This window comes from Pelodiscus sinensis, chromosome 11 (assembly GCF_049634645.1).
Source record: "Pelodiscus sinensis isolate JC-2024 chromosome 11, ASM4963464v1, whole genome shotgun sequence".
NCBI classification, from domain to species: Eukaryota; Metazoa; Chordata; order Testudines; family Trionychidae; genus Pelodiscus; species Pelodiscus sinensis.
In genome coordinates, this window is record NC_134721.1 from 22,674,238 (window position 1) to 22,780,000 (window position 105,763).

The window sequence follows — 105,763 nt, forward strand, 5'->3', positions numbered from 1 at the left end:
ACAAGGAACAAACATCAAATTAAAAAAAAAAACCTTTTAAAATACAATAATATTCTCACACTAAAAAAAAAGCATCGCCACCATGTATTTTAAATTCAACACTACTGCCCTAATATGTTCTGTGAGTTTTTTTAAATTAAACTGAACTGAGAAGTAAATTAGCACAATTTGAAGTGCCTGTTTCTCTCCAGCTTGCTGATCTCTGGTATGCTTTCCTCATATATTTTTTTAACTTATGAAGATTATGGCTTTTTTATTGTTCTAAAAATTCAGGCCTGTCCCAGACTGCAAATATGAGAGGTTCAAAAACAATAAGGGAGAGACTCATATCTCAGTATAATTGCTTCAGCCTGGCAAACAATAGCCTTTGAATTTTCTTTAAAGAAACACAGTGTAAACCAGATACATGCTGAGTCTTTTTTTGCCCTAGAATTTAAATATGACATCTGTGTTGGCTGCCTTATTCTGCATCCATGAAGACTTTGAGCCCAATACCCCACCCCTCCCCCAAAACCAGGCATTCCTAGCACCCCTGCTCTAACCAAACCCCCCACACCTCCCACAGAGCCAGGCACTCCCAGCCCCCCTGCTCTAACCCAACCCCTCTCCTCCTAAGCTAGGCACCCCCCCCCAACCCCATCCCTAAATTCTTCCCCAGAGCCAGGCAGCCCCTCCCCCCTCGCTCTAACCCAATCCTCCTCCCACAGAGCCAGGCACTCCCAGCCCCCCTGTTCTAACCCAACCCCTTCCTCCTGAGCTAGGCACCCCCCCCCACTCTAATCCAATCCTCCTCTCTCCTAGAGCCAGGCACCCACCCCCCTGCTCCAACCTAATGCCTGGGTCCTGGAGTCGCCGTTGTTGCCACGCACTTCTCCCTCCAAGCACTGGGCACGTGTGCAGAGCCGCTGGCCATGAGCAGTCTGGGCGTGCAGCTCAGAAGTAGCAGGAGCCGATTTCCTTAATCAAAACTCCGCATCTGGCTTGAGAGCCGTGGGTTGGCCACCCCTGCTCCAACCTAGTCTAAAAGCTTCCAATAGGTGACATTGCCTGTTGATTTGTATAAAAATCTTTGATTGGGGCTATTCCCCTACCTAAGGAGAGGAGGCCTGGGGCAGTGGTGTAGGGCACTAAGTTGGGATTCTGGAAACCATAGTCCAGTTTCTCAGTCTGCTTGCCCTTGGCTACGTCTACACTGGCGTGTTCTCATGCAAAAACTCTTTTGCGGAAGAGTTCTTCTGCAAAAACTCTTCCAGAAGAGAGCATCTACACTGGCATGTGCTTTTGTGCAAGAAATCTGCTTTTGTGCTAAAGCATCCATGCCAGTGTAGACGCGCTGTTGCACAAGAAAGCTCTGATGGCCATTTTAACCATAGGGCTTTCTTGCGCAAGAAATTCATGTTTCCTGTCTACACTGGCCTTTTCTGGAAGAGCTCTTGTGCAAGATGGCTTATTCCTGAGTGGGAGCATCGGAGTTCTGGTGCAAGAAGCCCTGATTTTCTACAGTACAATGTCAGTTTACTTACGTAAGAACACGCGGCCTGTGTAGACAGGCAGCAAGTTTTTGTTCACGAGTGGCCGTTTTGGCATGAGATCGCGCCAGTGTAGACACAGCCCTTGTGTGTGAACTTAGGAAATTTATGTAGGGCCAGCTTGAGTACCTAAATTCCTTCCAAAAGGAGCAGGTAGGCTACTGTGGGCACTTTCAGAAGTGCCTAAATGCTTTGTCTTGAAGACCTTTAATAGATGCAGCAGCTGGAGAGATTGCAGAGTTTCAGTGGCTTAAAGATTGACTCAAACCCTAACGTCTGCACTAGTTTTTGAACATCCTAAAGTTTTAGCCTGAGATTTTTCACAGGGGCTTATAAGGACTTAGGCACCCAAATCTATTCATATTCAATGGAGCTGGCTGCCTAACTCTGTTAGGCCCTGCTGCACGTCCCAGCTTTAGTGCTGCTTTCTTTGACAGAACATTATAAAGAAAAGTATTTTCAAAATTCAGATGCCAGTTTATCTTGTGAATGCCCCTAGATTCCTGGGCTGTTCAACTCTATGGTACTGCTTAAGGCCGTGTTCTGCTTTGAAACCATAGCTCTAAACTTCAGTGACCCCTTTTCTGTTTTCATTCACATCTGTACATGCTGCAGAATATCATTTCCTGGATGGTTGCGTTTCAGCATTCACATCACATTTCCCTGTAATCACGGCCCTTTATGAGTTATCTAACCATCTGCCACCTGTGTCAAGTCAGCAAGATTCGACTGTGTTCAGCCAGAAGTGGACGTGTGGTAATTGCAGCAGCGTAGACAGGAAGATGGGTTATTTGCATTCAAACTGAAACATAATTAGGAATTACAGATGTGGAGGGCAGGGTGGTGTATAGAAGTTTGCAGAGCTCAACCCTACCATTTTTAAAGAAGTGACCATGGTGCTGGCCTGAGCTCCGGTGGCAGCAGGGCTTGCAGACTTTCTAAGGACTCCCTTGTCTTTGATATCTTCCCTTTTAAGGGGAACAAATTAGGTGAGCCTCTTCCTAATTGGTAGCCCAGGCCAGCAGGCCCAAAAAAGAACTTACGGGGGAGCTCCTAATGAGACATCTTTCCCTGATTTAAGCTGAGCACTGAATAGGTGGTTGCTCCCATCATCCAACCCTGCAGCTGTTTTCCCCACACAGAGTCACCTGGAGAAATGCAGGCTGGTGCGAAGGTCAGCACACGCTCAGTACATCCATGTTGAGGATTTATTTGGTGCTGGCCCTCTGCATGGGATTGAATTCATGCCTACTGACTGTGGGCCAGTCACACGCCTTATTTATGATTCCCAGTAACTGATACATGGTCTTAGTACTTACATTTTACAGCAATAATTCACAATTATAATTTTAATAAACACTATTTCTTAACTACCAGCTTTTTCTGGTTGTAAATATTTACATCAGGATGGAACATGTAATCAGACCCAGCTGTGTCCTATTTGTGTAACATGGACATGATTGTCAAGCAAATGTTATACCTTTTGGCGGCTGGGTTTTCCTGCAGAAGGGTTTGGCAATCCCAGATGTGTCTCTGTGGCTGAGGACAACATTCCTGGGGCAAAAATGGCACTGCCAGTGAGACTGCTTGCTAAGGTCCAAGGCCTGGCCAGGCTGAAACTTGCCTTTTGGTCAAGCAGCAAAATTAATGCTCTAAGGAACACATGACTTTTAAAGTGTTTCTTTTCCATCTTCCAGAGATATAACTCAGTGGCTACGTCTAGACTGGCATGATTTACCACAAATGCTTTTAACAGAAAACTTTTCTGTTAAAAGCATTTGCAGAAAAGAGCGTCTAGATTGGCACGGACGCTTTTCTGCAAAAGCACTTTTTGTGGAAAAGCGTCCGTGCCAATCTAGACATGGTTTTGCACAAGAAAGCCCTGATCGCCATTTTCGCGATCAGGGCTTTTTTGCGCAAAACAATACCGCATTGTCTACACTGGGCCTCTTGCGCAAAAGCATTTGCGCAAGAGGGCTTTTGCCCGAATGGGAGCAGTATAGTATTTCCGCAAGAACACTGACAATCTTATATGAGATCGTCAGTGTTCTTGCGGAAATTCAAGCAGCCAGTGTAGACAGCTGGCAAGTTTTTCCGCAAAAGCAGCTGCTTTTGCGGAAAAACTTGCCAGTCTAGATGCAGCCAGTGAGTCTCACACTGTGGCTCAGGACCCCAAAGTGGGTCATGACCCCATTTTAAAGGAGGCCTGGACCAGCAGGACTAAGATGCTGGTTTTGCTTTCTCACACGCCTTCCCGGGTTCATTTAGTAATTTTTGTTGTCAGAAAGGGTGATGCAAAGATTGAGAGCCACTGAAAACAGGAGAAAATAGTTTAAAGTGTATATTCAAGGGACATTTATTTGCCTTCTTAAACCTGGTCTCTCTCTCTCTCTCGCTGTCTGTCCAGACCTTATTTCAAAAGAGCTTCCATAATAAGACTTAAGCTTTAGTGCGAAGTCAGCTGCTAAGTAGGCTGATGTACCTGTGACCAAGTTTGAAAATGGGCCTCAAAGAAGGGGAAATACAAGCAAGTGAATCTCAGGGCTGAATTGTTCACTCATTTCTGGGATTTATCAGTGCCAGCGGGCTTGATTCTCTGTGTCTTGCTCTTTATGTTGTCATTTATATCTATGCAAAGTGGATTTTCTATCATTCTATGGTGAGAGCATTTTTGCTTTTGTTTTGCTAAGCTATAACACAAAACTTAGGGCAGTGGGGAAACAATCCCCCAAAACGCAGACCTACAAATGTTAACAGGCATAAAAATGCTCTTGGCTTAAGCAGAAGTTCTTTGCCCGGAGCACTGACACTTCTAAGTCTCAGAATTATGAGCAACTGCATGAAAAGCCACATACGCCTGCAGTTAGTTGGATTCCAGCATCCAATTTTAAAAAGAGGAAGGGGGCAGAGTCTGCTTTTCTCCCTATTTTAAGCCTTTCTTGTTAAGAACAGTGAAAAACATGGATTGCCTGGGGCAGGGATAAAATGAGCTTTTTCCAATAGCGAAATGCCAAAGGTACTTGTCTCTTAGCTAGCAAATGCCCAGTTCACTTTGGAGTCAATCTTTCCATGATACCAGCCTGTTGTAAACTGACCAACACCCAGCCCTAAGCTCAACAATTCAATCCTTCAGCCATAATGATAGTTAGCACATCCAAGATAGACGCGCTCAGCCTCAAACCCCCACCCCTGGAAGCTAACCATATAGCTGGCTGAGTGCTAAGATGCTATTCAACGAGAGTGACATTCCTCCACTTGGATGATGGATGGGCCTTTGAGCCTCAAGCCTTGATGTTAGGAATAGGGGGAGGTTTTTCCCACGCACTTCCTAAGGATTGTTTGGTTCTGGTTGTGGTCTGAACTCAGGGTGTGTGGTAAAGGGGAGAGTGTTGGGAGTGAGTCTCTGACTCACTCCCAAACTAGGGGTCTCATGGTAGCTGTTAGGATCTACACCATTCCCTGTGCCCCTGCCAAAATTTTAATTACTAAATGCAATGCCCCTCCCCCTGAATGCACCAGTGGCCCTTGCTCCTAGGGATGTCAACATGTAGACGACTACATGTTTACCCAATAAGCCTCTGCTCATTGGTTAATTCTGTCAACTACATGCATCCGCCAGCCTTCGGAGCAGCTCCTGGTGCGCCCTGGAGTCCATCGACGGGGGCTGGGGCGCAGGGTCGGCCAGGGCCTCATCTGGTGAAGACGACAAGAACTCCCTTGAGGGAATTGCCTCTTCCTCAGCTATCTGTGCCCCTGGTTCCCCCGGGCAGAGATGTCCACATAGGTTGAGCCCGGCTGGGACATAGCCCCCTGCCCCTGACCAATAACCGGGGGTCTTGGCATCGCCACCATAGACGAGCTGTCTCCAGGCGGGGGAGCTGTCAAGGGGGTGGCAAACGGGGTGCTACTCCTTCGGGACGACCCCGCTGCCGGCCCCGTAAGGGGAGGCCCCTGGGCCTGGTGGTATGCCCAGGGCGTCCAGAAAGCCCACTGGGGTTGCCTCTGCCACTGCTGCTGGTCCACCGGCTCCCGGTGAGATGATCTGACCGATGAGCGGGACCTATGACTGGGCCGTGACCTATATGAAGACCTGGCCGATGCCACCGACTCGGCCTCCGACTCCAAAGAGTACTCTGATGCTGACCGGGGAGGGGCCGATGAAGCCTGCACCCTTCACTGGGCTGCCATAGCTGATGGCTTGCCCCTGTGTACCGCACGCGGTGCTGGTGGGGGCATGAGTGGAGGTCCTTGCTGCGGCGGTACCGCGCCCAGCTGCATTTGATAGGCCGGTACATAACCCTCCGGTGCCGTCATTGTGCAGCGGTGCTGCGCTCCCAAGGTGTAAGCAGGGATCGGTGCCGGGAGAGGCATCAGCGTCGGTGCTGTGCAGGGCGCCTGCTGTGGCACCGCAGATGGCGCATAGTACGGTGCGGGACCCTGCACCACCCAGGGGGCCGTCTGCGGCACCGGACCCTGCACTGGTGCCAGTGCCGTCGGCGCCGCAAGCGCACTCGCTCCCGGTGCCGCTGCCAGTGCCGTTGGGAAGGGGCCCGGGGTCGGTGCCGGCGTTCGTCCCGGCTCCGGTGCTGGTGTTCTTCCCGGCACCGGGAAAAACTGCTGCTGGGCCGAGGCCTGCCCTTCGCCCAGAGGGTCCCACGACCCGGCCATAGCCTGCTGGAGGGCACTTAAGGCCGGTGCCGGCGCGGGCACCGGGCCCGCCCCTTCATCCACAGCCATGTGAATGAAGTCCCGGGCCACCTCAAAAGTTTCTGGGGTGGAGGGCCGACGGACCTCTCCTAGCCCCACGGGCTGCCCCGGGCTCTTGCCCCTGTCTGGGCTGCGCCTCTTTTTGGAGGGCTTAGAAGAAAGGTGCCCCTCCTTAGGGCGCACCTTCTGGGCACTCCTCTCTACCGAGTGTCCCCTCGAGCTCTTGGAGGCCCTCGGCACCGGGGACTGCGATCTGCGCCTCGGTGCCTTGTTGTCCAACGGGGGTGCCGCCGGCGGTGCGCTGTGGGCAGAGTAAGGCCGCTCTTCGCTCTGAGGCTGCAGTGCCGACTCCATTAGCAGGAGTTTCAGCTGGGAGTCCCTCTCCTTCTTGGTCCGGGGCTTAAAGCTCTTACAGATAGAGCAGCTTTCAGCTTGATGGGCCTCACCCAGACACTTTAGGTAGGGTTTAAAGCCCTGGGGCCCTGGCATGCCCTCCCCTCGCGGGAGGGTTCCACTGCTCCCCTATCTAACTAAATATTTACAACACTTAATAACTACTTAACTAGATAAAAACTTCAACTAGAACTATAATACAACAGATAAGAAATAAGCTGCTAAGAGATAGGCTATCAGCCTGAAGCATGCTCCAGCTACCGTCACTGGCGGTAAGAAGGAACTGAGGGGTGGGAGGGCCAGCAGGGGTATATATGCACCGGTATACCGGCGCCACTCCAGGGGGCTCCCTGCTGGCCCTATGGATACTGCTAAGGGAAAAAAGCTCCGGAATCCGTGCATGCGGCGCGCGTACACCTAATCAGAATGGACATGAGCAAGCACTCAAAGAAGAAGAGGCTGCCACAAAGCAGTCTCTGTCCACAGGGAGCGCAGACCTCCAACTGACAGGCTGCTGCCTCTGATAAAGAGGCAGCAGCATGAGGTGGCAGTGGGTCCCTGGGTGTGGGGCAGGGAGCACACTGGCTGTTGGCGCCAACCCTGGTGACTATCAAATAGTCGTGTAACTGCTAAAATTTGATGTGGTTACAGGACTAGTTAGTTACACGCTATCGACCATTCCTACTTGCTCTCACACGCACGCAGCCTACACACACTGGTTCTCACAGCTGTGTTGATTCAAGTGCTGCTAGTGTTGCTGTGCTCTGCTGACACAAGCAGCATAGTGCGGACATGCACGAGCAATTTAATTAAAGTGGATCAACATCGCGTTTGTCACCAAAACGTGTCGTGTAGCCAAGGCTTCAATCAGCAAGCGTAGCCTGTGGGCAATATGAAGCAAGGCAGTCCTTTCAGGCCCATTGCCTCCACAAAGCCTGCTTCAGGGTGAGAGAAAGCGCGTGAGAGCGAACCAGCTCTGCCCCTTCATTGCCAGGGGGGCAGATAGACACTTGGAAAGGGAGAGAGAAAAGGGATACAGCGTCCCCTAATAGCCTCGGCAGTCGCATGACCTCAGTCCCAATGGCTATGGCTGCATTGGGACATTTTGGTGACAAAAGTGCTGTCATCACGCAACAGTCGCCGAAAGTGAAGACCAGTCAAATCAGTTTTTCTGCCTCCCACTGTTGACATGTCGTGTCCACGTTGCTAGCTCCCCGGGTGACAGATAGGGCAAAACAACATGGGTGAACATCTCGCAGTGCAGTGTTGTGGGATGGCAGAGCTGATCCCTGCACTTCTTGGGATTCCCTCCTAGTACTGTGAGCTCTCCGGACTGAGGAATGTCAAAGCTGTCCAGCAGTTGCTCCAGCCCTCCCCCTGCAGCAGCAGAGCAGCCGCATTCCAAGGATTTGGTTTTTGTTTGGTCCCCAAAGGAAGCTGCTCACTCAGCTGTCAGGAAAGGGGCGGGGCCTATGCCTACAAGAGCATCAGCGGTCACCAAACACTGAGCACAGCCATCAAGGCAGGGATGGAGGGAATACTGGTGCTCTGGACAGCGCAGAGTCCACGCCGGCTCGTTGTGGATAAAAGGGAGAGATAAAAGTCTGTCAGGAAAAACACCCGGTTTTGGGGACAAAAAAACTTCCAGCCCTGACAAACGTTGCATCATAGTGTAAATGCTCTACTGTTTTGGTGCCAAAACATGCCAAGGTGAATTAAAAAAAAAAAACGGACTACCGAGCAGGGCTGGCCTGAGCCACCTGGTATTGCTGCATGCCTGAACGCCATGCTGCCTAGGGCTAGGGCTGCAGCTGACTGCCTTTCAATTCCCCAACATTCTTCTGTGAGAAATGCCCATTTTGCCAAAAAAAGTCAGGCAAGCCAGGACAGGGCTAAAAACAGGGGCTGTCCTGGCCTAAACAGGCTGTATGGTCACCCTACAGAGAAGGCAACAGGGGAGAGAATATTCTGGTGTGGGCTGAGGAGGGGGATAACTAGGGCCACACAGCGCCAAGTAGAAGGAGGAATGGGCAGGGGATGGGAGACCCTGGTATGCAGGGGACAGGAGACTAGGCCACACACAAAGGGAATAAAGCAGGGTTGCTAGGAGCCCCTGAAATAGTGGGGGGAGGGTAGCATAGCGCCCAGGCAGCTTGTGGGGATGAGGGGAATGAAGACATGCAGGGCATCATGGTGTGTGCAGTGACTGCAAACTATGGCAGTAATCAGCTGTGTGGCTGCCTAGTATTAGCCACATTTTAGTAGTGGGGCAAGTAAAGCTGAAGCTCACACAACTTACAGGCAGACTAGACCACAAGAGTGGCTGCTGCCCTGCCTGCTAACCACTCGGGCTACCCCTGCTCCTGACTTATTACCCTGCATTCATGTCCATTACAATACAACCCTCTGTAGGCTTGATTTGGCTCTGGGACATATGCCATTGATGTCAACGGAGTTACAGAAGCGTGAAGCCACTGTGAGAGAACTCAGTTTTATGTTCTGGTGGCCCGAGCTGCCTGGTAACTAGCACCTACCCCATGTAACCTATATTTCAGAGGTCTCAAAAGCAGAGGCTTAAAGGAACGTAGGTGTCTAATCTACAGGGAAGCCTGCTCCTGTCGCAAATCTGGCACTTTGGTTGAGTTACTCCTGCCCTTACTCTTAGGCAACAGGGCAGAAGTTGCTCCTTTTCTTGGAGAGCTTACCCTCTTGGCCCACTGTGCCTTCAATGTTGAGGAATGAAAGGGCTGGGCCTGAGGGAGCTGCCTCAGGCTAGACTACAGTCCTTTGTCGGAAAAAGCTACACAAATTGCCGTTCGCAAGTTGTGTAGCTTTTTCGGATTGCTTTTCCACCATTTGGCCTAGTCTAGCCGGGGCCAAATGGTGGAAAAGCCTCCTCTTTCAGTGGAGCCCTTATCCCTCATAGAACAAGGAATACAGGGCTCCCCGGAAGAGGCATTTGCTCTTCCACACAAAAAAAGCAGAAAAGCAAACGTGGGCCTTGGATGTGGTGGTGTTTTGCCAAATCCTGCAGTGTAGCTGTACTCTCACTCGTGGCCAGCTGAGAAGCAGCACCAGTACAGCAAGAACTTGCTTTTAGGCAAAGAAGGTGATGACTTCAGCCCACCTCACAGAGGAGGGTATGTGGTTGGTGCATGGGGGTGGAGGAGAGGAACAGTAGCCTACCCAGCCACCGCCACAAGTGGCAGTTACATCATAACTCCTAGGATGCAAATGCCAACAGGTAAACACAAGCAAATCTGAAGGTAAAAAACTCCAAACAGTCTTTCGTGATCAACACTGACTCCAACGGCATATTTGCCAACACAGCTGTATTTTTCCGCTTCACTGAAAGCCTGTTTATTAGTCTGGCTGGTATACAAGCCAATCAGTGTCACCCAACAAGCACTGAAAGGAAACCTTGGCCTCATTGAATCTGTTTTGCTTTTCTGGCACACGAAACTTCATCAAATAAGCCACTGAGGTGGGGTGTTTAATATCAGGCAGTTCAGGAAATACAGCTTATAGTCTGAAAAATGACGAGACCGGTGTTGTTGACTGCTTAGAATAAGGCTGTCTTTCCATTTGCCTTACTGTAATGCCAGAAAAAGCAGAGCACTAAAGCCAGCAGTTGAATGCTCCCAACTGGTTTAAAATAGGTTGTGATGGATAGGAGGAGTACCAGCCAGCACCTGGTGACTAAAGGATTAAACTTAGGTAGCTAAGGGGGGGTGGGGGAGTAATGGCAATAACCCAGGAAAGCCAAGTTGGGGGGGGGGGGGAAGACAATTGAAATGTGAATTGTATATAGATACCTGGCTGCTCTTCTTTTGTGTGAGTGCTAAGTTAAGGGCTGGAGGGAGCAATACACAATCATATAATAATCATTTTTTCAGGAAGCTCTTGCACAAGAAGGGATTTTTGCGCAAAAAGGCACTGTCTACACAGCTCACTCTTGCGCAAAAGGGATCTGAAGAGGAAATGCAAATGCGAGCATGACATATGCAAATGAGCACTCTATTTGCATTTTCTCTTGCAGAAAAGCCTGGCCATATAGACGTAGCCAGAGGCGCCAAACAGTGGGTTTCCTGTGGCTTTTGTTTTATTTTTTTTGTTTTGTTTCTTTTTCATGCACTCTTGTGGCAAAAGACCTTGGGGTCCCCCTCGGGAGGAATGTCAAGTGTTTCTTCCTGTTTTTTTAAGGATTAAATCACTTGATTGTAGGAGCTACCGCCCAAAGTCAGTGCATCTGTGACTCTGGGGAGTTTTTGTAAGCAAAGCCTATAAAGACAAAGTATTTAAGTCTCTTGTGGGCCCCCACCTTCTACACTCGGAGCACCAGAGTGGGAAACAGCCACGTCAGATGTACAATAATTTGCATTTCTATTAATTTATAATTGCAATAACATGAGATTATGCATAGGATCAGGCCCTGCCTTAGAGTGCTTACAGGGCTCTTTTCCTCTACATATCCAAATGCATTTTTGACAAGCTAGACTTTATTTGCACACCCATTTTACAGTTGGATCCCCTGAAGTGCTGAAGGAGCAAAGGGCCGAATGGGCCTCTAGTTTTTGGATGACCAACTGCTTGGTGGTGTTAAGCAGTCACACCCCAGCACAAGTCAATGTGTTCTGTGTCTGTGCCACAGTGCTGAAAAATGAGACTGTAGGCATTTAAGGTTGGGCACCAAAAAACCCAGACACTACTTTTGCCAGTTTACTCCCATATTCCTCATTTTGTTCAGTGTCAGCTTGCCAGAGTTGTGAGGCCTTAAGGTTGGATCTTTTGCCTGGCATTTTGCATTTACACTGCACCTTTCATCCAGGAATCTGCAGCCACTTTAGTAAATACTGAGACACTCTCCACCCTTGTTTGACAGATCTCCACCCAGGGCTTCTGAGTTCCTGTCCCCAAGTCTTTTTACTGGGCCCAGGGGCGGATATAGGGCAGGGCGAACGGGGCGGCCGCCCCGGGCCCCGCGCTTAAAAAGCCCCACGCATGCGCCGTGGCGCCACCGTGCATGTGCATGGCATCACGGCGCATGCGCCGTGGCAAAGGGGGGCCCCCGCAGAGTTATGCTGCCTGGGGCCCCGCAAAACAGTCATCTGCCCCTGACTGGGCCACACCACCTCTCTCAAGGATTTGCTGCTCTTGAGGACACTTAGCATTCCCCAGAACTCACACTGCTCTTGAGCCAAGCTGGCAGAGGGTGTCTCGGAACGCCAGATAGTATCTCACAGGCACAGGGAGCAGAGGTTGGCTGAGGGAGGGGCCTGTGACTGTGGGGGGGAGGGAGGGAGAAGAGGGCGGCTCTTTTTTATTCCTTTATTTGTTCATGCATCCAAGCGGAGTTTCTCTGGGTGGTGTGCGCTGGCTCCCTCAATGTTTTCGAGGTGCATTAGATGCTGTCTGGAGCTCTTTGCTCAGTGTCTCCTTCTGGTTCCCTTGTTTTGACTCAACACACCTGCCCCCATTTTATTTTTAGAAATACCAAATATTCCAATGGATTCTCCCTGTAGGCTGAGGGAGGGCACTTCAGTTGTGGGTGGACTAACGTCTGCTCACCTTGCAGACTCCAAAAGGATCTCTCAGCTGGACAGATTAAGACCACTGGGAAGGATTTAATGTTTAAATAAGTGCGGCCTTAAGGCTTGTGCATTCACAGCCTTTATGTTAAGGGCTGGAGGGAGCAATATGCAATAATCAGAACTACTATGCCTCCAAGGAATTCAGGGGCATGGAAGTAGACTGGACTGTGAAGGGATTGGGAGTAAACAATGTATATTTAGTCACAATCAGGGTCTTTTTCTTTGTTTTGGTTGTTTGGTTAAATATCTCTGTGTAATCACCTTTGCACCACCTTGAAAGCTAATACCGTGCCAGTCAAGTCTATCATGGTGAAATGTATAAAGTTGCAGCTGTCCCTCTATGATGGTGGTCACACATTCACATCCACATTGCCCTGCTTATGTAGACATGCTTTAGCAGTTCTAGCACAAACAAAAGCAAGTGTGCTTAAAGTCAATGTATGTATAAGGAGTAAACAGGGTGCTTGAGACAGCAAGTGAGAGTCAAGGCAAATCTGCATTCTAGCCCACTCTGGGGAAAAAGAACAAGCATGGGGGCTCTGCAATTTGCGTAGTTTTTTCCAACAGTTTTTCTGGAAGAGACTTTTCCGCTATTTGGCCCCGTCTAGATAGGCCAAATGGCGGAAAAGCATTCTCTTTTGGAGGAGCCCTTATTCCTCATAGAACGAGGTATACAGGGCTCCCCGCAATAATGTATTTGCTCTTCCGCAAAAAAAAGCAGAATAGAAAACACGTTCTCTGGACATGGAAGAGTTTTTCCAGGATACCTCGGTATCCCAGAAAAATACACCAGACTAGACATACCCAGAGAAACCAGTCCTGGGGCATTTGGAACACATCCTGAATGAAATAAAAATGACTTGAGAATTCAGGGAGCTTATTTCAGGGAAGGTGGAAGGATTTTTACTTTGAACCCAAATCTAGTTTTTAAAGTTTTAGTTGCTAGAAAGCATTTCATTTTTATTTCTCTTTAATGCCTTATGCCTGTGCTCCCTTCAAATCTCTCAGTGTACTTAAATAAACTTTTTTTAAAATCAAAACTAATCCAGTGATTACTTGGAGTTACCAAACATCCAATTAAAGTAACAATCTATTGTGTTTCTGCAAAGGGTAAATACAACAGCCCTGTACTATCTGAACTATCCAAGAAAAAAGTGGACAACCTAGAACATGTGTGTTTTTGGGGGGTAGGGGGAAAAAGCTGGGATTGGGAGTGTGCTGTGGTCACCCTGCAAGTAATAACCAAAGCTATTAGATGCCAGGATGGGGCTGGTGCATTTCTTGGCAGGTTGTTGGGGTCAGAGCAGTTGGACCAGGGCTGTGGCACTTCACCCACAGGGTGAGACATTCATGGTGTCTGGGTGCTTATGAGGTGGCCAGGTTGAGAGCCACAGTAGGGAAGCACTGTGAAGCACGCAAGGTTTCAGGGCAAGTGGTGACATAGCCCCATGAAAGGCTGAGTTGCACCACAGGATAGGATAGGATAGGTCTGCTGCAGGGCTTCTTCTCTCCCCCCCCCCAAAAAATCAAGATTTGCACATTCATTCCTCCCGCGTAGCTGAGCGACATGCAATTTCATCTGACCTGGATTTTCCATTCATTTCTAATCTCTAGCAATGACTAACCCAGACTTCGCTTTCCAGGGTCTGACGTGATTTTCCTTCAAGCATGCAGCCAAGGTAGAGAGCACGCTGTAGTATGCGGCAGGGTGCCGGTAGGTATCACTCAGCCCTAACCAAAAGGTTCACACAGAATCTGCTTTCAGGACACATGGATTGTTTAGCAATAAGCACAAGATGCCATCCAGCTCCAAACTCTATCAGAGTTCTGGCTGTGGTTTCAACCCAGATCATGCCAAAAATATAGTGTAGCCAATGGGGACAGGATGTGTTTCTCCAACTGCAAGGCTAGTTACTTATGGTGGTAAGGGTTTACTTGGTCACTCCATCAGTGCAGAGGGGGCTCTTGAAGGAAATTTGAGAACCAATGTCACTTCATTTAAATAGCCACTCTCACTCTGTGGAAAGAAGGCTGGGGCAAAAGTTTTTTCCTCAAGCAGAAGCCGCTCAAAATGAAGGACTCACCCAGAATGAATGAATGAATGAGAGTGCCATGCCCTGCAAGAGTCTTGAAGTGAGGCAAGTCTGCAAAAATCTGTCTCCTCACACCACACTGTAGCAAAAACCAAGTCTCAGAGCAAAGGTTCAGCCTGGAGCATGGCTTGTGCAGGCAAAAGCCACAAGCAGTGAACAGAACTGGATCAACAATGGGTGACCAATGTGTAACTCTTGTGCCTCTCACCCTGGCATTTGGGCACATATGTGCCTGCTGAGCATTCCATTGGAAAAAACAGGACTGGTTTTTAAAGAATCTACTGAGCTCTCTGTGAAGGGAGAAGGGAAACAGGCACAGGGAGGAGACCTGACTTGCCCAAATTCACAAAGGAAAGTTGTGGCAAATCAGGGAATTAAACCCAAGCACTCAGCGTCCAAAGCCAATCCTTGGACTCTACACACAAAGATGTAGCCTGTTTAACAAAAAGTGTGAATTTAAACTGATTTAGCGAAACCCCACAAGTCTGAGGGGGTGCTCTTGATTTAAGCCTAAGCTTACTTCAAACAGGAACAGGCTTCAAGTAAACCAAAGCAAGCCATTCAAAGCACAACAGGGGTTTGCACCAGTGCAACTGTGTGTGTAGACAAGGTCACAAGTCCCATGTGTCCTTTCAGCAGTGTTAAATTATCAGCGCAACTGCTTCCAGTCTTTCCAGTAATTAGCTCCAGTTTTGAAGTTTACCAGGGAGCGGGATGGGGTCACAGGAGAGGGAAGATTTATTGCTCAGCTGAAATCTTTGGTTTTATGTTTAACTGAATTGATTAAAGTTCCATGCTGAGAGCCCTCCAGAGAGCCCTGGGTTCTCCAGTGTAGTAAGGGAATGAACGGCTGGCCATTTGATGGCAGTTTATTAATTACTGAAGTGAGAAAGGGGACAGGATATGTCCTTTTATGGAATGCACTGTACTCTAATTGACAAAGATTGAAGATTGAAACCACTTGAAGTGTCTGGGATTCTTCAGCACAAGGAAATGATAAATTGGTTGCTGCAGCTGCTCCAAAGTGGAATTTGGAAGGGGGAGAGGGGAGAGAAAGAATTAATGGGCCCTTGATCATTTAGGGCACCAGTCAGGTCAGAAGAAATAGAATTCTATCACATACGGTGATAAGACAGGAGTCAGAAAAGTGACTGTAAAAATGCTCCCTAATTAGGTCCAAAAGTGACTTTCTGTTGTCTTCAAGTCACATCTGCAGAGCTTTCAGCAACCATAGGTTTTCCTTCTGCTAGCCTGAATGGCTATGGGAGAAGCAGCTGAATGCACTTTTTTAGACAAACTTGTCAGCCAAAACCTTTCCTTCTCTAGGATTCTTAAGTGTGTTGGCACCATGGTTGTGAGGAAGTGGAAAAGTGGAGTACCATGCTGTTCCTGGCAAACATGGCTCTCCTCAGAAGAGTAGGTCAGAGGCACACTAAAAGAAAGGAACTATCTACTTCTTAAGCTGGGGCTTTGTGCCTATTGCAGAGGATTTGAAATAAGCCTGTTGCTAGCTCTGTCACTCATTGGAACAAACTCAGTTCCCCACCTGTAGAATGGAAATGAGTCAATCTTGCAGGAACTTAAGTTTATGAGGTTTAATTAACGCCTGCAAAGCAGATGCAAAGCCCTGGCTGAATTTTAGAGACAAGTGAGATGCAGAGACCATGGTGACAGGAGCTAAATAAAAATGAAGGTAGGTAATTATTACAAAGTGCCCCAGCTTACCTAATGCACATGATCTGAACTTGCTGCTGTGTTAGATCTGCATTGAAAAATTGGCAGCATACTAGGACAATTGACCATCGCTCCCTGGATAGCAGTTTGGATATGGTCAGAATTAAGAATGGGGCTCACACAAGAAAAGCCAGCCACCTGCATCGGGAGTCTCCCATGTGTGCCCTGTCAGCTGAAGGGTAGGAACTTGTCTCTTCCCATCTCAGCTCAGCTGTATTCCTGGGGCTCTCGTTTTCTTCCCACATCTCCCCTGCTGCCAGCAAACTTTCCCCAAAGTTTGCCGCAAGACACCACGCTGACGGGGTGTTCTTAGCAGTGAGAGCCCCTGGAAATGGTGCTTTTGCTCTAGATCCCAATATGATTCTCTGGCCTGACCTTCCTTAAGCCTGATCCTTACCAGACCAGCTCCTCTCTGCATACAAAGAATCTGTGCCTTCCTATGAAGTCAGAAGCAGCAGATGCTATCTAGCATCTGTTCTGTTTGGATGCATTCACATGCAAGTTACTAACTGCCCTGATTCAGGAAGATAGAAGAGGATGGATACTGCTTGGTCTTTAAATACATTCACAGATCATGAGACAATGTCCAAAATCCCATAGGAAATTTAAAGGATTGCAATTTTCCTAGCTGGCCTCATGATGTCCCCATAACTCCATTTGGATTGAACAGACACAGATCTGCATTCCCATGCTTACCTCTGACAGCAGGAACATGAGAAGGAGGCGGAGGCCTCTTGTAGCTGTGATAGGGGAAGGCCCAAGGATGGAAATAGTGTCTTATTGTCCCTCTTCAACACTCAGCATGATAGCAGTGTGTTGTCTCCTCTTGATAGAACAAGTAGCCGTAACTGTTCTCTTTTGATGCTGAGCCTTGGGACTCATGAGCCCTTGATCACAAGCTGTGTTTGCTGGTTCGCTTGGCAAACGCAAAGTATTTATAATACATGGTACACGCCAACCCAGTCAGACCTCATTCACTTTTGCAATAAAGCGGCCATTTTTCATGAGGGCATATAGACTAACGTTCCCATTGATGTGAAGTGAAAAGGCATTATTTTGGCAAGGGTAAAACCAAAAATTCAATCGCAATATAATGCAGAATGGTGAAAAAAACCCATGAAGGTAGTATTTTCCAAAGCACCTAGGTTACCTAGAAACACAAGTCCCAGTAACTTCCAATTGACAGTTCAGCATTGAATAGAAGGGGTATATACAGGCAGTCCCTGGGTTACGTACAAGATAGGGACTGTAGGTTTGTTCTTAAGTTGAATTTGTATGTAAGTCGGAACTGGTACATATTTTAGGGGAAACTCTAGCCAAACATTTCTCCAGAGCTCAGTTTTATTCTCCCACACCTCACTTCCCTCAGTCCTTTATTCTCAAGCTGAGGTGTCTGCTGAGAAAAGCCGCTCCACGTCTCCCTCGTCTGCTGGGGGTGGGGTGCTAGCTTCGTGTCTCCCTGGTCTGCTGGGGGGAAACAGCTAGTGCGGGGTTGCCTCACCCCGTTTATAAGTAGGGATCCGATGTAAGTCGGATCCATGTAACCCAGGGACTGCCTATACTTTCTCTTCCACGGTGCCCTTCTTGAAGGGACCAGGTCTAAGGGGGTAAGGTATTTTCCAGATGTTGAGCCCATTGTCTCCTGGATGCTAAGTAATGCTATTCAGGGGCCCAGTTTTGCTGATGTGGATATCTGTCTGCCAGGGCAGGGAATGAGATCAAATTCAAATCTGTGATAATCTAAAGATGAGAGGCAATGCAGGCCATTCCTCATCTCCTGAGTCACCCAGTCCTCAAATTCGGATACTGGAAGTCCATTGTCACAGTGACCTCCCTTGTCAATGGTGCTAAGTGCACAAGCACTCTCAACAGGGAAGGTCCTACCACTGACTCACTGGCACAGCCAACAATAGTATCTAGAAAAGGGAAGATCAGACAAACAACATCGTAGTGGGGCTTCTTGTCCTGCTAAGAGCAGGGGTTGGCGTGGGCTAATACCAGCCTTCATGTTTCTGGTCTCGCTCTCAAACACAAACCAGGCCAACAAACTCCTTCTGAACATGAACAAACGCTGAATTGTTGTGGTGAGTCTGCAGACACAACACCTTTAAGAGCGTTGGACTGCCCCATTCAGCTCCACGGAGCCTTAACTCTGAAATCTACCTATGTCTTATTCCAGTGTCCACAGTTGTAAATGCCATCAATGTTAACTATGGCCCAGATTTGAAGAGGTGTTTTACGCATTGCTGTATTCAGCATAGTAACAAACTGATTTAGAAGTCTGAATGTTATTTTCAGAAGTGATTTAGGCACTTGAGTGTCTAAATCCCATTGACTGTCAATGGGACTTAGATGCCTCATGGCCTAAATCACTTCTGAAAAGGACATTTAGGCTGATAAATCACTTTGGCATTGCAATGTTGAGCGCCGTAATGCCTCAAATACCTTTGCAATCTGGTTCTAGGTCACTAGTGGTCATTTTAGAAAGATGACCATCAACTCTGGTGCTGTAGGTGAAGGCTGGAGTTGTGTGTGGTGCTTGTCAGGTTTTAGTCATTTGAAGTCCCAAGTATGACCCTTGACTACAATCCTCTCTCAGAAACAAAGTGACAAAGTGTTGTAGAAATGTGAGCAAGTTGGGTTTTCAACAGGCATGGGAAAAAGATGGCCAGGTAATTAAAACCAATGAACAACCAAACCTCCCAAACAAAAATTCAATACAAAACCCAGAGAAGGAAAATTCAATACAAACCTCTGAAAGGTTCAAAATCCACTGGTCACATTTTGTAATTTTTGTATGTTTCTGTGCATCTGGGTTTCAGCTAGATAGAGATGTGCCAGACTAGCCTGAGAGAGGCCATTGTCATAAGCTCTTTTATCCAGTCTGGCAGAGAAGTACTGCCAGTCCAACTTATCATCCAAACTTTTCTAGAGCTCATCCAAACCCAACTACCAAATTTGATGAGATTTTCCCACAACTGTATTTCACTTTGACCTTACAGAGTGTGATAAAGGGCAGAACTTCAGCATTTTAGGAACATTTCAGAGGCAGAGGGAAAAGGAGGTTGAGAAACAAGATGAAAAACACCCCCCTCATTGAAAACACTTGTTTTAAAAAGACAGTCTGAGCACAAAGGTGTTTTTTTTTTTATAAAAACCTTGCCACTGTATTGCACTAAGTCAAGTATTCACAATAGAACCAGCAGACACACTGTCCAGAAAATCCTGCTTTCAGCAAGTTTACTTACAGAGGTGATGCTCTATATGCAGAGCCAAAAATGAATTTAACAGAGCAAAGACAGAAGTGCTGTTGTGTTTAAGCAAATCCATCAGGACTGGCTGGAATTTAAAATCCTAGGTTTTCTTATTTCTTCTTTGAATAATGAATTGTCTTCATCCAGCCAACAACCTTCTTCCACTAGGTGTCTGTGTATTTTGCGCACACGCACACACTCACTCTCTCTCCCCGCTTCACCCTTTCCAAAAGTCTGTCATCTTTTCATAACTATAATATCTCTGCTGTCTATAGTGCATCCCATCCCAAAGTGCTTTACAGACAGACACACGAACTATAACTAGAAATTATTTGGCCCAGCAATGAAATGCAGCCATCTCTGGAGCAGGAAGCAGCAGCTGTTTAACAGCACCCAGCAACACCACGTGGCAGGAGGTGAAGAATATTTGGTAGGTCACATTTAAACAGCCAAACTAATTTGGCCAGGACACCAGCGTTATTATTATTGAACATTTATATTGCAGGAATCCCTAGGGGCAACCAAATTGTACAGCACCTAACACAATGGGCCCCCAAACATGGAAAATAAAATAGTCCCTGTTCCAAAGAGCAGTCAACCCTACTCTTACACACGGCCGTTAAGGGGTCTTAAGTATCATATTTAGTCAGGGGACACACGTGCGCACGCATTCACACACACAAATCTAGGCCAAGTACTCTGCTGGTATCAACCAATGCAGCTCCACTGAAATCAATGCAGCTTCATCGATGTACAAGCATTAATTTGTCCCTCTTTCTACGCGTACATAAAACAAAGTATTTAAAATTCCAATGGGGAGCGAGTGGAGAAGCAATAAAAACAGGCTTTGCCACAGAGAAATACCAGATCATAAGACGACATCGATGGCTCACATTCCCCTTTCCCATTGATTGAGGAAGGAGGCAGCTTGGGGCATGCGAGAAGGAGAGGAGAGGGAATGTTTAACAAAGAAAAAAAATACACATTAAAATATTGCTCTTCTCAGCATTCTATGCAAAATTCTGACAGACCCCTTCCCCATCCCTATCAAAGGTTGAGATCCCTCTTGTGACAGGCTGCAAACAGCCCAGTTCGTGGAAGAGGCTGCGAAGGAGGCCTACCCCCAATAAACAGCCTTCCTGAGATTTGGATCTGTGATGAATTATCTTAGCATCTAAAGGAAACAACATTTGAACATTTAACGTTATGTTCCTGGAAGCCAGGATACATCTGCTGCAGGCACTGGAATGGGCTAAGGCTGCTTTGGCCCACGTGTTTCACATGCTAATCAATAAGGCAGCTTCTCGCCCTGTGGTTAGTCCCAACCAGGGTGTCAGCATGTGATGCATGGGCTTGGAGTGGAATCTAGAGGCAGAGAGGAAAGGAATGAACCAGTGAGGATGCAGGGGAAAGGCGAGAGATGCCTTGAGTAGTTAAGAATGGGGGAGGCCCCCAGTTTTAGGGCCCCCTTATCTCCAATCTCATCGGAGGTGCAGGTATGACGGGATGGAGTAGTTAAAGAGCAAATAATCCATTTTGTATAAATTAAAAAGTCTCCTTTGGTAGAAGGGGCTGATGTCCTCAAAGAACTGGGCTGTCATGTCATCTGTGGTCCTGGTGGTCTTGGACGAAGAGGGGAATTTGACACTAGCCTCGGCTCCTACGAGCTGCAGGACATAGCTGGCGTCCTCGGCCAGCGTCTCATACTTGCCCACCACATCGTAGTGGATGATGCAGGGGTGACAGAGCGAGTGCACCCGCTCCCAGTGCTCGTTGAAGGGCTCCTCGTGCTGCGTGCGTGGGTCCAGCAGGTAGTAGACGAACTCGTCAAAGCGCACGTCGTCGCCACGCTCCAGGGCCTCATCGCTGGGCTCCTGCCGGTGTCGGCGGATGATCTTGGTGCCGTAGCGCTTGTGGAAGGCCGTGTTATAGCTACGGGTGAACTTGTTGCGGTAGGCAGAGACCAGGCGCTCGAAGGGCTCCCGCACAAAGATGAACTTGAGGTAGTTGCGCAGGCGATGGTTGATTTCAGGAGTGCTGTAATCTGAGAGGGTGCGCAGGTTGGACGAGACATGGGCCTCATTGGCTGGGATTTCTAGAGGGTCCCGGTACTTGCCCTGTCCAGTCAGAACCATCATGACTCGCTTCCAGTTGGTGCAGGCTACCTTAGGCACATAGCAGTAAAGCAGGCCGTGTACATCATCCACAACAAGGTGGCGCAGGTCATCAGGCGTCAGGAGGCGGCGCTTGCGGGTGTAGCGGCCGCAAACGCTGCTCAGCAACTCTCGTCTCTGCTGGTGAGTGGCCTGTAGGGACGACTGCTCAAACTGGAGAGACACAAGAGGGAAATCATCACTGCCTGGATGAACATGACATGGAGCGGGGCTCCAGCAAGGCGCACTTGAGTTCAAATGTGGGAATTAGGACATGAAGTCCATGTACACTCCCTGCTGTGGTGTACAGGGCATCCCCGCTATAAGATGTCCCGGTATACATCCATCCCGCACTAAACTCATTGAGATTTGTAGGAAAGGAGGCATTTTAAGTCCTCTCATTCCTTGCTCTTAAGTTGCATACAACTCCCTCCAATTTGCGCAAATGGAAGTCAACTGCGGGAAAAAAAAAGTCCCCGCTTTAAGTTGTTTTGCTTGTAAGTCCAAGTTTTTTGGAACTTATCTTGAACTTACAGCGAGGATGGCCTGTAACACACTTCATTCGTGCTGCAGAGTTCACCCATGAAAAGGCAGGAGAGTGGAAGCAAATACAGAGAGAGGGGGGAAAAAGGGAGAGGGAGTGCAGAAAACAGAGCAAATAAAATTATTTAAAAAGTTTCTACAATACATACACACTGAGTATAGACTGGCCACCTGTGCTAGCACTGATGAAGGGGTCAGGAGGGAAATTCCTGATACAAGGCATTGGCTAGGGAAAAATTAAATTGAACCGAATAACTCAGAGGAAAAGCCGTGGTGGTAGAGAAGGGATTTTCCAAGGCCCAAAGGGCAGCGTGGCTGAAAGTCCAAAGGAATTGTGTGCACAACCCTCACTTGCATTTCTGGAAATCTCTCCTTGAAACTTGGGGAACAGGGGAATGGAGGAAGCTTCATGGACTCCAACTGCAATCCCTTCCACCAGCCTTGCTTAGGAGCCTACCTGTGCAGCCTCCCATGGCATGGGCTCTGGAGACGTTCTCAGGGCTGGGGGAAGGCGAGTAGCTGGGACTTCCAGAGAGTCTCCAACACACGGGTCAGCTCCCATGTTAAGGGTAGTTCTGGCAGCTGGGACAGGAGTCGGATTCAAGTGCACATTTTCAGAGAGGCGTGGGAAACAGCAGGGAACTGGGAGGCAGAATGAGCTGTGTCCCGAGTGTCAGTCAGGAGCGGGAGTGGAAGGGAGCTTAACCCACAAAGCAGCATGGAGTGAAGTCACAAACAATCCCGAAGCCTCCCCGTCCCTAAGGCCTTTTGGCACAGACACTGTGGTGGGGTCATGCAAAGGAGCAGCCCCCTTGGAGGGCCTCCTGAGGGGAGTGAAGAAACCACAGACAGAGGTGGGAAGGCAGGGGCGAGGGGATGAATCAGAGTCTGTCATTGTATATCCAGACTGTATCAACCTTGCTGCTAAAGCCATTTGGTGGCCTGCCTGCAGAGCAGCCCCTCGGAGCTTGGGCTGGCAACACCTACAATTCCCCTGGATTAAGAGGTTAGACCTACCTTGGCGTCAGTTCTCCTCTCACGTTATTCTCCTGGGGTCGGCAGATGAGGAGAGCAGACGCCCCTCAGTCGTCTCACCCCCACCCCCTCTTTTCTACAAGGCTGGCTCAGCATCTGAAGCTGGGGGGGGGGGGTGCCACATGTGGCAAGACAATTGTGATCACAGACGGGTCTTGAAATCCCTCCAGGAACCCAAACAGCCCCTTTCCTATCCTCTCTCCCCCGCATTCCTCCCTGAGCTGTCTGCACAGATTTGGCAGGTCAGCACGTGGCCCCAGGCTGGGTTATGCAGAGCAAGTTCATCCACAGGAGGCTCACATTCCTATTCGGGGTCTTCCCCCACCACTGCACAAGCATGGTAGGGAAATCCCTCTCCAGTGCCACACTCCCCAACACAGCCCTGTTCTGCAGCAAGATGCAGGCATGGCTCAGGTTTCAGCCCATCAGTGCTAACTCTGCAACTTCATTTACATTTGCTCTCTCATCCCACAAGTATTTGTTTCCCCCTCTCTTCCCCACCGCCTCTTTCACCAGCTCTACCGCTTTGCTAAAAGCCAAGCAGAGATGTCTCTGCTGGACCTAAATCCCAGCGACAAGCCCTCTCCAAAACTTTCATCCAGATCCAACTTCATGCCAGCCTCTAGCTCTGTAAACCCTGGAGCCAGAGCCCAGATTCTGGGGAGATTTGGATCTAAGCTCCATGGCACGGGCCCATCACTTACATTAATGCCTTAATCCACTAAAAGCATGTGATTTCAAAGGGAAGCCAATGCCAGGAAGCTAGCAGGAGAAGAAATCCCTTTGAAATCCCCTCCCTCTCCTGCCCACCTACTCCCATCAATGCTGGCAGAAGCAGGAGACACTCCTGTGGCTTCTCAATACCACTCAAGGCTGGTGCTACAAGGGAAACTTCTAGGCTGGTTCCAGACAGTGTTCTTTGTAAGCCGTGTGCTTGGGCAGCCACCCAGGTAAGATTCAAATGCCTCCCACTTCATTAGCCGAGCGCCCACACCCAGCAGCCTATGTTTCTACTGGTGGTGCACATTAACACATGCCTCCATGCACATACAAATTATTCTGCACATGGATGGAAAAAATGAAAAGGGAACATTGCTCCAGAGTGTTACCAACCCACAGGCTATGACAACAACCCATCCCACTGCTAACGGAAAAGAAACCTGCCTTTGTGCAGCTGTTGCTTTAATGTGATGAAAGCTCCCGTATCTCAAGCCAAGGGCATCTTCTCTCTCGGACTCTGTAACTCCAGACTGCACCCCACTGTCCGGGGAAGAGCTGCTCACTGTCCTCTTCTGTAGCCTGTGATTCACATTCTTTTCCCTTGCACCAGAGCTCCCTATACATGCTGCTGGCTGCGAGTGCTCTGCTAATCAGCTGGACAGCATTTGAATCTCTCCTGGGTGGCTGAGCAAGTGCTCAGCTTACGGGGAACACTGCTTCACACCCCTCTATGCCAGCACTTTTACCCCCAGAACCTCAGGGAGTTGGGAGGTTGTTCTGCAGGACTGGAATAACCCCCATGGCTTGAGATTTGAACTGGCCTCCCTCTGAGCACCCCTATCCACTTTGAAGGCCTCATTCCTGTCCACAAGGCCCTACACAGCTCCTTGCTGGCCTACTTCTCTAACCTAGTTGCTAATCACACCCCTCCTGCTGCACTCCCCTTCACCAATAATGCCTCAGTCTGTTAGTCTTTTTTAACCCCACAGCCATTTCCTGCCCTATCTCCATGCCACCCCCCTGCCCCATGGAACACTCTCCAATGATCGTTCTCTAAGCCACCTCAGAGGTTGATCTGAACAGGGAGGCAGTGCTAAACTGCTCCCAGTCTCCAGCGGCTGTCCAATGGGGAGAGCAGGGCATGCTGCAGGCCAGGACTGAGGTGTAGCAGAGCTGGATGGGGACCCTGGACTGCAATAACAGGAGCTGGAAGCCAGGTATGAGATGCTTCAGCAAAGATGGGGGGGAACCCCTGGACTGGAACAGCAGCTGCTGGAGGAAGTGCACTGGCAGAGGGGTGCAGGAAAATCTTGCACATCGACCCTTCCATATGATGAACATGCTCTGTATATTTTCTGACTCTTCAAGTGTTTCGCCCAATATTTGTGACCTTAAAATTTTTTTTAAAAAACGGCTGCCCTGCAATCATTCCATCCTTGTAATCAGGCTCTGGCTGGATGCTCTTTCAGCAGCAAGACTGACATCATTATCCTGTCAGCCTGGCACTCCACCCATGCAGAGACTTTCCGCCTTGTGAGGTAAGGTGCAGCCAGATCTTTGCATTCCTCACATGCTTGCTACTGAAGTTTCCTGCCAGCTGCCAGCCACGGTTACATCACACCCACCCACCCCTCCCCAGAAGCCCACTTGCTTTGCCCGGGCTGCCTGCATGGATCCCCAGCCAGCCTGCTAGTCCCTGCAAGATTCACCTCAACATCTTTCTTAGCCTGGGTAGGCAGAGCTGTGGCAATAGTGTTTTGCTAGCTAGGAGCTTTCTAAACACAGCACTTTGGGCACTGGATCCCAATACAAACCTTCATCACATTGACACTTGGCATTCTACACTAAGGATATAAAATTGCGGTTAATAGACTAGTCGATGGAATTTCCATTGACTACTCGACCAGTCGATAGGCACTTTTGCATTCCTCCTTTGAAATGTGGAACTCCGCGTGCAGCCCGGGACCAGCAGGAAGTCCCCCTGGCTCCAGGCTGCGCGGGTGGGCCTGCTTTGAAATGTACAAGAGTCCCCAGCGGGGGCTCTTGTGCATTTCAAAGCCACAGTGCCCTCATGGAGCTCAGTGTCAACGGCGGACTCCCCAGTGGAGCCTGGGATCTGCTGCAGACTCCACAACTGATCCTGTTTCTGGTGAAATGCCACACCATGGTGGCGTTTCAAAGGGGCAGCTGCCGCATAGGTGAGCCGGGGATCAGCTGTGCGGCAGCTGTCTCTTTGAAATGCAGTCTTGGCATTTCAAAGGGTCAGCGCTATGGAGCCAAGGGTCAGCTGGGGCGGCTTTGAATCACTTGAGCCAAGATATTCCGCATTTACCATTCCTCCAGAGCAAATATAATGCAGCCACATTAAGACTCCAGGTTCTGGGGAAATGCTGCATGGTACACGGGGTCAGCTGGGGAGTCCCCGGCTGACCCCAGGCTCCATGGCACTGCCCCTTTGAACGCTACTTCCACGTTTCAAAGGGGCAGCACCACACAGCTGAGCCCAGGATCAGCTGTGTGGCAGCTGCCCCTTTGAAACGCCACCTTGGGGTTTCAAAGCGACAGTGCCGCATAGCTGATCCCCAGTTCAGATAGAGGCAGCAAGGTGGGGGGAATCAACTAGTCAATAGACTATCCAATAAGCACTTCTTTATCAGATAGTTGACTAGTCGACTAGTCCTTAACATCCTTATTCTACATGGCAACCCACAGACCCATTCCTATAAGTTGCACAGTGTTTGAGATGGACAGGAAGCTTTTACTGGACAGAACTTACCACCACGGCCCGAACCCTTTGCAGATGTTTGTGTGGGTACCATCAAGGCAACTGAAACCACAGCTAACATCTCTGTTCAAAACTATAGCCAGCAGGACCCATGTTAATGGTAAATTGAAGCAGGATTAAAATAAATTATCCTTTATCAACTGGTCACTCTTTCTCCCAACAAGGAAATAATGGGCCAGATCCTGAGCAAGTATAAACTGTGACAGAGCCCCTGTTATACACCAGTGGAGCTATGATAATTTACACAGAAGATCTGCCCCCATTGTATCTGGATGGTTACTTGAAAGTCACATTAGCATCTTGCTTGTGGTGTTACAGATATGGCCCAAGAGGCATTTTCATTCTAGACCCAGATTTCAGATACCTGTAACCTCCTGAAAACAATCGCCCTCTGGTTTGAAACTGTTCTTGTGGGGTTTCAGCTCAGAGTTTTTAGGTTTTTAAGTCTGTAGCCATTTCTGTGGGTGAAAACAGTAAAGTGTATGTCACACTATAGGATAGTCAGTCAAGTGCTTTTTCTGTACTTGCTGAAAACCATGGGGGATAAATGGATAGCTAAAAATATGCATTCACAGCAACAAAGAAATGCAGCTGCATTTCAGGAGTTACCCAGTGGAGTGAGTGCACATCTTGTATTTAACTCAGTGCAAAATTGCTCCCTTCATTTCCTTCTTTATAAAATCCAAAGACATTAAATATCAGTTTTTAAAAACCTCAGTTACATTCCTGGAGCAGTAGGTCTGAGGCTTTGAATGCACTCGAGCCAAGACATTCCACATTTACCATTCCCCCAGAGCAAATATAATGCAGCCACATTAAGACACACAAATAGTTTTACATGGGCATAAGAGGGACTCTTAAGGGTTCCCAAGACAACTGTGAACTGTCTTTCCTGGAGGTGTGTCCATATTCCGTCTCAACACCACTGCTGCACAATGTGGCTGTGAGGGGTACATTGGATTTCAGATGGAGGTGTTAAGCTGACCCACCCTACCTCCTCAGAGATCAGCATGGTGAGGACAACAGAGGATTGGCCTGAAGTCTCCCAGAATTGGCCTCAATCTCCCAGCGACTATTTGAAAGCAATCCTGGAAATTTTAATAGGTATTTTAAGAAAATGACATTATATCATGTTGGGAAAAAATTCCCAAAATAGCTTCAGCCACAGGTGGCAATATTAAGAAGAGGGATAGTTCTGTACAGATCTCTAGGCCCCTCACACTCCATGGCTGCTGGCAGTTTGTCAGCACGTGACAGTCTGGAATTCAGGCCTGGAGCAGGGTTGTAAGGAGGGACCAATATCCATTATATCCAGAGGGGCACTGACCCGTCACAATGTGTTTATGGGATGTTTCGGCCTTTATGAGGTGAGCTGCTGCCGTGACATCACAACCCAGTGTCATGGAGATGCAGAATCGCTAAACTATAGCCCCAGCGGCCCCACAGTAATGGGCTCATTGGCTGAGTGACTGGAAAATCAGGACTTGCCTAGGGAACAGGGGGCTGAGTCGAGTCCCCGACTGGGGATTATGACATTCAGAAGAAATAGACACGTTGCCCCTCTTGGGCACTCAGGGTATGTCTACACTACAAAGTTAATTCGAACTAACAGACGTTAGTTCGAATTAACTTTGATAGGCGCTACACTAGCGCTCCGCTAGTTCGAACTTAATTCGAACTAGCGGTGCGCTTAATTCAAACTAGGTAAGCCTCATTCTACGAGGACTAATGCCTAGTTCGAATTAGCTAGTTCGAATTAAGGGCTGTGTAGCCACTTAATTTGAACTAGTGGGAGGCTAGCCCTTCCCAGCTTGCCCTGGTGGCCACTCTGGACAACACCAGGGAAACCTGTCTGCCCCCCACCCGGCCCCAGAGCCCTTAATGGGGCACGGGCTGGCTACACACTTTGTGCCAGTTGCAAGCCTGCCAGCACCCAGCCAGCAGACCCTGCACCTGGCATGCCATAAGCCAGCCACCCAATGCTGCCCAGCCCTCTGCCTCTTCCCGGGACCAGCCTGGTGGCTCCCAGGAGCCTGCTCGGGACTGCAAGAGGCGGGAGCCAGCTTAGTCTAGTGCGGAGATCGTGTACCTCATCGAGGGTTGGGGGGAAGCCTCCAATGTCCACGATCTCTGCACTAGCCACAGGAACGCGGCTGTCTACGGCCGCATGGCTGACAGCAGGGCCGCCAGAGGCCACCAGCGGACCCGGGAGCAGGTCCGCTGTAAAATAAAGGACCTGCGGCAGTCCTACTCCCGGGCCTGCCTGCCAGGGGCCGACCCGGAGGCCTGCCCCCACTTTCACGCCCTGGACCGCATCCTGGGGGCTCATGCCGTCCATGCCCCCCGGGTTGGTCATCGACCCCGGGGAAGAGGGACTCGTCCAGGACACCGAGGAGGAGGAGCCGGAGGACGCCACGAGCCAGGAGCCTGCCCAGGACCCAGGACCCCCGAGGAACCCCACAGACCACATCTCCTGTGTCATCCAAGGCTGGGGAGGCCTCCACCTGTGAGTACCATCATGCTCCCCTTATGCGTACGGGGGGGTGAGGGGGGAGAGGGAGCCCAGGGACCGTGCGTCTGGGCCTTGCCCACCATGGAGCAGCAGCTGGGTGTCACGCAGGGGGCCTTGGCCTTGCAGAGGGGGGCTGAGTTTCACCCACCTTGTCCCCAGGGAGAACTGACCGCTGCTCTTGTTTCACCACAGCCGCAGCACCTGGGACTGCAGGGCGCACCACCCCGCCTGCAACAGCCACCCGCACCCGGGCCAGCAGGTGTGCCAGGAATGAGGAGGACTACCCGCGGCGGCACCTCCGGTTCATGGAGCAGCTGCTCCGCAACCAGGAGCAATGGGTCCGGAAGGAACTTCGGCTGCACCAGCAGAGTGTGGATGCGCTGGAGGAGCAGGGCTGTGGCCTCAGAGGCCACCTCCAGACCCTGGTGGACTGGTTCCTGCCTCCTCCTGCTCCGGCTCCTGCGGCTGCCCCAGCTCTCGCTCCTCCTCCCACCCCTGCTCCCTCTCCTGCTTCCTCCGCACCCCCCGTCCCTCCTGCCCCACCCTCCACACCTGCTCCCCCCCCCCCCCGAGGCCCCCACACAAGCAGTGTTGCGAGACGGGAGAGCCAGCCGGACCCCCAAGCCTGAGTTTTTCCTTCCCTTCCTCCCCTTCCACCCCCTTCCAGCTCCCTCCTCCCAGGTTTCCCCCTCCCCTCTCTCACCCTCACTCCTCCCTCCCCCCACCCCAGTTATGTAAAATAAAGAGTTTTTTCTCCAAAACAGGTGTCTTTATTTGACATTAGGAAGGGAGGTTAGGGAGGGGAAAGGGAAAGGGGGGGAGGGTGGAAGAAGGCCCCAGTGGGGCATGCAGGGAGAGTTCAGTCCTCCTCCTCCACCTGGAAGCTCTCCCGCAGGGCTTTCCGGATCCGGACGGCCCCCCGCTGGGCTTCCTGGACGGCGGCGGTGCGGGGCTGAGCGTACTGGCCAGCCATGCGGTCAGCCTCAGCCATCCAGGCTGGCAGGAAAGCCTCCCCGTCTCCTCTCGTACAAACTGTGCAGCACAGAACATGCTGCCACCACGGGAGGGATGTTGTGCTTGGCGAGGTCGAGGCAGGTGAGGAGGCACCTAAATCGGGTTTTCAGTCGCCCAAAGGCCCCCTCTATCACGATGCAGGCCCTGGTCAGCCTCGCATTGAAGGCCTGGCGGGAGGGGTTGAGGTGCCCCATGTAGGGCTTCATGAGCCAGGGCTGTAGGGGATAGGCCGCATCCCCCACCAGGCGCACGGGCATGTCCACGTCCCCAACCCTGATGTGGCGGTCGGGGAAGAAGGTCCTGGCGTGCAGCCTCTGGCACACGGAGGAGTTCCGGTACACCCTGGCATCGTGTGCCTTGCTGGCCCAGCCCACATTAATGTCCGTGAACTGTCCCCGGTGGTCACACACGGCCTGCAGGAGGACGGAGAAGTACCCCTTGCAGTTCACATACTGGGAGGCCTGGTGTTCCGGGGCACGGATGGGGATGTGCGTCTTGTCGATGGCCCCCCCGCAGTTGGGGAAGCCGAGGGCGCCGAACCCCCGGATTACGGCGTCCGGGTTGGCGAGACGGACCACCCTGCGGAGCAGCACCCGGTTGATGGCCTTGACCACCTGCGGAGAGACACAGCAAAGCCCGAATCACTGGGGCGCCCGGGTGGCTGGGAGTGCTCGTGCCCTGGCAGTGCCCCGCACCCCACTCCCGGGAGCAACCCCCCCGGGCGGCGTGTAGTACGGCTGGGAGAGACCGGCCCCTCCGGTGCGGGGCACTTTTGCCTCCTCCCCTCCCCCCGTCACCCCGTTTTCCCTGGAGAGGCCCATCCCCTCGCCTCCGGCCCAGTGGCCGGCAAGTGCCGTACCTGCATGAGCACCGCTCCGACGGTGGACCTCCCCACGCCGAACTGGTTCCCGACGGATCGGTAGCTGTCCGGCGTGGAGAGCTTCCAGAGGGCGATGGCCACCTGCTTCTGGATGGGGATGGCGGGCCTCATGCGAGTGTCCCTTCTGCGCAGAGCAGGGGCGAGCCACTCGCAGAGCTCCAGGAAGGTGTCCTTCTTCATCCTGAAGTTCTGGGTCCACTGTTGGTCTCCCCAGCGCTCCAGGACGATGCGGTCCCACCAGTCGGTGCTGGTGTCCAGACGCCAGATGTGGCGAGGCACGCCGGCGCCTGGGCGCCGCCGCAGCTGTGCCATGGCCCCCCAGGTGGAGAGGCAGGGGGTTGATGTGCACCAGGTGAAACCAGGCAGCCTCCAGCCATTGCTGGCAGGCTTGCAGCAGCAAGTCCATAAACTGCACCAGAAAGTGCAGGGCGAGCTCTGGCTCCATGTTGCCACCTGCGGTGGCATCCCCGAAGGGAAGCACCGACACAGACGGGCGCAGAGAAAAATGCTTTGCTGTCCCTCGGCGAGGTAGGCAAGCAAGCGGAAAAGCTGAGAACCGGCTGTCCAGGGGGGTCCCTTTAAGCACGAGCCTCAGATAGCCTCAGACAGCAGCCACACAAAGCAACTACTGACCTGATGCCCTGCCAGAACCGGTTTCAGCCGCCCTTAAATGCGCCCCTGCGTCCAATCAGTGTGGACGCGCTAGTTCGAATTAGCAAAACGCTAATTCAAACTAGTTTTTAAGTCGAGATGCGCTAGTTCGAATTAGCTTAGTTCGAATTAGCGCTGTAGTGTAGACATACCCTCAGAGAACTCTGCCCGTGCATTGCCATTATGGGGAAGAAGGTCAATGGAAAAACACCACAGCAAGCAGCAGACCCCCCCCACTTAGCAACAGCTGACCCAGCAACTCAGGGACTAGCTTCTGGATAAGCACCACTAACAGCATCTCCAGGGGGCCCTGAGTGACACCCCCAAAAGCCAATGGGTGGGTAGCTGTATCAGGATCTGGAGAGGTTTTGTGCAAAGGTTTGGGGAACCTTTGACAGTGGGGTAGATCCCTCAGGATTCTCCAAGGCCTTCCCCCAACACCTGTCATCAAAACATTCTCCCTCTCTGTGCTGCTGCTCCTGTCCCATGAGGGGGATTCTGTCCCCTCATTCTCACACCTTTTATCCGCATTTCCAACATACAAATTGAAGAACACCTCAAAGCATGCAAGCCCCTGACAGTGACAAGCAAGAGACTACCCCAAGAGAGAGTGGAGAGGCTTGTCCATTCCCTTCCCTGCTATTTTGGGCCAATGGGATTCTGCGTGCGCTCCCGGAGCCAGGTCCGCTTGCCAGAAGCCTGCCTGTATCCTCTCCTTCCTTTTTCTGGCAGCCAGGAATCCTAGGCTGTGCAGTGAAGTGACCTGGTTCCATTTATATTTCCCCTCTGTGGACCATTTGCAAAGTCAACAGTGCCCAGACAGGAACCCAAAGGGGAGGCATGTACTGAATGTTGAGCTGGTCTCCGGCAGCATCTGCTACTGATGTGCTTGCCAGCCACTCAAAAGACTGGGAAACCAGAGCCCGTGTCCAGGAGTGTAAGCAGCAGGCCTAGAACTCTGGGTTGGACAGCCCAGCTTAACCCTTCCCTGGTGAGGACTAAGAAGGATGACGACAATGGTCCTGAGTTTTCTGGGGTTGCTGATGAGATGGATCCCATGAAGGTTTCAGAAATGGCAGTAGGTGTCCGCACAGTGGTCTTCTGTCATGATATACGGTTAATGGTGGCAGCACATGCCCTGATTTCCAGTGAGATGCTGACCATATTAATGTGAACCCAGGTGGAGGCTAGGCTTCCTTTTTAACAGTGCTCTGACTACTTTCATCCACTATTTAATCTGAGGAAGTGGGTCTGGCCCACGAAAGCTCATCATCTAATAAACCATCTTGCTAGTCTTTAAAGTGCTACATTGTCCTGCATTTTGCTTCAACTACCCCAGACTAACACGGCTACATTTCTATCACTATTCTGACTGCAATCAACAGTGTTAAGCAAGACAGGGCTGTTATCTTGCATTTATTTTGTCAATTCTAGCTCTCAAGGATCTCAAAGCATTTTACAAGGGTGAAAAAATTAAAATTAAAACCTCTGCAAATACCAACTCCCTCCCTCTCCTGTGAGGCAGGAACTATCTTTACCTTCAGACACAAGAGGCCAAGCCAGGACTCTCAGCCCTTTGTCTTAAACACATGAGACTGTCTTTCTTCTAGGATGCATCACTGCTCTAGATTTCTATCCAAGATCTCAGAAGGCATGTTTCCTGGCAAAAGGTGCTGGTACCCTTGCATGGAAAGGCCACTTGCCCACTGTCCCGGAGATATAAAGCTCCCGCTGGACATAGTGGTGGAAGAATTTGAGTTGGACTCAGAACACGGGGATTCCAAAATCAACTATTAGCTTAACGACTGCCTCTACAAGCCCAATTAGTGATGTTATGGCTACGTACCCTAGTAGAAACACATGGTGCTGTAAAAGTGGCTGCTCATCTGCCTTAGTGCTCTTTCCTGTAGAGGATAATGGGGTTCTATTCCATTCTGCCTCTCTTGTTCAGTACGTAAGCGAGCCATGGGGAAAATACTGAGGCTGTACAGACTGGATGGTCTCCATACCTGTGGGATCTCAGCTGTCTCTTTCAACAACAGTCTGGTACAGCTGATCATCTTATCTAGTGTCTTGCTGGGATTAAGGCTTGGGTTGAGAAGAAATGGCTATATCCCAATCCAAAAAAAGATTTGGACTTACTAAGGGTGTGTCTACACTGTCAGTGCTGCAGGTGCACTGATGCAGTATATCTGGTAAAGACGCTCTATGCCAACAGAGCAATTATCCTGTTGGCATAATAAAACCATCCCCACAAGTGGCAGAAGCCACATTGGCAGGAGAATACCACCCCACAACAGAGTGGTGTTCACACTAGCACTTATGTTGGTGTAACTTATGTCACCCCATGGGGGTGGTGGAGTGACAAAATCTGCTGATGCAAGCTGTACTGTAGACATAGCCTTAGGCCATATCTTCACTTGCCTCACTGGAGAGCAATCTTCTGGTGTTTGATTTAGCAGGTCTAGTTAAGACCCACTAAATCAAATGCTGAGGGTAGTCCCAGTCAGCACTAGTACTCCTGGCAATTGCAAGGAGTAAGGAAAGCCAACAGGAGCACTTGCTCTGGATCGCCTCCCTCTGTGAAGACAGCACCTAGTTTGGCTTAAGACAAGCCAACTACAGCTATGTATTTTACGTAGCTGGATTTGTGCACCTTAATCTGACCTTTCAGGTCTAGTGTAGCCCTGGCCTCAGACTGTAGGCAAGGACAATCTTTCTGTTCAGTCTGAACAGCAACTAGCACAACGGTGCCCTGTTGAGTTATCTTGGAAAACATGGAAGGGGTGTTCTCAAAATGGTTAGGGACACAACCCCCATGCTCTGCATGTCTAACTACCGGAAGCTGGTTCTATACAACTGGGGATGGAGGACTCAAAAGTGCCCTGTTCTGTTAATTCTCTCTGGCACTGCACACTGCATCTGGCACTACACGCTGTCAGAGACAGGATATTGGGATAGATGCACCAGTGGTCTGATACAGCATGGCCATTCATCTGTTCAGCTGGGAAAGATTTTGCCCATCTTTTGTGTTCTAGAATTTGCTTTGAAATCCTCAGCTACTATACCTCAGCCTTGCTAAGCCGGGCCAAAGGCTAATGAAACTGCTTGACACAAGTAGTAGCAGGAGCTGGTAGTACTTCTCAATAATTATCTAGACCAGGGATTGGCAACGTCCGGCATGCATGCCATAAGTGGCTCGCAAGATGATTTGCAGTGGCACACACAATGAACAGGCTCTACCTTGCTCCCCTGCACCTGCAAGATCGGAGCCAGTGCTGGCTTCCTGCAGGGGCAGCAGGGATGGGGAGGGGGGCAAGGAAAGTCTGTTTATTGCGTGTGCCCTGAAGATGTGAGACTGAGCCTTGAGGTGGGCAGGAAGAGCCTAGGCACGTTCACATGCTGTCGCAGGGCGCGCAAAGTGGCATTGCGTGTACATCGCCTCCGCATACAGAAGCGGAAATGACGTACATCAGCTGAGCCGCCCCTCGTGGCAGTTTGGCCCCGTCCCTTTCCTCCCCCTGGGGTGGCGACTTCATGGCATGTTCCTGGCTCTGTCACAGCCCCTAGGACGGGAGCCAATCGCAGCCAGAAGGAAGGAGAGGGCAGGGAGAAGGCGGCATGTGCGTGCACTGAAGGCCAAAGTCTGGCAGCTCAGGCTGGCCTGGAAAATCCCAAGGCTCTGCGCTGGATCCAGCTTGCAGGGAAACGCATGCGTGGCTCCTCCCCACAGGAAAAGCTGGAGCAGAGCCCAGGGCAGAAGACGAAGCGGGGCACATGCTGGAGAGAGCTCCTCCCCCCCACCCCCTAGGAGAGCGGCGCAGCCTAGGACAGGAAGGTTACATCTTGGCACACCACTTCAGAAAGGCTGCCGACCCCTGACCTAGAGGACTGTGACCTTTTTCAGACGCTGTCCTGAACATCTCAAGGTCAGGTTACTGCTGCAATTTAAGGACACACAAAATGTCATTAAATAATGGGTCAACTCCCACCAACTCCTGCCACAGATTCCTCACCTCCACCTCTCAGTTCCTTCATTTTCACCCACCTGGTCACTGTCGTAAAGTGCCTGGAGTGGACTTCGGCCTGACTTCCCATGCCAGCTGGTCCCCAGAATCCTATCCTCTGCAGCTGGAAAGAGAAAGACGGGGAGAAGTTTATTTCTCTCGCTACTGCCTCTTGGGTATCTCTTGAGATGTTATGACCGAGAAAAGAACTGCCAGGGAGAGAGTCCAGGTTAGATATGGGTTAGTGTCACCTTCTCTATAGGCCCATTCAGCTTCTTACACCGGACTAGCAACCTGTCCCCTTCCCCCACTTGCCAAGCTGTCTGTCACACTGAGTGTGACTCCTTGTGAAGATGGTCACCTCCGGTCTCGCATTTACTGGATTCAACTCCCATATCACATACTCAAAGGTGTCAATGCACTGCTTGCTGCTGCCCACAGGTGGGATTTCTAAACACAAATCCCAGTTTGCATATGGCCCTACATACCACATGAAAGTTCTGGAGCCAACTGAGGGTTAAATTCACTATATATTTGAAAGAGATTGTCCGTCTGTCTGTCCATCCATCTGTAAGTCTGTTTGTTCAAGAACTCCTCCTGAATGGTCAGAGTTAGGACCACCCAACGGGGCATGCAACTTCCAAAAAGCCAGGCCTATATTGAGCTGTGCCAGGACAATGGGAAATGCCTGGAATGCAACTGTTTTCCATAAAATGGAAAGGGAGGGGGTCTGCTAGCAGGGACAGTTAAGCTGGCAGCAAGGGGCCTTGAGACAGGACAGCTGTAAACCTTACTGGAGCAGCAAGGAGTAGGGGTGAAAATGGGATAGATATGTACTTTATATTATCTTATATAAATAAAGCCAAGGAATATGCACTCCTCCCCTAGCTGTGCCTGCTGCAGCAGCCATGGACAAGCATTTCTCACCTGGCCCCAAGCTGCTGCAGAGACAGAGGACTGAGGCTGTCCACTCTCCCAGCCTGCATACTAAACCCCATATCACCCTCCCCCCCGGCTCCAGAAAGAATTTAAATGAAGAAAAACAAAACTGATTTCAGTTAAGGACCGGAGTAAATCCTCTACTACATTATAGCTAATATCAGTGTTGGTCAGCCAGGAGGTGTCTGGGCACTAGGGCTGTAATAGAATAAGTGTTTAAATGGTCAACCAATAAGCATGAGCTGTCACCAACACAGCAGCTCCCGGCTCCACACCAGGGAGCTGGCTGCCACCCCACATGGCCGGTTCTGTATCAGAGGCGACAGAGTGGGTGGCAGATGGCTCCCCAGGAGCTGGGCTGCAGGTGGGAGCTGGTGTGCACAGGCAGCTGGCTTAAAAGTGTATTCTGCAGAGCTCACAGCGCAGCCAGCTCCTCAAGAGAAGGCTGGCAGCGGGGAGCCAGCTCCTGGTGCACACTGGCTGCCGGTCCTGCGCCTGGGGAGCTGGCTGTGCTGTGGGCTCTTCAGCATTAGCTTTATACTGCAGAGCCTGCTGCATGTAATGTATCAGCCCTTAGATTTTCAGCAGTTACATGGTTACGTAACCGCTTTTTAACAGCCCTACTGAGCACCCCATTGTAGGAAGCATCTTGCAAGCATTCATAAAATCCAGACACGTGTAATTTAAGTTGTGTGTCCCATATAACACACAGGACAACTGAGGCAATAGGTACTCAGGATTTATGGAAATCAAGCCATAAATGACTTCCCTGCAGTGAATAAGGGTGATAAGCAAGGAACAGACCTGAAAGTCTGCATTCAACTTATTGCTTTATAAACATGATTTTTCTCTCTCTCACGTACACATGCTCACCCCACCATTTATTTGAGATTTAAAAGAGAAAGATCAGGGTGAGGTTAATAAATGTATTTGTAATGGATATGGTAATACAAAATTTCCATATCCCTGTTCTTCATAATATCTGAATTACTGAAAGTTTTCAAGTTCACCTTTCATGACTAGTGCTCTGTTGTGTGAGGTTTTTTTTCTCCTGTATTTAATTAAATTTGTAAGCCTAGTCAGACTAGTTTCATTTTTATTTTGTTTTTTCTAGTCAGTTTCTCTGGCTCTGGATACTAGCAAAACGGTTGCAATATTTGGACTGCAAACACTTCATGGGTTGTGTTTAAAATAAAATACTGCTTATGTAGAATTTAAGAAAATACATGTATCTTCAAGATATTCCTGCCAATAAACAAAATCCAAATGTGGGGTACAAACATTTCATTCAGACCCCTTTAATATAATAAACTACCAAAAAAAAAAAAAGGCAATTGTATTTCATAACTTTAGTTGCAACTGCCAAAAAGCTAGACCCATGTGGACATGAGAAATGTCACTGTCTACCAGGCTTGATCAATGAGGGAATTTACTCAACTGGCAATAACCAACAGCAATCCCAACCGTTTCGTCTGACAAGAGGGTATTACAACATTTGTGCTGGGCTGTGCTGTGCTAAGGAACAGCTCTAAACATATACGTTTCAGGGTTCAGATCATTTGCTAATTAATAGGGAAGTTGTCAAGATACTTAACCGTTATAAATTTGTTATAAGTCTTATGTGCTTTTTTAAAAGATTGCTCTAGTGTTTGAAACTAACATCAGCCTCTTGCTCAGTTTTTATTTTTCTCTATACTACATTGATACACTGATTTTTTTACTGGAGGGTTGTTTAAACTGGTGTCAGACTCTAGGAAATATCCTACCCATCTGCTGTGTTATTCCAATCTGCAAGGCAACTGGAGATATTGAGGGAAAGTTTTCATTTATGAGAACAATGATGTTTCTAGCTCTTATTAGGACTTGTCTATACTTATCCGGAGATGGATAATCCGGAGATCTTCTGGGGTTTACTTTAGTGGATCTAGTAAGGCTGATGGTACTCCCATCGATCCTCAGACTCCATGGGGGCGCAACGAGTAAGGGAAGTTGATGGGAGAAACTCTCCCATCGACCTCCCGTAACGGGGATGTCATGGTAAGTCAAGCTAAGGTACACTGACTACAGCTATGCCAGTCACATAACTGTAGATATGTATCTTAGTTTGTCTGTTTCTCCCAATGTAGACCTGGCCTTAGAGTTGTGAGAAACTCCAGATGTGAGTTGATGCAGTGCTCTTTGCCTGAGTTTGCTGACAGCCTGAAACAATAGCTATCAAGGAAGAGTCATAGAAGCTTACTTTCTCTTTATGAAAATTGACATCATCACATACCACCTCACTCCAGGAGCTGGGCCTTATTTAGGTCAGTTGATGTTAACTCTAGAGCTTAATGACACGTGTGATGGATAGGGGTGCTGGCCAGCACCCAGTGACTAAAGAGTTAAGCTTAGGTAGCTAAGGGGTGTCGGGAGTTTTTTTTAAGCAGAAGCTTATAGAGGCAAGGCATTTAAGGTCTCTTGCAGGCCCCCACCTTCTGCACTCGGAGTGCAAGGAGGGGAACAGCCCTGACAACACGGTATTAAACATGCACATGATTCATCATTTAAACTGCTGGTGGGAATAGCAGAATCATCAAGCTCATACATTTATCCACAGCCAATGGATGCAGGGCAGCTGCTAGCTGCCAGCTACGGGCCACTTCAGTTCCTATCAGTTTTTTTTTTTTTTTTTTAAACACCTATCCTGCTCTAAAGGGTGGCACTAGAGGCGGACTGGCCCAGCAGGACACCAGGAATTCCCCGGTGGGCTGTCCACTGAAGGGCTGGCCAAAGGGCCAGCTGGCGGCTACTGGAGGAGGAGGGGATTGTGACGGGGCACCGCAGCCCCACACTTTAAATTCCCCGGCGCCGCATGCCAGCCATCTATGGGGCACAGTGGGGCCAGGGAGCACATGTGCAGCGTGCTCAAACGCTGCGCAACAGGTGAGAGGGGGAGACGCCTGGGTGTGACGTGCCATCATGGCCCAGGACTTTAAAAGCGCTCGGCCCAGAGTTGCACCGCACAGCCCAGCTCAAGGCCTGGCACGTGGTCTGGAGCCTCGGAAGCAGCTGGGGCCCGATCACAGACTCCAGCGCCGCAAACTGGAAGGCAGAAGGTAGGAGAGGGGAGGGGAGGGGGGGAAATAGGAGGAAGAGGTGGGAGAGGAAGGGGCTTGTGCTGAGGAGAAGAGGGCAGGTCAGGAGAAGAAAGGGGAAAGGCACCAAGGGACAGGGTGGAAGAGAGACAAATGCCAGGGGGCCAAGAGAAGACAATGAGGAAAAGGGCAGGAGGGGAGGTGTCAGTGGGAGGGGGGAAAGGGTGATGCTGCGAGAGGAGAGGGGAAGGGCATTGGGGGCTAGAGTGGGACGTGCTGGGATAAGGATTGAAAGAAGGGGTGGGCATGAGGAAGGTAGGGATGGAGCAAGTCATGTGTGAGGGCACAGAGGCATGAGGGAAAAGGGGGGCAGAGGGTAGTGAGGGGGTGGGCATCAGGGAAAAGAGGGCAAAAGGGGTAGGGGCAGTGAGGGAAGGGGGAGGCACCAGGAGGGTGCAGGGCTAAGGGAGGGTGCAGGTGCCGGGGATTCCGGGGGTGAAGCAGAAGGGCAAACACCTGCAGGGGAGGGACCAGCACCAGAGGAGAGAGGCAGGGTAGGTGTGTAGAGGGAGGTGTTAGGAGAGGTGATGAGGAGAGGTAGCTCACACAATCAGAGTGGGGCTACTGGAGGAGTGGGCACAGGGAGGAGAGAAGGGCTGGTGGAAAGGGGGCAGGTCTCAGGAGGGCTGAGGGCAGTGAGAAGGGCAGGAGTCCGAGTCAGGACAGCAGAGGAGGGTGAGGTGTTGGGGGGCAGCAGGCACCAGGGGAGCTGATGGAGCAAGGGGAGGAGACATGGCAGCAGAGGGGAAAGGTAGAGGTTTATAAGATATTAATAACTTGGGTGCCACAGTGGCACATCCAAACAAGCTCCATGAACTCAGTTCTGGTGCAAAATTCATTCTGCTCATGGGAGGAAACTCTTAGAGGGAACACTAGCTCCAGCCTCTCTGCCCCCAAGTTAATGTCACACACCGTGGGATAATGCAATTGCAGGATAGTTGCATGAGGGGGGATTGGCGGGGGCCAAACTAATCCCTATTGGTAGGAGGATGGTAGGAAAAGTCCGTAGAGGGGTCACATGACACCTTTTACTTCTGGTCATGTGCCCATCTTGCCCCGAGAGTGTGTCATCCAGAGGCCTGGCTAATAGGAGTCAGGGGATGTGGCTAATGGGGGTCAAAGAGTAAATTTAAAAAAAAGTTCTTTGATGTGAAAAAGTGGGCCATTCTCAACCCATTTCCTGGGCCTATTTTGATTGCTAGTCCGCCCTGGGTGGCACCCCAGAGCACTGTCCTATTCCTCCTCCCTCGTCTAGCTTTTATAATGCCCCACTCCCGTCCTGGGTTAAACATGAAGAATGGGGAGAACTTCCATTGGGTGTTCTACCCTCCGGTGGTCACAAGGAAACAGTAATTGTTGGTCTCCTTCTCTGATCCTCCTCCCCCTGTTGCAGTGCAGTAAGGAGGCAGAAGGAGCGCTCAGGGAGAAGGGGAGCAGGGTGGAGCTGATCAGGGGGCCTAGAGAGAAAAAAGAAACTCTACTCCACACAATCTCAGCCCTGCTCTGGCCCAGGAAGGAAAGGGAAAAAGTGGATCAGGAGCAGAGGGGGAATTCTAGCTCAACCCTCTTAAAGTTAAATCACCCCCCTCCGATCCCAGGACAGAAGAAGAGGGAGGAGGAAGACACAGGGTGGAGGGGAGAGAGAGAAAAGCAGAGAAAGGTACATCTAGGGCAGGGGATGCCCTGCATGAGTGGTGCTAATTGCAACAGCTAACTATCCTAGCACAGGAGCAAATCTGGCCCTGTAGGAAGGCGATGTCAAGGGAAGCTGCTCTGGCTTATATTGGGGCTGAAAGTGGCTTTAAAAAAGTAAAAGGGTTCTCTCACTACAAAGGCAACTTCTACTCTCTTGGTATTCACACAGCTCATCAAATGCTTCAAATGAGCCACATCCACCCTGACTTAATTGTCTTCATTTAACCGTGGTTCTAGACTTGACAAGTGACTTCCTCTCTCTTATATACACTGAACATACCCCTGCCTCTACAGACTAATATGGCTACCCCCCGAGACTTATAAATGTTTTGCTACTGCTAAAGATGGATTAAAAACCTGGATCTTGATTCCAGATCCCATCAGATTTTTTTGATGGGATGGGGAGATAAATGAGAAGTAACAGTTTATATCTGAATCCTCCACCCTACCTACCAATCAATCAATGAACAAACCATGCGAGGATTGTTTTCCCAGGCACGCCGGATGGTATTGCGGATAATTGACTAGTTGATGGAATTTCCATCGACTACTCAACTAGGCACTCCCGCATTCCTCCTTTGAAATGTACAAGAGCCCCCAGTGGGCCGCGGAGAATGGAGTGCATGCAGTGCAGAATGGAGCCCGGAGTCAGCGGGAGACAGTCCCCCGCTGACCCCGGGCTCAATGGCTTTGAAATGCACAACAGCTGCCACTGGGGACTCTTGCGCATTTCAAAGGAGGAATGCAGAACTCTGTGCCCAGGACAGCGGGAAGTCCCACTGACTCCAGGCTGCATGAGAGTGCCTGCTTTGAAATGCACAAGAGTCCCCAGTGGCAGCTGTTGTGCATTTCAAAGCCATAGAGCCCGGGGTCAGCGGGGGACTGTCTCCCGCTGACCCTGGGCTCCATTCTGAACTGGCATGCTGTGCGGAGCCGGGATCAGTTGGTGACTCCTCAGCTGACCCCGGGGCCCACGGCTGCCCCTTTGAAATGCAGAGGCAACGTTTCAAAGGGGCAGCGGCTGAACAGCTGATCCACCGCCTCCGCATTTCAAAAGGGCAGTCCCCAGCTGATTCTGGGTCCACACCCAGAGCCCAGCGTCAGCTGGGAACTCCTCAGCTGACCCCGGGTTCTGGGGAAATGCCACTCGAAACCGGGGTTAGCTGGGAAGTCCCCAGCTGACCCCAGGCTCCATGGCACTTCTGTGTTTTAAAGGGGCAGAGCCGCACAGCTGAGCCACAAATCAGCTGTGCCATGGCTGCCCCTTTGAAACGCTGGCTTGGGGGCTCAAAGTGGCAGCACCACACAGCTGATCCCTGGCTCAGCTGTGCGGTGCTGCCGCTTTGAAGTACCCCTTGCCCCCCACCCCTTTTCTGCCTCTCTCATAGAGGCAGCAAGGGGGAGGGGGAGAAATAAACTAGTCGACAGACTATCCAATAAGCAAATGCTTAACGTATAGTCGACTAGTCCTTAACATCCCTAATTTGGATGCCATTGAATAAAAGTTCCAGTGTTGATTCAGCCTGAATCCCAATCAGCCTGATGCCAACACCTGCTGCAAACCCAGTCAATGAGGTTGCTCATGTGAAAACAGGAGACAGGATCAAACCTGAAAAGCCATCACTGGGCACTCTACCATGCAGGTCCCTAGCTTTGTGACCTCCCACCATACAGCCTTGGAAAATACTGTAACTTGACCCTCTCCATAACACAAGGACACCCTGAAAAGTTCAGCAGCAGATGATAATTGCTGCAGGAACATTTTAAAGGGAAAAGAAAACTTGTCTCAAAGAGGTTAAAGCATGAAAATAATTCTCATATTAGGGTTTGTACATAGACCTATTTTCAGCTAGGTAATTTGTGATCTAGGATACCCAACCATAGTCCTTTTGAAATACAACTATTTTTCTTTTTAAGGGAAAGACCAGACGTTAAGGTCTTATCACAAAACCACTGCTAAATCCAGACCCACACAGGAAATTATACTTCCTGCAGCACAAGATGATTAAGGAGTTCCTTAACCAGAAATAACTGACAGTGGTGCTAGGTTCCTCCATCCAGTGTATCCGTTAGTCCACAAGTTGATGTAGCAATATCTGTGGTGGCCAGAGAAGAGGGGCAGACCTGAGGCACCCAGCACCCTACTGGGACACTTGCCCAAGGAGCGAAGTCATTTGCAAATGAAAGGCAAATGGTTCCACTGTTTAAAATCTTGTTGTTACAAAGAAGAAATAAAATATCTTTTAAGTAAAACCCTGCGAAAATCTGAAACTGCAAGGCTGTTTCCCAAGAGGGTTTATTGCTCTGGTTCATTATTATAGAGTTGCTCATGAGCAGAGCTTGACAAACGGTGGCGAAAGTCGCTCGCCAGCCCCGCACTGCACAAGAGCCATATTGCGCATGCGCGCACCTCTGGGAAATGGGGTGCACGTCTGAAATCTACTCCCCTCAGGCGAGTAGATTCTACAGTTTGTCAAGCCCCGCTCATGAGTATCAGGCCACTCACACGGGCTTGCTATTGTAGCAGCGTTGCCAGTTCTCGTGATTTTATCATGAGTCTCATGATGCTTATTATCTTCCTTAAAGACCCAGCCCCTGGAGTCAGGTGGATGTGCGAAGTTCTCAGTCTGCATTCTTAAAGAGAAAGCACGTGTCTAGCCCTTGTAGCTGGGGAGCAAAGCTTCAAAATGTGACCCCAGTGCACCTTAAAGGCCCTAAAATCATATGGAAAATACAAAACAAATCTAATGTGTCTATGTAATCTCAAGATTTTAATGCCAATCTTATGTTAAGTGAGCCTGACTCGTGATTTTTGAATGTGTGGGGTTGGCAATATTAGGTGCCCACTGATTGTGGGGGATGCACTCTGGTTGCTTTTGAGGGCCGGCACTGCCTTTAATTCAAAACAGCAGGGAGGGATTTGCTTTGGAAAATAACATGCTTGCAAAACAGTCACATTTCTAGCTGCAGGAAATAACTGTACCACAGTGGGACAGTGTAGAAAACCAGGAGAGATTAATGGACCCCTCTCTATTTTGGGATCAGAGCCATACGTACCATAGCTGCTGAGGTTGACGTGAAGCCCAAGAATACACATGGCTCAGTGTAGCTAAGCTGGAGAAAAGGGGGCTTTAGCATCAGTATAAGGACCCCCCCATGAATACACTGGTACAGAGGTCCTGCAGGTCAGATGCAGAGCCAGCTCTGGAGGCTCAATTGGCCAGAGCCCCTTCCCCAACACAGGGCCAGCCAGAGGGGTGTGCGGGGATTGGCTGGAGTTGTGGGCAGAGCAGATCGGCTCTCCAGTAGCATAGTGCTCCTGAGGCAGGGTGTACATGTGGGCATAGTTTTTCATTGCTACCAGTACCTTTGAAGGCAACAGCAGCAAAAGCCATTGAAGCAATTGCAATTTAGACCCTATCCTGCACTGAGTGCTGCAGTGCCACCCAGAAATCCCCAAATCACTAGTGCAGGCTCTGGCTCAGGACACCCCCCTTCCACAGACACCTGCAACACCCGGCCTAGTGTGGTAACAGGGCACATATGGTGTGTTCTTAAAGACGGTTGTCGACATGCTGGTGGAGGGGGGGGTCTTAGAGCCGCCCTGAGCTGCCAGTGGACAGCAGTTAGATTGCAACATTTTGCGTCTCTCTCCTGGTTTTGTTTTCACAAGCAATTACACCATCCTCAGACTAGTCCCTTGCTCAACATTCATGGCTGAAGCCAGGACCAATTCAGATTTTACAAGCACACAGCCCACAGGAAGCCTCGTAACCCAGAAAACTTCTGTTTGCTTTACACTAATTCCCAAGAAGAAAATGAGATGGGCTGCCCAGCTGGGACAGTCATGCATCCAAGTCCCACCTGCAGCAATGCTTTCGGCAGAGTTTTAAACCCCCAGTGAATGGGCAGTGCGTAGACACAAGTGGCTCAGCTAGACCTCGCTCACTGTCCCACCAGGACAGGAGCTTTGAAGTCACACAGCTGCCAATTGACCGTCATGTGTTCGGTCTCCTGGAGACGGGGTTGGAGTTGCAACATCAGAGGCAAGTGGCAGGATTTAGCAACTCACACGATGGCAGATTGAGAGAGAATCAACAGGACACAGGCCTTGTAGTCAGACAGAATGGGGGAGCAACAATACAGAGCAATAGGTGATGGCACCAAGCACTGAAACACTGCCAGTCGTTCTATTGACAGCAGAAGTCACTGAATCGAAGTTTACTTTACAGGGGTTCCACTGTGTATCTTTTAACAATGATTCCAAACCTGCAACACCCCCTGCTTCTCTGACCTCGAGTCTGCCTCCCGCATTCCCAACAGTGGCTCAAAGGAAGCTTCCTAGCTCCTGAGCTACAGCACCCTCCTGCCCCCCCGCTCTCCTACTCTTGGAATCAACTCCTGCCAACAGCTCAGTTCATGTACTTCAATGCTGCCCTACCAGCCCCCAGCCTTTCCAGTCCTGAACTCCCCTACAGACAATTCCCCCCACACAATCCAAAGCAGACACAGACCTACGCTGAACTCTCAAGTGGCTTCTTATTGAACGCTGGGTAAAATACACGGACTGAGCCTTGAACTGGTAACCAAATACATGACTAGAGGAGAAGAAATCCTCTGGTTTTTATACAAATCTGTTTCTTCCATTCAGTTTGGGATGAACCATGAATTAGAGGAGGGGGCAGGTGGGGAATAGTATTTCTGACCATTTATTGTTACCTTGGCTTCATTTCAGGAGACTGAGTGGAAGAAAAAGGCCTCACAGTTCTGCTGGGTCTCTTATAGTGGCTCAGTTCCCGGGCAGGAAGTACCTTTGCTGTATGGCCTCTGGTCTCTAGGGGATTGAGGACGAGGATGGAGCCAAAAGGTAACGGAATAGTTGTGACAGAGTGGAAAAATAGGGTAGATTAATGGACCCCCTCTCTATTTTGGGATCACAGACACAAATACCATGGATACTCCATCATGGAGACCACTCCAAGACCATAACGTTTTCTCCAGTTCTGACTTCACAGCCCATTAGTGGCTTTTCCAGATTCCACATCCAGCCCATTTTGCACACACAAATCCCTGAAAGGTTTCGCACACCCACAGTTGTTTCTATATGCAGGGATATGGTTTAGCCAGCTAGATCCAGTTCCTAGAGAGAAGAAACCCTCACACTCCTGCACTTCCTCACTGCATTTCTCAGACAACTTGGAAGTCAATGAGGAAGAGAGGTGAAAGGTGAGGATGGGACCAAGATAAAAGTTGGGATCCAGTGCCAAACTTTTCTAAAGTGCAGGGGCAGAAGGGGATGGTACTTTAATTGATTACAAAGTTTATGGCCTTTTCTTCCCCAGAGACTGGGAAGAGGGGACAGAAGAGACACAGCAGGTGTGGGGCTGGGGAAAGATGAGGAGGAGCAGAGAAAACACTTGTCAAAAAAACAAAGCTAATCCATCCCCACCATGTGATCAGAGACTAGAAATAAATACAGGTATTTTTTTAGAGCTTTCTGTGCTACTGCTGCTTTCAATCTTCCCTGTAGAGCTTTCAAAACAATAAACCAATCAACCCTCATTGCAATTTCTACTAATATTTCACTGAACACAGAAGCTGTTATTCTGCAGCAGTTTGATAGCAATAATTGTTCTGAGGATCAGTGTTTCACTTCACTCTTTTTGGAAAGGAGAAGGAAATCAATTTAACCAAGAAATTTCTAGGCTTATTAATCAATGGACTCAGCAGAGGTATTAACAGGAGGCTGATATCTAAGGGAATGCTTTGAAAAATTAGCTGGTTTAACGCTGGCCATCAAGTACCAGCAATGCCCTTCTGCCATGTATATTGGCCAAATTGGACAGTCTCTAGGAGAAAGGATTAATGGACACAAATCAGATATTCAAAAGGGTAACACAGAAACCTGCTGGGGAACATTTTAACCTGCCTGGATACCATTAATGGATCTCAAAGTTACCGTATTATTGCAAGTCAATTTTAAAAAAAACAGCTTGAAAGGGAGGCTGCAGAACTTTATTTCATTTACAAATTTGATATCTGCAACAAAGGTTTAAACAGAGACCTTGCATGGATGGCTGCTACATTCCATATCCTAATGACATAAAAAAAACCAAGCACTTAGTACCCACTCTATCAGTTTCACTTAGCATGGACACTAATTGTATTTTTTTCCCCTTTTTTCCTTCTCTTTCCCTATTTATTTGGAAACTGGGCCTCTTAACTCCATTCATCTGAAGAAGTGGGTTGTGCCCACAAAAGCTCATGATACCATCTACATTTTGTGTTAGTCTCTAAGGTGCTGCAAGACTATTAGTTATTTAAATTTTTTAATAATGTCAGTCACAGAAAAGGCTGGCCTCTCCAAAGCTGCTGAACAGAGCCCGGTATAGCAAAGTCTCGTTGAAATATTCTCAATGAAATAATGAGAGAACCCTTGAATAATCTAAATGAGAAGTTTAAAGATGAATAAAGAAATGAAATTATTTCCATGGCATATAATTAACCTGTGGAACTCACTGGTGCAAGACGTAACTGAGTGAAATTATTTAGTAAGTTAAAAAAAGGATTCCATTTTTTATGTGACAAAGAACAACTTACACAGTGAGACTAAGAAAAAGACATTAAGAGAGTTATCAATCCCCATGCTTCCTGGCAGAAGCTGATCACTAGCTTGGTCAGTAAGAAATCTTCCACCCTCTTCCCTCCTTGTTGCACAGTCCCATCATTGAAGCTGTACAGCATCTTTTTGAAGTAAGAGGGGATTTTTTTTCCTGCTGATAATTCTGACTGGCCCCAGAGAAGGGCTTTACATCATCTTTTATTTCTGTATTTTTCCTTCCTCAGAAGTACCAAGGGCAGTTTCTGCAGAGTGGGCAAACTGTTACAGGCACAAGAGGTCTGTTGGGCTCTGGTATCACCCTGTAACTAAGTAACATCAGCTGCAGGATATCAAACTAGATATATTAGATAAATGTCTTAGTCTGGCAATTCTTGCAAGCTCTGTGGAATATGTAGGAAGCAATGAGTGTTTATTAACAATAAACAGGAGAGGCTCACTGGAATAACTACCCATGTTTAAGTTCTCTTCTTTCATCTCTGGAACCACCACATTGGCGTGGACTCAGTGTCAAGATTCCATCAGCACACCAGGATTTGGCTGCGTGCACAGGAGAGAATGAGTGAGAGAGAGGGGCTGGGCTGTACCCGCAGCATGAACAGCAGTCTGGAACCAACCAACAGGAACTGAAACAGCGAGTGCAATGCCGCAGTGAACACATATGGGATGGGGGTTTAGACAGATGTCCCCATGCAGGATCTGGAATCCCTCACTGCTCTGGGCAAGCCAGGGGCACACAAAGAAAATACTGGACCACAGACAAGAGAAAAACATCCACATCCTCTGTCCAACATGCACGAGCAGGCAATGCATAGCAAGCCGGGAAAAGTTCTTTGAGGGCCTGCTGCCAGGACCTACTGTTCAACTGAGGAGGAGCTAGGAGGTTTCAGAGCTGAAACAAAGAGATGGCAAACAGCCCTCCAATGGCGCCATGTCCCCCCAGCTCTCTCAGCATCTGTTTTACAGAGCAGATTCATGTGCTCCAGGGAAGCGATCCAAGGGGAGGGAAAGAGGTTGACGGTTCTCCAGAAACCCAGGCCAATACCAGTGAGCAGCAGGAGATGACATCATGGCTGTCAGCAATAACAGGCTTTCCCTGCACTGCAGTGCTGCTGAAGAGACGAGACAGCAGCAGCATCAGAGAGACAGATTCTCTGGGAATCAATAGCATAATATCTAAAGGGAGCCCTGTGAGCATTTGCCAGCCAGTAGTCAGGAGAGGGAGGGCTAAATAAGCGATAAGAATAATTGTAATGAATGGGCTGGTGACCCACTACCCTGTATGGGACAGAATGGGAACTGCTCAGCTCCGTGACATTGGTCCTACACTGCTAACAGCTAAGAGAGATTCTCCTCAAGGAGCATTTTTGTAATGGGAAGATCTGAGTTCTGTCACCAAGGAAGCTGTGAATTTTGGAGAGCCCGAGGTAGGCAGTCCATTTGCAGCTGAAGAGGTTCGAGGTAGACACAGATTGATGCATGGTTATCATCATATGCAGGGAACGCTTTTGTTACCCGGCACTTATGGGGTTGGCTGTTAACTGAATGGGTTGGATAATAAAGTTTATTGCTCTGCCCTTGCCCCCTCTCGGCAGATCTGGCTCCCAGAAGCTCGAGGCAGGCCCAAGGGGTAGGAGGTGCCTGCTGATGACATCAGCAGGCAGTGCTGGCTGTCAGAAGCCCCGCAATAGCCAGCTGAAGAGGCCGGAATCAGGCACATGCGCCTGAAGACACGGCAGCATTGTGGCTGGGGGCTATGCTGGTTAACCAAGTTTTCCAGTTAATGCTGGATAACAAAGCTTGCACTGATATGAATTTATATCTAGGCTTTCTGGTCCATTAATCACTAGGCAGGGAAAATTAGCAGAGGGTTTTCCACAACTGCTACCTTAGTAATTAGTCACTCAGATTAAGTCTTGAGCCTTACACCAATCCTACACATCCTTAGACCTTGTCTACGCTAATCCCCGCCATCAATCTAATCTACATCACTTCAGCTATATAATTAGTACAGCTGAAGTTGATGAACTTACTGTAGCATCTTGTGAGAGGTAAGGTTGGTGTAGTTTGAGTAAAGCATGTCGTAAACAGCCTCCAGCACAGTCTACATGGGGTCAATTCTATTAACGGAAGAACAAAACACCAAGCTTTCTGGTGACTGTATCTTCTATACATACCCTCACAACCTACTGGTCTCACATCCATTTGCTTTTTCTATAGCACTGTTAGTATCTCCACCAGTTTCAGAGACCCAATTCCAACCCTGTCCTCTTCAGTGTACTGACGTGACAGTATATTTAGCAACACAACAAGGCCAGGGAACTGATCTACTTCTGCTTGCACTCAACCCAACTTGTTTTACTTTCTGTTTAATCTCCACAGCGATTGACTAACCCCTGCTGCTAATTGCTAGTAGGGATGGTTACAGTTACCCAGCAGGGACTGGACCAGCCCTCACTCGTGATGGGAGTGGAGGAGAGGCATTCCAGTTGCCTCACCCACTCCTGCTTAATTGGTTATCTGGTTAAACATAATGTGTAACTGGTTAACTAATTGCACAGATTTTGCATCCCTAATTGCTAGGCAGAGAAATCCTGAAGAAACTACTTGCCAGGCCTCTCAGGAGAAGGTAAGAAAAAAGAGAGAGGATGGAAAAATCAGAAGTCTTTCCACCCCATACCCAAGACCAAGCAATGCTACAAAAAAAGGGCTGTCAGAGTTCTGAAGATGCAGATGGTGTTTTCAGAAACATGGACTGGAATCATGCCTATATAAAGCTAGAAATTGGAAAATGAGGTTGACATTGGCTGGGCAGAACCAACATCAGTGGTGATTCAAACCCAGATTCTCTTTGATCCTAGTAGCCAATGTTCGGATTACAAGGTTTCAGTTTGGCTTTCAGGGGAGGAGATATGGGTTTCTGGTTAACAAAGGGGAAGTGTGACTCAGAAGCTAACAAACTGGCCTGAGACCCAAGAGATCTGGGTTCTATTTATGGCTCTGACCCTGGCTTGTTGGGTGACGCTGGGACAAGTCACTTCCCCTCTCTGTGCCCCCATTTCCCTCATCTGTAAAAAGGGGGATATCACTAATTACTTCCCTTGAAAAATGCTCCAATGTCTATAGGTGAAAAGTACTATAGTAGAAGTAGGGCTTGATAATTATTATTATGCACAGTACTATGAATCTGGTTCTGTCCTTAGCACCACACCAACATCCTGGGCAAGTCATTGCCAACTTGATTAACAAAGGGGCGGAATGCCCCAAGTCCCAGTAGAACTTGTGGATCTAATATCAGGACCTTAAATGTCTGTTTGCCTCCGTTACCTCTTAAGTAAAATGGGAATAAACGAGATCTACCTCCCATCCAGGTGCATGCAGTCTAGTTCCTGCCTGAACAGTACAGTGTTCTGCCGCAGGAACCAAGCCTTCAGTCGTTAGAAAATGCGCATTTTGAAGCGTGCCAGCCAGGGAAGAAAAGAGAGAGAGAGAGACACACACAGACAGATTGTCTATAGGGTTAATTCTGGTAGAAGCAAGATTTCCATATTGTTGCCCAATACACGCTCCCTGTAGCCCTCATTTCCTGTTGTGTCTATGCAAGGCCTAAAAAGAGAAGAAATGATAGCTGTCACTGGCAGCCAGAAATTATGGCCTTGGGCATTAATTATGGCCTGTGAATCCTGGAGGCAGAGAGCATGAAAGGCGCTTGAGAGGAACTGCTTGTATTGTAGAAGACACCATTTTTATGGCAAGCCTCAAGTCATCCTTACTGGGGGCAGCTTCTCTCTTTTCTTAGTCAACAGTTGGAACAAGATACAAAAATGAGAGAAAGGAAAAAACGGTGAAGAGGCACAGTAGACCAGCCTTTATTCAGCAGACCTGCATTCCAATGCAAGTTTAGGTGCCAAATAAAATGAGTTTACTGTTCTGTGCCTGGCCTCACGTGCAAATAAAAGCTACTGCTTAGAGCGATCAATGTGGAATAGGAGGGGTCTGAAGGTCAGGACTGAGGTGCATCAGTAGAGCTCTGCTGGACTGGAACAGCACTGTGACACAGCTGTTTCCAAAGATGCCCTCCACTTTTCTGAAATACGTAAGAATTCTTAGTACTTTCCTTTCACAGATCTCAATGTGTGTTACTAAAGGCAAGTATTTTCACATCCTTTTTAAGACAGGAAAATGGAGGAACAAGGATTCATTGGTCTGCTTGAAACCACAGAATAAGTCAGTGGCACAACTGGAATTAGAATTTAAGATTACTTTGGCATCCTTGATGGCCATTGGACCACACTGATTACTTTTGCCAAACTTTGCTACTTTCCTCCATCCCCTGAAATATGTGAGCAAGTTTGGGGAGTCATGGTTTGAGTGGACAGGTGAATTCCAAATGGAAAACCCAAGATTAAAAGAAGAAAAAAAAAGCATCAATGCACTGAAGCAACTTCCTTGTTAAAGTAACTGCATCAGTAAAATGGCTATTAACACTGTGTTCCAATTTGAGGAGCCTGAAACGGTATTATTCAATGAGGGAAAAACAGATCTGTAGTTGCTGTTTAGTGATTATCCCATTGTCAATTCTAAAATCGAATGGGAATTAAAACTAAAAACAATAGCTCTACACAATTAAGCAAAAAATCTGGACATTTTGAATGGTGGCTGGAGTACATGTTCCAGCTGATGTCTAGAAGCTATGATGCTGTATGTGGAAAATGCACCAACAGCATTTTTCCAGGGTGATGGTCCATTCGTGTACAATGAATATTGTATATAACCTATGATCTATGCATAGTGGCTTCCCAAGCTCCATTTGGCTGGAAACAGTGAACCAGGGTCAATGGGAGCTGCAAGGCTCTGTGGCTGTGGAGACTTTACATAAACAAACCAGAGCAACCCATTAGTAGCTCTCTCAAAGTGGGCCATGGGGCCCTCTTTGAGAAACACTGGTCTATACCCAAAGTCTTTTTGTTTGTTTATAAATACTCTTAAAACTGCAGATAAATTGAGGAAGTGGAAAAGGAGTGGCACTCATCGAAATTCCATCTACAATCCAAACTCCTTCCACTCAACACATCAAAGACAGACACCAATCACAGTGCACTGTGCTGGTCTTCATAATATAATTGACTCCTTTCCTGTGTGCTTTGATCGGTTGTGAAAAAGGGCAACATTTTGGGCGTTTAAATTGCCAATGTTAGTCTTCAGAGTTTAGGCCTCACTGGCATTAATAGAAGCAGTTCAGTTCTCTCAGAGTTATTATTTCAGGCTGACTGCAAAATCAGGCACCACTTCCCTACACAGGTTCATATCAGGTTCACTTGCCGGAAAATTATCTCTACAACCACAAGAACTAGAGACATGGGCCTCAATTCTCAGAAGTGCTGAGCACATTCATTCATAGCTATAGTCAATGGGAGATGCAGCTGATCAGCACCTCTGAAAAAGTCACTTAATAAAAATGCAATTGTCATTCTGATTTTGGAATAAGAGAGCCACCTCCTGAAAAAAAAACTGATGAGCTGGCCCACTTTGATAATTTAGTGATTCTAAAGAGCCAACATAAAAAGGCATTTGCTTATTAAATTATTTTTTTCTAAAAATCCAGTGTACCATGTGCTTGGGGTGATACATTCAAACATTCCTTGGAGATCTATAAGCACAACAATCTTCCCAGGGTGCAGGACATAGGAAGTGAAATTTATTGGATTTCATTGAAGCTTTTCTTGTAACACTGGCCTCACTGGCTCGTGACCTCCTCCCAGAAAATGCATTTTCCCGCCCCTACCTTAAACCACAGGATGTCACTAACATGCAAGTGTTTGTGTGCAACAGCCTCAGAGGGGTATCCAGTTAGTCTGTAACTAAAAAAAACAACAATGGTCCTGAAGCACCTTAGAGACTAACACAATATAAATACTATCATGAGCTTTTGTGGGCACAACCCACTTCACACTCTTCCTTCTTGCCCAATCCCGATTTGCATCCTTCCAAACAGGATATTCTGTTCTCCAAGCAAAGGGACAAGATACATAGAAGCGCCTCACAGCTGAGGCTCATCACCCAGATGTCAGAGGGCTAATGAGAGTCTCAAAAGGTAAACATAGTTTGGCATCATATCAGTTTAATCTTTCCCATCGGCATGTTCAGTGTCACTAAGTAGATGCACTTGAGATAGGAGTCATGTTACAACTGGACTTTATAGACAGAGGGATCATTTTTATGACCAACGACTACAACATTTGTATCTGCAAATGCTTAGGTAAGACTTGTAAGAGTAATCAACCCCAGTCAGAGGGAGCTTACATAGACAGTACACCCCCGCTGGCTAGGCGTGTTACTGAAGAGCAACTGGATATTGCTGCAGATGTGATACAATGGAATAGTGGTCCAATCTGCTATAGCAATTCTTCTCTCTGTGCAGATCCTTCCTTAGGTGGGTGAAGAACCAAATCATCAACATCGACTTCTCACCTGAAGGAGTGAGTAGGAAGAACCTGACTATTCCGCTCCTATGATTGCAAATGGATTTTGTGCTGACAAATCTCGGCTCACTGCCTGGGGAAAAAGATCCAGTGCAGTATCTGCCTGATTTTCCTCTCTAGGGCTGAGCGCAAAGCCTCATGACAAAGCAAAGCAAAAAGCAAAAGCAACCAAAGTACAGATCCAGATATTCCTCAACACAGAGGAAGCAAATCTGGACCCAAACTTTCCAGCTGGTTCCCATCCTAATAATGGATTAAGCCAAAAGGCCAGAGTCAAAACTCATCCAAACTTTACAGATTAGGGATCAAAGTACACACTTGGTGGCTCGGATACAGCTCTAATATTTTCAGTATGTAAGTTAGTTGGTTACTCAAAACTCACATCCTCCTTGGGGATAGCGGTCTGTCTGAAAATGCCAGTGTTTTAACTGCTAATGGAACTCCCCAACCCTCTTTTTCCAGCATCCCGCCATATAATGTATTCCCAAGCTGGCCAGATCAATCTCTCTCAAATAGGATCAATGCACTGGAGCATCAAAGCCATCAGGGAGGCCAAGGCAAGATGGGGTTGTGATTAGCTGTGTCCTGTCTACCCCACATAAGGCCTGAATAGGTAAAACGGGCCAATCAACCTAAACTTGCAGCTGGACAGGAGCCACAGATTGCTAAGGATGATAATGAAGCCAAACTTGGGAAGAATCTGGGACAGGCTTATAAAGAGAGGAAGTTGGTGTTAGGAGAGGGGCTGCAGGGAAGAGCTCTGATCTGACTCTATAGAGAGGACGAAACTGAGGAGGTAACAAGGAAAAGTTCTAATAGGGAGCAAGCCCAGGGATCCTGCCTCGGATTACAGATTCCGGTGAGAAGCCAAGAGAGGAAGTAGCCATGGGGAGTAGAGAAAGCTCCAGTGGTAAACTCAGAGGTGGGCCAGGTGATGGGGAAGAAAGGCAGGAAAGAGCCCAAGGAAACGGCAACAAGGACAGAGCTAGAGCTGACTGAGTGTTGGGCATAGGGTGCTTGGGCTGGAACCTGGAGTAGTGGGTGAGCTAGGTTCCCCTACCGGATGCTGGGAAAGCAGCACAGTCTGGGTGGAGCATTGAAGGGGATTGTCCAATGGGATTTGTTACCGTGGAAGGGGAGAACTACAGAGATCTCTGGCCAAAGGGCTGAGTCATGAAGAGGGAGTTCGCAGAAAGCGAGGGACAGCACTGCGTGAGCAAACAAAGGAAACACGTCATTCTGGTGGAGGCTAATACCCGAGCAGTCACAAGGAGATGCCCTAGCTGCGTGAAGTGAACCCTGCTATGCTGAGGAGGAGGCCTTAGAGAAAATGCATGCTTTGGTGTCCTGCCCGGGAGATGACTCAGGGTGGGATATCATAATGAGCAGCAACAGGCTAAAGTAAACTGCAGGGAGACAGCACATTGGGATACAGATGATGCCAAATGGCTGTGGCTGCTACAAGTAGCTCCCGAACCATCAGCATCAAGTATTCCATCCCCTGATGACAAGGAAAGGAATAAAACAAGCGCAGCATCTAATCCCTTCATTCAGCAGACCAGGGTTCATTAAAAGGAGGTGGCTCTTCATTTCTGTCCATATGGGAGAAGCACCAGCTGTCTTCAAGAGGAGACACTCCTGTGCACCAAGTCTTGGCTCAAAGCTAGGCAAGGAGAAGTAACGAGGAGTCTGGTGGCATCTTAAAGATTAACATGTGAATCTTTGTTTTTGCAGATTAAGGTTGTTAAGGACTAGCTGACGATCCAATAAGCAAATGTTTATTGGATAGTCGAGTCAACTAGTCGCTCCCTCAACCTTGCTGCCTCTATTAGATAGAGGTAGCAAAGGGGGAAGAGGGGAGAGGGAGTACTTCAAAGTGGCAGCACCGCACAGAGCCTGGGGTACAGGCTCTGTGCAACGCTGCTGCTTTGAAATACTGTGGCGATGTTTCAAAGGGGTAGCGCCTCATAGCTGACCCCGAGCTCCATGCAGCACTGCCCCTTTGAAATGTCGGAGCAGCATTTCAAAAGAGCAGCACTGCACAGAGGTTGGGATCAGCTGTGCGGTGCTGCTCCTTTGAAATACCGTCGAGGAGTTTCAAAGCAGCAGCGCCGCACGGAGCCCGGGGTCAGTGAGAGAGTCCCCAGTTGACCCTGGGCTCCATGCAGGCGCTTCCACTTGGAAAGGCACAAGAGCCCGGGACTTCCAACTTTGAAATGCATGTCAAAGGAGGAATGCGGAAGTTCCTATCGACTACTCGATTAGTAAATTAATCGATATTTAACACCCTTACTGCAGATACAGGCTAACACAGTGACCCTTCTGATGTGATTAGGCAAGAATAACCTCTGTTCTTCACATTCCATCAGTGAGTGGCAGTCCTAACATTTCCTGTAGCGAATGTGAAGGGACAAACCCGAGAGTGACACAGAGCCAAAGGCGGCCCAGGCAGAAGCAGATGCATTCCCCATTGACTTTAATACAAGTTGCTCCTGCTTATTCCAAAGCACAGTTTGGTCCTTGGTTCCAGGGCTCAACTGTGCAGAGGCTTCTGCCACAATAAACTATCCCTCCAGCATGGACAGGAAGGATCTGGGGGAATTATGGGGCCTGGTGTGGTAGCAGGAGCTGCAGTACCCGACAGCCTACTACACTGCGTCACCCTCTCCCAGACTGTTGTGCACGACTTTCTCAGCAGCAGTGGGAAGTAGAGTGCTCCAGCCCACTTTGATTCCTGCTGCTGAGGAGAAGCAGGGTACTGCCTGCCAGGAGGGTGCAATAGCAGGCTGTCGGACTGCTCCAGCTCCCACGTGGTGAGCCAGGAGAGGCAACCCCCCTGCCACTGCACAAGGCCTCGTCATCTCCTGGGCTGCATTGTTTGGGGGGGCGAGGGGGCTAGCAAGAGTGCAGGGTGAAGCAGGGACTGGGGAGGAGAAGGAACCTGGGGGGGGGGGGGAAGGTTTCCAGGCCCCACACCCCCTTCAGAGCCAGCCTAGGAAGGGGGAACAGAACGGTTTGGAATCTGAATCCAGTTCTGGTTCCAAATCTGCCACTGACCTTATTGTGCTACGAGCCTGATGTAAATATCTGTTTACAACTCCCCCCGTCTCAGCACCCATTTGAATTCTGCGGCTGGTTTCCCTCTCTACTATAGGGTGCACGGAGGCTAATCGATGGCTTTTAGGCAAATCCAGGTGAGAAAGCACACTCATTTTGATTGACATTTGCTGTGAGAACCTCTCTCTCAAATTGATGCTCAGGGCGGGTGGACCAAGAACACCTCTCCAAATAAATAAAATATAAATGTGGCTCTAATGTACCATTCTGAAGTGAGAAGCTGAGTCATGAGTCCTGGCTCTAGCATGAGACCTGAAACCCTCAGATCTGGCCTTCATCTTGTTCAGTGTCCAACATGCACGAAGCTTCCCCCCAGATGCCCCTCTGCCATTGCATTCTATCTCTGCCTCAAAATCCTAACAAGCACGTTCATACCACAAAACTCAGTAGCGGGTTTCAAACACGCCCAGGTCAATTCTGTGCTTGGATGAGGGTGGGGAGCGGATCAGCATGATGGGGAGAAAAAACATTTGCAAAAGTCAAGATTCGCTTTGCAAACACTCCCTAATTCCAGGGTATTTGGGGCATTTGAGGCCAGCAGACCTCTGGCTTCTGCTGCTTAAAGCACAGGAAATCCAGCAGCTCCCCAGCCAGCCAGGCGCTGACCTACATCATCCTTGAATACAAAAATCTTTCTTTTGAATTTCTCTGTTCCCTTCCTCCAGATGTATTTCTCTCCTTCTAAGATAGGCTGTTTTCTTTGCTGAGAGAACGAACCAGACGGCTCTGCATGTTTGTGACCTGACAGTGCCTGGAACCGGAACTCTGTTCTAAGCAGAGTCTGGAATAGGAGATCTGAGACAGTCACACCCCAGATCTAACACCTAGCCTTGGCCATCCAGTAGGAGCCCTTCAGCTGGCACAGGCCTGCATCTGGCATGGCCTTCCCACTGGATCTGCCAGCTGCATTGACAAGAGGAAAAAACAACTCCAAGACAGTGTTTTAGTTCTGGGAGCAGGACGCAGGCGGCAAGTCTTCCCAGCAGTGGTTAAACCACTATTGAAGGAGTCAGGAGTCTACTGGCTTACCTGTGAAATGTTTTCAGGTGAGCATGACTTTCAGATTCTCTGAATAGTCAGGGCAATGCCACCGAGTCAGACACAAGATGAGTCTCCCACCTATAGCTCTACCAATGCATCTCAGTCCTGGCCTACACTCCTCCCCGGATATCCTGCCTTGATCTAATCCTGGATCTCCTCTGCTGATGCACCCAATTCTGACCTACAGCAAGTCCTGCTATCCTAAGTCTATGACCTTGGGTTCCAGCTGGGCCACTCACTCCAGCCTCAAAATGCTCATCCTGTGTAGCAGGAAGGCTAGGAAGTTGGTAAGGGATGGTGACTCTTGCAAGGGTGTGGCACACTAAAGACAACTCAGGTTTGGGCAGCAGGGAAGGAGGATACAGCTTAGAAGGGAAGACACCGACGCCTCTGGACATAATCATATTCTTTGAAGTCCTCCAGGAATCAGAAATTCAACGATTTTTTAAAACGTCCTGTCAGAGAACCTGATTATTTACAGCCTTACAAAAAGGGGGCACCAAGGAAAAGCCAAAGTGATCGCTTGGTTCACGGATAAGGGGCAGTCTTGCAACTTGTATCGAGAGGCACCTCTCTGCGCAAAGTATTCACTGCCACATGGAGCCTGGCTATTCATTACTAGAGGCCTTACGGGAATCCAGGCTGCCTAGAGAGACCAGGACCAGGCACCCCACCAAAGATAGCAGAACAGTGCTGAGGAGAATAGAGGGTGCTGAGTAGAGTAGTCCAAGACAAATCACGAGTCACGTGGGCACGTCCCAGGAGGGTGCTGTGGGGGCGCGCGCGCACACACACACACCCACACACCCACACCCACACCCACACACCCACCCGAGAAGCTAACCAATCCCATTCCCCCCTGTAAACTAGACTGAGTGCAAACCCCAGGACACCACCCCAGCCTCCTTCTAAATGGCCTGTCTTAACAGTACCAATGAATTTGACAGATGACATTCACGCCTCTTGCCCTAGATCATACCAGAGAGGGGCCAGGAGTCTGGTCTAATTCTCACCATCTTGCCTCTTCCACAGGAAAATGTGAGCAAGCGAATCAAAGCCGCCTTGTCATCCAAACCACTGAGCTCTGCCCTAATACAGCAGCCATATGAGCAGCAGCTTCCAGCAACACTCCAGACAAAGCCCCTGCCAGCTCAGTCTAGAGAACAAGGCTGGCACCTACCTCCACCGTGGACAGCAATACCCAGCATCCCCATCTGACAACATGTCTTTCCTGAACAGTCCCCCGCCCCCTTAAGCCACAGGCTGAGCCATCTCACTTCAGCCGTGGGTTCCATTTCCCTCCCTCGGCCTAGGAGAGTCTGGAGCGATTCCATGGACAGGGAGCGTAACCATGGCATCACATCATACCAGTGAGGTTTCAATCCAGACCCCTCCTAACACCTTTCTGGGAGAGGCTTTTCTCCAATGCCTGGCAGTCTATACTGCTCAGCACCTCGGAAAAAAAAAAAATCAAATCATTACTATGCTGGGATCCACAGGTTAGAGAAAAAGGGTGGGGGCTAGGAGACCTAGGGTTTATTCCCTGCTCTGCTGTTGATTGCCTCAGGTCTCCCAGGGAAGTCACTTCCCTTCTCCAGGAGTTAGTTTGCTCATTACTAAAAACCAGGGATACAGGTTTTCATCCACTAACTGGAGAATTAAGGATGAAAGTGCTGTCCAATTTTTTTTTTTTTAAAGAAAAAATAACATCAATTCACTTTGAAATGTTTTGTATTAAAACTGAACAGAAAAATGCCCTGGGCTCTGGTTAATTGCCGGTGTGCTAAAACCATCTATTCAATTTCAGCCTTCTCCCTGGAGTCCAGTCACTAGTAAAGCCTTCACTACAAATGGACAGTGTACTTGGTTCATTAAACAGGTGTAGTTAAAGCAGTATGTCTCCCTAGTGTGGACATAGTCGTACCAGCATAAAGGAATTAAGCTATTCCAGTATGAAGCACTTTTATACCACTGTAATTGCACTGCATCTGTACAAGGGGGTTGTACTGCTTAAGCTGGTACAGCTTATTCCCCTTTCCAGTATAACCATGTTGCTTAGGGCTGTGAAGTAATATGATCCTTCATTGACAGAGCTGTGCAGACAAAACCACCTAGAGTAAACAACGACCAAAGAAATTGTGCTTTGACCTATATGGCTTGTTTCATTTGTGGTGACTGACTTTGAAGTCCAGCCTCCTAAGTACAGCTGGGTCCACACTAATATAGTACATTTGCCAGTATCCAACACTAGTATCCCTATACAGGTAAAATACTCGTAGTGCAGAAATAGCCTAGTATAGATATTTCCACACAGGGGAAGAGAAATAAACATGATACAAGGCATTGTGTCTACAGTAAGCGGGGGAGGAGCTACTGGTATAATTATGATGGGAAAAAAAATCCTCCTCCTATCAGTTCTACAGATACGACAATCTGTCTATAGTCCATGCCTAAATCACATAGGCCTCAATCTTCTTCAAAGGGGAAATGTTGATAATGCTCTAGCCAGAAGCTCAAGGGTTCCTGATTTAAAGTAGTTTTGTTTGGCTAAAACGAAATAAAACCAGAAATTAAACTAACAGAGTGACCTGGACTTGGCAGAATCAGCCACTACCCAAAACACACAGTTGTCCGAGGGCTAAGTCTGGTACATTTTCCAGGACACATACTGCCTTTCCCTAGTCCATCTGAAAGGCCAAGCAAAATGACAATACCTCTTCTCGGCATATACACACGCATACGTTGACAAAAGAGAAATGTCAGCCTATGCGATCTGACCCAATCTTGCAGGATAACAGAACGGTGCACAATGGGGCTTCCACTCGAGTGATGTACCTCAGCAAGATACATTGCACATGTGCAAGTCCTGTAGTACACGGTCACACCACATCTACAATGGCATAAAACCTCTCCAATACAGACAAGGCCAAACACTCACATTTTAACACCAGAGATGGTAGTTTTTACCATCTGTTTCCTGACTGAGGTTTCTACAGGCTTCTACCCTTTCCCAATCTCTGTTCCCATACAACACCAGAGCAGGCAGATACAGAAGCAGATTACGGTTTTGCAGGGCCCTGGGCCAGGACAAGTGGGGCCCTTCCCCACCCCTACCTGTTGTTTCTGCTAGGGAGTAGAGTTGGGGCATTAGGGCTTTCCCTGCTCCTCCTGTACCCCCCTCCCCAGTACTCCAGCTGGGGAGTAGGTCCGAGTGTGGGGGGTACCCAGTTTTCGAAGGCCCCCATTGGCCAGGCCCATGAGCATGGTCCACACTGTCCCAGTGCCTAATCTGCCATTGCCCAGATACACAATGCTATCTAAAAGAGCACGTAAAACGTTTTTAGCCACAATTACAGTATTTGGCTTATGTTTTTCTTCTTTAGAAGACAGTCAGGAGATTTTTTTTTAGTCACTATGTGGCCACAGGCACTGGAGATGCTTCTTAGAGAAATTTCTAAGCTCTGGAACTATAGAACCAGGAGTTCTGGGGGATCTGCCGTACCTCTGTGGCTTGAGGGGGATTCCACGATTATCCAGGGTTTAGAGTTCGCTTCAATTGCTCTCAGTACCCCCACTATACAAACTGTCTCAGCACCCTGCCTGGAAGTCCATCAATATTCACACTGCCATCCACATTTGCGCTGCATCTACCCCAGGCCCCCTACCAAGAATCACCTTCCTCATTTGTTAACATGAGTGCCTCAGAAGCGTTGCCATGGGAGCTGGTTTACCGTGTGACCCCTCCAGTATCTGAGAAAGACTTGGTCACACAAAGCAGGACAAACCAGGAAACCAAAGCAGGAGGAAAGGAAAGGGAGCAATTTTCTGACCCCCTCCCACTAGGGATGTAAAGAGACTAGTCGACTAGTGATGCAACTAGTCACTTCTCTTCCCCCCCCCCCCCCCACCTCCTGCTTGCTGCCTCAGAGAGGGGCAGCAGGAACTGGTGCTGGGGGGAGCTGGCTTAAAATCCAGTTCCCCCCTCAGGACTGCCTCTGCGGGGTGGCCGGGGGGGGGGGGGGGGGGCAGAGGAAGTAGAGGCACAGCGGAAATGGCATTAGCAGGGACTGAGCAGCCTCTGCTTGCACTGCTTCTGCTTCTGAGCCAGCAGGTCTCTTGCACATTTCAAAAGTGAAAGCCCCACAGGGAGCCGGGGACTACCCCTCTGGCCCCACAGGCTTCCTTTTGAAATATACAAGAGCGCCACCAGGGCTCTTGTACATTTCAAAGGCTCAGGTGCTGCAGGGAGCGTGGTGCCAGTGAAGGAGTACACTGGTCCTACGCTCCCTGTGGGGCTTCCTTTTGAAATGTACAAGATCCCCACTAGGATCTTGTGCACCTAGTCTACCCACCTGCACTGCACAGGATTTTTCACTGCACTAGAAACCAAGCAGGGGGATTTCACGTTAGACTTGGAGTCTTCCCAGCGTGACCTGGTTGCACAAGAGGTTCACAACTGATCAGATCCTGCGTGTCTGGAATTTGCACATTATGTTGTGTCCCACCATCAGTGTCTATCAGATGAGCCGCTGGACAGCCTCTTCCCTCTGAGAACTGCCCCTAGTTCTCATCTGAAAGTTGCTCTCAGCAGTTTTTACACTATTCTCATCTCCTGCACAGAGGCAGAAAGGGCCCGTGAAGCCTCTGAGAAAGTTTGATTTTAAAGGTGTTGCTACACCAAAGCAAACCATAAGCTTAGCTGCCCCCTCGAACTCACAGCAGAATATGACATTAACTTGGAGATTTGTGGTTTGGGGCTGAGGAGCAGCAAGAACTTTGTGGTCATTTGCAATAGTTTTTCTTTCCCTTTAAGTCATATTAAAAGGGTCACAGTTATGCACAACCCCTGCTAAAGCACTTACATCTCCATGTCTCCCAAATAATTACCACCACACTGAGGCATCTCCTAAGTTTCAGGGCTGAGTAAAAAAATTGAGAGTAACGCGAGGTGACTGGATGGTGAAAGCATCTTTCTAGCCAAAAAAAACCCACCACACTTTGGAGGGTCAAATAAGTCATGGTTTTACTTGTGATTATCCAGACAATTGCACTGAGTTAGTGCTTTTTCTGATTAATTCCCCAAGGGAATGTGCATTTTTTTGGCTGGAAGAGAAGGCAGCAATTCTAGGAGAGCAGGGCTGTAGGAGGATGTGGAGAAAAGGGAACGTGTGTAGGACAGGTTCATCTGCAACAGAAGACCTTCTAAAAGCTTCTCTAGCAGATACCGATGATGGGAACGTCTGCCTGCATGGATGACAGATAACAAGTATGAAAAATCAAGACAGGACAGGGTGTAATAGGCACCTGTATCAAGACAGCCTTCAGATCAAGATTCAGGCTTCAAGGGCCACACTTCCCAGCTGTGTGCTTCTACATCAGATTTTCCCTCCCTTACACCTTGGTGGAAATGCCCTAGTTCATATCCTTGTCATCCAGAGAGGGAATTTTCCAGCTAATGCCAGACATAATAAAACTGCAGACGTGGTGCACTCACTCCCACATTCAATGCCACCAGCTCTGGGTTTCTCTGCCTGGAGTTGGCTCAATACAGACAGACTTGAACAGGATTCCTGCCTCCCAGAAACGAGTAAACTTTGGGAGGGAGGGATAGCAGCCCTGCCTTGCCAGGAAGCAGTAACGGGAGCCTCTTGAACAGCACAGAAGTGAAAGGCTAATGGAGGATGTGGCTGTGAATATCCCCCAGCCCTTTGGAGATGCCTCTCCCTGGTACTACTCCTGCAAGATGAATGCTTCAGCTAGCGGTCACTGGAGGTCTGTTCATATCCTTTGCTATCAGAGTGTAGTAGTATGGGACCAGGCCTTTATTATCTTACATTATGTCCACTACAATCCCCTCCTCTCCAATCTCCCTGAAACTCATCACCCCCCCAGGTCTTCTCCAAATGATGCTGCTGAGATGCTGACCCTACACTGTCACTGCCACCTGTACTTGCTCCTTTCCCCGCTAAGTCAGATCCAGACTTCTCTGGTCCTCACCTTTTGGGCTCTTCACAGCTTCCCTGCCTGCTTGCTGCTCCCCTTTCCTGTCTGACTGTACCACTTCTGGTCCCTACTCTCCACTCCAACCTCACACTGCAACCCATTTGCCTGTTTCCCTCACAAGTGCCTCCATGATTCCTTTCCACAGCCCCTTATGTCTGCCATATCCTCTCAAACTAAACCACTGCCCAGTCTTTCTTCACATCCCTTCTCCAGGCTCATTTCTCTGATGATGAAGCCAATCGATAACAGCTTTGAAGATCACTACTAGGGATCTCTACTATATCTCTGGTCTATGTAAAAGCACGGCCTCTCTCCCCTCCTCCCAATTGCTTGTTATGTTCCCTTTGTAGCATCTTGTCTTAATTAGACTGCAAAATCTTTGGAGCACAGTCTGTTATTTACTCCAACCCCAATGATCAGGGCCTCTAGTTGCTAATATAAATAAATAAACCAAACAACAATAGGGAAATAAAGAGGAAGTCCCATTCAGCACATACACACAGCTCACAAATGGCAATCGCAAACTCTAAGCTGGCGACCCCTCTTCAGAGTGAAGTACAAGAATTCTGAATGGCTCCAAAGCACTGCAATTGCCACAGGATACCACCGATGCCAAGAACTTGATGGGAATAGAAACAGAACTGGACATTTATCCAGATACAGAATACAGCCAGTGTTGCAATAAAATATATATCCTTCACGCTTCAGGACATGAGCCAAAGCGGGAGGGGCTCACTGGTATGAGGTAATGAGTTCCAGCTGGCCTGACCAGTTCAGACCAGTACCCCAATTCACTGATGCCATGACTCATGATCTGTATGTAAAAGGTGTCATGTAATAGATCATTAGCTTTCCAATAAACAAGGAGTCTTACATGCTAACCAATTTATTTGGGCATAAGCTCCGGTGGGCAAAAACTCACTTTGTCAGATGCATGGAGTGGAAGTTATAGAGGCAGGCAAAAATATACCTATAAAATGTGAGTATATTTCTGTCTGCCTTTATAATTTCCACTCCATGCATCAGACGAAGCGGGTTTTTGCCCAAAGAGGATAATTCCCAAATAAATCTGTTAGTCTTTAAGATGCCACAGGACTCCTTGTCATTTTTGCAGATACAGACTAGCACAGCTACCCCCTCATTGTTTCCAATGTCATATTGGGGATGAATAACATTGTGAGATGCATGTATAAATGGTATACGTGGCTTTAAGGATGCTTGCTGACATTTTTTAAATCTGTATTTGAACACAGGAGAAAATGCGTCTGTCCAGATCTTGAATACAAATAAACAGGAATGACCAGTGACAATGGAGTTGTAATTTACATATAAAGTAAATAAAAGAATAGAAGCTCCCATGGGAAGGAGGGCGGTTTCAGCATTTCCAGATCAAAAGGACTCTATATTTACTTGTCCAGCCTGCCTGGTTATAAGGCAAAGAAAAGGACATTTACTTGCAGGGTAAACAAAGCCACCAGAAGAATAAATGCATTTAATCTTGCTGGAGGCTGGAGAGAAGACCCTCCTCCCTACAAAAGTCTTGCTGCCTCTTGAAGCAAAGCCAATGAACAGCGCTCCTCTAGCTGAGAAAAATGTGTCTTTCAACCAAGAAAGGCTAAAATCTCTGGAAACTCAATATAGGTGAGAAACCCACTGAAGCAAATTTTTTTCCACTATGAAAAACAAGGGAAGTCAGCACCTTGTACTTCTGCAGAAGGTCCTGACTGAGGGAAAAGTCAGCCATGGCTGGGAAGAATGACTGAGGAGAGAAACCATTTTGAACAAACACTGTATCTTGATGGATGAAGTTTTAGATTTCTAAGTGAGTGTTTTGCCTTTTATTTATTTGTAAACCATCCTAACACTGAGCCTTAATTTTGACATCACTTATGTCCTGTTGAGCAATGGGTTTTATTTTTAGTATTAACGAACTCACTACTGCATTTGCACAGAAGGGAGTGTTAACTTCACTTAGGTTATTAAACTGTGAGATGCCTTTGTCTCTTAAGGAATAAATTAAACTTATTGTTTCTCTGAAACATCCAGGAGAGGGCTGGACATCACAGGCCACATGGTTTGGGAAAAACATGGGACTGGGAGTGAGTTGGGATGACCTACTGGTTGCAGTCAACGCTGATAGAAGCCAGGGTAGGGCAGTAGAATTGTAGAGAGGCTGCTGGGTTCAGAGATGCTGAACCAAGGCTGGATATATTGCACGTGGACAACCATGCTTGTTGCTGATTGTGAGAATCCCAGGCTGGGAACTACAGTAACAAAGCCTTATGGGGCACCCACGGTTTCAGAGCAAGCAATGACAAAACCCTTTAATGGTCTAGATTTCATCCCCAAACTCCATGACACTGTCCTCTTAAGATTTCCATGATCTTCCACTGAGGCATGTGCAACAAGCCACAGTCCAAGACAGCATGCAGGAGTAACTGGAACATGGGTCGGAACTGCTGGGGCCCCTCCTAATTCTCCTTACAGTCAAAACTCTACTACGTGTGATGTTCTGGAGGGTGGGAAGATAGCACCAGAAGATAGTCCCAACCTTCACAGTTATTAGTGCTTTTATCCCAAATTAAAACACTAACAAACCAGAGGAAAGACGGTCTCAGCCAGAGATGGCCTTGTGCCAAACACACACAAACATGGCTGAAAACCAAGCACAATTTTGGGCTGACTGGCCTTAGGCATCATACAGTACAGGAAGAAGGTATCTCACCAGCTCAAGCTCCTACGTTTTGCTTGTACTATTTAATGGCAGCATCTCCTCATCTCATGAGCACTCCCTTGGCACAATATTGCATGGGGTGCTTGTCTTTACCTCCCTACTGGGTTCTCCTGGACCTGCAATGTCTTTTCTCAGACTGCATCTTCCCCCAGCTCCCCCCGGTTGGGTGTTCTGTGGCTTGGCTCTAGTCTACAGCAAACCTCCCAGAAGTCTAAACCTCTTCCAATGCTGCACAAACAAGTCCCAGTAAAAGTAGAAACAAATTTTTAAACTAACAGCCCTTCCTCCTTTTAGGCGTCGCTGTCCTTCCCTTATTAAACCTCTCTCAGGGCTTCTCTCCAGAAACCTAACTTGCTCCAAAACACTTTTCCTGTGGAACATGATTAATTGGAGTTCATTGCCCCTCCTTGCAGGTGAGGGGGTTAACCCCCTCACAGAGCAAGAAATACAGGACAACGTGTTTTAGACAGGATAGGTGTGCAGCTCCTCACATCATGACCATGAGCCATGCAATTCCCAGACATACAGTTGTAATAGTGGTGTGTGCAAATCAGATATTTGTGTGTGCATTTTGCCTACCAAACTGATCTAAACATCTGGCTCACAGCTCCTTATGCACTTTCTGCTGGCTTGGCAGCTACAGTTAACACTAGAGCAAATGCTATTTCCAAAGCTGGGAAGCTATCTATAGCTTATAGTTTTGCAGCCAATTTTTTCCTACATGTGCCATATACTATCACGAACCTTCAGGCTTCCTGCTATTGCTCAATTAACTGGAATTGCTGCGAGTTTTAAAGGCCACCATTATGATTTTTATAAAACGTGATGTTACGAAGACACACAACTTTAAAATCTTGATCCTGAATGAGATTTGTATCTTTAAATGTGCTTGTTTAGATTTCTGCCACTTCCCAATGGCTTCAGTTTGCAGGTCATTCACCTTGGGGAATGAAACTAGCCTTAATTTTGTGTTTGTCAATTTCATTGAAGAGGGACTCCCCAGCCTTTCCTGCTACCAATCCTATAGCAGTGTCCTCACCTGATCTCTGAGAGCTCCTAATCCAACCAGCCAGTTTTCAGGCTTTAACCAGATTTCTAAGGGTAAAACAATAAGGACCATCCAAGTCCAGCCAGATCTTCATTACATGAAATTCTACACTGCTGGAGAGCCCATGGAATTTTTCAGCCTTGCCATTGACAAGGAGATTAAAGTCAGGAACCAGAAACTTCCACATGTTCTAAAAAACCTTCTCAGGAAAGGTTTCTCCTACCTTGACTCCCACCTGTTTGCAAAGCTTAGCTTGGGTTTATTTTCCTATTGGTAATTTATATCCAGATTCCAACTGGCCAATTGTTGCACCATCTCAGTGCTGCATGCATCTTGTGCTGAGATCTGCCATACCAGGCCCCAGCTTGGTGGCCCCCTCCTCTCCTAAGGATGAGCAGCATCGAGTCAGAGTTTCTAAAGGGGAGAAATTCTGCCCCCGACCATTTATTCAAACCAGTCCAACAATCAGCCAAAAACTCTCCAGCCAAATGGTCTACAAGGCTCATAACTGAAGTTTTAGGCCACAATAAATTGTGCAAAGGAGAATGGATCCTTGTCAGGGATGCTGTATCCTATTTGCCAGCAGCCCAGATTTATTCCTGTGGCTAGAGAGAGAAACCAAAGCTAACAGAATCTGAACTGAACCAAGTCAAATACTGGGTGGCTCCTTCTACCTACCCGATACTCTCCTGGATGCTGGCTCTGGATCTGTATGTCTTTCATGGCTCTGGCAGAAGCTCAGATGCTTTAAGGTCGTGTTGAGGATGGGAGAGAAATTTAATATTGAGCCTGGGCATCTGGGGGAGCTGTGTTCCATTAGGGTCCCCACCCCCACTTGCTGTTGTCACCTGGATTTCACTGGGTTAATAGGACACACATTACCCTGTGAAAGTCACATTCGTCATGAGGCAGTGGCATTATGCATATCCCTTTCTTCCTCTCCAAGTGGTTAATTTTTCCTGCAAACGCAGCAAGAGTCCTTCCAAAAGCAGCCTCTCCAATACTACCAGCCCAGTCCGTCACTCTCCTGGCTCTGGATGGCAGCCGCAGCAGCATATGGAGGAGAGCTATGCTGCACGTCTAAACTGCAAGTGTTCCAAATCACTGTCAATAAACCCTTTCCCGGCCACTGCTTCACAGGAATTGCACTAGTGGTGCTCACCCTGCGGATGCAGAGGGAGAGGCAAGCAGCAGATTGAGCTCTATCTAGCAGCGCCCGGCTTGGACGCCAGACAGCAGATTTCCAAATGAGGAGGTGGACATTCCACACACAATCGCAGGCGAAGATTCTTTGTGCACATGCAGAATGTTTTGCTGATCTACAATTGTATGGGTTCAAAATCATGGGGGCATATGTATACAGGCACACAGCTGCACTTGGGCCCAGGCTTTCCAGTCAACTGCACCAAAACCTGTCAGATTAAGAGCCGAACATGGCAGGAAAAAAAAATTTGGTTGGGAGGGGAGGGAGGAAAGGAGACCAGAGTTGTTGAATTAAAAAAGTACTGCACCTTTAATTCCTGTTGCTGCTCCTCCCACACACGCCAGATGCCACAGGGGAGGAATATCCCAAGTGGCCTACTGTCCGAGAAGAACAGAAAATACCGGACATTTAACATGTCCGGTATTTTCTGGCTTTTTTTAAACCCTGGCCACAAATACCGGACTATCTGGGCCAATGCTGGACACCTGGCAACCCTATTAAGAGCCTAGCTCTACCAGCCAGTGGCCACTGCTTCCTGTTTCACTGTGCTCCAAGCTCCAGCCTTGGGATTGCCATGTGAGAGTCCAGAACAGCAGACGATTGAGCACTGGGATCGGGCTTTCTTGCAGAACCTGGCCAGGGAGCTTGCACAGTGCCTGCTTTCACTTAGCTTTAGCTCAGACCAGTGCTTTTGGTTGCTCACTTTCAGGCACACTACATCAATACTCAAAAAATGCAAGTAAGAAATATCCCAGATGATGCATTGTAGACCCAGCCTCCTTCAGAGGAATATATATGTCTGACATGTATGTTACTAGCAGCAATGCCAGCTCCACATCTGGGACTGATAAATTCACAATGCAGGACATAGCAACTAGATCATGGAAGAGGCACACACAGCAAACGCTTTCTGATAGCACCACATTACTAATGGTTACTCCTGCTTTTCCCCCTTTGTTCAGCTCTGGGATTCCCAGTGCTTCAACTACAGGCACAGTTCAGATCTCTCAGATTATTTCCTTTTAACATATGTTGTAGTTATCTTGTGGAACTCACTACTACTAGAGGCAAAGTTAAAGAGATTAGATTTTTTAAAGATTGAAAATTTAGATGAATAGTCATGGTTGTGTTAAAATTTTATCCTAACTAATAACTTTAGGGCATAAACCAATCATGAATTCCCTCTCCCCACCCAGTGAGAACCTTATTGCATCATTATACAGGCAGTCCCCGACTTACGCGGATCCGACTTACGTCGGATCCGCACTTACGAACGGGGCTCTCTCGCCCCGGAAGTCGGGGCGAGAAAATCCCGTTCGTAAGCTGCTCCGGTGCCCCTGGTCTGCTGGAGACCGTCTCCAGCAGACCAGGGGCATCGGGCGGGTTCCCGCGCTTCTGAGGCTTTGCCAGAGCAAAGCCTCAGAGGCGCGGGGAACCGCCGCTGCTGCCGCTTCAATCTGGGTGCCTGTGGTCTGCTGGGGACCGTCCCCAGCAGACCACAGGCTCCCGGACTGAAGCCGCAGCCGCGGGGGGGCAAAGCCTCAGAGGCGCGGGACCCCCCCGCGGCTGCGGCTTCAGTCCGGGAGCCTGTGGTCTGCTGGGGACGGTCCCCAGCAGACCACAGGCTCCCGGACTGAAGCCGCAGCCGCGGGGGGGTCCCTCCCTCTGAGGCTTTGCCAGAGCAAAGCCTCAGAGGCTCTGCTCCCCGTGTCCCTGGTCTGCTGGGGAGGGGGGGGCGCAGCTAGTGTGCTCCCCCCCCCCCCAGCAGACCAGACTTTTGTTTTGGACTCTGGGGCAGAGCAGCTGGGGCGCTGCCGATTGGTCCTGCAGCGCCGGCTCTGGGCACTACTGGACCAACCCGGCAGCACCCCAGCTGCTCTGCCCCAGGTCCTGATTCAGCCGCTGCTGGTCAGTTTCAGCAGCGGCTGAATCAGGACGCCTGGGGCAGAGCAGATGGGGTGCTGCTAGGTTGGTCCAGTAGCACCCAGGAGCGGCGCTACTGGAGCAACCCAGCAGCACCCCAGCTGCTCTGCCCCAGGCGTCCCCAAGTCAGCTTCTGCTGAAACTGACCAGCGCTGACTACAGGAAGCCCCAGGCAGAGTTGCTCTGCCCCGGGCTTCCTGGAATCAGCTGCTGATCAGTTTCAACAGCAGCTGACTTGGGGACGCCTGGGGTTCTTAAGTTGATTCTGTATGTAAGTCAGAACTGGCGGTCAGTTTCAGCAGTGTCTGAATCTGGACGCCAGTTCCGACTTACATACAGATTCAACTTAAGAACAAACCTACAGTCCCTATCTTGTACGTAACCCGGGGACTGCCTGTACATCATGGAGTTTCTTGTGCCTTCCTCTGAAGCTGGCATGAGATCTTGTCTGAGACAAGGTACCAAGCTAGGAGGCGCACTAGTCAGATCCAATATGACCAAGTTCCCACTTCAGTTATCATGAAGCAGCACAGATAACCCAAACTTCCCAGTCAGCATTTCCTCTACATCTTGGAGAATGAGTCTGAGCTGGGGAGGTGAATGTTACTTTAACTGGTTACTGATGGGGGCCAGAGCAGCCCCTGTCCAGCACGGGGTGCCTCCTCTGCTCACTCCATGTAATTGGTTAACTGGTTAAATATATTAAAGGGGATTTTACACCCCAAGCCTGGGCAGAGTTCAAGCATTTACAAGGTGTTTCTCGCTGTAGCATTGAGACACTTACATAAGTATCAGTACCGCTTGGCTGTCTGAACAGCAGTAGTATTTACCTTTACCGGAACTACACTACATTAAGTCCCCCCAGCCTGTTTAGCTCTCTCTGGAACACTTGGTCTATAGGAGGCACTTCAGAAAATCAGTTTCCTTTTGCAGGAATGGAGAGCCATTTAATGGCTAGTTCAGGGGCCTCAGAGTCAGAAACCAAGGATTCTCTCCCCAGCTGACTCTGGATCCATCCCTGCACCTGTTGAAATCATTAGCAAGGCTCCTACCAACTTCTACTGACTTCAGTGGAAGCAGAATCAGGCTGACTGCAGTTGTGCAAGTGCCAACTCTCACAAATTTGGTCAAGCTCCTCTTTCAGCGCAATAATAGGAGATCCAAATACTAAATCCCAAGTGCCCTCTGCTTGCTGGAGTGAGGCAGAAGTTGAGCACTGCTCCTGTCTTTGGGTCTAGGCACACACTCCAGGTCCAGGTCTTGTGTCTAAGACCCTTCTTGATAGGTGGAATTCCAAGGTCCAATTCCCTAGACCCTGAATCTACTGCAGCCTCTCACATATCCCAACCAGCTCTTGCATGTTCCCCAGAATCTGATAGCGCGCACTTGTTGGTTTTCAGTTCACCTCTTTGGAGGTAGGAGACAGTGGAAAGCCAAAAGAGGTTATGTATTCACTAGAGCTGGCAGAGATTGATTCAAGAGGAATCGGTTTAACGTGTCTAGTATAGACTAGGGATGTTAGCATATAGACGTTTAAACGATAAGCAAGGGAGGAAGGGGAAGGAGCCAGTGCCTGTGGGGAGCCGGCTTTTTAGCCAGCTCCCCACATGTGCTGGTTCTCCCTGAGTTACCTGTCCCCCTGCCGCCTCCCGGAGGCAGCAAAGTGGGGGGCAGGCAGGAGCTGGTGCTCCGGGAGAGCCTCTGTATCACAAGCAGCAACACAGGGGAAGGGGCAGGCAGGATGCTGAAGCAGCCTCTGTCCAAGGGGGGCTCAGTCCCCTCACCCACAGGGGCTGCTGCCACCTCTGATACAGAGACAGCAGCATGGGTGGCAGGCAGAAGCCAACCTGCGCAGGGAGCGGATTTTTAAGCCGGGTCCCTTCATGGACCAGCTCTACCTGCCATCTCGCTCTGCTGCCTCTGTATCAGAGGCAGGGGCTCCCTGAGAGTGGGGCAGGGAGCTGGGCGCACACTGGCTTCTGGCCCTGCCCCGAGGAGCATTTTAGTAACTGTTTAACCACTAAAAATTGTCGCAGCTACACGATTGCTAAAATAACCGATATCTAACATCCCTAGTATAGATGCTATAAATGAATCGCCGAGCGCTCTCCCATCAACTCCGGTACTCTGCCGAAACGAGAAGGATAAGCACGGTCAAAGGAGTGCGAACAGTTCAACTTACAACTGTGAAGATACTGTGGCACGCAGTCCTAATATGTTGACGTCAGCCACATTATTCATGTAAACGTTGTTACATTACTTAGGTCAGCTGCCCATTATAGTATAGCCAAGCCAGACCCACTGAGAGACTTTGCACAGGATTCTAAACACCCTTGTTCTTTACATAGGAGCCTGAGAAATGCACCGATCTATACAAAGCAATAACCACAACTTACACAGTTCCCTGCCTCAGGTTCCTCACCATTCTGAAGAGTTATTTGGGATTGGGCAACTAGGAAACTAGTTCATACCTTCTCCAAATCATAGTCTCTCCAGCTCACCTGATGGTCTCCTATTTTAACTGGTCACCAGTTAAACAGGACTCCCATTTCCATCCCGTTCTTTACTTCATCGGCATCCTACAGACAAGCTGGGGGAAGTAGCTTCTTCCAATTCTAGCCAACTCCTTTGCATACAAATTGTTTCATAACTATGCTCTGGACCAAAGTTGGCAACTCTCCATTGTATTTGGTCTTGGAGAGTCAGGAAACGGTGGAGGCCACATCCACCAAGATGCAGTCCCCATGAGGCAACAATTTTCATAACATCAACCCGAGTCCCTAAGACAGGGGTGGGCAAAAGCCTCTAGCAGGCCGGATCCCATCCGCCCAAGGCTTTGATCAGGACCATGCAGCAGGTCCAGGCTCCCCCCTCTAGCACATTGCCTGGGAGCCAGAGATGCACGAACCCTTTTAACTGCTTCTATTTTAAGGGCTCGTGCCTTCTGAGCGGCTGCGTTGCCTGGCAGCCATCTGGCAAGCACAAGCCCTTTAAACAGAAGAAACTGAAAGTGCTCGCAGCTCCTGGACCCATGCTTGGCCCACTGCCTGGGAACCAGGGACTTGTGAGCCCTTTCAACTGTTTCTATTTAAAAAGACTTGTGTCTTCCCTGGGGCTCTCAGGCAACAGCCACAGGGAAGGCGTGAGCCCTTTAAATAGAAGCAGTTAAAAGGGTGGCCCGTGACCACATCGAAAATTTTTGAAGTGGCTCCCATTCAAAAATTATTTCTCACCCCTTCCCTACGATGCACAGTCCAAATCTCAAATTGTCAAAACACTTCAAGCCCACTGAATTCCAAGGAAGACACGTATATTCAGTACCTCCTAGAGTCAGGTGTGACCACAGGCAAGATACATCAGCTCCCATCTTCCAAAGATGCTACTATGAGAATGTAAGAACGGCCATACTGAGTCAGAGCAAAGGTCCATCTAGCCCAGTGTCCTGTCCTCCAACAGTGGCCCCTACCAGATGCCCCACAGGGAGTGAACAGTACAAGTAATCCCTCTCATGTCACCCATTTCCAGCGTCTGACAGAGGTTAGGGATACACCATTCTTACCCATCCTGACTAATAGCCATTGATGGACCTAATCTCCATGAATTCATCATTCTTTCTTGAACCCTGTTAAAGTCCTGGTCTTCACAACCTCCTCTGGCAAGGAGTTCCATAGACTGACTATCCGTTGCAAGAAAAACTTCCTTTTGTTGGTTTTAAACCTGCTGCCTATTAATTTCATTTGGTGACCCCTAGTTCTTATGTTATGGCAACAAGTAAATAACTTTTTAATTCACTTTTTCCGCACCAGCCATGATTTTACAGACCTGTATCATATCCTTCCTTGATCTCCTCTTTTCAAAACTGAAAAGTCCCAGTCTTTTAAATCGCTTTTCATATGGGATCCATTCCAAATCCCTCATTTTTGTTGCCTTTCTCTGAATCTTTTCCAATGCCAAAAATATCTTTGAGATAAAGCAACAACATTTGTACACAGTATTCAAGATGTGGGCGTACCATGATTTTAGAGGGGCAATAAGATATTCTCTGTCTTATTCGCTATCTCTCTTTAATAATTCCTAACATTCTGTTTGCTTTTTTGACTGCTATTGTACATTGCGTGGATGTTTTCGGAGAACTATCCACAATGATCCCAAGATCTCTCTCTCAAGCTGGACTTCCCTGGACCTCACCATTCCCAAACAAAGGGATTTTCTGGACTATGGGAGGACAATGCTGGCACCTCTGTTGCCACCAGTTGCGGAGCTCCACTCCAGGGGCAGCAGCAAGGCCAGCATTGACTGATCATGGACTCAAGGGAAGAGGCAGGATGGCTGCTGAGCCCTAAGAACGCAGCCCTGCAGCAGCCAGGGTGCACTCCGTGCTCCCAGCCCCACTCCTGGCTGCAGGGCTCTGCAGCCACCCTGCTTCTTCCTCTGAACATCCCCCATTTCCCCCTCCCCGAGCAATGCGAAGGAGGCACTCCGCAAGCTCTAGGACGGCAGGGTAGGAGTTGCTGAGTACCGGGCCCAGCTTTTCCCTGTGACTGCTCTAGCCCAGGAGCACCCATAGAGATGCCAGACCACAAAAGGGTGCTGGATCAGGGAAGTCAGGACTACAGAGGTCGAACTTGTACTATGCATAATGCTTATGACTATTAACACACACATCCGCTTTTATTGGACTATCTACCAGGCACTGTTTGAGAGCAGTCATATGCAATGCAAAACTGGGTCCTTAATCCATAGTTCGAACTAGGGAGGCTAATGTAGGCATTCGCACTTGCAAATGAAGCCCGGGATTTAAATATCCCGGGCTTTATTTGCATGTTCCCATCCGGTCGCCATTCTTAAAGACCACTAGTCCGGACTAACTGCCTGCAGCTACACGTGGCAGTTAAACGGTAATTCAAACTAAGTCCTTAGTTCAAATTAACTGTTACATTTCATTCCAGGAGGAGTAACAGGTAATTCGAACTAAGGACTTGGTTCGAATTACCGTCTAATTGCCGCGTGTAGCCATAGGTAGTTAGTCCAGACTAGTGGCACTTAAAAATGACAACCGGACGGGAACATGCAAATAAAGCCCAGGATATTTAAATCCCGGGCTTCATTTGCAAGTGTGAATGCCTACATTAGCCTCCCTAGTCTGAACTAGGGGCTAGTGTAGACATACCCTCTGTGCCTCTCTTTTCTCACTTGCATCAGGGGCACAATGCTATGTAGGTCTCACTGTTATCCAGAGAGAGGTGTTCACAATTTCATCGCCAGCTGCTGATTTAGAGGAAAGGAAAATGAGCATGGGGGAGAGGGGTGTTACTGAAAGTCTGCTGAGCACTCATTAGTTCAAGCTAATCTCCTTAGCTCCTGCCGCACAGGAAGTCCCCTTAGCTAGGCCCTAGACACACAAACAACCACCGTGAACAGTTTGAAATAAATATCAACTTTGATCCCAATGTCAGTGTCACCCGCCTTCCTGCAGGGTCAATAATCCATCATGCAGAGCAGCTACGTAACACCTGGTCAGAGGCCAGAGCTGGATCATGTTTCATACTTGTAGCCAGGATGCAAATTCAGACAATTTGCAAAGCATCCAGAGACACAACTCCTGTGGAGCTGAGTGCAATGGATGGGCACCGAGACAAGGGAATGCAGCATCCCTTTCAAACTCAATGTACTTCCAAGTCCCTCTGCAAGAGCAGAATTAGGAAAGAGCCCAGGAAATATCCACAATATGCAGGTGGCACCCTTCACAAAGTGAGGAACAGGCTGCAAAAGACTGGGCAGACAGCAATCAAGTCTGTCACTTTGCAGTCATTTTCACTAGTGCAAAGGACCTGTAAAATGCCACCAAATCAAACTGGTAACATTTCACATGCTCACCTTGCCCTGGAGCAAGTAACACCACAAGAGGCAGGACAATGGTGATGCAGACCTTTAGAGAAGAAAGGAAGGCTCTTTAGATATTTGACCCTACCATGCTGTCTGCCTTGGTCTGTCTAGGGAAAAGAATTCAAGCACAAGAGAGCCAAGGATGTGTGAAAGCACTAGAGTGCGGAATGAGTGTATGCTGGGGATGGATACAGGATCCTACCTAAGAATACACTGGTTGTAAGGAGTCTGTGAATATCAGGTCCCAGAAGCGAGAGTGTACCAAACATTTCAACAGGTCAGTCATATCAGCTCCAAAACAATGTACACAATTTGCTTTTCCAAGTGCAATTACAACATAAAGTAACTAATGCCACCCCATTTTGATCAGAGCAGATGGTCAAAATTCAGCACCTTGGGGATATTCCAGTTGGAGATTAAAAAAAAAAAAAAAAAAAAAAAAAAAAAACACCAAACAAACAAACAAAACTGATGGAGACTGTTATCTTCTTTATTTACAATGTATGAAGTCCTGCTTCTCTGAACACAGGAAAGAACAAAGCCAAAAAGAGCAGTTTCTTAGCTTCCAGGTCCAAGCTTCATTCAGACAATATACCGGACTCACATGTCTCTTCAGGCTTCTCCAGGGTCACACCATGCTTATAGACTGCTGCTTGGTTTTCTTACACTGGCCACTCTGTCTTTCACACACACTTACACAAACAGTTCTCAGTCTTGTCAGCAGAACTCATCCGACCACTCAATCCAAAACTCCTGGATGGCTTCACAACACTTTGTGCTAGGTGGGATCCTCTGATTAATTCATTGCAGGGAGTGCTAATGCCCAACCTCAGAGAGATCTATAATGGATACACTAAGAAATACTGCAGACTGTAACATAATTTATGCATGTAACAACACCAACGGAACTTGCTGCGGGCAGCGTGGTTTTCAGTGGTTTCAAAGGTAGCTTGAGGAAACAGCTACACAAAGCACAAAACAGCAAACAGCGTGCAATCTCCAGGCACACTGTGCACTACAGCACAGCTTTGTTAGGTTCAGGAAAGCCTCTCCAGCACATGCCAAGAGACCTTGCATGGAGCTAAATTAAAGAGATGCAGTGAAAATAAAAATAAATAGCATGGGAGAGGGTTAAAAAGGCAGAGAGATGCATCTTCAGTGGAGAGGTGTAGCGCTGATGAATCAAAGAGATACACCAGAGATGGAGGAGTTAAGAAAGAGAGGCTGTTCCAGATCAGAGGAGAAGACATCAAGGGGTGACACTGTGTGAAAGGCTGGAATTAGGGGAGGGATACGAGCAGGAGGGGCACTAGGTGGACAAAGCTGGAAATGAGGACTCATATAACCAAGCAGGAAGAAGGCAGGTTTTTTTTTTTTTAAATCTTTAGTTTTGATGTGAGCCAAGGAACCAATGTAGCTGTGTCAAGATGTGGGTGTTGCGGTTGTGCTTCTCTGCACGAATGAGAAGGTGGTAGTAGCCTCTCCCAGGCTTTCGGTATTCAGGTAGCTACTGAATCCTCTGGCTATGTCTATACTGCGCTGTTTTGAGCAAGAAATATGCAAATGAGGTGAAGTGTGGAATATTGCTGTGCCTTATTTGCATAATTAATGAGCAGCCATTTTTTGCACAAGAGGCTTTTGTGCAGAAAGGAGCCATCTACACAGTTGCTTTTTGCGCAAAAACCTCTTCTTGTGCAAGAGCCATTCTTCCGCACTTTTTTCAGGGAGAACAGCTCTTGCGCAAAAGGGGGGTTTTGCAGAAAAAGCGGCCGCTCATTCATTATGTAAATGAGGCACTGCGATATGCCACGCTTCGCCTCATTTACATATTTTTTGCACAAACAGAAAAGTTCCCTTCTTGTTCAAGAGAAAATAACCATATCAAATGGAGAGCTGTAGGAACACAAGTGACTTCCAGACTAATGATGCGCAGGTCAATGCCATGCCTCATGGACAAACTAAGAAGGAATCTCTGTTCCCTGTAGTAACCATTGGGAGAGGTGGTAGTTCATCCTCAGTGGAACCCCAGCAACTACAGGAAAATGGAGTGACAACTTGAGCAGCTCTGGCATCAGGAGGGAAAGCAAGAGAGCTCTTAAGTTCACAGAACCAAGCTCAAAATTCAGCAGATCTTAGGCTTATTCCAAGGGACAGTTGGCCAGCAAGCCCTCAAAATACCCGCTGATTGCCAGGGCAGGGTAACCAAAAAGTTAAAAAAAAGCTTTAATCTTCCTCCAAACCCTTCAACACAGCACAGGTTTAAAAGCTGTGGCAAACAGAACCCGTGGCGAGAGCAACGGTGGAGTGAACACAGCAATTTTGCATTGCTAAAAAAGAAAGTGACGGAAAGCTAAGGGTTCACTCTAGCCAACCTACTGGTCAACATGTATAAAAGCATTCACCTACACCACAGGCTGTGCTTCTGTCACTCTGCTCTGTTGCAGCAGGTAGGCTGTATAACAGAGGCATACCCCCTTATCATTTGTGGTCACTATGGGGTAAGGGTGTCAACCACAGCCTCTTGACTAAACTCCACTTTGGGTAATCACTTGCTGTCAGTCAATGAACAGAAGTTTTGACTGAGGGGTTTCTACACAGAGTCCTATTATCACTGGCACTTTTAGAAGTGCCCTCCCCCCCTTTTCAGACTTGCTGGATCCCCTCCTTGTTGCATTTGACTTTGACTGTTCCAAAATCATACAAATGGAGCATTAGCTTTGCTCCCTACGTTTGTTAATTTTTTTTTTTTAAGCAATGCATCAACATTATTCCCCAGGCTGGTAGATCACAGGGCAAAGGAGGGGAACTCAGCTGACCAATGGCCATCCCATACTTGCAGTTGGCTCCCAACAGACAGACTCACACCTCTCACATACCAGTCTAACCTCAAGCTATTGGCCTGAGACCAAGGTCTTTGCTGCAAGGAGGGGATTCTGTTAGCAATACTGTAGCCTCTACCAGGAAGTGGCATTAGACAAGAGAGAGTCCAGGTAGACCACAACGAAGACAATGCGTGAGGTCTTGACCCCTAGCATTGGCCCTCCCCCCCGAGCACAATGTAGGCTACTCTCCCATTAGAGTTGATGGGTATTTGCACTAAGTGACACAGAAAAATGGAGAGGCTAGAAGCAATGTCAAGCAAACATGATTCATTGTCAGCGGCTATGTGCTGTACTCCCAAGGACTTTGGTGAATGCAGGTATTTAGAAAGAGGTGAATTAACAGCAAGGATCCACAACAGGATTGCCATGGGATCATCTCCAGCCTGGAGAGAGCTATACACAGCATTCCACAAGCATGCACACACCATCCAATATAAAGACCAGAGGTGAGAAAAACAGCGTAAAGCCCTGCAGCTTTCCCAAGTTGCTCCCTCCCAGGAGGCAGCAGCAGGGATGTTTCCTGCCAAAGGGATAGCTGTAGTTATATACGGGGACTCTGAAGGGGAAGTCCTCAAAATCAAGTTATCCTAACTAAACACTGGATCAAACCAAAGCCTCTGATCCAGGCAACTCTCCGTACCGCCATTTCACAGCAGTATAATCTTTAACAACGGACTGTGATGCCCGCAGTCAGCCACCCTTTCCAGAGTGAGCATGCATACTAGCGGCTAGATCAGAGAGGTCTGGGAGCCAAGAACCCTGAGATGTTCTTTCCAGCTCATTACGAGCCCTCTCCCGTACTCACTGAAGAAAGGCTGCATTTCAACTGCTTTTCAATGCAAGTAAAATTAGCCTTGATTCTGCAAAGTGTCAAATGCCCTCAACACCTATTAAATCAGTGGGAAATAAACTGGGAAAAATCCCTCTGTGCCTTGTGGGGATAATACTTCTCTACCTGCAAGGTTGCAGTAACACTTAATTAACATTGGTAAGGTGCTTCAAGATCCTCCTACAAAGGCTCCATATAAAATACATTAAATTATTATTGCTGGATAGTTTCTGGTTCTGTGCCATAGTACAGCAAACGGAAACCAAGGAATCCTCCCCCAGGGTGAGCTGCCAATGAGACACTAGTTAAGGGACCCTCAAGGCACCAAATACATGTATTTTTAAGCTGTGAGACAAAGGATGTTATAGATCTTTGGTGTTCAACCAATTCTGAAGCAGTAGCCACTATAGTGGTTACTGCTATAGCAAACTAGCCACACTCAACCCGCCATGTGGCTAGTGGGTTGGATACCGCGGTTATAGACACGCCCTTCCCATGCACAAAGGCATGTTACCTTTCTCCTCTAAACCCGTGTATTGCCAACCTTTGCACTGCTGATCTCTTACAGCCCTTTCTGTGCCAGTTCTTATGCCTCCTGGGTTCAATGTGCATACTGTACCCATCCAGCTTAGACAGCAAATTCCTTGGGAAAAGGTCTACATCTTACCGTGTTTGCAAAACGACATGCATGCTCCATGGAGCACAAAAAAATAAAATGAACCTGATGCTAAACAGTATGCTCAAGAGAATTTTTTCCACAACTACAAATTTCTGTGTGCCCAACTGGCACACACAAATGTTGATACACGTGACGGCTGGGACTACATATCTCAGTTCACATGTGCATCCAGGATTAGGTGTACACAAAATCGCTCCCATTGGTGCCCCAAGACTATATGCATACAACTCAAACCAATTTTGTGCATCAGCCATGTGTATGTGCAAACCATGGCAATTGCATGCACAAATCCCTCCCATAACTGTTCACCTATATTATCTGAAAATCTGGTCTAATGTTTTTATTTTCCTTTTCTTAAAAAAAAATCCAATAGCTAAAAGAATGTCAGCCCAGCCTTGGAATGGGTTTAGAATGCACAAGCTGATGGTCATCAAGGGACAATTTAAGAAAAGCTATTGTAGTTCACAGCATGTGGCATCTTCTGCATGCAATGAAAGGAACAAGTGTTGGACCCCAGACAAACTTCAAGGGCCTGATTTTTTCTGCCTTGCTTGCTACGTAGTCATCTACATCTGGGCAAAATGAGAGTCTAACCCTGCCATTCAAATCGGGTAGCATTTCTCACCCACTTTCCATTGGTCAATACAGAGGGTGCAAAACATGGGCGAATCGGGCTGCTGATGCAGATCTGAATTTCATCTCTGGGCTAGACCAGTGATTTTCAAAATAGGAGTCTCAACCCGATACTGGGTCATGCAGTGTCAGGCACTGGGTCTTCTTGCAGGATGATCAGTGGGGGTGCTAAGGCTGGCTTCCTGCTTGTCCTGGCACCGCAGACTGTGCTGCACCCCAGAAGCAGGCCTGGCTCCTGGGGGGGGGGGGGGGGGGGGGAAATCGGTGGGTGGAAAGAACAAACAGAGCCCAGCTCACTGCCCCATGCCCTGAATACTAGCTCTGCACGCCCATTGGCTGGGAACCTGCTGCTGACTGCTTCTGTGGCAAAACATAGTCGGTGGTGCCAGGACAGGCAGGAAGCTGCCTTAGGCCCTCCCGCCCCCACTGCATCACTAACTGCTCTAGGTGAGACCCCACTCTTCCAGACCAGACACTCTCCCCCCCCCACCAAAAGCTAGAGCCCCCCCCTACAGTTCAAAGCTCTCATCCTCACCCCAGAACCTACACGTTAGTCAAATTATGTTGGATAATGAGCATCAGCAATTTTCTTCAACTGGGTCATGAGAAAAAAAAAAGTTTGAAAACCACTGATCTAGACTAAGGAACAAACAACACGTGACAGACGCATACCCTATTGCTCAATACAGTACCAGAAGGCACTCAATGTGCCTACACTGCAAGAAAAACCCCCACAGCAGTAAGGCTGTGAATTCACACCACAGGGCTAAAAAGAGCAGTGTAGATATGCAGGCTTGAGCTGGAATCCAAGGACATCCCCTCCCCGCCCAAACCAGGTTTCAGAGCCCAGCCCAAACCTGAACAGCTACTCTGCTATCCTCTGCATGATAGCATGAGCCTGCACCAGACCAGCAGTGAGCTAGTCTAGAGAGCGGGCCACATGAGTGGTCCTCCTCCATCTCAGTGGGCTGCAACATTGTCTTCACTAACCAAAGACGGTCTCCAGGGGCAGGGTAGTTTTGCAAACGATCCTTGCGTACCTAGAACTTGTGGGACGTGCTGACTGAACCATAGCAGTGCTTTGATTGGCTGCAGATGGAGCACACAGCTCTTACAGTCAGTGTGTGTACAATTAGCACGCACCTCACTTCATGTGTGGGTCACTTTAACACTGGTAGGAAAAAGTTACACAGAAACCAGCTCCATCTGGCAACCCTGCACATGAGCAACGGTGAACAAAATGTCTGGTGGGCTACACATAGAATCCTAATGGCCTGCATGTGGGTCGTAGGGTGCCCACCACTGCCCCAGATTCTCTATTGTGGGTCTTTTACTGCAGTGAAGATGTACCCTCAGATACTTACAGTGATGAGCATAGTATGAGAATCTATATAGAACAGGCATTTGCACTTATGTAACTACAGCAATATGGTTACACTAGTGCAAATCCCACAAGTAGACACTGCACCAGAGTGATTTACTCCTGCATTGTATGTTGGTGCAAGCCTGGTCTTACACCATTGCAACTCAACTAACCAGTGTAGCTATGATAGTGCAAAAGCTTCAGTGTACATAAGGAACCATGTGTGGTGGTGTTCACAATAGGCCTTGTGGTTTGGGCTGATCTCTAAGTGCAGATGTTCAGTGAGATCTGCCATCTGCTTGGCTCAGGGTCATTAGTGCATTTTAGTAGGAGGAATATGAACATCTGTCCAGATGTGCCCAATAAGCAGATCCATTATGAACAGTTTGATAAGTTCTGGGGAGTGTTGTGCTTGCAGTGCAATTACAACAGAGTGGTAATGCTTTAAATCAAAACATTCATGGCAAACAGCAGCCAAGACAGACAATCATATGAAACAAATTTCAGCTTGAATAACTGATTCTGAGACTTACTGGGGAAGGGAAGGGAAGGGGGGGGGGGGGGGAGAAGATTTGCCAAGCAACAGTTGATGAAAAAGTTTTTTAATAATTTAGTTTTACAAATGAGACCAGTGTTCCCCTTAATTTTTTCCATCTATGTGTGGAATACATTTTATTATGTGTACCAAGGCATGTATGGATATGCACCACCAGCAGAAACACATGCTGCCAGGTGTGGATTCTGTGGGCTCTCTGCTAATCAGCTCAGCGGCATTTGAAACTCTTGGGTGGCCGCCCAAGTGCTCAGCTTACAGGGAACACTGTATGAGACTCAGGCTATTAGTTCATCAAGAGAGTATTGAATCACGAGCTTCAAACTGGCTGGCAGGATTAAATTCTGGACAGTGAATGGGTCTGTTGTAACTGGCCCATCCTGCTGTCCTGTCTGGAATATTTAGTAGTTCTTCAAGAGCTGCATTCAGCACTGCCCCTGCTCAGAGGGGTTTCCAGAGTCAGGTCTTTGTCGAACTTAAGTGACGGAGGCAAAACCATGAAGCTCAGACTCATCTGCAAGGAGGGCTTGAAAATTTTCCATCAAATCAGGCTTCTGACAGAAAATTGGTTTGCTTGTTTTGTTTTTTACTAAATGAAACTTTCCACTCAGTCTCTGCCGGCCAGGGACAAGGTTGGCTTTTCATCTAAACACTGAAATTTCTTTTGAATTTTTTTAAATTAACAATTTTTAAAGTTCAAAAATTTCCTGCTAGAGGAACTCCGTTTTCCTAACAGCTCTGCTATTCGGTCCTATTGTTTACCTTGCCCGCTACAAACTCCATTGATTACAAGGTGGGACTGGCCCCATCCTGCTGCCATGAGCGAAGCAGCAATTACAGAATCAGCACTCAGGGGCATCCACCAAGACAGTCCTTCTCTGGCCGAGCTTCCTGCTGTGTGGTTGGCAGCACAGCCATTCTCTCAGGCTCTCCCAACTCTGAGAAATGCCATGGGCTTAAAGGTCAGCAGGGACTATTGTGATCACTTAGTTTGGCCTCCAGAGATTGTTCACTTGTGGTAGGAGTGAAGTTGGAAGTGGTATGCCACGGGTGGTTCGCTCTTTGGGAACATCATCAGATTCAAGTCACAATCACCATCCTGGCTCCATACAGCGATCAAAAGGTGCCCAGTGGGTACATCCATTGCCTGATACGGGTCTCCTCGCTGCAGCTCATACCACTTAGCCAAAAAACTACTTCAAGACTTGTGATACTGATCAACTCTAAGGAATGACAGCTCTGTGTCAGAGTGCGGTCACAGAAGACCCATTGGGATGGTTCTCCAGTGTGCTGATCATGCCACTGACACTCACCTTCTTGCTCTCTGGGGCTCCACACCATGCTGTCCTTCTGGGCCAGATCCTCTGGTCGCCTCCAGACAAGGCATAACGTTGGGTCCCCCTGGGTAACAATTATTTACAATGGGCCTCATAATAAATGAAAGTATTTGTATTAAGTACAAACAGTAGGATTTAAGTGGTTGCAAATGAAAACAGACATCAACATAAAGTGCTAAACTAGAGTTTTTTTTTAAAAAAAACCATATAGCTAGTGCTAATTTTTTGCAAGAAGATTCTTACCCTAAAGAGCTGTTCTCATTTCAGGCACTATCCTCTCTCTTATCCTGACCTGGGTCTCCAGTACTTTATATCCTTTCAGGGTTTTCCAAAGGAGACAAAGAAGAAGAGCTGATATATTTAAGTAACGGGAAGCTTTCTTCCAGGGTGGGAATCTTTTGTTATACAGCCCCCGCCCTCCTTCCGTGGAAAACTACCAGGGTCAAAATGGAATCTCAGTACCAGGTGGTATGGTCACATGTCTTACTAGTCCAATCATCTTTGACAAACAAGGCTGTTTACAAGCTGTTAAGGCTGGGGACGGGGGAGGCATTAGTAGTTGCTCTCATTAGCACATTTAAAACTATAAACCGTTTCATACTTCATATGTATATAACATCACATCTACAAAAGATACATGCACCAAAATAGGATCTACAGATCCATCAGACAGTAACATTACAATGGATAGGCTACGTGAGGAATTTTGTCCAATGTATCCCCAAGTTGTGCATATTTATATTTAAAGCCGATTCTTATATAGCATGGGGGAGGGGACCATCACAAGGTTTTCATTTATTTTTATTTCCACCCAGCCCTATAGGCACATCCCAGCGCTCAAAGCTGAGTCATCACACACATAGTCACGTCATCCAAAATTGGATTCTCCCACTTTGCGACCCCAAATAGAGATCTCTCCCCTGCCACCTACTTAGCCTCTGTGGGTAGGGGCTAAGTAGGGCACTTGACTGGACACTTGAACAGTGTCCAGTCAAGGAGGGTGAAAGAGTTCCTTCTGCTGTTAGCCTGGGGATGGGATCTCCCATTCTCGCACCCTTGTCCTCAGCAGAAATAGAAGAGAGAAGCCAGATAACGGATCTTTAATTCACACAGTAAGTGTGGGCTCTGGTCACAGCCCTTCTTGCTGGGAATGCCTCCAGCTCCCCCCTCACCATTAGACATGAAGGCTGTTAGCTTGCTGGATCTCCACACATGCAGTAATACATGAGGGACAGGGCGGTTTCAGAGATACACAGGGTAAAAAAAAAGAGTGAACTAGCCAAACAACATTCATGACACAGCCCCACACAGGGTGCACTGAATGAACCAAACCGTGTGAAGACAAAGGCCTGGATCAATATGGCAAAGTCCCCAAGATCATGATCGTCTATCCTTTTTCTGCATCTGCAGAAAAAGCTTCCAGATAAGCTAAGCCCCACTGTTGCCCTCTTTCAAATATCAGAGACCATCAGGAAACTGCACACAATGAGGCGGAACTAGAAAGCATTCCACATGAAAGGACTGGTCCTCAGGAACATAGGGACTTCATTACGGATCCACGATCCAGTGCAGCACCAGCCAGTGAATGCACAAGAGCGGGTCACAGATTTGACGTTACACGCCTTCCTTTCAACACCAGCAAATGCAAGCAGTGGGTGGGAACTGGCATTCCAGAGGGTGCTGTCTAATGCCGCTGCTGACATATAGGCCTATTGTTTTTAACAGCGCATGAGTATATTACTTCTTCAGCTCGGATACTGCCTCTCAGATTTCATACAGCTAAAAACTGGAACATGAGAGGAAAAAACTCATGCAACTCATTTGCTACAAAAGCAAATGTATATAACCCATGAAGGGGCCCTTTTATTTTCACACCAGGGCCTGTCATGTAGCACAAACCAGAGGGAAATCAGATTGGCAACACTGTCTGGGAAGATTTAGAAGTGGGTTAGTCAGCCACTTGCAAGATCCCTTGCACAAAGAATCCCAACTGACTCCAATAAGAGTTCCAACACAGTGAGACTGTAGGACTAGGTACAATACACAGATGAGTACCAGGGTTCCCTGTAAGGTACACACCTGCACGGGCAAACACCAAGAATTTCATTCCTACCCACGTACTCAGCAGAGCTGCACAGCTGCGGCCCCAGCTGTTCCCGGGGGCAGGGCCACATTGCAGCCTATGTAGTGGCTGCTGGAGCCTGGGCTGAGGAACTAAAAATAGCACCATGACCCGGTTCCAGTCCTGGCACATGGGGCAGCTGCCCGCTGCGGGGCCTAGCCGCTGGGAGCAGCTGGGACCGTGGATGCGTGGCGTCTGCTAGGGCCAGGACTGCAGTACTAAAAAATAGCACCGTGGCCCTGGCTCAAGTCCCGGCACGCAGAGCATGCTGCCTCATGTGCCAGGACTGGTGCCACGGTGCTATTTAGTACCGTGGTCCCGGGCCTAGCTGTCCCGGGACAGGGCCGCATGGCGTGTGGGTACCCACGTGCCAAGACTGGAGTCCCATGGTGCAGCTGCTCCTGGGCCAGGGCCGCAGTACTAAAAATAGCACCATGGCCATAACTCCAGTCCCAGCACACAGGGCAGCCGCCCACCATGCTGCCCAACCCGGCATATGCAGGTGTCAGGATGGCAGAAGGGAAGGGGCATGAGGCTAACTAAGGGGAAGGTGGAAGTGACAAGAAGGGGCTTGTGCTGAGGGGAGGGGGTATGGGGCAGGAGAAGAAAGGGGAAGGCACCAAGGGCCAGGGTGGTGGTGAGACAAATGCCAGGAGGCTAAGAAGGGATGAGGAAAAGGGCAGGAGGGGAGGGAAGGGAGGGAAGGTGTCAGTGGGGGTGAGAAAAGGGAGGGGACAGGGTGATGCTGGGAGAGAATGGGGAGGGGCAATGGGGGCAAGAGGAAGGAAGAGGAGGGGGAGGACTGGGTGCCAGGAGAAGTGGGGTTGAAAGGAGACGTGGGCTCGTTGAGGAAGGCAGGGGTTGGAGCAAGTCATGTGTGAGGGTACAGAGGGGTGTGAGGAGAACTGGGGCAGAGGGCAGTGAGAGGGTGGGCACCAGAAAGAAAGAGGGTAAGGGGGCAGGTGTTGGGAAGGCAGGAGCAGTGAAGGGAAGGGAGGCACCAGGAAGGTGCAGGGGGTAAGGTAAGGTGCAGGTGCCAAGGGGATTGTGGGAGTGAAGCAGAAGGGCAGACACATGGAGGAGAGGAGAGAGGAGGGATGGGCATCACAGGGCAGTGGAAAGAGGCAGGACAGGTGGGTAGAGGGAGGTATTAGGAGAGGAGATAGGAAGGGAGACTAGAGGAGGGATGGGCACAAGGGGAAAGAGAAGGAAAGGGTGGGTGCAGGGGTCAGAGAAGTTGGGGAGGTGGGGCAAGTCCCAGGAGGGCAAAGTGGAGTGAGAAGGACTGGAGCTAGGACAGCAGAGGAGGGTGAGGGGTAGGGGGCAACAGCAGCAGGGACCGGGGGAGCAGATGGGGTGAGAGGAGAGTGGGAGACATGGCAGCAGAGGGGAAAAGGGAGAGGTTTATAGCTTGGGTGGCACACATGCAAACAAGCGCACATGACCTCAATATTGGTGCACATGACAAAGCACACTCCGCTCATGGATGGAAAATCTTAGAGGGAACACTGGTGAGTACTCAACTAAGCAAGAGAAGGCCCAGCATGTGTTTCTCAACGCTTCTTGAGATTTCATTTGCCTTCATTTGCTAGTGTACAGCAAAGAAGAAGAGTTCAACACTACATTTTCAACACAAGACAATGATGCAACTCCCAGATGGCATTTGGGGTAACTACAACACAATCGTTTCAGTGGAATTGAGTCATTCTGATGTATTCATTTCCCTGAATTATTAGAATTAAAAACTAGGAAGGAAATTCAGATCCTATTGAAGGCAACAGGGGTTTTTGAAACTTTTTTTTTTTTTAAATGAAGAGGAACTGTTTTTAGCATTGCCAACAGTCCCTTATTACATAGGCATCTCTCTTATTTCTTCTCTGTACAACAAGTTTTGGGAGTTGTTGAGTGCTGACCCCCAGCAAATGTAGGTAAGTACTGATTATTACTTTTAATAAAATAAATAAAAATAATACTAGGAGGTAGAATGGGGCAGAGCTGCTAAGAAAACAGTCCTTTATAATTGAAATACAATGTTGGCAACTCTAATCTAGTAGTTTGAGCAGAATGAAGGATGTGGGGAGTAGGTTGGGAGCAGGGACCCACAAATCTTACACTGCTACAGACCCTCTCCAACAAGTATTCACACTCACATGATTTTAAGCATTTGAGTAGCATAATTAAAACTGAAGCCCGTGTGCATTTGCAGATTTGGGGTCCAACTCTGCATGGCCTTGGACAAGTCACTTAATCATAGAATCATAGAATAATAGGACTGGAAGGGACCTTGAGAGGTCATCGAGTCCAGCCTCCCGCCCTCAAGGCAGGACCAAGCTCCGTCTACACCATCCCTGACAGATGTCTATCTAACCTGTTCTTAAATATCTCCAGAGATAATAGCACTGTGCCTTCGTTTCCCCAGCTGCAAGACTAGTGCAATAATATTTACTTATCTCATAGGGGACGATGTAAAATATAAATGAAATAATTATCATAAAGCACATTGAGTGCCTCACCTGAAAAGCACTGGGGAAAAATCTGAGTACAGTAAGATTCCAATAATCCGGCACCTTTGGGACCTAGGGGGTGCCGGATTATTGGCTATGACGGAGTACCAGAAGCGGGGCTATGAGAGGTCTGGGGGAGGAGGGGCAGCACTCCAGCTGCTCTGCCCCCAGCTTCCTCAAGTCTGCCGCTGCTGGAACTGTCCAGCAGCGGACTTGGGGAAGCCAGGGGCAGAGTAGCTCCAATTGTCTGGCTGGCCAGAGCACTTCCAGGTTCCAGTTGGTGCTGGACTATCGGAAGTGCCGGACCACTGGATGTCGAACAACTGGAGTTTTACTGTATTATTAATTTGTAATGAAGATTTTTTTTAAAAAATATATAAATTAAAGCATTTTTCCCACTCCCCCAGTCTTAGGGGCCAGGCCTGCAGCAGGGAATTTTCTCACTGCAGAAGCTTTGGGCCAAGCGAGAAGCGCTTCTCAATGACTGCTGCACGTCAGCAGACGCACCCCTTTCTCAGCTGTATGTCCCCAGGCTGGGGCAAGTCCATGTTCATCTGCTTCCTGCCGCACTAACCAGAGTGAGGAATGCAGCAAACTGCACTTTCCATTTGCTCCCTGACAAAGGGGAACAGCCAGCAATATCCCTGTACAAATCGGGGAGAGAGGGGGCTTCAGCCCCCCCCCCCAAGGGTGCCTGGAGGGAAGGCTCAGGGCTGGGTCAGTCCTGGATGGGGGAAGGGAGAGAAGGAAGGAAGTGACCCTAGCCAGCCCCTTTCACCTGCCTGGTGATTCAGTCTCTTTTCTTTATGGTTTTATGAGAAGCATATCTCATGTTCCTGACACAACCCAAACCTTGCTTTGCTTGAAGTTATAAGAGGAAGCTGTATACCAAATATGGTGGGCCTAGCTACCATTTAGAAGGAATTCTTGAACAAACAGACAAACTCTCTCAAATATACAGCAGAGAAGAGATGTACACGGTAGAGATGAGCACTGGACTGCGTGCGTCTCCTCTGCTTCCCCACGCTCAGATTCAAACTCACCTGAATTTTGGGATGCCCACATCCATATCCAGATTTGGTTGCTTGGATTCATATCACACAATGTAAACACCACATCACCAGGAATCACAGCTGGTGTGAATAGTACTGGACTTAGTTGTAAATTCACACAGCTCCCATGCCTTGAAAGCAGAAAACGAAAACCAAGATCTTCTGTGCTGAAAAGCACAACAGGTATGACCAGGAAATATGCTCATCGTATAGCTACTGTGTCTTGATGAATCATTTACATGAATGGATGTTCTATAGCAGGAGGTTTCAAACTCTGGATTGTGACTTGTGGGAGTAAACTGCTAGCTGGCTGCAAGATGATTTTATCATCTGAGCATCCATAGCTGCTTGCAACTCCCAGTGGTTGCGGTGCACCGTTCCCAGCCAATGGGAACTGCGGGAAGGAGCGCAGGCAGGGCTACCCTTTCCTACAGCTCCCATTGGCCAGGAATGGCAAACTACAGCCACTAGGAGGTACCCGTGGCCGCACCTGTGGACACGGAGATAAACAAAACATCTCGCAGCCAGCTAGTGGCTTAACCTTACAAGTCGCGACCTAAATTTTGAAAAACCCTATTCTATAGGATTTCAGTATTTTCCATAGCGGACTTCCTCTCCAGCCTTTTCCCCCTCAAAATCTGTTCTGTCTAGTTAGGATGTCCCCTACACTTGGTAATATGGGAAGGCAAAGTGGTTGCATTTCCCTGACACTTGCTCATGATCCCCAGGTGGAGAAACCCTGTTCTACAGAAACCTGCCATTGGTACAGGGGAACTTCTTTCAGCAGGACACCTTCCATCCCTGCTGTAGAACTCTCTTGCCTTCCAGTCGAGTCCAAGGACGGAGTTTGGTCCTGCAAGTGGAATGGCAAGCTTTCTGTTGGTGACATGGGAGAACCAGAATACAACCCAGCTCACTCTGCAACAGCTAGACTGCTTCTGCAGCTCTAAAAAAGTAGAGGAAAAAAAAAAAAGGAATGTCAACAGTTGAGAGCAGGTGAATACAAGGAGCAAGACAGGGCCTTTTTCATGGCCGTGTTTCAGAACAGAAGCACAGCTACCTCTCTGCAAATGTTAGTAGCCCTAAGCAGTGTCAGAGTGTGCAGGGCATCCAGGCCCTCTCTGTCATTCCTTTCATTAACATCCAGGTCATTAGGGGACGTGAATGTGAATGCAATTCAAGGTGTTATAGGAAATGCAGTCTCTAGGATCCCAGCCACAGAACTTACTTGCATTCTAAAGAAATACCTTTTCCTGATCTTACTGGGTATCATAACACCCATGGGCTCTTTGCTGTTGTGGATGGGCAGCAAAAGTCCTTCTGAAGTCAGCAGGACCTGTGTGCATCAAGGGCAGTTTAAGGACTTGGGGTTGGCACTGGAAGGCGTCTTTGGAGGTTCAACAACAGCTGGGCTGACAAGAAATCTAGAAAATGCAGGATCCCTTGCCATATTGGGTACTAAAGGGATGTTTAAAAGCAAGGGCAGAAAGACATCATATGAACCAAAGGCAAATTAGAAATAATGCCCCAATTCTGCAACAGCAAAGGAGATTAACCATGGGATCAAACACCCAAGGGAAGTGGTGGATTCTCCACCTGAATATCGGATGCCTTTCTAGAAAAGCGGTTTAATCAGACAAAGGTATTGGTATCAATACAGGGGAACTGGGCGAAGTTTAGTGACCTGTAATATACAGGAGCTCAGAAGAGATAAGCTCACACTCCCTTCTGCCAGTAAATACTACGGCTCTAGGAATACAGCACTTTGAATTCATTGGCTGAAGTAAACCCCAATCCTGCAAGGCTCCTAGCACCCTGCACTGCCACTCAGGTCTAGCCGCTTTTCCGGAATAAGCTGCGAGCTGTCTACACTGGCTCCTTGAATTTCCAGAAAAGTAGTGACGATTTACTGTAAGAAATCAGCTGTTTTTCCGGAAAAACTATGCTGCTCCCGCTCGGGCAAAAGTCCTTTTTCTGGAAAACTGTTCCGGAAAAGGGGCAGTGTAGACAGCACAGTAGTCTTTTCCGGAAAAAAGCCCTGATGGCGAAAATGACGATCGGGGCTTTTTTCTGGAAAAGTGCGTCTACATTGGCCACAGACGCTTTTCCGGAAAAAGGGCTTCTCCGGAAAAGCAGCCTGCCAGTGTAGACGCTCTTTTTCTGGAAATACTTATAACGGAAAACTGTTCCGTTTTAAGCATTTCCAGAAATTCATGCCAGTGTAGACACAGCCCTAATGTATAGAGGAAAATCCTATTTTGCAGGCAGAGGTGGTTGGTAGTAGTAGCTATATATGCGTTTCACTACGACGCCATAGCCCTTCACTAATCGGCAGACACCACAGGCAGAAATTGAAATGCCTAATGCACAGGGCATCTCTTTCTCCACTCATTTAAAAACCAGTATAGCCCCACTGGCTTCAGAAGAGCTACTTTTGATTTGCAGTGGTTAGAGGAGACTCAGACCCTGCAGAGTCGAATGTCTCTTTCAATGCTTCCTTCAGAGGCTTGTCTCTCTTACATAGGAAATATTCAAATTCCTGTGGGATGGAGTGGCCATTTGTTTAACCACTTTGAAGACTGCAGATGTCACTGAAAAGCTAAAGCATTCCTCAGCCTGGCAGTGTGGAAAGTGCCAGCCCAGGGAAGGCTAATGCAAACTGCAAACCCACAGATCCCTCTGCCAGCCTCACACCTCCCCTCCTTTAGCTGGTGTTTCAGTCCTCATGGCGACAGAGGGCACTATTACAAGTGTGCCATTCACTCCCCTTTTTTTCCCCCTATTCAAGCAGCCCCATTTCTCTGTGCTGCATTCAATGGCCTGGTTTATCTAATATTCCTCTCCTCCCACATCCCCAAACTTCCCCCTGGTGGAAGCAATGGATGGAGGTTCAGTATACCCAAGGTATCATCAAGACTTGATCTAAGTGAGATAAAATGAGGTGGACAAAGCTCCTGAAGACAAAATTAATGAGGCACAAGTACAGCGAAAACTGGAAGAAAAAATAATTCAGGGGATCAGATTTTGACTTTGGTTATACCAAGTTCAAACCAAGATCTCACTCGACTGACGCCAGTGTAACATGGATCAGAGACTAGCTTAGAGACTGCCAACGCTAAACATTTGCTTAAGGAGGTTTTACAAAGAGTTACTTCTGCCATTTTGTAATTCTGGCTAAAGTCAAGTTTAATATTGGATACACCCCCTTATCATGACAAAGTGGTCCAGAACCCGCCCTCAGTCAGACGCACATAAATCCAGAGTAGTAGCTCTACTGAAGTCAGTCAGTTAGATATGCTGTCTTTATGCTGGTGTTAACTGCTAGTAGGATATGGCCAGATTCTGTTTCCACTGAGGACAACGGGAATTTGACTCTGACAGAAACAATCATGAGCCCTGTTACCAGCAAGGAAGATAGACTGTGGTCAGAGAACTTATTTAAATGGAAACTGGAACCAAAATAACCAGTCAATGGTCATTCACATTTTTATTTATTTCAGAACAATTCTATACGTCACACTCTGACTTCAGAATAAGAGTGCCGTAGTGCAATTCGATTTATTTCACTGCAAGCTGCTCCACACACAGACATATCTAAACCAGATGAAATTCCCACTTTCAATAATTTCTCTTACATGCCAATAATTTTTTTTCTATGTCTAATATGTCGTCCTTATCTTTCAGGGTTTTAAGCCTTGATTTCAGGTAAAATGATGACAGAATCTATATGTGCCTTTAGCACAGATCAATCAGTTACAATTTATACACTTTAGGTCACAGATAAAATACAACCAAAAGGACGTAGCCTAAGCAACAAGTATCTGATTGCTCTAGAGAAGACTTGTGGGATGTTCTCTGGCTTTGGAATGCTTGTCTGTAAAACTAGAAATACACCAAATAATTTCATGGGCAATCAGCTTTAAAACACACACACACACACACGCTTCTGTCTGAAATTGTTTACCTGCTATTGCTAAACATAACACCTAAATTCAAAGTGATAAATCTCAGTTTGATATCAATTAAGAGAAAATGATATTTTTCAGCTTGCTTGTTTCTGCATTTGATAGCACTCAGTGGTAAAGTCCATCTATATAGGGAAAGGGAGCAGCATAATCACAGAAACTGAAAAAGGAAACTGAGGGGTTGCAGTAATACTGGAAACTACCTTAAACTTTCATGATTTCAGATGACACTTAAGTCCCTTTAGGTGAGTCTACATTGCACCGTAACTTGAAATAAGATACACAATTGGAGGTAGACTACTGCATATCTTATTTTGATGCTATTTCAAAATAGGCTATTTCATTATTTGGCACTGTCTACATAGTGCCAAATTTTAAAGCGCTATTCCAAAACATCCCTTCCTCTTCGTCAAAATGTCAGAACAGCGAGCCTGAAGTAATGGGTTTGTTGTGAAGATGCGTGATAGCTATTTCGGGACACTGCGGTATTCCAAAATAGCATTGCAGTGTAGACATAGCCTTTGATTAATTCAATAGTCATCTGTAATATGAGCTCTAAGGGCACAATATCAGCCCACATCAATGACCACCACTTAGGACCAACACAGAGGAAAAGGTTCATAGCAGTGACCACTTTTTCTGGCTGAGGATTTGCCCCACATCTTTACCTGTAAGATGAGCATATTTCATGAGACCTCTTAAAAATGATACTTTTTTCCTGAGTAAGGATATGGTTCTTGTATTGATAGTGCTCAATTTAAAAACAAAAAACAAAAAAAACACCACACTACACACACAACCCTCAACAGGCAGCACTCAGCACCTCAGCAACATGGGTTCCAAATATGTGATTATCTCATTCCATCGTAGTTGTAATGATTCTGTCACTGGGTTTGACTGTCTGAATCAGCAAACCCTTTTGTTCATGTTTAACTTTTAATCCTGTGAGTAGTCCCGTTCAGATCAATATTAGGAGTATTCACAAGATGAAAGTTAAGAAGATGAAAAAGTGTCTTCAGGACCCAAGAAAGGCATCCTCCTATTTTAAACAAAAGAACTCCAGTAAAATCATATAACAGACCAGATTCTCTTCTCAATCACATCAGTGCAATTCCAGTGAAGTTATGTAAAATTTGGCACTGTTTCTCTCTGTGTTGTATGCATAGGTAGCTGATCTATTGCAGTATTTTTTCTACTGAATGTTCCAAATATCAAAATAAAACTGAGGTTATTAGTTTTAAATATACATTTAACCAAAAACTGAATGCAGTTTTCTAGACAGTAAACTTCTAACGGTAAGCATAACAAACTCATACACAAACCTAATGCCTTTTTCATATCATACATTATTCAGCCAACAAGTTATGTGTTGTTATTTTCAAGAAAAGAACTTTAAAGTGATGAAATAGCTCCTATAAAATGGAAAATTGCATGCCATTTACTCCAGACTGGTAAAAATCTACTAACACTTCTGTCAAACAGGTATCTTGAATTTGAGGATAGAACTTTAAAAGCACTTCTGCTGCTATCAGAAGACATCAGTACCCTGTTAAATTATCAGAATTACCTAATATCTCTTTGCAAATCGGAAGCAATTCCTTTTTCAAGGAAAGAGCAAAAAGCAGGCAGTGAAAATTTTCACCCTTTTAGTACAAGACTGTTTATTTTCTAGTTCTGTTACAGAATCTTCTCCCCAAGCATAATGTATTACTGAGAGCAGCCATCTAAGAGAGATTCCCTTCCCCAGTAGGATAACAATTTAACTGGATTTTTGATGCAACACCTGTCTGAAACCTGGCCCATTCTTTCACCTTTGTTGGTCCCTGTCACAGCATTAAAGATATTCTAATTCAAATAGCAGTGCAGATTTTATATTAGTGTATTTCTTGACTTCATCCAATCTAAAGGTACAACCGGTAGAGGCTTTTATCCAGCATTAGAGCCAAAAAAAGTTTGAACATTTTAATGGATATGTGAAATTGAGTATATATAGTACACTCCTTCCATTTTATTTCCTATTACAAACAAGATACAAAGTGAAGGTAATGATCTCATCTGAAAAATGTGTGAAGGCCAAGTGAATTCCCCAGGGAGTTTTCACGGATTCAGGACTTTCTGGAGAGCGGGCATTTGCTTATTGCACACACAGTCTCGTTACGTCTGGCCCTCAGCACACAACGAAGTTGTAACTATCTAGTTAAACCTCTCCTAAAACAAAGGGCACAAATCCGATTTCAGAGCCAGCGAGCAGTTTCGCTGAGCTCCACAGAGTTACTCCGGACCTAGGGTCCCACACTTCCCGAAGTCAAAGGGAGTCTCGTCTCGGCTCCTTTACTACTGCACCCCCAAAACTGCATGCGGCCCCGCTGTTTCCAGCCTCCTTTTAGATGCCTTTGCAGAGCAGCTGAAACTTATGCAAATCCTCCAGCGCCCCCAAACGCACCATTCCGGGGCGAGGGGCAGAGAGAGCCGTGCAGGAAGGGGGGAGACCGAAGTGGCGGCGGGCCGGGCTCTGCGACTAGTTAACTCACCTGGGTTCAGGCTGCTTTGGAAGTAGAAAATCACCAGGAGCAAAGAGCCCAGGCAAGTGGCCAGGACCATCCGATGCACCTTGTTTTTCCTCATCCTGGCTCCGGGCAAAGCCCCCAGGGAGGGGGGCCCCCGGGGCAGCGAGCGCGGGGGCGGCTGCCCGAGAGCTGCGTTGGCTGCTGCAGCAGCAGCTGGTCATGGCCCGGGGCGCGCGAGAACCCGAGCCCCGTCTGACTTGCCGCCGCTGCCCCAGGGCACAGGAAAAGCTCGGCACACGCAGGACTCTACTAACCCGCCCCCGGCGGGGGGGGGGGTCGGGCGCACGCACCTGGGGAAGCGCCGCTCTTGGCACCCCCCGCCCCGCTCCCTCCCCGGCTGCCGCTGTTGGCAAAGGCCCTGCATGGGGCCCGGGGCGGGGGAGCAGCCGAGGGAGGCGCGCTCGGTTAAGGAGCCCGCCTGGCCGCGCCCCCTTCCCCCCGCCCGCGCCATGGAGCCGTCCGGCGGAGTTCCAGACCCGCCGCCAGCGTGCAGCCACTTTCCCAAGTTGCTGGGTTGTGCCGGGCAGTCGCGTGGCGCGCTCCGGCGGGGCAGGGACCGAACCAGAGCCCCGGCCCGCGCTGGCTCCGGGAAGCTCCCGCCCCGGCCGGGGATAAGCCTGGCCCAACGGGGCGGGGGGTTGGGGAAAAGATCCGTGTCCCTGCTCCCGCAGGGCGGGCTCCCCACTCGGCTCCCTCCTTGCCTGGCTCGGCTCATCGATTGCCAAGCTCCTGCACCAGAGACAATCGCCCTGGTATCACGGTGGGGCCCACAGCTCCCTTTGGGCCTGAAAGTGTCGGTGCAACCCAAACAAATAACACACACGAAAGTAACGGGAGTGCTGGGGTACCTTAAGGACTAACAGATATATCTAGGCACACACTTTGGAGGGTACAGGTGCACTTGGTCAGATGCATGAAACAATCAGACAAGTGAAGCAAGTTGGTCAGTTTGGCTATGTCTACACTCCAGAGCTATTTCGGGATACCTGAAATAGTGATTGTGTCTTTTGAGCAAGCCCCTTATTTTGAAATCTAATGGGCTCGCTAATCTGATGTTCCTTCAAACCTCTTCCAGGCGGAGTATGGGACGTTTTGGAATAGCACTTTATTTGAGTGGTTGAAAGTATGGGGCTTATTTCGAGCTACATGTGCAGTGTAGACGCACCCAAATTTCACTAACTAGTCACCATGGAGAAGAAATAAAGCCCTAGTTTCTGGGATGCAAACAATGCAGAGGAAGGTTCTGATCAACCTCTGCCAGCACCTCACTACTCCCCCTCAAAAATTATCCTTAAAATCACAAAAATGTTTTCAATAATAGTGCACATTTCAATTATTTTTCCACCAACACACCTTACAGGAAGGGCCTAAGATACCTGCAAAGAAAGCACTTTTAATAATTCCAGTGACTTGAGTTTTCCGATTACATTTCTCAGCATGTGAAGTGCCTCACAAGCAATATCTGGCTTTCAGATTTTGCATCTTTATATTCTATAGCTTAAGGATGACCTTAGGGAAATATCCTGTAGAATTTAATAGAGGAGATCCTTCCCATGGAGTCACTAAATCAATTTATAGAGTTCTGTAGCAGAGACAATTCTTGATTAAATTCTGTAAGGTTTTAAAAATTAGTTTTATAATATTATATTGGTTTCAGCTGCATAAATGAAAAGGGAATACATGGAGCTTTTTCCTTTCTCTTTTTCCTTGAGAACTCTGATCAAAGTAATATTACAAACAGATACATATAGCAGTGTTGTAGCTGTCAGGTCCGAGATATTAAAGAGGCAAGGTGGGTGAGGTAATAGCTTGTATTGGACCAACTTCTGTAAGGGCAAAAGCTTTTCTCCCTCACCAGCAGAAGTTGGTCCAATACAAAATATTACCTCACTCACCTTGTCTCTCTAAACATGGATAAGGAAGTAAAATGTAGGATTTTTCTTTTCTGAACAGGTGGCAAATGAGAACAAATTAAAGAGCTAAAGGCTTAGAATAGTAATTCAATTTTCCCTTTGGAAGCATGAACAGCAGTTACTAGCCTTGAGCAGCTGAAACAAAATACAGGACTATGTAGCACTTTAAAGACTAACAAGATGGTTTATTAGATGATGAGCTTTCGTGGGCCAGACCCACTTCTTCAGATCAAATAGTGGAAGAAAATAGTCACAGCCATATATACCAAAGGATACAATTTAAATTTAAATTGTATCCTTTGGTATATATGGCTGTGACTATTTTCTTCCACTATTTGATCTGAAGAAGTGGGTCTGGCCCACGAAAGCTCATCATCTAATAAACCATCTTGTTAGTCTTTAAAGTGCTACATAGTCCTGTATTTTGTTTCAGCTACACCAGACTAACACGGCTACATTTCTATCACTAGCCTTGAGCAGGAATTCCTTATGAGTGAACTTTTTCCTCAAAGTTAATACAATAGTAATTCTGATCCCAGTCCTGCACTGATAACAGTTAAAATTTTGCCCCTAAAAGACAGAATTTGACTCACTTGTTATTAATCATTTTATACAATGTGTTACCCCGGAAAAGGGGCTGTATTATAGTTTGGTTCAGTAGGTTCCATTTTAAAAGGAGATCTGTTGCATTCAGCACCAAAAGAGGTGCACTCAGCACCAAAACGCTGCACACTGCCCCTAGGAAAGCTGCACTCAAACCTAGCTTCATTAGCATATTTTTTTCCCCACCTCTGGGCCAATAAAAGCCCTGAGGTATCAAGGGCTTGGGTCCTTGGATATTCCCCAGCCTTGGATCTACTCATTTGTTGCTCCTCTGTCTGTATATAGTTTGCCTGAAGCTCAGATACTATCTTGGTAATCTGACGCCTGGACTTTTGGACTGTGCTACTTTGTGTGGTAAATACCCACAAGGTTTTCCTGTTTGCATTGGCCACTGGAACCGGGACTCTCTTTTCCCATTATCTTCGTTGGATTACCTGCCTACTGGACCAGATGGTGTTGTTGAAGGACAGATCAGACTGTGTCCAGAGGGGATTCCTTTCCAGATCGAGGATCCATATCGGGGTCGTCTCTTCAAAAGGACTCACTACCGTGGGATCTCCCTGCTTGTCCTCCCCAGAGGCTTACAATTAGCCCGAGGGTTGAAGGTCACAGGCATCGATCACCTCAGGCTTTGTATATACCTTATGTATCTAGGGAACTGTTCTATCTCCTTTCTTCGGGTTAGGGAGGGTTGGTTTGTTGGGACTTGCTGTTAACTGTATATCTGTTCTACTATTCATATCAAATACATGGTTTGGCCCTAAAATTGTGTATGCCTGATTTGTGGCTAGTGATCCACCGGTGATTAGATACGGCTCTCAGGTCGGATCTTTCTTCTGTGTAGGGACTCCTTATTCCCATTTTATATCCACACCATTGGCCATTTTAATTTAATTGCTTGTCCACGTCCCTAGGACAACAAATACTATGGTTAAATTAATGTTAATCTTTGAAACAAAATTAAGGAGAGTACATATATCCTCTAGTCTAGCTCTCTTGGGGCCAAATTATCTTCTTAGTTACAGCAATGTGAATCTGCAGCATTTCTAGACTTATTCCAGAATTGCTGAGGTTCAGCTGAGATCAGAAGCTGAGTCTGCATTTACATTTATAACAAATCACACAGCATAGTCTACATCACAAATGCATTACAGCTGACAGTAAATGATAGCAGTACTGGCTGTGAAATCTAGTACAAGGGCTTGATTCTCCAATCAGCTGAACAAGAATAAGTTTTGGGTAACTATCTTGAACTCAATGGTATAAAAGTGATGCAGAATTGGACCCTATGGTAAATACAGCAGAGGCAGCACTCTTAGGCTATGTCTACATTGGCAAGATTTTGCGCAAATACTTTTAACGCAAGAGTTTTTGCGTTAAAGTATTTGTGCAAGAGACCGTCTACACTAGCATGTGCTTTTGCACAAGAGATGTGCTTTTGCACAAAAGCATCCGTGCCAGTGTAGACACTCTTGCACAAGAAAGCTCCGATGGCCATTTTAGCCATTGGGCTTTCTTGTGCAAGAAATTCATGTTGCCTGTCTACACTGGCCTCTTGCACAAGAACAGTTGCATAAGAGGGTTTATTCCTGAGGGGGAGCATCATAGTTCTTGTGCAAGAAGCACTGATTTCACACATTAGAACATCAGTGTTCTTGCACAAGAACTCCCCGCCAGTGTAGACAGGCAGCAAGTTTTTGCACGCAAAATCTTGCCAATGTAGACACAGCCTTAGTCTCTGTACTGGGGTGGGCAGAGAGTTTCTTAAAGCAACTAAACAGCAACCTCTCCATTTAATTAAAGAGTGGTACTGCCAAGCTCTGGATGGGAGACCTGTTCAGTTCTTGGAGGGAAAATATAGAGTCATTAGGATCAGAGATTAAGGTGAGAGAGAAAATTACAAAACAGGTGATCGTGATTTAAAGGACACTTATCTATGAAACACTGAAATTCTAGATTCTAATGGAAAAGTCCCATTATATGCCTTGGAGTTAGTGGACCTAATTATGTCCATTCTTCTCATGTGACGATATGCTCATTGGGATCAATGGGATCACTAATGTGAGTAAGTGGAGCAGATTTGGTCCATTTACCTTGAAAGGTCCAATACCATCATGAAAAAAAATGCCATCTGTGGTTTCTTTCTAAACCCTGCTAGTTATTTTGGAGCATTACTTTGAAATATGTCGCTGCAATATGAATGACCAGCTAGATAGACTAGAAGTCAGTATTAAACACACACATTTTTTTCTTAAGATTATTTCCCTGTTATGCTGCATGAATATGAATCATTTCATGTGGCTGTGACTGTTAAATGCTTGAAAACCTAAGGTTATGTCTACACTGCAGGCTTCTGGCACAAGAACTGTTTTGTGGAAGAGTTCTCGTGCAAAAAATCTTACACAAGAGCGCATCCATACTGCCATGTGCTTTTGCGCAAGAGCATCCATGGCATTGTGGACGCTCTCTTATGCGAGAAGGCTCTGATGGCTATTTTAACCATAGGGGCTTCTTGCACAAGAAATTCATGTTGCCTGTCTACACTGCCCTCTTGTGGAAGAGCTCTTGCTCAAGAGGACTTATTCCTCATGAGTGTAGACAGTCAGCAAGTGTTTGCGCAAGAACAGCTGTTCTTGCACAAGAAGCCGCCAGTGTAGACACAGCCCCAGAGTTTCTGAAACATCTTTGAAATGCAAACAATGTAGTAGTACAAAGTGTTCACTCTAACATTTTCTATCCTTGGGTGGGTTGAATTTTCTTTACGAATGGGCCTTAACAAAGATGCTAATTACCTTACCCATTACAAAGATAGCTTCCCCAATTATCACCCCTAGTATCATCATCTCATAGATACTAGCCCTCCCCCTTATCCCCTTTCTGTTCTAAATCTGATTTGTCAGTTTTATAATGTGTTCACTTTTTTTTTCATTATATTCCTTTGGTATATATGGTCGTGCCAATTCTCTTCCAGAATTTGATCTGAGGAAGTGGGTCTGGCCCACGAAAGCTCATCACCTAATAAACCATCTTGTTAGTCTTTAAAGCGCTGCATAGTCCTCTCTTTTGCTTTACCAAGATCATCTCACTCTTTCCTTTGTTCCCCATCCCTCTGCATCCATTCGTGTTTCATCTTATACTTAGATTGCAACCCCCTTGAGACAAGGATGGGCTGTTTGTTTGTTTTTGTACAGTGCCCAGTACATCTAGGAGAGACTCAAGTATTCAATCTCCTTGCACAGGAGCTCCTGGAGAAGTTTATAAGCCACCTACTTGAGAAGAGTTGATGAAGAAAAGTTAGGGGCACCATTCTCGGGCAATAAGAATTGGTTGGGGATGGATTTGGGGGCTTGTGTTAATGTGTTTTGATTTCTGCTTATAAACCTTCCCCCTTTAGGAAAACTCCTTACTGACTGCACAGCTTGTGTTTCTGCAGTCTTGCGCCCATTTTAAAGTTCCACAGATACACCGCACCTTTAGCTTAAAATAAAATACACAATTTGCGCATCTTATTTCAATTCTTTTTCTAAATAGTCTATTTTGAAATTTGGTACATCCACACAACGCCAAATTTTGAAATAAAACACTATTTCAAGACATCCCTTATCTCTCGTGCAACAAGATTTACTGAGATGCTGAAATAGCACCTCTGCTATATTTTTGCAATAGTGTATGTGTTCAAAAGACGTGGGGTAGCTATTTTGAGATCGCATTGCAGTATAGTCGTACCCTTAGTTATTAAAAGACGGCCTATTGAGTATAAGTTACAGAAGAATGAACATTTAAAGCAACTAAATCAAACTCCTCAAGATCCTCAAACTTTTTAAGGGAAACGAGGTGGATTTGAAAACTGAATCCAATATTCAAAATTTGTAGCCTCAGCCCTAGTTTTAAATACAAAGGACCAAGTTTTCTAGGCTATCTCATGAATTTTCAGAAACATCTCAGGCACTTTTGCCATGTGGTACCTACTTGCATCATTCACAAAGTGTTATGCCTCAATTTTTTATTTATTTTTATTTTGCTGAAAAATGCAAATTCTGGTTAATTGAAACAGTTTGTGACTTTGTCTAATTTGCTATGTTGCTTTGGTAACCCCATCCCAAAACCAAAAAACAATCCACCAAAACCATACACACACAAATTTCATACTCAAAAGTGTTTTGGTTTAGTCTTTTTTGAAAGAATGTGTTTTTAATTTTCAGATTCCAAATTATTATTTTTTTGATTTTACTTCAGTTTCATGTAAGAAGGTTAAAAAACTCTCAAGAATTAAAATGTTTTGCTAAACCCAAAGCTCACTGGTGTCAATGAAAAATCAATCAAACCCTTAGCATTTACTAAATTTTTTTAAAAGTTGCAAAACTAAAAATCAGGCAAGGATTGAGATGAGGATCTATTGCCTCTTGATAATATTTCATGCCAAAAGGGTTGGGCACTGGCATATTTGTGGTCATACCACTGTATGCTGGATTGCACTTCACATATTTTGAGGTCAGTATGCTATTAAGATTCCAAGGGTTAAATGAAATAAACTAAGATAAGAAAGCTGTTAAGATGTGATATGAGAGGTACTTTGTAAATGAACCTAGTACCCATTGTAAAGTCATTCAGTCTATCTGCCTTTGAAGCATTTTTTGCACTTTCATAGAGCCTCGATTCTGAAAAATGCTCAGTCCCACGCTGATTTAAAGGCATTGTATGTACTCAGCACTCCTTGAAAGGGAAAGCGTGCTCCAAAGAAGGATAATAAAAGCATAACATGGAATCTTACGCAACAGGAGTCAACACCTTGTCTCCATGTATCAATCAATCTCCTATCTACAGCTTCTATTGCCACAATATCTGAACATCTCACAATCTCTAACATATTTATTTTTACCTTAGGAGGCAAGGAGGTGTGACTGTCCCCCTTGAACAGATGGGGAACTGACTCACAGAGAGGCTCCTAGCTCACACAGGAAGTCTGTGGCAGAAGAAGAAACTGAACCAGAGTTTTACTGAGGCTTCATCTACCACAGGGCCGGCTTCAGGCTGATTCTCGTGATTCCCCCGAATCGGGCCCCGTGCCCTAAACCCGGAAGTGTGCCGGGCACGCTGCGAGAGGGGGTGTCAGCCCTGGAGGAGGAGCGTGGTAGCATCTGTGCACCGCGGAAGGGGGAGACGGCCCCTAGGATTGGCTGGAAGGCGGGACTCTGCCCTGTAGCTGGGGATTTAAAGGGGCTGTGACTTTTCTTTGTGTTTTTTTTTTTTTTTTTGCTCAACCAAAAAAATGTGTGGGGTTTTTTTTGGTCAACAAAAAAATCCTGGCCGCCGGGACCCCATCGAAACAGTTTGA

At 47.8% G+C, this 105,763-nt stretch overlaps 1 protein-coding gene across 4 annotated transcripts; it reads right to left on the reverse strand.

Annotated features, from left to right (window-relative positions):
- Positions 1–19,182: 19,182 nt before the first annotated feature.
- CHST13 (carbohydrate sulfotransferase 13) lies at positions 19,183–98,622 on the reverse strand. 4 transcript variants are annotated; one of them, XM_075938778.1, is made up of 4 exons: positions 97,877–98,390; positions 85,679–85,766; positions 35,643–35,725; positions 19,183–21,628 (listed from the first exon to the last, which is right to left on the reverse strand). In XM_075938778.1, exons 2-4 carry the CDS (start codon positions 85,704–85,706, stop codon positions 20,783–20,785), a joined length of 957 nt encoding a protein of 318 aa, XP_075794893.1. In that variant the 5' UTR covers positions 85,707–85,766; positions 97,877–98,390; the 3' UTR covers positions 19,183–20,782. The 4 variants fall into 4 exon arrangements, with proteins under 4 accessions (XP_075794893.1, XP_014433097.2, XP_075794892.1 ...); XM_014577611.3 differs by lacking the exon at positions 85,679–85,766 and having other exon boundaries at positions 97,877–98,316; XM_075938779.1 differs by lacking the exons at positions 19,183–21,628; positions 85,679–85,766 and adding an exon at positions 29,814–30,677 and having other exon boundaries at positions 97,877–98,622.
- Positions 98,623–105,763: the final 7,141 nt, after the last annotated feature.

Excerpts from the sequence above, each read along its gene's own strand:
- CHST13 (XM_075938777.1), bottom strand. The coding sequence starts at position 31,408 with ATGCCACCGCAGGTGGCAACATGGAGCCAGAGCTCGCCCTGCACTTTC. Across the intron at positions 30,678-30,922 it reads TCGGAGCGGTGCTCATGCAG|GTGGTCAAGGCCATCAACCG; the intron begins GTACGGCACTTG and ends GTCTCTCCGCAG.